The 142632-nt window shown below is 42.8% G+C and overlaps 7 protein-coding genes across 17 annotated transcripts; 5 read left to right on the top strand and 2 right to left on the bottom strand.

Moving 5' to 3' along the window:
• Window positions 1–19124: 19124 nt before the first annotated feature.
• paqr7b (progestin and adipoQ receptor family member VII, b) lies at window positions 19125–25393 on the bottom strand. Its single transcript, XM_076737218.1, has 2 exons — window positions 25248–25393; window positions 19125–22963 (listed from the first exon to the last, which is right to left on the bottom strand). The coding sequence occupies exon 2, from the start codon at window positions 22955–22957 to the stop codon at window positions 21899–21901; it is 1059 nt and encodes a 352-aa protein (XP_076593333.1). The 5' UTR covers window positions 22958–22963; window positions 25248–25393; the 3' UTR covers window positions 19125–21898.
• Window positions 25394–30432: 5039 nt separating this feature from the next.
• stmn1b (stathmin 1b) lies at window positions 30433–33401 on the bottom strand. Its single transcript, XM_076737399.1, has 5 exons — window positions 33316–33401; window positions 32127–32181; window positions 31251–31420; window positions 30930–31121; window positions 30433–30837 (listed from the first exon to the last, which is right to left on the bottom strand). The coding sequence occupies exons 2-5, from the start codon at window positions 32152–32154 to the stop codon at window positions 30778–30780; spliced, it is 450 nt and encodes a 149-aa protein (XP_076593514.1). The 5' UTR covers window positions 32155–32181; window positions 33316–33401; the 3' UTR covers window positions 30433–30777.
• Window positions 33402–38321: 4920 nt separating this feature from the next.
• Window positions 38322–46049, top strand: serinc2l (serine incorporator 2, like). The gene is made up of 10 exons (XM_076737681.1): window positions 38322–38461; window positions 39336–39497; window positions 39924–40111; window positions 40230–40309; window positions 40468–40605; window positions 40791–40960; window positions 41648–41738; window positions 42899–43049; window positions 43149–43358; window positions 43772–46049. The coding sequence occupies exons 1-10, from the start codon at window positions 38423–38425 to the stop codon at window positions 43908–43910; spliced, it is 1368 nt and encodes a 455-aa protein (XP_076593796.1). The 5' UTR covers window positions 38322–38422; the 3' UTR covers window positions 43911–46049.
• Window positions 46050–50340: 4291 nt separating this feature from the next.
• hivep3b (HIVEP zinc finger 3b) lies at window positions 50341–91437 on the top strand. 3 transcript variants are annotated; one of them, XM_076737080.1, is made up of 10 exons: window positions 50341–50585; window positions 71484–71529; window positions 77818–80165; window positions 80397–80701; window positions 80990–83008; window positions 83335–83480; window positions 87207–87382; window positions 87571–87672; window positions 88445–89112; window positions 89271–91437. In XM_076737080.1, the coding sequence occupies exons 3-10, from the start codon at window positions 78161–78163 to the stop codon at window positions 89931–89933; spliced, it is 6084 nt and encodes a 2027-aa protein (XP_076593195.1). In that variant the 5' UTR covers window positions 50341–50585; window positions 71484–71529; window positions 77818–78160; the 3' UTR covers window positions 89934–91437. The 3 variants fall into 3 exon arrangements, with proteins under 3 accessions (XP_076593195.1, XP_076593196.1, XP_076593194.1); XM_076737081.1 differs by lacking the exon at window positions 71484–71529 and adding an exon at window positions 54658–54757; XM_076737079.1 differs by lacking the exon at window positions 71484–71529.
• Window positions 91438–95116: 3679 nt separating this feature from the next.
• On the top strand, window positions 95117–97953 carry LOC143324522 (endothelin-2). Its single transcript, XM_076737092.1, has 5 exons — window positions 95117–95232; window positions 96028–96184; window positions 96411–96524; window positions 97212–97277; window positions 97365–97953. Exons 1-5 carry the CDS (start codon window positions 95175–95177, stop codon window positions 97438–97440), a joined length of 471 nt encoding a protein of 156 aa, XP_076593207.1. The 5' UTR covers window positions 95117–95174; the 3' UTR covers window positions 97441–97953.
• An 8502-nt stretch (window positions 97954–106455) lies between these two features.
• phactr4b (phosphatase and actin regulator 4b) lies at window positions 106456–131403 on the top strand. Of its 9 annotated transcripts, none has more exons than XM_076737086.1 (16): window positions 106456–106500; window positions 112657–112770; window positions 113326–113370; window positions 119692–119856; window positions 120205–120285; window positions 121282–121788; window positions 123650–123991; window positions 125346–125477; window positions 126571–127102; window positions 127217–127533; window positions 127654–127852; window positions 128045–128100; window positions 128464–128525; window positions 128614–128751; window positions 128908–128984; window positions 129573–131403. In XM_076737086.1, the coding sequence occupies exons 3-16, from the start codon at window positions 113358–113360 to the stop codon at window positions 129586–129588; spliced, it is 2637 nt and encodes an 878-aa protein (XP_076593201.1). In that variant the 5' UTR covers window positions 106456–106500; window positions 112657–112770; window positions 113326–113357; the 3' UTR covers window positions 129589–131403. The 9 variants fall into 9 exon arrangements, with proteins under 9 accessions (XP_076593201.1, XP_076593204.1, XP_076593199.1 ...); XM_076737089.1 differs by lacking the exon at window positions 106456–106500 and adding an exon at window positions 106532–106783; XM_076737084.1 differs by lacking the exon at window positions 106456–106500 and adding an exon at window positions 106811–107624.
• Window positions 131404–132432: 1029 nt separating this feature from the next.
• On the top strand, window positions 132433–139942 carry rcc1 (regulator of chromosome condensation 1). Its single transcript, XM_076738257.1, has 10 exons — window positions 132433–132496; window positions 133388–133484; window positions 133960–134147; window positions 134309–134485; window positions 137541–137637; window positions 137736–137858; window positions 138005–138145; window positions 138346–138465; window positions 138735–138887; window positions 139036–139942. Exons 2-10 carry the CDS (start codon window positions 133406–133408, stop codon window positions 139209–139211), a joined length of 1254 nt encoding a protein of 417 aa, XP_076594372.1. The 5' UTR covers window positions 132433–132496; window positions 133388–133405; the 3' UTR covers window positions 139212–139942.
• The last annotated feature ends 2690 nt before the right edge of the window (window positions 139943–142632 follow it).

Genomic DNA, 142632 nt, shown 5'->3' with positions numbered 1-142632 from the left:
TTAGCATTCCTCCAACGGATGCACTGCCATTATGGCTCAAAGAAAGCTTAAGCACTTAAGACGAATCTCACATATGGTTTTATAAAAGTAAACACCTGCTAATGGAGGTGTATTTGCCCTGGACTGTTTGCATTTTTTCCGTGAGTCACTGAGCTGTGAGTGACTTCTGTTAGTCTTAAGTACAGTGTACTGTGGTACATTTTTTTTTTTTTTTTTAAAGCTTCTCTTTGATTTGTCTACCTTCAGTAGAGTCTGTGCACATTTAGTCTCTGCCAGCTGGCTCTACATCTGTGCCCACTGTTTGGAAATGAAACTTTTTCTTGAACACAATGTGAATAGCTTAATTATTTTAACCAAGCATCCTGCCACACAGGAAATTACTGAAAATTGGAAAATAAGTGGCAATTTTGTTTGATACTCTGCAGAGGAAATATTCATTTCCCCACTCTTCCTCCCTCTACAATGACGTTGGCTAAAAAACAGCATCCCTGGAGCTGGTGGGGTTCTGGTGATTCTGATGCTTCAGTAGGATGGAAACCGGTTGTCATGGAGTTGTAAACCAAGCCCTCAGTCTCAAAGTCACACTCTTCTAGTAAAAGATGATGTCTCTAACCACCATAGACAGTGTAAACAGTGGCTGAAGATCTCAGGTCTGAAAAGAGCCGACAGCCAACAGGGGGCGACCACTTCAAAATTCTGGTTAATGATAATGAGTTTTTGGTCTCAATCGCTAGTTCCAAGTCTTATTCAATACATCATGATGTTCATTTGGGAAAATTATGGTCCTATTTAGAGCAAAACAGATGATAAAGCATGATATGCTTTAGGGCGCCGCTACCTTGTGATTGACAAGTTGCTACCACAGCGTGTCCTCAGGTTTTCAGTAAGATTCAGTCAGGTGTGTCCTCCCCCGCTCCACCCTCTTGTCCAGAAAACCAAGATGTCGCAGGGCATAATGCCAAACTCCAGGCTTCAAACCGCTGAGTGACGTCATGCTGGCTCCATCCTGTACTTAGTATACAGTCTACACTCACCACTATGCCACTTTGCTTCTTTTTCTATAAGGCAGGGCTTTTCTGTCAGAAGATCATTTCAAACCATCTCTCAACATTTCTTTGAATCTGTCTCGCTGGTTTCACCCTTCCATTTTCTCCATAGTTCCCTCAACACGTGACCTTCTTCTCCTGTCCCTCATCTTTTTTAAGTCACTCAGTCCTTCTTCTCTCACCACCTGAGCTAAGATTGCTTTCCTCACTGTCTGTAATAAGTAGTGCTTCAGTGATTTGTGACTGACCCGCCACCTGACTCCACTCCTGGTTTATATTAAAAAGAAACGAAACCTTTGCTGCCTGTTATCAGAAGCGCTTGTCAACATTTAATAGCATTTTGAACTGATATACCAGCTGGCTTTCATAACATAGAATCTTTGGAACTCAGAGATACTGATAGAGCTGGAAAGATTTCAAAATGATTTCAGTATTGTTGAAATAACCACATTAGCTCAAGGTAACTACACTCAAATTTTGTGTTCTAAGTGTCCACAGGTGACATAAAGAAACTGGAGCAGCCTTGAGACCAGGCTTAACAGACATGGCTTCATTCCTGTCACTCACAAATATCTCTCTTTTTGTTGCTTGCTTTTGCTTTTGCTTCAGCTTCTTTTCTTTTTCCATTTTTTTCCCTTTTGGCCTGAGACAGACTCAATAAGTCGGTCACAATGTGTCCCATATGTTTCTAAGCCAGCAAGTTTCCAATGTCCTCGTTCCAGAAGTCATGTGGACAGATTTGCATATAATGGGCCACCCTATCTGAACCAAAACTGGTTCACATTCTCCGGTCATGTAATTACTATATCTTGTGTTACAAAATATTGACATCAGCTTAAGAAACCAAAGCACATGATGCAATGTTGTTTGGGAAACATTTCCAGCTCATTTAGTTACTTAATAGTACTATTTAAGTGATAATAAGGCTGACAAACCCTCTGAAGAGACCAAAACATTGTCTACAGATACTGAGCCATGCCTCTGTGCCATTCACACATTTTCTTATTTAGCAGTTTGGTTCATCATATAGACAAAACAATGGTTTTGTTGAAGATGATGTTGTTCAGTTTGACCATTACAAGGCCAAATGACATTTAGCTAGTTAGTGAAAAACAGTAAAAACAACAAAATAAAGTGACAAGGAGGAAAAGAATGTAAAATAATCCCACCCTCCACCTTCATCCACCCAAATTCCCTGCATATCTTCCCCCACTAACAGTCTTTGTATGATACTGTGAAATATTACACAAGTTTAAAATGCAGTTGTTCTTCTAATTTCAAGTTACAAGGTCCTTCATAGGGAGTTGCCAAATTCTATCAAATTGAGAGGGTTTATTTTTCTTAAAAGCATTAATTAAATCATCTAGCTACATTTTAATGCTGGGCCAGCAGTCATCCTCCAATATGTGAGTTTTATATATATATTTTTTTTAGCTGTAATGAGGGAATAGGAAAGAAATCGTTCACCGTTCATTAAAAATGAGCCCAGCGTGATAAACAAAGGATCTGGTCCTGGATTAGAGGTAATGACTTTAAAGGCAATATCAAAAACACCTGACCAAAAGGGCTGAGTTTCAGCAGACATGAAAAACTGTGGCTTCTGAGAACTGGCATCTATGACATATGGCAGAAACAGCCGGACGGATTTTGTGCAGTTTTACTTTAGAATAGTGGCGTCTGTGTAGTGTTTTGAATTGAATTAAACAGTGTGTTTAGAGGTTGTGTGTTTCGGTTGAAACTCTTCCTCCCATATGTCATGAGGAAGAGTTGTACCAAGTTTGTTTGTTTTGTTTTGCTTTGTTTTTTGCCATTTCAGTCTGAAGCTGAAGGAGAATCCTCTTTTGGCAGCGGGTCATACAGTGAGGTTACTCATTTTTTTTACAAGCAGGTGTTATTTAAGACAATCATGTATAACTCTTCAAAAATATTACGTCAGAGGTCATATTTTCTTTGCAGCTGTGCAAAGTGGCAAAGGTACGGTCAGTGTCCAGATCCCCCGCATTGCATTACTCATTGTCTTATAAATCATGGATGGAATGAAACTGAAATCACTGGCTGTAGGAAGGACAAAAGGACTAAAGGACACTGTCACGCGCTGTCATTGTTCTCATGCAAGACTCTCCAGCTAAATCTCATTGACTGATCACCCGTTGCCGACCCTGCCTGTTTCTGACCGTGCCTGTTCTCCTGTTCCCCAGTAACTACCTCAGCCTTTTGTCCCTGAACACGGGTCTTGCTTTTCGTTTCCTGGATGTTTTTTGCCTGAGTGTTTGGTGTTTGCCACACCAAACACAGAGACTCTAAGACTTTGTATTCTACACGTCCAAAGTCTTTGCCTGCTAGTGACTGCTGGATGTTCTATTCCCTGCACAATACCAGAGACTGTACTGGTTGCTGCTAATTTGATTCTGCCAATGTAAGATTAAAAGATTGATAAAAGTTTTACCCATGTTGTGCTGGTTCTGCACTTGGGCCAGAAACCCCCTTTGTGACGCTCGGCATTGCTATGGCAGTGCTGCACAATGCTAACAAGAGACACATAAATGTTTTGCAAGGGAATTATGCTAATGTGTGCAAGTTGTTTTCAGGAGTAATTACAGAGGAACAAAATGAGGGCCTTGAAAGTGAAAGTAGAAAAACAGGGAGGAGCAAAGTTAGTCTCAGTGTAACATCAGTGGCAGATCTCCATTTAACAGGAAAGAAGGGACACCATGCTGTTATGAACTATTTAAAGCCAGGTGAACGTGACTGCCCTCTGCATGAGGTAACTGTGGATAGACTACCACATCTAAACTTCCAGTGTGCACTGTGGAACAAAACGATGCCGTGCAGGTAATGCAGCTGTTGTAATGCCAACGGGCTGATGTTTGAACAGTTAATAATGTTTACCACGTTCACCATCTTAGCTTAGCATGATAGCATGCTGGCATTTGCTAACGTGCATTAAGCAACTTTGACCTGACCTCAGAGGATCGACAACCTTTTTACAATTCATTCTGACAGGGACATGAACGCGTGCAACAAATTTCACTGAAATCCATCCAGTGGTTTTTGGACTTTTCATTTACAGTGAAATCACAAAGCAAAACTCCTGGCCTCTCCCAAAAAAAGGAACCCAATCCTACCCAAAATCTCTCTGGGCCTGTTATCTCTCTCTAGCATTAATAACAGATTCAGATGTTGTCAAGTTACTGTATTCAAAGACCTGTCAGTCACTGAGTGAGTGATAGCAGGTTCCAGTCTTTGTCTGTCGTCCTCTGTTTTGAATGCTGTGCTGAGGCTATACTTTTGTTTACATGTGGATTGTGCCTTTAAGAGATCCAGTATTGAGTTTTCAACCACTGGCACTTCTCTCATAATAAAATCATATGATAACTTTGAGTTGGACAGCATGTTATTGCATTAATCAAATAATAGAGCTCCCACATTGATATTGCCACCTTCCTACATTCCGTGAGCTGTAGGAGGTGTTCAAACAAAAGTATTTGCATGCACATCAAAGCCAGTGCATCCTCAAATATCTCTCCTCTACACTCCCTATATTTCAGCTCCCACCAAAGCAGATTTTTATACAGTTGGACTTAAATTGGAGTGGACCCCAGGTGTAGATCTGCCCTGTTGTGGAGCAGAGGTTAGTGGAGGTTACAGCAAGCTGTTTTCTTTGCCTCATAATGCTTCCATGCAGGCACCAACAACTAAACCATCCTCTTGAATGCACTTTCATTAAATCATTTTCGGTAATTACTAGAGAGAGTGGCAGACCGAGCTGTGAATGGAGGGGGAAAAAAAATACTGCGCTCTCTTTCAGATGAATGAGCTCAGGCATGACCTGTGCTCAGCAGGACATGAAAAGGTAGTTCATAATACGATTGAAATGACAAGAATAAACCAAATTAACAATCCTATAATAAATGGCTTGGTAATTTACAAGCCATTTCAGATTGTTTAATGTTGTGCATCAAAGCTAGTGCTGTATCTTATGGTCCAGTTTAACTACCAAGTCTTTACTGGTATATAAATACAAGAGTGATATTCCTTTTAAGTGGTTATACTTATGCTCTTTGGCAGTGTCCATTTTTTAAAGTAAACAGCACCTTTCTTGCTTCCTTTGTCTTTTCTTCCTCATTTTGTCTTAAAACTAGAACAGCACCTCATATTGTAGGCGAGAAAAAAAGACATATTCAGATTGCTGCCCTCCTTGTTAGTCTCCTTTTGATTCACTACAGAGATACTAGAATCACTGAGGCATCACTCACTAAATCATGCTGATGGCTTACAGCAAGTCAGCGGAGGTGTGGAAAAAACAATTTACAGAGGGAGGAAGATGATGCAGATAGTTGCTCCTATCTGAAAGATAAAGCTCAGGAAGGCTGCAGAGATCATCAGAGAGGCAGAGAAAAAAAGACAAGATTGAATACCCAACGCACCACAAAGATTGGACACCTTCTATCCACCAACCTGGAGTCTAAAAACACAAACTCCCTGAGGAAGTGAGAGCGGATAAGAGGATGGTGGAGCAGAACGGCATGGCTCAGGAATCAGGTGGCGAGGCTTGGACTTGCGGGTGGGTTGTACTTGAGCACAACAGATGGTGTTAAGTGTTGAATGTTGAAAAACAGATGAACCAGTAAACTCATTAAGCCTGGCTTGTGGGTCAAGAGCACCATGCCAAGAACAAGAGAGAACACTCCCCCAGACTAGGAAATCTGTGGGGGGAAAATAATTTTAAATCACTGAACTTCATGCTGTTACAAGACGTTTCAACCCTCGCAGTTAACAAAGTATCATTCCACAGTTAGATGATAAATAACGCCATTCAAGGATTGTTCTATCTATGCAAGCGTGACTGTCAAAGTGGAATGCTTTTACATTTTCTCTCTGCCTCTCCAGCATTTTGGCCTTCACACTAATAACTATGCATTACTATGCCTCCACACATCATGATGCTTTCACAGACTCATTTGTACTTGCAGAAATCTCCCAAGCAACGCCATTTACACCAAGCAGAACACAAAACAAGCATGAACAGGGTTAATTAAGCTGACGAAAAGGGTCTATGTTGCCGGGTGTACCCATCATATTTGCGGCAAGCTGTCTGTAAACCTATGCAACATCAAGCAGCCATGATCTGTGCGCAACTAAAGCAATTATTAATTGCATGCAAATAAGAATGACCTGGGTTCAAGATGTGAAGCAACAAATTCTGCTCATCACAAGGCTCAACATGCGAACTAAATGCATAACAATGTACTTCACTGAGAGCATCTTCATGAAACGACTCATGCTTGCGGAGACTTGTTGAAACCCCTAGAAAGGCTTGTGTGTGCCACGACACTCCAAACTGCCATTAAAGTTATATGATTCATGTTTGGAGTCAATCCTGCAATCCCTCCTCTTATCGCCCATTTTTCATCCTGAGTTCCAGAAACTCTCTTCCTCTCAATCCTTCAGTCCCAAGTCAGGTCTGATCTGTTGCTCTCCTCTGTTCCCTTACCTCCCTCAGCCATCTGTCACAGTAGGGCCCTTGCTGCCAAGCATCTCCTTTGAAAAGATTTTAAAGCTCATACTGTCTCACACTCAACATTTTCCTGGTTAATTAAACTCTTTCTTGTTGTCCTTAATCAGCTCCAATACTTTGCTAGATCCCAACAATAAAGTCCGCACACTTATCCACATTCAGAGTCAGTCTAACAGACAATGAATTTGATAGTACTGTTTATTCCAGCCCAGTATTACGTCAAAGCATGTAATAGACCCACCGAGGATAGGATGTCACATTTTTGCACCGCCGAGGTGGGAAAAGTACACGTGTATGATTGAGCTAATTGTTGAGATAGCTACAGCTAGCCTTACCTAAAGCTAAAAAATAAATTTACGTATGGATTTTTCTCCGTTACCTTGAAATGATAAATATCTATTTTGTAATACCATGAGTTAAGTAAATGAGGCAGTAGCTAAATCCAAACGTGATGGAGGAAAAACTAAACCTTTGTTCAGGTAATTAGCTTGGATCTCAGCAGCTGCCGTCTTAGCATTAGACAGTAGTGGAATTCATGTGACTTGGTGAGGTTAAGCTACCTTTAAATCAGTTTTACACTTCACTCTTACATTAGAGGCAAAACTGCTAATTCCAGGCTTATTCAACTGTGAATCTGAGTGCTTGGGGGCTTGTTATCTGAATGACGTATTGATTCCTGTTGCACCTTCACGCCTCAGCTCTGTGTTTTCTGTCACACCTTGTGCAGCCTGAAAAAAGGTTTATCGTATGTAAAATGAAAACTGTACTGACATGACAGCGAACAATGATTTCCGTGTCGAGCGTTTAATGGATTATAGGCTGCGGTGTTGAAACCGCCGCAGTATAGATCGAAGTTGATCATGATGTTTTTTCAAGCAGTGGTTGTCACTGAGGGTTAAAACAGAAAGTGTTTGTTGTTTTGAAGCAAAGGAACGCGACCATTCAGAGGTTACAGTAAACATAATTTACAGCCCTGTCTGTGATATATCCATATCGGAGTATGCAGCTGCAAGTTTATTTTTTATTTTGCATGTTGTGTGCATTCAGATAGCTTTTTATATTCAGCTGGCAGCCCACACTGCACTGTATTCTGGGACAACAAATACGCCATGTTTTTGTCTATGATTATTACAACCCTGTGAAAACAACCGCTAAATAGCACACAGCTCCAGGGTGAATAAAAGTTTGTAGAAATCCTCCTTGACCTTTGCCAAAATGCTTTAAGGTAGGCCTTTAAAAGCTTTGAAATGTTATTGTCCCAGAGATACCAACTACTGCTTGATTAAATATTCTGTTTAAATTCCCCTGTGTTATCATGAATGGACCCCCACTCCTTATCACCTCATGCCAGTACCCTCTATAAATATTTACCCCAGAAAGTTGTGCCTGCAGAAGAATACCAATTCTATGTCAGCAGACCTTCACGCCGAGGGGAAGAAGTGTGTGGCATGCCGCTGAGTATTGGATTAACAGCGAGTAAATTAATACAGCATCTGTTCTTCCTCTCATTCACTTGGCTTTAATATGTTTATATTCACTCTGTATACGTCTTCCAACTGCACTCCCATCTGTGCCACTATATTTTATCGGGTGAGTTTTTTGGGCAGTGGCCATCGGTGTGAACTGAACTGCAGCACAATATTTTACAATGTCCAAGTTTCATCCACAGATATACTATTGACAAAGACTGTTGTCATCTTAGCTGTAGACTTATGAGTTTTGCACTTTTAATCAAAAGAAACCAAGACAACAGAGTGTCAGACATGGACTCTGAATGTCTCTGACTCTCTGACTATGGGTCAACCTGAATTTATGTTTGGGTCAAGCTCTGCATCATAAACTGACTATTTTGCAAATTGATAGCACATCCGGACACAGAAACACAGGAAGTTCAAACCATAAAACATGAGCTGTGGTTACAAAGTCATCATGCAGCCTCAGTGCAGTTTTTATGTATCTCTATAATGCGGTTTGTTATGCAATATTTAGCACAGAGCTGACCTGCATGCATGACAAGTTGGATTCAGACAGAGAACCTTGATTAGTTAAGTCACTCTGAACTCGTTCGTTGCTTCTCGAGCGCTTCAGGTTTGTAGGAATGATGCACAGCACGCAGCACCGACTGTGAATTTAACATTAGAGCAGAACTGACATCTTTGTTGTTCAATTTCAGGTTTGGCGCGTTCAGGCATCTTATTTCACAGGAGGATTTAAGTTGTGCTTTCTTATTTCTTGACAAAGGAAGGTAATTTGAATATGATTTCACTGAAGATTGGCTCCTAACATACCATATGGACCATCAAAAATGTTTTTGTATAATTTTTCCTCAAGAAAATTTTGCAACAACTTTTAGTTTGTTTTGTACATTTAGGATTTATCACATACTTGATTGCACATCGAAGAATACAGCTAAATCTGTGTGCTGTCCTTATTTAAGGAGGGATAACTAAAGCTTTGTGAAAATAAAATTTGAAGATATTAAAAAAAAATAAGAAAAAAACAGCTATGTTAACTCAAATATGTTGCTGTCAAGTCTGCTTTCACGGCAGTGAGTTTACTTATTTGCTGCTCCGTATAAGTTGTTAAGCCAGCTGTCAACAGTATCAGAGGGAGATGATTCACGAGCGCATGTGGGTGTGTGCTTCGTTAAACCACAAAGGGTTGCTCTTCACACAGCTTGAAATACATTGTGGTCCCTTTCAAGGGCATCGTCTTTTAGAGGGTTCTTGAGTTTCCACCAAAATGCAAACGACTGTTATCTTCATAGCAGGCATTTATTTGAAGTGAGCATATCATCAATCTTTCATAAAATGTAAAACCAGATTTATTTGGACTTGAAAGTGCTGAAATAAATTCTAAATAGCAACATAACTAATCTTCAAACTGACAGCAAGAATGCATGGAATGCAGCCAGAACTTATTATGCTTATGCATCAGCAATTTAATATTTTGTTTTTCACAGCCCCCAAAAGACATATAAATGTGTATTTTTGGCATATTCTAACATGTCTAATTGGTAATTAGCCTCTCAGCAGGACAAGCTCACAAGTAGGTGGTCATGTCTATAGAAAATAATAACTACCGAAAACCATTAATGTTCCTTTATCTCTATGCAAATTCTGGCTCAAACACCAAGCACAGTTACGCAGATGTATGGGAAAAACATTAAATGCACATCATGCCTCTGCCCTCCTCCTGCAGAGCTGTGCTCAGGTTAATTGGGATGAGAAGGAAGTTCTTCTCCTCCCTCCAGCATCTCTAAAAACTCTCTCAAACCAAAAAGTACTGCTCTCTCACAATGGAGAAGCTGAAAAAGAACCTTAATCAGAAACAGTGTGACAGTCTCAGAGTTTTTATCAGCCCTGCCCCTCCTCTTTGTGATTTAGTTACTGTGCTGCTGCTGTCAGCCCGAGCGCCATCTATCAGCCTGTGTCGATTCACAGAGCCGGGAGCTCCAAACCGCAGCGACTGCCTCCACCCATTCCTTGTTTTCCCTCAGACACTTCTATTTAGATTTTGTCAAGATACACTCATCACGTTATAAGTATTGTTTCAGAGTGATGGGCATGAGGGTTCTCTTTTTAAACATCTTCACAGTCCTTTTGTTCATACTCCCAACTCACCTCCTCAGCAGATAGGAAAAAGGATGTGTTACATGTACACAGGGACTTGGAGGTTTCAATTATTGTGGGCCAGTTAACAAAGGCAGGTTTTGTTTTGTTTTGTTTTGTTTTGTTTTAGCCATTACAATGCTTGAATTAAGAGACCGATATGGATTGGTGAGAAACAGACCCTGTGGCTCAAAGATTTCCCCATCAGTGACTGTTTATGTTTATGTCAGGGAGATGACGTTTTACTCTCTGACACTGATTAATACCAAAGCCGTGAGAGGCAAGTGAGAAAGAGAAATCTGATCTACTTAGATTTCTCTCCTGAGTAAAGGTTAAAAAAAAAAGAGGTCAGTATCATTTTTCAGATTCTTTGTTGTTGTAATACTCATTTCAGCCACAAGGGCCCAGAGTGCACCACCACCAGCAGATGGAGGCCTGTACTTAAAAGCAGGACTTGGGGTTAGCGAGGTAACTTCAGGTTTAACCCTGGGATTTCAGGGTTATGACAGTGGTTCACTTCTTACGGGGTACATCAGATCAGTTCTCTCTCACCATTCGAAGGTAGGCGGATCATGAGAGGGTCTATGGCTTTTGTATGCCGCTATACAGCAGAGACTGACTGAAGCATTAATGTCTTGTATGTCTTGTACTTGTTATAAAAAGTAAGCTCAGTTACATCTTTGAGTTATGTCTTTATATTTATTTTTTTATTTGCTCCCATTTCAAATTACCATCCCCGGGGTTACAGCTGAGAGAATAAGGCTAAAACTGTCAAATACGCCGTAAGGACACATCTGAGCAGCACATACATTTATGAAATACACAAATGTAATTACAGTCAGATCTCCTCCTGCTCTATTGATGGGGCGGTGATATTATAAGATTATTAACTTATGCGTTCACACAGTCTGCATTCTTTTTGCCAGCTGTCCTTCCTGCATTTGGAAACTGCAACTGTGCTACTTTAAGCCTGGATCAGGTTTTGAACTTCCTCATATTTGTCTAATATTACAGTTTGCTCTTTGTTTGTGAAATATGCCACTCTGCTGCGACTGGTCATACGCTGTAAACACCAGATCTTTTTTTTTTTTTTTTCCCCTCATCTGCCTCTCAGGGCTTCCATAGATTAAGCTCTTGACACAAGTAATGACTTCATATCACAGTGATTGAAAGTATACAGAAATAAACAAGCAGTTCAGTGATAGGTAATCACAACAAAGTGATTGCAAATTAACTTCTAACCACCCACTGTTCTGCCTGAGGGTTGCTATCTTATGTAGAGTTTTCACTGACTATAAATAACAGCAAGTTATACTGTGGAGCATACAACAGACACCTTAATAAAGATAAGTAAATATAAAGCTGCATTAATTTCTTTGACATATTAACACTTTAGAGCATCGATGATGAGTGTTTTCAAGCAGGAGCTATTTATACATCCATCAGATGTATTGCAACATTAGCATAATGTTTATATTTACTCTCCTTAAGATCTGTTTTGTCTTCCACTATGTTCACCACCTGGTCTAACTTTCACCTGTCTTGGTGCTGGGCAGCATACAAAGGGTTTATCAGAGCTGTGATGTGTATATTTCCACAAAAAAGAAAAAGATGGCACTCTGGGAGTTAAGAATCAGTTCATATCTTGATCATTTTGTTGAATTTTATTTACATTGACAGCACGACACGACAGCAGCAAGCTTTTTTTAAAAAAAGACATGAGCCATGAGACAGAACCCACACAGTAAAGTTTCATGGTACAAACCCAAAACAAGGGGCTAAAGCAATCCATAGATCTCATCAAAATTACACATTTCAACTAATCTATTATTTTCATAAAACTATTGATGAGTGCAGCTTTAGCATTATTTTATCTCCATACTTTTAAAGCAGTCTGGTAGTCCCAACAATAAAATTCCTGCTTCAAACAATTTACGTGGATGACTCCAATAAGAGGGGCGGATGTGCAGTGTGTTAAAGGATTAGAGTACGATCATTTCTTTGAGAAATGTTTGTTTCATATTGCCTCTATCGGTCGTTAGCCAAGGACATTTTTATTCTCACTATTTAAAGTTGAATAAGAACGATGATTAGTTAAATTCACTTTACTTGGTGCAGCCACAATACACGCACTTAACAGTGCTTATTTATATTGCTGTGGCAGACTTGGTGCACAACGTCTCACACAAAATCAGCATCCAAACGGATGCTCAACTGTTGCTGAATAAGCCGGTTTAGACTGTAGAAAAGGGATCAGAGAGGGTTGCCAGTATCAAGAGGCTCTCCGGTCTTCTGCTCTTTGAAGAAGAGCAAGTCTATTCAGCAACACTGAGCCAATATACCATATTGCACCATTTCCCTCTATCATCTCTGCACCTCCCCAAAATTCAATTTAACAATTTCTGTACTAATCCTTAGTGTGGATGTAATCCCTGAAAAAGTCGCAACAATAATTGAGCCCATCCAATTGCCTAATCCAAGAATTACATTCAGAGTTACAACAGAAAATAGATAACTCAGAATATCTACTGCACAAGCATCATTCTGTGTTGCTCAAGACTTTCATCATTCACTCAGAGAAGGAAGTTATTTTAACCGCTCCATCATAAAACAACTCTTTCCTGTATAGAATATTGTAAAGAAACTAGTGATTGTAAGGAAACTCATTTTCTACAGCGACAAGCATGAAAAGCTTGTTCAAACACATCCGTCAGAAAATTGAAGCTAGTGCTGCAGGTGCATAGGTAATTGAATAGTGTGTATCAGTGAACAGAGATGAGCAGAGGAAGCGTACATATACACCTCGACAAAAGGATCTGAGCCATCTGGAGTCTTTTGAGAGAACTTATAATGTGGTGGAGGAGGAGGAGGGGACTCCTCACCAGGTGATGGATTTTCAGAATTGGAACATAAAGATTCTCCTGTGAGGCACAATGAGAATAAAGGAAAAGACATACTAGCTAAGAGGATGAGGGGCTTGACATTTTGACAAGCACACAACCATCAATACTATAATTTCTTCAAAATGTAAATGAGCCATATAGATAACACAAATCCTCTGTTCCAATTCCATGCTACTTACTAGATGCATACAGTGTGTGCAATATAATCTTTATAGTAGCCTTTACTCTGTTGGTTAGGATACAAGAATCATTGTACTTACTAACGAAAAAGACACTATTCAATGAGACATCAACTTCTGCATTTTACTCCCTAAAACCTTTGTAGTAAGAAAAGAAAATGTTTTCACCAAAAGTTAAAAAAGTTAGTTTGTTTTCTGAGGTGTTCTTTGAACTATTTCAACACCGTCTATAATTAGCTATTAAGGAAAAGTTTGACATTTCGCGAAATGTACTTTTACACTGAGGATGCTAAGATTAGCTTAGCACAAAGACTGGGAAGAGGGGGAAACAGCTAGCCAGACAACTATAACAGAAAGGTAACACAACTATAGTTAACTGATAAACACTCAACACCAAAAGTAGAAAATCAACACGTGTCTGACTGTTCGCTCCTTTTTCCAGCCTTTATGCTAAGCTAAGCTAACTTGTTGCATACTCGCCCATACAGGCAGGCGAGTGTTATCAATCTTCTTATTCAACTCAGCAAGAAGGCGACTATTTCCCAGAATCTCACATTCCTGTTGTGAGCGGCTCCTCTACTTCCTTTGTGCATTGCATTGTGGGAACGTAGTTACATCAACACACTCAAAAATGGAGTTAGTACACTCTATTTGGTCACTTTTCCTCGATGAACACACTCTACTCAAAATATGCTGAGATTTAGTGTATGGAATCGGGACACAGCAAAAGTATAGTACTGTTAGCACTATTGCCAAAATCAGATTACAAAGAAATGCAAAGGCTTAGGTCACAGCGAAGAAATTGTTCCGCAGAAACATGGAGTATTGGCTGTCATGTCTCAACTCCAAGTGAGCAAAAGGTTATTCAAACAATACAACCCACAAAACAAGTCTATCTGCCCCCCTAAACTGCAATAGCACAAGCCTGCTGTGAGAAAAACACAATGTCCAGGCTTCTTAAAGTTTCCCACTTTCTGGTTATCTGTGAATAATGTGTTGGGAGTCTGTAACCCTGCTGTATACAGGGAGGTTAAGGGGCAGGAGGAGGGAATTCATTATCCTTGAGCGGCCACGGCTAACGTGAGCTTTGGCAAGAGAGAGAGAGACCTTCAGATAGGGCATACGTGCTTCCTCTTCACCTCCGCCAGCCTCCAGTATCTCCTCAACCAGCTCATGATGAATAGGCCCGATCAGCGGGCGAGCTGATTGGTGAAGCAAGTAGCATTGAGGCACTAGCAAAGATGAAGAGGAGGTAAGAAGTGTCTCTTTTAGAACAGACTGAATCTATTAGGTTTGTAGTAAATTCTGACAGTGTTGTAGAACAAGAGCTACAGTATATATCAATGCCAGCAGGACAATGCAATGTTTGGGAGATTATGAAGACACTCTCTCATGCAACTTTATGAGCAGTATTAACACTGACTATACAATGAGCCAGTGCCTCATTATTGTCTTTTACAAAGCCAGTGGCACCCTGACCTGATCATGTTAATTCTACGACAGCCAGTGATTGGCTGGAGGCCCAAAATTTATATGCCTCAACCATCATCCACCACATTATCTATATTTTATGCTTCTATTTCTTTTGGCTTTCATTCGTCTGCTGCAGTGTCTGCCTCTGCTTAACAATACACAGTATGACTGATGAGAGACACTGTGGGACTTGTCTGAAGTAGGAAGTACAATACCCATTTGAGTTGCTAAATGTGCCTCTGGAAAACAATGGCATTCAGTGCAATGCATGACAAGTATAGAACATAACATGCAACGTGTCATGTGCTAGTTTAACAAAGTGTGCACAACGTGGGCCTAATTTTCTAATTTGAACCCAAGTATTGACATTCAAAAACTCAGCATGATCAAAGTTTTGTTTCATTTCTTAGAAGCGCAAATCTATAAAGAAGCTGTGAGGCCGGAGCCATGAGGGTTTTGAAAACTCTCTTGTTGTTCTTGTGTAGATTACAAGGAATAGTTGGACTTTTTGTGAAATATGCTCATTTGCTTTCTTGCTGAGAGTTAGAAGAGAAGATCAATACCACACTCATACACTCAGAAATTAAACTGGAGCTAGCAGAGGGTTAGCTTAGCTTAGCACAAAGAGTGGACACAGGGAAACAGCAGCCACAACAGCGACTTCCTGCCCCCAGAAAACTGCAGCTTGTTATTTTTACTATTCAGCTTTTGTACTGGCTAAATAAACAATATATAAAGTGTTCATTTGTGAGTTTTAGAGGTGCTTGTTAGTGGAAGGACCAGGTAAGCTGTTTACTCTATTTCCAGTCCTTATGCTAAGCTAAGTTAAGCTAAACTGAGCGTCTCCTGGCTTCAGCTGCATACTTCAAATTATTATCACACCAAAGTGGGTAATACACCTGCTGGTCCACAGCGTCAATGTCAATGAACAGATATGACAGTGGTATCGACGTTCTCATCAAGAAGACCAATAACATATTTTTCAAATCCATGTATGATTTTTAAATAAATTGGGCGTATACTATAGGTCTATAAACCACAATAAACATAATCTGTTTTTTCTCTGTGTACCAATTCAGCATTTTACACCTAAAGGAACAAATGAACATTTGAAGAAAATGAGGTTTTAGTGGGAGAAATATTGGACTGTCCTGCTCTTCTCTTTTAACATGCACTGACTCTGTTCAATTATTAGTTATGAGTACATTACAGGGACAGCAGGACAGGTATTACGTTTTCCATTTTGATTCATTTCTAATTTCCAGTCCGATAATGCTTTGTTCAGTTCCTCATATGGTTGCATCCCTCATAAAACAGTGATTTTCCCACAGCTTTTCACCACATAATAATGAATGCCAGAGACCATATGAAAATACCACAATAACAAAGGATGTGGGAACAAAATACCTGGCAGCACAGAAGAGGTTCATCAAAAAGAGAGATGGAAAAAGAAGTTGGCTGTCTGTCACCTGGCAAAAAGAGAAGGTGGTTTAATAACTCTGAACAAAGCCGTTCCCTCTAGCAAGTCAAACCTTTAATTACAAAACACGATAGGAGACCAAGGCCACCCAACATTACCTCGGCAACCTTGATACAAATCATACAAAGCAAATGAAGCGTTTAAAATGGAATGGAGAGGAGCAATGGCATCGCAGCGCAACACGCGGAGAGAGGAATCAAGACATAGGGAGAGAGGACGAGTGAGGCTGGGAGGAGAGGGACGCTGAGCTGCTGCAGAAACAGACATATGAAAATTGATGGAGTCTGGGGAAGCAATTGATAGTTAGAGAACAGGAAGCAGGCTGTAAGGCAATTATCACTATCTCAGCCATTTGATTTAAGACCGTCTGAGTGTGTAACACTGTGAATTAATCACATCCACGGTAGATACATCAGGAGCCCATTTCTGCCTTAAATTTCAATTATTCCCTTCCATCACAGGAAAATGTACTTTAAAGATGTTCTAATTAGCGCAGCATATTAATTTCCACTCAGGTTATAAATGTTATGTATGTGTTTGTGTGTGTGTATGTAGGAAGGTGAAAGACAGAAGGTGACAGTTACCTTATACGAATGCAGCGTTCGAGCCAGCTTAATCATCATAAGCAAAGCTCCTGACAACTATCAACAAAAGGCACGACGCTATGTAAACCCACACAAACTTCCACCTCATATAGGAAGAAAAAAAAAACCAAGACAGGCATAAACAAAAACAAGTCTTTACACCCGAACCCCCCCATCAACACATACAGAACAAGCATACATGTGCATACATTAACCATATGTGCCACCCACAAGGCTGCAGCGAGAGCAAAATGCTGCTGCAACTACGGCTCCCAAAGGAACAGCTGCATGAATAACATTAGATTTAATCATGTAATATTATCCTTCGTCTATTAAGCAAATGTTTACAGCAATTCTTAACTTTTGTTCATTTTCAATGGCGGTTTAATTCAACAAAGGAAACGGCACACAGTATGCTGTTAAGCAATTGAAACTGCAGATGGTTTATAATGAATATTCTGATAAGTTGCAACAGCGGGGTATCACTATCAATAAAATGCACTTATAAACAAACTGTCTTGATTGACCCCCAAGTTCATTTTAAAGTGCATCAATAATGCAACACATATTGGGGAAGATATGCAGATCGTTTGTGCCCCCTAATGGAAAGATTAATTCTCGTAAACATGGGTTTTGTGGGATGAAGTAACTCTTGCCAGAGTCATTAAGAGAAGAACTCTGAAAGATGAAACTTTCTTTTTCCTGGCTTGATACCATTTAGAGCTCTTTGTCCAAGCAAAAAAAATAAGTGTGTGCTTATCTACATCTTGACTCGTGTATACAGTACAGAGGAGAGAAGCCATCTGTTTTGCATTTTTTCCTTTGTAACCCCACAGTGGGATCAACATAATGGCACATTTATTAACTTGCAGCAGTAAACAGGCCAACAGCGTCACAATGCTTTTCATAATCCCACTTTTGATAAACCTTTGAAGCATTTGAGCCATCAAATTTAGCAGTATTATTTGCTTATCGACTGTTCTTCAGTTAGTGATTTGTACTTATTACCATGAATAAAGCATTGTTGAACAGGATATTGCAAACTGTGTTCAATAATCAGCATTAGGAGGCCATGCTAAGGCCAGAAGTCTCTTTTTAATATCTTTACGTGATTCATTCAACCTTCATTATTTAGGGTTATATTGCGATTAACAACGCTGTCATGAGGAGTTGCTCTTTTACCTCAAAGTACGTCTTCAGGCTCAGTTTTTCCTAAGATGAGTCAATCCTCTCAATATGCTGTGGCTTCACCTTTACTATCAAACTTTACTGCCCAAGCAAACAGCAAGGCTGCCCTCTGGTGGTGCTGGAGCATTGACTGATAACATAACTGAGACATGTCTGAGAAGACGATGGATTTTAGAGTGGGCTTTATCGTTTATTATTTACATTTACCACCTCGTAACCTGTAACCTGTGACCGTTCCTCTGCAAGGAGTCAGGTTTGAGAATAAAATCAATTGCCTGTTGCACATTTCAGCGACCTCATAACATTACTGACGAGGTTATGGTTTAACAAATATCTGCATTCAGAGCAGTTTTATTGTCTGCAAAGTATAAAGACAGGCCAGTCTCCAGTTGGACATAAACCAGTCTTGTATCTGGACATGTTCCCTTCGTGGTCTGGAAATAAAAGTTAAAATATAAGAATTACATTGGCATGCACTGAACACCAACATTACCAATATTTTAAATGCATCTAAGAATGTCAGTTGATGTGCTTATGTTGTCCACAGCTGAATGAATAAATGTGAAACCTAATCAAAATGAGCTCCACTGATTTGAAACATACACATTAATGTTTTCTGTGGAAATAAAGAAGTGACTTTATGCTCTGGAATGTTTTTTTTGTGTATCTCATCTGAATTTATGTGGTCTGAAGTGAAATCACACACGTTTATGGTCCAGCATTTCCAGTCGTTCCTCTGATTTTCTCTCTCTTGGATCATATGACTGACACGAACATAACCACACAGGGCAGGCGTCTGATCGATTCCACTCAGACTCACTTTACTATTTTCAGTAGACTGAATGTTCAAGGGTTTTTTTTTTCTCTCTTTCTTCTCTTGATCCAAAAATTACCACGTATCAAAAGACTGAATTGAAACTAAACTTAAATGACTTTTTGGACATTTCAAAGTGGAGAATTCAAACCACATAAACTCATACAGATGGATTTCACTCCGACACGTTTCAGTACTATGAATTCAACTTAAATATCCAGCACTGGTTTAATTTCACAATCGGGTGTTCAGTTGCTCATTCAAATAATTATGACCCCTCTTTGCCCCCATTGTGGTTGTTGACCTGTGAACAATGAAACAGGAGAAGTTGGAGTTACTGTAACACTTTATTTTCTTAAATACCACAGAATATTAGTACAGTCAGTCACACATATTTTTTAGAGGCAGAACACATTCTGGTCCCTCTCACCCTGCTTTCATAAAGGGATAAAGGGGAACCTTGGGTGGCATCAGAGGCTACGTTTACACACAAATTCACCTCTACAGTACAGAGTGCTGGCTATATTCCAGGTAAGATCTTAGTCAGATTTAGCATCCATGTCTTTAGCATCAATGCAACAAACATTTTCATTTCCCCCCAAAATAGTGGTCTCTTTCCAGCTGCTCCCTCCTAATAATCCCAGTAGCAACAGTTTTGGTCCTTTTGATGGTCAGGACAGTAAACTCATGTCACAGGCCGGGCTGGTGAGAGACTTACACTGTAGGCTTCACTTTCCAAACGGATATCATTAGCCTAGAATGAAGCCTTTTGTTGGTCTACATGTACAAAATTAGCCCTGCGCATAAGAGCCTCAGTCGTGTTGCCAAATAAATTACACTGGTCAGCCACAACATTAACACCACTGACAGGATAAGTGAATAACATTGATCATCTCATTACAATGCAATGTTCTGCTGGGAAGCTTTGGGTCCTGGTATTCATGTGGATGTTACTTTGATACACAACACCCACCAAAACACAGCTACACCACCTCATGGCAACAGCCATCCCTGATGGCATCCCCAGATCTCAATCTGATCAAGCACGGGCTGGGATGAGCCGGAACACGTCTAATGGAGGCCCCAAACCACAATGCAGAGGAGCCAACAAACCCGCCACCAACATCCTGGCGCCAGATACCACAGGACACCCCCAGAGACCCTGCGTCCATGCCTTGATGGGTCAGAGCTGCCGTGTCGGCACGAGGGAGAGCCACAGAACATTTGGCAGGCAGTTTTAATGCTGTGGCTGATCTGTGTGTAATCGTGCACAACAGGGGAGGTGTCTTGCACAGGTTTACCCAAGTTATTCAGAATTATGACATTTCCAAGAGTCAACACAAAACCAGAATAACCACATTAACAGCAGATACCACCATGCATGTAAACATAGCCAGTGTTGTCAGCTACAGTATATACAGAGTTGATTCAGGCAGTGCACGATGATACCAGGTCAGTAATGCCAAAGTCAACAGGTTCATATTTAGGGGTTGAAATCTCACCAGTAACAGGTTTGCAGTCAGGTCAAGACATTTAAAAATCAACTTGTCACTTCTGACACTCAGTCTCTGAACCCATCTTTCAGTAGTACCATCGCTGAAGCAATAACAGATTCATTGGCACATTAAACACCATCATGAACAGAGAGTGCTCTAATGAATATCATTTCTGACACTTAAGATATGTGAGATAAAAATCTAAGCAACATTATCAGTGAGCCATATCTGTGTGATATTTTTTATACCAAAAGTCATCAGACAAAAGAGAAAAAAACAAAGGGACTCTTCAGTTTAACAGTGCAGCAGTGTGAAATGATGTATTCATAGCCATTAAAGTCTGATAGGCAGGAGGACACTGAACACAATACACACTTGGAAAGGATGCAGCAAAATAGGAATGAGCTGTATTCCACCAGAAAAAAGGGTGCATTCAATTCTGAGCACTACTGGGTGGAGAGAAAATGGGATGCAAATGACTCTCTAGAGAAATACAGCTTATTTACAGGGTAAGAAAGGAGTGCAAGGCTAAGCTTTCATAGACATTCACACACTTAATATCCACAGTATATACTGAAAGACATGCGTAGAGGCACATACACATTCATCATACAAAAACAGAAACATACCAAAAGCAGAACACCAGTCAGACACGGCTTTTGTGATTCCAATCTGATCAACCGACAATGAAAACAATGCGCGCAAAAGCACTGACATCATGGGATGTGAGAAGGCAAAAGCTGAAGTTCCAGCCCTTTGAATAAAAAACGACTAACATTGTCACAACAACAAAGAGACATCAGTAATCTTCCATCTATCTGTTAACCAATACTGAGTGCCAGCCTCATTTTAACATAATCCGACAGAATGTTATCACCCAAAGGAAAAAATCTCTAATATTTGGTTTTCAAATTGGGTTCCCAACTTTCGCAGAATATGTTCAAACATTTGTGTGGCACAGTGTCAGCGCCTTGATAAATTGAAAAATAAGTCTCTGCTTTGATCCATAAAGAGGAGGGCAGAATCAAAAGGAAAAAACATGAAGTGTCTGAGCCCATTTCAAACTGGGTTGGAATTTGTGTCTGACTGCAATATACAAAGTGTTATGGGACTGTAAATTGTAAAAATAAATGCTCGCTTGGTTTGAAATGCTACAATTTGATTATACAGTCAGATTATTCGAAACACCGTTGACTAAAAGGCATCTTAAGAAACTTGCCTCTAATCTTCCGCACACCTTGACAGAAAGTGGATTTCTGTACGGTGAAGTAAAACCACATTTCTTTATACTATGACTAAAAACAACCTTGCAGACAAATAAAAGAGGAGAGCGAAGATGCAAGGACTCATTTCAGTGTCTAAATACTACCTGTACTGCTACAGATCAATCATAAGGCTCCCTTTTCAGTCAAAAAAACCCTTCGTCACTTGTTTTTTGTATTTTTTTTTTGCCCACTGTAGTTTGGCAGATCACATTTAGAAGAAATAATCATAAGTCACTGTCACAAACTAATAATGTTCAAAGAGATAAAACACTTTAATATAATTAATGGTCACTACAGAGTAAAATAAATTAGACTTGTCGTTCTTTTTTTTTTTCCATATCTTACTCCTCCTTCTCGTGTAGAGAGGCACGTACACGCTGGCGCACATAAAAAGCGGTGAGAGCGCTGCAGCAGGCAGTGAAGATGAAGAGTGCGACGGCATCGTGTGCGAGGTCGCCATGAAGACGCTCGTAGAAGGGCCGGCGCTCCGTGAAGTCTGTTCGCAACGCCTCCAGCTGCGTCAGAGTGCACACCACCACGAACACGTGAAAGAGCTGGTGGCCCTGCCCGATGAAGTCACACTTCCCAGGGAACAAACTCTCTGGGTGAGGGCAGCAGAAGAAATAGGCGCCGATTAAGAAAAAGAGCACGTGGTAGAAGTGGTACGCCACAACGGGGTCGGAGCAGCCCTCCTGGTAGCAGCTGTAGATGCGGTGAACCACGGGGCTTATGTCTAAACAGTAAGCCAAGGCTGAGGGCACCACCTGGAAGAGCTTGAGAGCTAACTTGGGCAGCTCAGGACTCGCATATTTGCCATAGCAGCAGCCAAAGCAAGTAAGCCAGGCCAAGAACGCCGCAGCGGGGAGAAAGAGCCCTTGCACTCTGGTGTGCCACTCTTTCTCTATGGCATAGTAGTAGTGGGCCAGGGCACTGCCATACTGGTAGACAGCGACCCCCACGTAGTCGAGGAAGTAGAAGGTGTAGTAGGAGAGCTCGGACTTGGCAGAGAGCAGATGAGCGAGAGCGCTGAAGGAGAGGTAGGTGAAGGCTGCCAGGAGGACGATGAAGAGGGGCTGGGCATGAGGGTCTCGCAAAAAATCCACCGTCTCTGAGATCTCCTGCCACTTCACCAAGATGATGAAGGCAGCCAGCAGATGAGTCCACACATTGATGGTCTCATTGTGCCTTTGGAAGAGGGTAAGGAAGTAGTAGCGCCAGCTTTGGTCCGCCTGTCTGTAGCCAGTGAGGATGTGGCGCTCGCGGAACACCCAGGGAACATCAGACACCTTTACGGTGCAAGGCAGCGTGGGGAAGGCCGACTCCAGGAGCTGAGGGATCTGACGCAGCTGCTGCGCGTTGATGAACAGGCGACCGATCTGCTCCATCACCACCGTCGCCATGGCAAACTGGAGGCCAGAAAGGAGGGCAGAAAGAATGAAACCAACAGACAGTTAGTCGATATCTGTCCGCCTTTGAGCTACAGTCGTCTCCAGGTCTGTGTGTGCATCTGTGCATGTAGAGATTGTACTGTGTGTATGTGTTCCTGCAGTACTAGCACGCAGCAGTACTGCAATAACCATTTGGTTAATGAATACAAAAATAATCAACAGTGGGGAAAATCAATCGGTCATTTAAGTCAAATATCAAGCAAAAAGGTTTGTAGAGTGAATACGTTTTGTTTTGTAGAGTTGTTAAAACAAAACAGGTAATCTGATGATGTCACCCAGGGATTATACAAGTGGGATTGTCATTGTTTTCTCACGTTTTCTAAACCAAATGATTGATCCCAAAGTAATCAATAGATCAGCTGATCATAAATATAATCATTGGTTGCATCCCTGGATTGAGGTAAATGAAAACATCTGGTTAAATGACAAATAACAGATGGGACAAATGCTGGATGACATTTTCATTGAGATTTCCTTAAAGCTGCAATATTTTATTTATTTAATTTTTTGGCCACTTGGGGGCAGTGGAACAAGCTGAGGAACAACACTGACTCACTGTAACCCTTTCAAGTTGTTACGGCTGACATGTTATCAAACCCATCCAGCAGACACAGAGCAACACTAACATTCACCACGAGTTGTGTTTTTGGCCACCTTGACGTTACATAACTCTTTATCTGCCGTATGCTCTACAACGTTCAGTTTTGAGGGTGATTCCTGGTGTTCGCTTTGTTTTTGCATGTTCGGCTGGCCATCTAATTGGCGTCTCTGAAGGTGTTGCCAAGCCTTTAATCTGCCTTACAAGATGATGCATCGCTTTGACAGAATGCTGCAACCCACAAGACCTCAGGTGCAGTTTAGCTCTGACCTTAGCTGTCCCTAAAGTCATAAATCCTGCCAATGAGGCACTTGTTCTCAACAGGAAATTACCTCCTGAAAAGTGTCAAGCTCGATGCAGAATCAATATTTCCCAGTGTTTCTGTTTAAGAGGCAGCTTGGTAGGAGGAAATGGTTTTTAAGACAATAGATAGTGGAAGCTGTTTTGACAATGCTACCAAACAAAAAGAAAGAAAAAATATTAAAATAATCTGACAGGTGTCTAACACACGCTGAGATGGTACAGATACAGGTGTCACAATATAAATGGTAGAAGATAAAAGGCCTGACTTTTGCTTCCAAAGCCATTTCCTCTCAAATAGATGCAACACTATCACTGCAGCACAGTGATAGGAAACCTGACCTGTGGATGTAGTAAGTACTGCACATCTCTACCAGGCCTCGATGTGAGCACCAGCCATCAGACTAATGCTCCTTTAAAACTTCTTTTGCACTCTGATCTCTACATGTTTGATAAGAAAATGATACTCTGCTTGACTGACTCTTCCTCATCATTCGGCAAAACTAGTTTTTGTACTCAGGCTTAAGTAAATAGACTTCCTTCAATGCTTTGCAGCAACGTGTGCTCCCTGTGTGTTGCAACACTATCAACTGGACTTGAATTGAAATACAGCCAGCTGAACCAGACCCCGCTGTAGTGATTTTGTCTTTTGGGCTCGGTCTAATATGAGCGCCCTCTACAAATACAGAGCAGGGTTAAGATCAGTTAAACCCATCATTGATTTTATGTTCCCACTCCAGATCTTTCTGGGTTCGTGTGCTGTGCTTCCCAGAGATGTGGGGAAGGCAGAGAGCAGAGACAGCAGCTTCACAGTGACCAGGCTGTGTGGGATGAGCGCAGGCCGAGGTTCAGGAGGAAAGGCGTGGAGTGATGAATGGGAAGGGATTACGTAACATAACCCCATCCGACGTCCACACCCTCAGCTTCCAGCAAGGGTTACAATGCTTTGAAATATTAATAGGTAGAGAAAAGCGCTCTGCTATCACAAAGAAGGCTTTTTCAAAATCTATGTATAAAAACGGGCCCGTGTGGGGCCTGTTGCGGTGAATTCCCACAAGCAAATCTGCACCTGATCGACACGTTTTGTATTTGAGATCCAGTGTCCGAAATCAATTTGCATGCACATTTCCATCGAGCCTCGAGGCTCGCTTCAATTCTCCGAGTCCATCACAAACCTGCGCGCAGTTCGGGGATGAATTATCAAAGCACCGCTGCACATTCAGGAGAAATGACAGCGCTTTCGCGTTCGAGCCGCATTTGAACGCATTTCACGCCACTATAACGTTACACCGAGAAAAAATACAGCACGAATTTTCGAGATGAAATGAATGAAAATGGACATACCTGTAGATGCTAGAATCAATCCGAAGCCTTAAGTTTAGCAGTCGATGAACGATTTAGAGCCGCACAAAATATAGATAACATTGTTTGAAGGGGTGCGCGGAGAAAGGATGGCCGTGACGGGATCAGCGCTCGGCGGCGGCTCTCACAGCGCAGCTGCTGGGAGGATGCGTGATAGCTCGAGAGACGGGTTTTCTAGCCAATCGGCGAACACGACGCCGCTCTTGTACGCGCCGGCGCGTACAAGAGACACCAATGACAGCGGCCGACTGGCCAGTCAGCCCGCCCACTCTCCACGGAAATTCTTCCACTGTCATGACGGTACGGCACTCGTGAGGCGTCTGTGTCTGATCAGGAGTCGTTGGTTCGCCTCATATCTAACAAACTGTTTTACCAGCGTATTTACGTCCAGTCCTGGCCTAATAAAAAAAAATATATAGAGAGGAAAAATATTTAGAAGTCATGTATTATTTATTCATACACAAATAAATTAATGATAACCTTACTTTAAATTCATGAGGGGACACATGATATATTGTGATATTCCACAGTCCATCTAACAGTCACCAGAGTTCACTTTATATATTGCTTTTCCTGTGAGCTGCCTGCTGTATGTATCATGGTGTGTATGGAATGCAATTTAAGTTAGCATGAAATAAAAATTCATATTTACGTAGGCATATTCATTTATTTATTTATAATATTTACTAAAATCACATTCCATATGTAGCCGGAGGCTGTCTCCCTCCTGGCCACTGTTTGGCACTGTGCCAACCGACCAGCCACTGATTGCTGGGCGGCACCATGCGCACCCTTATATACAGGTGTGTGTGGCCACGCCCGGTCTCTTTTCCGCTCCTCGCTGCTCCCGTGGTGGCTGTGGCCTGTTGAATCAGCGTGGCAGCTTGATCCCTCGCTACAACCGTCATCGGTGTGCCCGTCTGGTGTCTGCAACAGCCGTTGAGGCACCCAGATCTCCCTTACCCCGGTAAGCGCTATGCGGTCTTCCCTAGTTGATCAGCTGTGTGTGTAAAGGCACTATTAGTAACGGTCTCCGCTCCTTGCAGCGTGCCTGACTGCTTGGTCCAGGGGGAGCGAGAGTGGCCTGCTGGAGCCCTGCGGTGTCCAGCTTACCTGTCCGCTCTGGTACGTTTGTCCGCGCGTTGTCTGCCTGTCTTGCTTATCCACCGCTCAGCGCTCAGCTGATCTGCCTGTAATGCCTACTTTTCAGGCGGTGCATTAGAGCCGCGCCTGTGAGGCTTGCATCCTGCCCTCCGGGTTGCTGCACAGGCTGAACTGTTTTGGTACGTTTTAATTTACTTTTTCAGTTGGTATCAATCCGTTTAAGTAATTTATTTAACATCAGGTTTTGGGTTTTTTTCTTTCCTGTTTAGCGGCCCTGTAATTGCCGGCCACAGTCATCGTACCTGGAAGCGGTGCTGCTGTTTTGGGTTCCTTTCTGTTGTTTTGAGTTTCGTTTCTTTGTTTTGAGTTTCTTTTCTTCGTTTTGGTTTTGCGTCACCTGTTTTGGTTTCGGTTCCCTTTGTGTTAGTTTTCGTTCTTCTGTTTTGGTTTCCGTTGCTTCGTTTTGGGTTTCTTTATTTCGGTTCTTTTTTCCTTTTGTTTATTTTGCATCGTCCGGCGGAGCAGACTACGTGTCGGGGCCCGACGTTGACCGTCGCCTTGTCCTGCTCCGAGACCCAGGGCCTAATTGATGACCCACGCCATGTGATGGACATATTTTAAATCCTGTATTCTTTTGTTTCTTTTGCTTTCCGTAGTTGGTATTATTTGATTAGTTTAAGTAACCCCTTTTTCTTGTGTTCTTTATTGTTAGATCGATTTAGTTATTTTTGTTTCTGTTCAGATTGTTTAATTATTTCGTAAATTTATTCTTTGTCATTTCTTTTATTTTGTTGCACCTACACCACTGTGGTGAAGCCCCTGGGCAGGTTTTATTAATTGTGTGTTGTTTTGTTTCGTTTCAGGTGCTGGCTGCTGACAGCGGCAGTTTAACCCCTGGTGGTGGTGCGTTCCTCACAGTCCCCTCCCGCTTTGCCGTCGTGTATGTGTGTGTGTGCCGTGTCACGGGTGGTTTATTTTGGATCCCTTCTCCCTTTTTGGTTTCCTGCCGCATGGTAAGCGCCAGCCCTGACCTTATCTCCCCCCCCCTTCTTGCCCAGGTGCCTGTTTTATTGTGTGGTGTGTGCTGTTTTGTTCTTTTCTGTTAATTTGGTTAATAAAGTTTGTTCCTTTTCTAAATGGTAAACCGTCTCGCCCCCGTGGTATCTCTGAGCCTGCGTGACCTTGTCTGGGTAAAAATCGTAGCTTAGCATTTCCTGGGGTGCAATTCCCCAGGTGGCGTTGTCGGACACTCTGGTGGTATACCAACCCACCCCCCTCCTCTCGCCACACATAGGTGTGTCCATTAGACTGCATGCAAAGGTTGAGTGGGAAAGTCCAGTTTTGCACATGCTGGATCATTGTCCCGTCATCCATTTGAGGGATGTAAACCTGTCCGGTGAAATAGACACTGAGCCATGCAAATTTAAAGGTCTTACACTCAAACAAGGTGTAGATTGTGCATCATGCTTTTGTACCCGTGGTAGAATTTGAAGAATGATGATACAGTGTTAAAGTGCACAGCATGCCTTTGTCGGTGTGTGACTTCCAAATTACAGCGATAACCACACTGGATCTCATTTGGTTATCAAAACAAGCAATTTCTCTGCTTGACTAGAGTGATGAAATTCATTTTATGGTCTGTGCCTCTCATTCAGTTACAAAGTCCCAGTGTTGGACTCAGTGTTTCTCAAAGATCTGCATTGTGTCCTGATTCAGACGGATTTTCAGATGGATTCAGGGTGTGTCTACGATAACACTGAATATGTTTCAGCCTCCTGTTTATCCTCCACGGGGTGATCTGTGTCTTAAACTGAATAGGGCTGACTTCGGAGAACATTGTTGAAAAATGTCAACAGAAGCTCAGAGCGTGATTCACGGTATGGATTAGTGCAGGTAAAACTGATGATGATAATACCTTGTTAAGCCAGGAAAAGTCATGATCATGAGCAAGGCTGCAAACATCTAGAACAGGCTAAGGATGGGGTAGTGGAGTCAAGCCAGCCTTTGTGCCCTGTGTTGTCAGTTGAGCAACACAGCACTGTGGGACAAGCAGCTTTCTGGGCTGATGAATCCAGCATTTTCCTCCCAGCACATGACAAAGATGGGATTGTGCAGCACTGTGTGTCTGTGTGTGTGTTTGTGCATAGCAATACAGATTCACCCCAAACACAACCAACTATGTGTATCTACATTTCTATAAGTTACGCTTGACTGTTTCTGCCAACACAAAGTATGAAAATCACCAAGAAACAATCTAAACCCGAGTGAGAGGGATTATGACATGCAGCATGGGTATGTTTCAGGTGCAGCGTCTTAAAAAAGCTGCATTTCTGTTGTTGTGGTTTGTTGGATTTAAGCAAAAACTTTTATTGAAGCTGAGGAAAGCGGGTGGTCCATGAAGACAGCTGTGTGGCTTCTAACCATGTGTATTCTCTAGCATTTTACATCGCACTTCATGAGCCTTACTTCAATTATCAGTATAAATGCAGTATAAAATTCCAATATGTGTGGAGTAAAACCACCTCAAATCATCAAATCAATTGAGACCTGGATGACATTACCAAACAAAATCTAAATAAAACAAATTTTCTGTTACATAAACAGACAATGCCATATCAGTGTCTATTCAAATCTAATAGCAAACTTAAAAAACACAAATACTGATATCCAATTTGTACATATACTTATTTAAATTTTTAATTTGAGAAAAAAAAAACCTTAAGATGTACCATCTCATTTTCCTCAGGCACAAAAACGTGGAAATTAACACACAACATCTAAAGAAAATGTAAATACACAGAAGACCATACAAATAAGGGCTATCCCACAGTCCCACACCTGCATGCTCTCAGGTTGAGTACACACACACACACAACTGCTCTGAACACTGAACAAATGACACTTGGCACTGAGTGACATTTCCAGCATGGCTGACACCTGACGCTGCCTGCAAGCCTCTGCAGGATCCGAGCAAACCTAAACAAACCCAAAAACGCTGATAAGGTTTCTCACTACTAGCACAAAACTTTGCGGATTGTGCGGCACACAGGTGTTGTCTCATGTCTGTCTGAAAAACAGTGGTGGAATGAAACTAACCTCAACTCAAATAATTTTATATCCTCAGCACATGCGAGAGTAGCTAGCCGTAAAAGAACTGTTGAGTTTGTGCCACAGTGAAGTCTGAGCATTTCACTCTCCAAACCACAAGAATATGTGACAAGGTCATTATTCTGACAACTTGTAACAGTCAGTTTAGCTTCTTCTGCATGATGATACCGCTGCTTACAAGTCAGAGATCCACAGCCGTGTCCACTAACACTGTCTTGTGCTCATTAGAGCATTTTTTTTTGTGTCCCTGCAGTCCAAAGACATGGTGGTCAGATGAACGCTGTAATTTGGACCTTAGATGTAAATGTGGGAATATGTTTGTGTTACCACAGTGATAGCATAGCAATTCCTTGCCATTCAACCAATCCTTGTTCAGAAAACACTGGGCACAGCAAGACCTTGAGGGGAATAAGCAGGTGTAAAGAATGTTTTGACGGATACATGCTGAGGAAAGACATTAATCCATGAAGGATGTATTATTCTTATCATTATTATGACATATGATAGTGGTTCCCATCCGTCTGGGGAGTGCAGCAACTTGTGACTGTCATCATTGGTTTCATATGTGTGTGGGTCATGGCGGATTTGAGGGATTTTTATAGACCTGAAGAGGTACAAATATACATCTTTTCACAAGAAAAAAAAAACATTAGAAATAAAAATGTTCTGTAAGACATGTTTTTTCCTCTCTCCTTGATATGGTGACCCCTGAGATCTATCTTGGGCCCCCTTGGGAGCTGTTACTTTTAACAATTACAAAAGGATCAGTAAGATGACCTTACTGCCACCAGGTGTCAGCAGTGTCAAAGTATTAGTATATGGTAACAGAATCCAGGACTACTGTTTGCCGTCTTCAGTTTCAGCTATGGCAATCTTCATCACATGGTGCAGAACTACAATCATTTCATCTTCTACATTCATGAGGCACAAATCCATTCTATACAGACAAAGACTAAATTGTGAATACAGACTTTAATGGTTGATTTCGTACAGTATATTCCATCTTACAACAGCATCACACACTATTATATGATGAACAGATCAACATGAAGTCCAAATACCAATTCACACCATTACAACAGAAAATCTCTTAATGGAAAAATATAGCTCTCACTACAAAAACTACAGCGTAATCAGCTGCCAGCATAAGACTTAATCAGACTGTATCGACACCCGACGTAACAAGCCTTTTATTCAACAGCACAAGAACTAACACAGCAAACAATATCATGGAAGCATCAGCTAAAAAAGTACAGCTTATCTTTGGAGATGTGAAGACTGTTTCCAGACCATAAACAAATTAAATCTCCTTTTCTTTCTTTGCCTCCTTGTTCCTCCTCACGTTTTCGATCTTCTTGTCCTGGAAGTTTTAAAAAAACAGAAGAATCACAAAAGTGTAGTTTTCGTTATGTCATCACATGAAGATGGACTGACATGTCATTAGGATCTTACCTTCTCCCTCTGTTTCTCAATGAGAGCTGCCATCCTTGCAGTGCGGTTCTCTTTGTTCACCTCCATCTTCTGATTAAATTTCTCTTGTGTCATCTTGATAAAGTTGCAGTTCTCCTCTACGGCCCTCTGGATGACCTCCTTCTCGTGCTCCCGCCTCTCAGCAAAGCGTTTCAGCACTTCAGCCCCCTGGCTCTGGCAAAATGTTAGGAAAGAACTTTTGCAGTAAGTTAACAGAATCTGAATCCTAAACTCATGTGCTAGCCTAACTGAAGCAATAAAACTGATCACTTCTGTTGGCAATTTTGTTATTTCTGACAATACCTTGCGTCTCTCTTCTGCAGCTTCCATTTTCTTCTGAAACTCATCCTGTGATGTTTGCTTTTTCAGAGGGGACAACAGCAAGTTGCCCTTGGAGTCTGATTTTGAGGGGCTCAGGATGAGCTCAAATGATTGACCTGAGGCACGCTTGTTCAGCTCCCTCACCTGGATGTCTGCAAAACAGGGCATTTTTCAGAGCTGGCTGGTACATAACATGGTCGCGTTGTGGCAAATGTGTGATGGTGTGAGATCAGAGGTAAAGATCACAACGCTACAATACTTTAACTCAATACTAATATTTAGCCAGTTTTACTTGATAAATGGCAAACAATGAACTGATTATCACAACTGTTAATAAATCCTTCCATTGAGACTCATTGTCCGACTGAGGATAATTAAAGGAGGCTGAGCTGGCCTCCTGCCAACCTTTAGGGGTCACTGCTTTGTCAGGGAGGTCACAAGAGAACAATAATCCCTGCTGTGTGGCAGCATTTGACTGAAGCAATGAAGAGGAAATGAAAAAAAGACGTGACAAAATAAAGACTTCTTTAGGTAGGAGTGCTGCTTTACACATCACTTTTGCAACTTGCTATACCAACCACATCAAAGGACTCCAGTTACTTGTGTAGCATTAAACAACATGTTTGAGTCATACTGTTTCAGAGGTCTTCAGGGCTTTGTTTTGCACTACTTTTCTAGCGAGAGGCGTTCCTGGCTTAGCAGTTATATACGGCCATTTCTTTGTGCGTTTCATTCTACAGCCTTAAATTTCAAATGCATTTAATGTCTCTGACAGATTTTCATTTAACGTTTTCTTGAACAAACTACTGCATACCAAGACTACTCATCCACACTGCTATTTGCGTCGTTTCCACCTACCTTCACAGCTTGCCATTTCAGCAGACATGTTGTTGTTCTGACACAAGAAGAAAACCTGAAAAAACAGATTATAATCAAGCAATAAGTGTCTAATTGTACAGAGTGTATAAGCCTTAACTTCACTTTGGTGAACTGTCCACGTATGAACGAACGCAGAGCTGTTTTTGCAGCATGTCCTCCCTCCTGTCCGACAGTGACAGCTCATGTTTTGATAGATCATCGGTCAAGCACGCAAGAATGCCTTTTCAAAAACAGATTTCTGATTTCCCCTCCTGTTTTGGCCAGTAGATTAAAAACACACACTGTTTTGGGGCACATTAAGACCAGTTGCTAACCTCATTCCTTTACTGACTAAATATGTATGCTTATGTTGTTTTATGTCATAACTGGACACACATGTGGATGCAATAATTCATCTTCTCAGCATGAATAACAACAGTGGGTGCTGAATAGTTTCAAAAAGTGCTGTTAGAAATTACATAATCTTTTCACAACTGGAACATGTCACGACATGTCAGGCATCTCAGTTACAAGTTCAACAATAATAACAACCACACAGTGGAGGGGTGTGTGTAAAATGAGTTCATCACCAGCGCTAAAAGGTGATGTTTCTAAGTGCCCATTGTCCACACAACGGTACATTTCTACAACATACACTTGAAATACTTACGAACGAAACGAATGAACAAACGAACAGGTCATTGTGAAGAAGTCACCAAAAGCAAGAGCAAGAACAATGAAGCGCTCGCCTCGACGTTAGAGTTAGCTCGCTGAACTTACTGTGGTGCCTTTTCATGTTGATGATTAAGTTCGTTAATATCGACTGGAAAAATAAATAAATAAATAAAAAACATAGTCTGCCAAATTTCGTGTAAATGAACGCAATTCGCCGACTTGTAGTACATAGTAAGATGTTAGGATAAGTTGCTCCTCTGACAATGGATTTTTAAAAGCTTTTTGATTTTTGACGTAACGTTATTGTGAGTAACGTTTACTGAACAGCGGCCATTACGTAACAGTAAAGTCTGTTAACTACTAACTACACTTGACTCCAGTGATGCTGAACAGACTCCTTAAACCTGCAAAAATAAAACAAAAAAATGCCCCAATCGACCTTGAACTCTCACAGCAGTAGTTTTGAACGACCTGAAAGCCTGGTTAAACATTAGCATAAACCCATTGTTCTCACCGTCAAGCGCCTCTGTTTGAACTGCAGACCTCCTCTTCTTCTTCTTCTTCTTCTCTCAGGCCGCCAACATCTGCACCTTCGCGCCATCAGCTACTGATGGAGAACGTCACCAGAGCTGTTTGCATTCATTGGTCCAAATCCGCCAATCACAGACAGCATCGAAAGTATAAGCGCCAGCAGGCTCAGTAGCAAACAGAACGCTGGCAGTAGCACAGCCACAGGGATATGAGGCAAATCAAGTCTGGCTGCTTTTACCTAACGTTGTGTAACTGTCAATTAAATCATCCACATATGTGTTTTCAGACACGTGCTCAGTTAAGTGTTGCGTTGAGAGGACCCTGCCGTTGCTTGTAAGTATTAGTTTAAGTGGTACAGCAAAGTGGGCTTGTTTTTATATACCTGGGTGTATTAACAGAACTACATCAGTACGTGATTGCAGTTTTCTTTTTTTTGCAGTTGGCAACACTCAGTACTAGTTTCACAAAATGCATTCAATGACCACATCTCTGAAATTTCATGTACTGTTTTCTCACTCAAGCTCCACCACCACTGAGACTGTGTACTCACTCTATTTTGCACTTTTATACTGTTGTAAAAACTTAAATTTACCTTCAAAACCTAACCAACCACAAAATGAATGCAGCACCACTAGCCAGGTGATTATGCTTTCCACTTTTATGCCATATGTATACTATAAAAGGGCAAATCTTTGGAATGAGTTTTTCTCATTAAACATGGACCCAGTCAAATGCAAGGAGACTCCGTCATAAACCCCACAGAAGAAATCTTTTTCTCATAGCGGTGTAAAGTTTATGACCACCAGCCACATGATCTGATGCCCTCTTAAACACAGTGTATGCTGGATGTCTTTACATTTTTGCCAAAGATTACCAGGGATGGGTCAGACAAGGGAAAAGATTCTTTTTCCAATGTAAAGAGGACATAAGGATTAAAACTTGTGGCCAAATGCAGAAGACAGTGTGGACTAGCACACATTATTTATCCTATACATAAGATATAAGGTAATCCTTCATTAATCCCACAGCAGGGGAATTGGCAGTGTTATGGCAGCAAAGGGGATAATGCAAAAGTAAGAAGCATCAGTTTAAAAGAAGAAGATGCAAAATATGACACATAAGCAAATAACAGAATAAGTAAAACAAGGCACATTATTGTACATGTGCACAACCACGCAAAGTGTGTAAGTGTGTGAGTCATTCACAGACAAAGAATGCACACTATTATATATATTTTACAGAGTGACTTTACTTATGTTTGGGGTCAGTAGACTACAGAGATCTATACCCCTTATAGTCATGAAATACCAAGGTGATAGAACAATATTAATTATATTTTCTGAGCTGTTAAAGAAGGCCAGATGATGTATGAAGTTTCTGTAAAGCACTCCGCGTCACTGTGTATCCTTCCTTATCGCTCTCATTACTCACAAAACCAAAACCTGGTCACTTTCTCTATCTCAGGGATGCAACACCGTGAAATCAGATGTTGTAGTTCATAATGGAATAACAGGTTGTGGTCCATTTAAATGTTTACCTCAACACTGACACCTATTTTTTTGGTTCCTGCAATTGGTAGCTGAAAATAAATGAAGAATTTCATCACTGCCCAAAAGTATATTAAAGTTCATGAGTCATTAAACTGGCGATGGAGTCATTTATGAAAAATACCTATCTGCATCCAGCTTCTCAGACACCCTCTGAGTCTGCCAACAAACTATTGTCTCCCTTTGTCTCCTCCATGTTGTGCCGTATATAAGGTGAATTTAAGATGGACCACAGTAGATTAATCACTTGATTGAAATCACTTATTCCAGGCTACATGAACAACGTTCTCTAGATTTACTGTTGCATGTATTTGCATTTCACTTTTCCACTACCCAACAGAAATGACTTTAAAAAGCTAAACAAGAATATTTCTTTCTTGTAAAATGTTTCTTTCTTTGCAGCTTCTTCTTAAAGGGAAAACTACAAGAATGTCCTTGGAGTTAGTGATGAAAGAGTAGTGATGGCTGAGAGTGAAGTTGTAATCCTGGCCACTGCATCCACATGAACAATAAAACAAAGAAACAAACATCAGCTGCCAGCCAAGGGAGCCCGTCAGAGCCAGAGGGAAGAGGTGATGCCACTCACAGGAGACTCACAGGGGTGAGTGGCTATAAACCCACCGGCTCTTACTTTGTTTAAAAAGTACTCTACCATATACATTTATACATAAAAGAAACTGAGAAGAAAATGATTCCTGAGCTGAAAGTAGGTCCCTGAAGGCAGCTAATATGTTAAACAGGAGAAAGAATTTGCTTCAAAGGTTGATTCATCTCAACATCAATGTACAAAATATTCTTTACTCAGCATATTACAGTTACTTTTAATCAGGAGTATCTTTTAAACAAAAACCAACATACGAGATGTATAAAGAGCAGTACATTTATAAGCTTCCCTTAAACAGTGAAACTGAGGTTTCTGTTCTTTATCAGTGGACATGCAATAAAATAATGCTTATGAGTTTTTTCCATGTTTTTCACGATACTGCTGTCCACAGAGTATTTAAACTCATTTACATTATTACAGAAATAAAAAGTGCTGATAAGGAGTATTTTCTGAGACAGTGCAGCCCTGCAGGTTCAGCATCATATTACTTGTCCCACAGTAAGCTTACATACTAAGTTTTCATTTTGCCCAAGCATTTGCCGACTTGGTGTAATGGGCTGATATACATAAGTAGATTGACAAATTTGTTGCAAATATGTCCATTTTTTTCCTTGCCACTTGGGACTACATTACTAGACCTGATCTCAAATCATTTTTTTCCTGTAACTGTAATCAGATATATACACCATCTTAATATTAAAACTTATATCCTGGAGTTATACCCAATATCAGGCTAACTTTGGTGCGTGGTCTTTCCTTACTACCAGAAGGTCCCTACTGTTACTTGAAATGAAATGAGGTGATAAAATATAGTATGGAGCTTGAATTACAGTTCAATATTTGTATACCAGCCTGAGCCTCCAAACATGTAACCTATCCCTGTTTTTTTAGATCAGTATTAAGAGAATATTTGGATGCGAAGTGTTACATAAAACATGCTTTATTTTTTAGCATTTTCATATAACTTTAGGATATTACATGCAGGGCGCCATGTGAATTAGACATTTAGAGATAGAAGAACCACAGCCATCATCAACTGATGCTCATGTTTTTTCCTGTCATGGTTTATTGGCTATCTCTGGCCCTAGTGCAGATATCATGTCAGCAGCTGGAAGGAGCTGAGTGCACACACCTCCCCAGTACAGGCATAGATCATCGTGTAGATTTCAATAATAAAAGCAATGGATGCATTCACTGACATTCCTCATATATTAATATCAGCCCTACAAACAGCCCACCTGTTGTCATTCACCCTAAACAAATAGTTAAGAATGGCACAGATGGGTTGACTCAATGAAAGAGTTTAGTTTAATTGCCTTATATTCAGCCACCAGATGCTTCAGTCAAATCAATATACGCTCCAGTGAGAATAAGCCATAAACTAAGTTAATCGATGTTCTGATAGAGTAAATTTGACTGCTGCTGCTGCCGCTGCTGGTGTGGTACAAGGTGGCATATTGGGGACAGGACATATTGAATCAGACAGTGTCCCAAAATGTTGTCTGTAACTACATTCTCTCCATCTCCATGTTCGATATTGCTCATTGGATACCCATCATTCTCCTGTACAGGAACATGTAGTGAATGGGTTACAGGGGTAAACGCTCTAAACTTTGCTCTAAATCACCCCGAGGTCTGTCTTTCACTGTAGAATTACTATTGTCTGTTAAGATGTTGAAATATGAAATATAGGTTATAGGCGCTCATTAAATTCAGTGGCAGTAATGTAAAATGGTGGTTAAATGCTGCTACCTAGTGTTGGATAGAGGAATCAACCTGACAAAAATTTAAAATGCACATTTAACTACTGTATAACTATAATACACATAGCATGTAGCAGAATTATCAGATCAAGAAAGCCTTTAGGTTGCTCTCATGGCAGGGCATTATAAAACAGTTTCTGCCTAACCACTGATTTAAAGTTGGACTGTGAGAAGATGAGAAAAGCTTTTTTTATATACTTTTCCTTTCAAGAACTGTTGAGCTGTGGGTGGTGTGGATTCCCTGGACAAATACCATGGTATAGTTATCTTCATTGCAAGAGACTGGATCCATGCAAGGTAATATGATGCCTATGCAGCCTACATTGTGCATTGCATATATTAAGAATTAACAGCAAAATCCACTCATGGTGCAGTGGTTGTATGGCTATGTGCCTTTTGGGTTTATTTTTAACTATAAATGCAATGAAATGTAAGCATTATTTTCCTTTCAGTGTTCTGTTAATTGAGAAATGTCCAAGCGGATTCTTTTTACTTCCACCACTAGTTCTGAATACTCCTGCTTGCTAGAGAATTAATTGAGTATTTGGCACTGAGATATGCTTTGTTCCAGGTTAGATATTAATGGGGCTATTAATAACCTTATCTCTGTTGGCTCCCTGCTGCGCAGGTGCTCTACCAACAGCAGGGGCTTTTGAAGAAGCTCCTGTCTGCACCTGACAGCCTTTCTCCTGCTATCCACGTAGTTTTAAACAACAGACATTCAGCTCCTGGGATGCTGAGTGAGAGGACAGATGGTAGGTTTCAAAGTCCCTGCATCTACTGTCTTGTTATCCAATGTGCTCTGCAGACACAACTCCACTATTTTGAAATGGTGAAATAAACAGGACCACAACACATACAACAACATTTAAGCCCTTAACCACATGAAGATGTATTGTCATTCCTAAAAATGCAGCGTAATTGTATATGCAGTGATTGTTCTGGTGAAAACAGATTCCTTTTATATTCGTCCCACACTAACATTTGTTGGTTCTGGCAGTGTATTACATAATCGGTGTTTTATATTGAAAGCTTGTCATTTGAGCTAATTGTAAAGGCTTTTATTTTGAAAATCAGCAAAGCAACTTCCGACTGTTTTGAGTCTTCCAGTAGTGTTTTGCAGGAAAGCGAGAGGCCACCGTACTCAACCAGTAATTTCAGAATTTTAATGTCAACATGGGGGCTTGTCTGGCCTTGTGCTCGTTAGCCAGCTGTGTAAGTATACAATACCATAGGATACGATACGATACAAACAGAAGGTTTTATTTCAATCTCTTCGTCCTAACGTTAACGTTAGATGAGCTAAACTAAGTTGAGTTAAAGGTTAGCTAAAGAATCAACGTTAGTTCAGGCGCTACGTGACAGTCAACCTAAAATGCTCTTACTGTGACTAACGTTAGTTATTCACTTTACGTCAAATATTAACGCTGGTTAGCTAGTTGTATCGGACATACAGCTAACAATACACATTTCAAGGAAGTTAGCTTGGTAAGCTAGTGAATCAGCAAGGGAAGTAACGATAGTGTTTGAGAAAGTGTCAGAACAGGCGAAGCTAGGTTAAGTTAGGTTAAGCTAATGTTAGCGTGTTGTTGACACACCTGACTTGGCCTTCATGCCATGGCTGGTTATCTTCGACAGCAGTTCCTGCTCGGGCCAACACAGCAGCAACGTTAGCTTGGACCGTTTAACGTCTACGTTAGCCAAGTCAGCTTTTGATTGAATAAAATGTAGGCTGCTTTTTTCTGTGCGGACTAAGTGTGAACACATCTTAAAAGCCAGGTGGGAGCTGTGTCCTAGATTACATGACAAACCAGGATAACCAGGGAAAGGCCCGTGTTGTGTATTTATTTATTTAAATTTAGCTAACAAATGAGTCAGATATGTGGGTGATGCTTATCCGCTTGGATCCAGCATAGGACCTGCACTGTCATGATAAATAATTTACCAATCAATCGAAGCCTATTTGTGATCGGCATTCTGCCAAACCAAATGCCTGCATTCATTTAACTGTTACTTGATTTGTAGAGGCCTGTCCTGCCCAAAGCTTTAACTCTTTTTCCCCTTCTCGCTCCTCTCTCATCACACACAGGCCTCCTGTCTGTGTGGCTCGGCACCATGCCTTCTGTGTGGCTGCTGTCCCTCCTCCAATAACTCCACCGTTACGCGGCTGGTTTTCTCCTTCTTTTTGCTGCTGGGGACAATGGTGTCTGTCATCATGATCCTTCCAGGAATGGAGGCACAGCTCCGTAAAGTAAGATGGCTGTTCCTCTCAATGCTGTTACATTACATTGTTCAGGGTTGTATTGTCTTTTGAACGTTTATTTGGATCTCCTGAACTACTGTATGTGTTTTCTGTGCATCTTTCATATGCTTTCTATAGGGTATATCCATATTGGAAGTAGTTGTGATGACCTACTTTAACTAACTTGAAAAAAATCTAGGTCTGTGGCTCCATGTGAAATTTGCTGAGATAGGACAGTTACACTTACATATTTGCATAATTAAAGGCTACACAGAAGCCAAATGATTATCACATTTTGTCACATTTTATTCTGGTTACAACAATTTAAGTTTAGCAGAGAGAGTCCTTAGTCAATGACATAATCTCTCCTGTAAATACTGTAATAGATATGCTTACTTACAGTTCTGTTTTCTCTGACCCTCTGCTGTTTTGCAGATCCCAGGATTTTGCCAGGGAGGAGCTTCCGTACCTGTTTTTGAAAACCACGTTAACTGTGATGTCATTGTGGGCTACAAGTCTGTGTACCGTATGTGCTTCGCCATGACCTGCTTCTTCTTTCTGTTCTTCGCCATCATGATTGGTGTCCGTAGCAGCAAAGACCCACGTGCAGCTATTCAGAATGGGTGAGTGCTTTATTGGGCTTATGTGGAACACGTGTGTTCAGGGATGGAGGCAGTTTTGCTTCTCGTACTTGCCTCTGTCTGCTGTACTGATGGTGGATTTTAACTGTTTATTTTTCAGGTTCTGGTTCTTTAAGTTTCTGATCCTGATTGGAATCACAGTGGGAGCCTTTTTCATCCCTGATGGAACATTTCACACTGGTATCAACAATCTCTGTTGAATTACAATTAAAAGTAATACACTGCATCCTTTGTTGAGCGGACACTGACTTTGTGTTTTGTCAGTTATTTGGGCAATGCAATACTTACTTACTTTTTGAACCTGTTTCAGCTGTTTCTGTTTTCTTTCCACTTTACAGTGTGGTTTTACTTTGGAGTCGTGGGATCTTTCATCTTCATTCTAATCCAGCTTATTCTTCTCATCGACTTTGCCCACTCCTGGAACAAGGTGTGGGTAGAAAATGCTGAAAATAGTAACAACAAATGCTGGTTTGCAGGTACAGCATTCACTCGAAAAGAGGCCTTTCTCACCGTGTTGAACTACATATTTGCTAAAGAATTAGTTATACACTTGATGTATTATTTGAATAGATTAGATGATCCACTCTGCTGTCCAGATAGAACATTATTAGACCTGTAGTTTAAAGACATTTATGTTAATGTATCTTTGTGCAATTGCCAGGTCTGCTGTCCTTCACCGTCCTCTACTATGCACTGGCTATCACTGCTGTGGTGCTTTTCTACGTTTACTACACACTACCTGATGACTGCACAGAGCACAAGGTCTTCATCAGCCTCAACCTTATCTTCTGCGTCATCATCTCCATTGTCTCCATCCTGCCTAAGATACAGGTACAGTGTGGACCTCATCGCTTCAGCAAACTCTCTGAAGTGCAACCACATCAGCAGATGCAAGACATGAGATTGTTGAAGACTTCATGGCTAATCAGATATTCTATCGGACAAATTGAAAAAGCTCCACCCATTCCTGGTCAAGTGTAGCAGAGTTGCTTAAATGTGACTGCAGCCTCCGTCAGACCCGCTTAGCCGCTGTGTTCGAGCCGCAGAGGATTCGTTTGTTATAAAATTAGATTACATTTTTAAGATTTTTTTTATAGGATCGTTGAAATTTTGTTTGCCCATGACATGATTAGACACTCTTTCTGATGACAAAATGTTCTTAATGGTAAAACACAGAATTCAGAAAAATGAAAACCGAAAACACTAGTGTGAAAAGCAGTTTCACATTTATCTGTCGACATGGCTTTATTTCTGTCTTTTGAGAAAACGGTTTAGTGCTTTCACAGCAGGAGCTGCTATTTCCAATAAGTAAAATGTAATCTGTTGAAATCTATTCCTCCTCTGCCTTATGGATGACATGATTCATTTTTCCACTTTCAGTCGAGTGTTTGACTGAAATACATAGTACATCCAAATACAAATATTTAACCCTTGTTTGAAGGCAGCTTGGCATTTCAATTTTGTGGTTGTTACATTGTGGCAGATTGATTTAGTGCATGTTTGTCCTGTGTGTTACAGGAAGCCCAGCCACACTCTGGTTTGCTCCAGGCTTCCCTCATCTCCCTCTACACCATGTATGTCACTTGGTCTGCAATGACCAACAATCCAAGTGAGTTGTCTTAGTCCACAATTGCAGCTCTCCTCTGTAGCTTTTGGTCGCATGCTTAGCTGTGATTATACTCACTGTTTTCTCTCAATATATGTACTTTCTGATTATCTGCTGCAGCATTTTGATCACGCTGGTGAGTTTTCCATGACATGCTATTGGAGCAGTAATATGGTCAGGTCAGTCTCAGTATTAATGAGTGCACACAGAAGGATTCACAAATGTATTTCAGGATTTGCATATCAGTCACTCTTTCCACATAGATTTTTTTCAATGCGCACAGAAATATTTATCATTGTATTTATAACACATCTGCATCTATGGTAGAGTTACATCCATACACAGTACACAACAATATAAAACAACTTCTCAACTGTGAAATGTGCTTTCATGTTGTATAATACCGTTGCTTAGTTTGGGCATTTCCCTCATTAGCATTAGTTAGCTATTGGATGATCCTAGGTTGTCTATCAGAATTACAGTATATAGCTAACATGTTGGCTAATGCTAGTATCAAATGCTACATCACTAATTTAGCAAGCATTCATAACTTAAACATGGTGAAGCATGCTTGATAGGAGAGTTATCACTTACCTGGAGAGCAGCTACCAGACACCAGGCAGCTGAGATGAGATGTACCAGTTTGTACAGTCTGTACAGAAATATCAACATCCAAACTTTTAAATACATTTGTAGATTTCTACCACATTTATTTAAAACACAAAATATTTGTGAGCCCTTCTGTGTGCATTAGTAGTGAGACTGATCTGACTCCATACAACGAGCTTTCAGCTAATACTGTAGCTGGCATACCTTCCCTGTCGTCGATCTGCCCTTTCCAAGTGAATGGCGCCAATGGGCAAGCTTGTTGTGACTGTAGGGTTAGTTTTATGTATGCACATGCAGAAATTCATTTCCACACAAGAGTGATGTTTAGGAACTGGAAAACATGTTGTTACTGATGTGCGTATATTGCCAAATGCATCTCTTACTATCATCAGTGCCAAAATTTGACTTAATGTGCACAAGAATAAAGAATGTTTTGCCATTTGGGCTACAACCAACAGTTATTTTTATTGTGGAGTAATCTGGTGATGATTTTCATCACCTATTACAGTGTAATTGAGTGTCTAATCACGTGTGTGTGTGCTCCGATGTCTTAGATCGCAAGTGTAACCCAAGCCTGCTGAGTCTGGTGGCAAACGTCAGCACCTCTCAGTCACCTGCTGACAGCACCCCAGGAGTGGTACAGTGGTGGGATGCTCAGGGCATTGTGGGATTGATCATCTTCCTCTTCTGCACTCTGTATGCCAGGTAGGTTTAGCAGTGGCAGAACCATCACATATGATATTTTGTCCTGTTTTGTTTTGCTTGTATTTCTGCAGCACTGGTTCTCTCTGTCCCCCTCCCTAGCATTCGCTCGTCCACTAACACCCAGGTAAACAAGCTGATGCAGACAGAGGAGGGCAGAGGGTCAGCTGGAGAGGGTGTGGTGGGAGAGGATGGCATTCGCAGAGCTGTGGACGATGAGGAGGAGGCAGTCTCATACAACTACTCCTTTTTCCACTTCCACCTCTGTCTGGCCTCCCTGTACATCATGATGACTCTCACCAACTGGTACCAGTAAGTCAACATGATCGGAATTTTTCCTCTGAAAATATTGAATAAACACTGGACAGACAGATAGACGGATAGTATCAGAGACAGCTACAAATAAGCAATTTTATCACCCAAACTGACAGCATTCAAACACACAGTTTTTCAGATATGTCTGTGACAAGTAGACAAAACCTTTTGCACACGATTTGTATGTCTCCAGTATGGCCAGCAGAGGGCACATTACCTCACCTGAAAGTTATCCATTCTTTGATTAACAGCTTAAATGACATTTTCTAAAATCAGCTCAATCCACCACAGTGCTTTTTCTAATCATTCATGGGTCCTATGTGAAAGTGTATCTGTAGAAATACATAGTTCATGAGTTATGTTGAGTTGATTTTACTAAATTACACCTTTCCGTCTGTGTCCTCCCTCAGACCAGACACCACCTCCCAGGCCATGCAGAGCACTATGCCAGCCGTGTGGGTGAAGATGAGCTCCAGCTGGCTGGGCCTCGGGCTCTACCTCTGGACCCTCATCGCCCCTCTCATCTTCCCTGACAGGGATTTCAACTGATCACACCCTGTCCTTTAGCTGCTGGTTTTGTTTTCTTGCCTCTAGTGTATTACAGCTTGATTCCACCAGGCACAGCTGTGTCGCCTTCTGGCTGCGATGCGACCGCCAGAGCTGATCATGGCCATTCTAGGCAATGCTTCTGATTCCACCAGACCCGTCCGAGAAGCTGCTCTCCGCTCTGCTCTGCTGAAAATGCACGCCTCGTCTATTTTTGACGAAAGCTGCATCAAACTGCACCGAGCAGATCGAGCTGCGCAGGAAGTCAGACACCGGAACAGCATAGAGAAGTCAGTTTTCAAAATAAAACACCCTGTGTAGACTCCTGATCATATATCAATAATAAACACAATTATGACAGACAAAAAAAGAAACCTTTACACTATGTGGCCCAGTTACCCGTGGTAGAAGTACAAACATCAAGGAAAACATACCAGATCATCAAAATCTGAGCAAGTCAACAAAATCAGCAGGCAAAATGCTCCTCTGAAACGCTGCCAGTGGGGTATGAAGCCGTGCAGAGGATGGACAAAACTGCTCGCAGCCGGAATGTGACCCAGCCATGCCCGGTGGGATCAAGCTGTTAGGCAGTATGAAGGATGCTATAAAGGAAATAGAAAGGGTGTTATGAAGGAAATACATTTCATTTCTTTTTACTCCTTTTTTTAATTAATTATTTCTGCTCTTATTGTGTTTCTGTTGTTTTTCTCCTCGCAGTATGATTATTTATTGTGATAATAACTACAGATATTTCAGAGTAAGTGGATTTTTTTTGTTAGCCTGATTGATGATGGTGTTGGCTATGAGAAGTTCTTTGCCAATGAATCATCTTAAAAGGCAACTCCCTGCTTCCCCCCTAATGTGGCTGTAATATGACCGTATAAGCTCCACGGTCTTTCTGCTGAGTTTCAGTATCTGGACTATCACAAAGCAACAAGGCACTTTCTCAATACCTCAGACATTTCAGTTACAGATTCCCCTTTAAAGGCCTGTAATGTCAGACTTCTCTGATTGGCCAGGTCTGGAATCCCCCTGATTAGCTGGACTGTTTTGGTACTGGGGGCAACGAGGAGATCCCTCTTCAGGAGCCCCAGAGTGAGTTGAGTGTGAGAGTTAGATAAGACTAATATGACACACCCGACAGATCCTTATAGGACTTCCCTTTTGCTGCTAGGCTGTATGCAAATCCACGTCATTACACCTTGAGCCAGAGACTCCTAATAGACCACCAGTCTAATCTCAGCTCTTCCTCGTCTGTTCTAACCTATGGTAGTTTATCTCTGGTGCTATGCCTCTCCATGTTTGACTGTGTTTGGCCTCGTACAGCCACGGGCAACAATCTGTACCTGTATAGCAGTCTGTTTGCAGAAGGGAGACATGTATTGATCCATAGCAGTCAGCATCACGCGATGTGCAGCAGTAAGCTTCAGGAGGTGGCAGCCGTGAACTCCACGCCACCTGTACTCTCACAAACGAAGTTGTTTCCAGAATGTTTCAGAGTGCATTACTGAGTCAAGAAGAAAGGGATTTTTAATTGTTACAGTGTAAAAAACAATAATGAAGCATGTCAGTACTGATTAATTGCTGTTAAATGGTCTTGACTTTCTTAGTATGTTGATGGTTGTAATGGTGGTACAGTAATTTTATGCATTATATAGTATTTACCTCAATTTCAATATAAATGCCATGAGTTCCAGTAAGACCAGAATATTTTGTACCTGTGAATAATTGTTTTTGGAACAATCCTGTAAATGTTTTGTTTTGTTATTTTCAATCATTTCACTGCCCACACGTATGAATCACATTTGTTCTTTCTCTGGAGAAACACATGAGTATTGTGAATGAAGTTTTTCGAAGTGTTGTGATAAATGGGAACTTTTTTTTTTAATATTAACTTTATCAAACATGTCAAGTGAGTTGTACAAGTTACCATTATCACCCTTCTAAGGAGATTGTTTTACAGAATTGCCATTGTTAACATGTAATATTTCAAAACAGGATTAAGTGCCTTTTTGTAGCCCTGCGTTTTGCCGACGTGCGCTTTTTATGCCTTGCCTTACATTGTGCTCACTGCATGTCATAAGGCATCGGCCTCTGACAGGAATTAACATTGTATTTCATGTATAAACACTTTTTAATAAAGACAGAAGTCTCTCACTAACTCTTTGTGTTAATGGAGCCTCAACAGAAGTTCTACAGTTGTGTCCCATGAAAGATACAAATACATTGATTAATATAATCTTCATCAGTATGAAGATGGGGTGTAAAAACCATTAAGTGTCTGATGAAATAATGACAGCTATTGGTTACATTTGTTTATATTTTACCTTTGATTCTACTGAAATACAGTAATTACTGGTAAGGTAATTAATGACTATTAGGATGATTTAGGTGCCCTGCAGTTAATTGCTTGTGCATAACACCACTTTATCTCTACAAGGTGCAGGTAGTGTGATAGCACTTGGTGTCTGTACATCACCCCATAGACTGAGGTCACAAGGTACCACAGTTGGGGATGAAGGAGGGGCTAATGGACACACCACAGCATGTTCTGTACTCTGGGTATGCCATCATATATAGATAACACTTCAAAATATGCCAACCATATGCATTGCATCAGTTCAAGCTCTTTATATGTGATACTCCTCCATGTCCCCTGCAGTGTTTCCCCTGTTTGCTGCTTAAACTCTAACACTGTTTCTCAGCAGCGCTGTGACTGGGGACACGTTTACATCAGCCACTGTTGCCTTTAACCTTTATTGAGTGTTTGCCAGCTTGCTGTGACAGACGCCCACTAAACTAAAAGCACTTTGTATACAGTAAATAATAATTAGAACTCAAATAACAGATTTCACTTTTGCCTAACTGTAAGTCGACAGTAAATGTGACCCGTCCCCTGTGCTGGTCCACAGACAGCAGTGTGTGCCAGTGCTCGCAGCCTCTGCTGTGTTATTTCCTTCTCGCCTGGCTGGCAGACAGGGCCTGTTGGTTTTGGCTGCTGCAGTCACTCAATCCAGTTGGCTCTGTCTGGAACTGTTCAGGACACACTACCTCCTGTCGACTTCCACCCTCCCACAACACCACCCCTTGCTCAGCCTATCCACAACAATCCTGAGTGGATGGTGTCACAGTTGAGAGAATGAATTCCCATTTCCTCTACATACATTAGAGGAAACAAAGACAGTAGCCTGCACAACAGTAAACATAAAAAAAACAACTGTGAGACAGTGAAGGTAAAATGGCAAAAGTACTTCGATAGTGCACAGTGTTAAAAATGCTGTTTGCACAGGCAGAAACTCAGATTGCACCATAGGTGAATATAAAGTGCAAATACATATTCATGTGCAAATGGAAAGCATGTGAAAGCAATTTCATAGTGAGCATAACAGCGGGCATAAATATAGGATGTTTAAAGGACCTCACAAAAAATTCAGAATATGACTCAAAAGAATGAAACACACCAGCATCAAACTACTGCTGCAGCCATGACAGCAGATCCAGCATGAGGTTACAGGTCTGCAGGAAATGATAATGATATAATTAGTATGTGATAAGTTGTCACTGGAAAAAGAAAAAAAGCACTGATGCAGAATGTACACAAACTACAGCAAAGATAATGAAACATAATGATACACATCACATACATAATGAAAAGGTGTGTTGTGCATTTACAAAGTCAGAAGCCTTGTCACATTTCTATAGAGTGTCCCTGCGCTGGACTTGAAGCTGGAACTCTGCACATTGCGTGAATGTTTGGCAGCATGAAAGCGCAGTGCCGTCTCCGTGCGCAGCGGTGCCCTGCGCACTGGGCCTGACGCATGGCTTCACTTCATGGGTCAGTCGCACGGAGGCCACTACCACAGCGATTCCAGTGATGGAGCAGCCATGCAGCATCTCCTCCAACAGCTCTGGTGTTCTGATCTCAGTGGTTTCGTTTTTATTGCTCTTGTCAAGTTTGAACTCACTCTTCGCTCTTTCAAACTTACCTCTTATTTTTTCCATTTCCCTTTCAGCGACTGAAGCATAGGCTGAACGCTGTGAAGGCACCAGACTGCCTTTCATGAGACTAAAGAACTCTTTGCACTACCCTCGCCCATTAGCCCCATCTGAAGTTTAACAGCCTCTGAGGACAGCCAACTGCATGTGAGAACAAATTAGCTAAGCGTCATAAATCGCGCTTTTATTTCCCCTGTTATCATCAGGTGTATAAATGTGAAGTCAGATTTTCTCCGAGGATAGATGTGAGACGCTCTCCGCCTCTGGCCATTGGCTCCACTGTCATAAATCCCACCTTCATTTCCTCTGTTATCATCAGATGCAATTTGTCGCTGTAATAAGAGATCAGAGGCTGTAATGTGCTGATTATGAACCACTTAGTGCAGCTCTGCAGCCATGCTTGGTTAGGCATCCTGGGATTTTTAATTGCAGATTGAATGAAACAGTGGTTGTCACTTGCAGTGATATCCCTGACCTTAATCTTCACTTCCCTTTTCACACATTAGTATGAAAATGTCTGCGTTTAGCTGCATTTTGCATTCACTTGTCAAGAATAAGGTTGTTCTCTGCGGTGAAACGCGCAGATCATCACACTGTTCCAGCTTTGTTTCAGTCTTATCATTACAATAAATGGAGCATGGCACAACTGCTCCTGGTGCTGCCTTGGATGAGCGTTGTTTGGTGGGAGGATTGTGGGTCCCTGACCACCTCTCTGACAGAATGACTGGAAATGCCTGTCTGAGGTGTAATTGGGTTTTAAGAGTGGGATCCAGGCCCATTAAATTATGTGCTGCATGCAGGGGAGCTAATTGAGTTTAAACCCTGCTGGCACACTGCATGTGCACTGGAAACATTTACCCAACATTAAGCCCCAATTAGGCTTTTCGGGATGGGAAACTTGTTGCTGGATGATGGGAAGTGGAGATGCTGGTGCCTGTCATTGCGTTGTTTCTCTCCAGCGAGAAAAATGGGCCACTAATAGATCTGCTTCTTTCTAATAAATTGCTGAGATTCCACTGGACGTTTCAGTCCCTTCATTCTCCCACTCTGTCCGCAGTGCGATGCAGGCACTCTGTCCTAAGCTGGAAGTCGAAAAGTCTGACAGTCTCTGTGTGTGTGTGTGTGTGTGTGTGTGTGTGTGTGTGTGTGTGTGGTGGGGGGGGGGGGCTCTCCCGTGCGCATGCTCTCCCCCGGCTCAGAGGAGCGGCTAATGCAGTTATATAACAGTCAGTGCAGCCGGCGTCTGCTGTGAGCCAAATGCCAGGCCAGTCTGGTTACATAAGCCTGTCAGAGTCATATTGTAGCAGCACGGAGCGCTCACACCACAGCGTGTCCCTGCACTCCTTCCACCGTCTCCTGCTCTGTCTCTCACTTCCTCCCACTGTCTTTCCCCGGTCTCTTCTTTTGCTACACCTCTCCCCACCTCCCTCCTGCTTTCCCTTCCCTTTCCTCTGCTGCGGAGCTGTTCTCAACACCGGGAACAAAGAGTTGGCGTGCTGGATGCGGATGCATCGACAGCTCTGAAAATACGAGACACAAAAGAGTGGGACTAGCTGTGCGCTCGCACGCAGAGAGGACGAAATGTTTCTTATTCTAAAGCAGTTCCTCCCCCACCACACATCATGAAACATGCACTTCAGTCGTTGGATGTGTTATTGTCCTTATATGATTTTTCAAAGCGGCTCCTCCACTGACTCCCCGCGCACAGTGATGGGTGTCAGGTGGATTTGGGCTGTCACCGCCACCACCTGTGCGCTCTCGTGTCCGCTGGCCTTTTCCAGCACCATTTGATCTCCTGGGTACCAAACCGCGCTGCGGTCACAGCCACTGGGGCCGCTTCCCTCACTGACCTTTTACTGTATCTGACCCTCATTTCTCCTTCCCCACTCTTGCTCCCTCGGGTATGAGGAGGTCAGACAGGCAGGGTCATCAGATCAGCAGGAAATCCACTCAGAGCGTTTGGGTGGGTGCAAAGGATTGCAAAACGCTGCCTGTGACCCTCTGACAGTTCACACAGTCATCCAGGAGAAGTTAATTGATTTGTGGCCTCAGATCCTGACCTCCATTATATCTCTTGTGCGTGATGCCATGTCAGCATCACTTTAGGTAGACTATTCATTCTTGCGGTGTAACAGGAAGGTGTATGCGGTGCTTTAAGTCAGTGGAGATGAAACATTGCTGCTGAATCAGAGCGGGATCTGATGTAGACCAGATCAGCAGGTGCATGATTACACCAATCAGCCTCCAAAACTCTCGCCTGCATGAGGTTGCCTGGCTAATTAGAATGAATAGTATTATCCAGGAACTGCTCCTTCCCACCAATGGCTGCCTGCGCCACCTCATGATTATGCATGAGGCGGGCTCGACGCGCCAGCCCACTGGTGGAGGCTGAGAGGGAGGGGGCGGTGCCCACCAGACCTGCCGTGCGGGGTGGTGCGGAGCCGCGGAGTGTGTTTTTGCGTAGGGCGAGATGTTGTTTTGTTGTGGCGATCAGCTGAATGTGGCATCGCTGTCCGGTCTGACACAACAGTGGGAAGCACCCCGAGCCCCTCCGGCTCTGCCTCCGCAGGAACGCGGCCACCGAGAGCAGCTCTATCCGGCGCATCGCAATCCAGGAAATGCGGACTTCTGGCCCTTTCGCTACGGGATAAATGGCTGCAGCGCTCGTACTGTAGCAAGCTGGTAAATATTAACCGTAATATTGCTGCCTGTTTATGACTTAGTTTGGGTGACGTTGCAGTGGCTGTCACGTTGAGGGAGCGATGTGGCGTGAAGTTGAGCGCAGGATCCCAGCCGCGTTTCCACAGTGAGAGAGTGTCATGAAGTTGAGATCGCCTCGTTGGGTTTTATAGTGATAGGTGAGGGAGTAAAAGGCGAGGACGGGCTGCATGCAGCGGACCCCGGCAGCAGTCAGTTCTCGGGGGGTTTGGAGGCAGTCGCGGTCCAAACTACGGCGCCGTGCAGCAGCGCTGGCCGGAGCAGCGGCGGCGGCGCTGCGCGCATCCAGCTGACAGCATATGCTTCATCACGTACGGCGCTCACCCCGTTAGTCCTCAATAACAGAGAGCAACAGTGCGGACTGACACACGCAGGCTGGGCTCAAGTTTAAGCTTCACGATCAGGCCTGTGAACTCACTTGTATTGGGGCAACACCTCCACTTGCCAGATATTTAACGGATGACATCATGCTTTTGTACTCAGTTGATCCGCTGTTACACGAGAAATGGGTTAAGTTGACCGGTGCGGGTTTATTTTGGCGGCTGTTCAGTCAGCAACATCGACTTTGCCTTCACAGTTCAGTCCCTGTGTTATTTAGGCTGTTTATGATCTTCCCACATAGGGTTCAACTTTATACATCAAGGTAATGACAGTGTTGTAGTGTGAAATTTGCATAGGGACATAGTGAATGACAGTATGACTGTTGTCTGACAGGTTTACTATGCAAAAAAGTGTCTGCACAAACCAAATATTTCCATTCTGGACAGAGTAACAGGATGTCACCTCCATTATTTATCAGTAATTTTTAACCTTTATTTCCATTCGCACTTAAATTGCTTACACCATCCATGACCTCTTAACTCTCAGCACCTCACAACATGTTGGTATTGATCTAAAAATCCACAAAAGATATATTACATCAGGTGAAGAAATCAGAAAAATAAAAAAAAAATTGGCACAAGGTAAACTCATTGCCCTTTTAGTGTCCCCAGAGTAAAGAGAGTGCTTGAAGTGCGTCGCTCCCTGTAGATGAAGACCACAGTGGTTGTGGTTGCCCTAAAGCCACTTTTTCATATCAGTGGAGGTTTAGTGCAACGCCTCATCCAATCCAAAGGAATGTGGATATTAAAAAAAAAAAAAAAGATAAAATAAAACAATAGCAGCAACAGTGCTGCAGTGTCCTTCGCCTCACTCTGGGTCCGTACTGTAACTTACAGCACAGAGATACAGTAAAGTGTCAGACCATAGTGGTGAAGGGGGTATGAGTGGAAAGAGGCCAATATGCAATTATTTCTTATTGAATCAGCACAAAGTGGCAGCCTTACAGTGCGCTGCTCTGGCCTGGATCAAGACCACTTGTGGTGCTGGCTGAAGAAAGGCGCAAGCTCAGCAGGCACCCAAGGAGAGCGCTGCTCCGTTTCCTTGCAAATTTCCAAGATTGTTTGACATCGTGAAGCATTTGATCGGTGAAAGAAAAAAAAACCTGGGCTTCAGGGATTACTGCCATTTATGGTTTCAGCATGGATGGGGATAAAAGCTGCAAGTTACTTTGATGTTTTTACACTATTGTTACTTGGCTGAAATGTTAGAAGGCGGCTTGTTAAGAATAATTACTATGTTTTAAAAGCTGGAAGTGAATGTGCTATTATCCGTATAGCTGTAGAACCTGTTTTCATACTAGTCAACAGTTTAGGAGCGCCAATCCATTACAGAAAGCTTTGGTATTCAGTATCGTAGCTGTAGACTTGCGCAATGAGTTTGTTCAGGTACAATAAAAGCCAAACGTATCTTTCTGTCAGCACTAACGCTGATTACTGAAGACTTCAGTCAGTCACTCAGGCAGGTCTGTGTGTGTCTGTCTCCGTCTGGCATGAGCAACTCTCCAGATGGAAAGAAGGCAGTTTTCTGCTGATTAACACAGATCTACTCAACACCTTATGTAGTATATATGCTTACTTTCACATGCACGCACTCACCTGGCACTCTCTTTCCATACCTCACACACTGAGTCAGCCATGCGGGTGGCACAGTGTTGATTTACATTCATGAAATGCCATCGGCATGCAGAGGGTCGGGTGGAGTTCCTGCTCAGACCTTCAGACACACCTTCTCCAGATAACCGGGTCTGATAAATGTGGACACACTGGAGCAAAGGATCAGAGTAAGAGCGACAGTTTAGTCTGAACCCTGGATGTGTGCCTGCCGTGACACTGGCAGTGTGTTCAGCTTCATGTGACTGTTGGCAGATCAGACAAAGAATCAAATGCTATCTATGAGCATGTTTAAGTGGAAGAAGAACAGCACTGTTGTCACTCTCCTAGAAGTGAAATAAACACACGCACACACGCGACACACACACACCCAGGCTGTGAAATCTTGGTGGCTGGTAGTCACAACCTTTTCATGTCCCTGCGGCTGGTCATTAATCCTGTTCTCTGAAGCACCCGAGAAGAACAGACCCACTGTAGTGCTGGGAGACCAGAGTGAACCAGGACAAGACTTTGGGCACACACACACACACACACATACGCACAAGGCAAAATGGAGGCCAGGAGTGCCAGCCTGGCAACTTCACAAATGCCCCACTAGCCTAATAATTTTATTGCCTGCATTCAGTTGAATTGGAATGTAGAGGATTGAAATGGATCTGTTATTGAGATTCTGTTTTTCAGTCTTGTGGCCTCGTCTGCTTTTGTATCAGTCAGCATGTGTGTGTGTTCATCAGGGGGTGCGGTTGCCTGCCGGTGTCTGGCTTCGACTCAGCCTCTCACCCGGGCCAGCGTGTTGGCTGCCCCTTCAAATGGAGGTAGAATTTCCTTGTGTTTGCCAGGGAGCAAGAGTCTGTCCTGTATGTGTGTTAGTGTGGCTGGCTGGCCCGCTCCCGTGCGTGCCAGCCAGCCCAGGTTATGTAATGATATATATGTGACGATGATGCACAAGCACGGCCTGGGCTGGCAGCGCAGGTTTCGCATGGAGAAGGGGGTCACTCATTCAAACGCTCCTTTCGTAAGAGTTAATCATTAGCTACTTCTGCACAGTGGGTGGCCAAGTGGAATGTTGAGGGGTTTGAGATGGCGGTCCTCCCTCAAAAATAGGCACACAAGTTTAATCACATCGCAACAACACCAACTTGGCCATGATATGTCATTCTGACAGGATTTACGTTTTCTATTCTTCTCCTCTGTGTATGTTAGAATCTGTTTTCTTCCTGTATCAACAGTGAGGGCATTTTTGTGCAGGTGTTCACTGTCCACAGTGACCAGCGTTGTGTAATAGTGATTGTAAGCTGCTGTGCTGCTAACCACAGGCATGTCTGGAGAAGGCTCGGCCAGGATCTCGTCGGTGAGCTTTGTTTAATGCTTGGGAGAGGCCGATGACTGACTGGAAAGAAAGTGATAACACACATAGTAGTTTATCAGTTACTGGATATTCAGGTTTGAATGGAGGAACAAACCTCACCTTCCGGAGGACTGGCTCTCTAGTACTGATTGTGTGTTAGCTACAGATGCAAGCCTTGTGTGTGTATTGATCGGTGATGCAGGCGATGTGGTATTGTATTTCATGGCTTGATAGCTCGACTTCTTCCAGATCCTGCTCTCTCTGGGTCCCAGGATACCCCTCTGAGACCACACCCCGCAGCACACATACTGCATGTGCTTGTATCACAGTCTCCAGGTGTCTGGTCATCACACTTATCTGTGTTGATTAATTGACACCTGCAAAGATAACTTGAGCTTTATCTCAGCTTCACTACGTGTCTATCCTCATCCTCTTCCATGAGGACCTCCATCTTTATTGTCTTATCCCATGACTATGTAAAAATACGCTTTTGTAATGATATTTAAGCATGTCCTTATACTGCTTCCTTCTTCATTTTTCGTCCCGTTGGAACCAATGCCTCCCCTTCTCTCTTCTTCTGCTCTTGTTACTTCACCTCTCATCTCAGTTTCTTTCTTCTCCCTTTGTTTAATCTCCTCTCCTTTTCTGTCCTCTCCTCTGCTCTTGTTTCCTCTCCTTTCTCCTTTTCCACTCTCAGTTCCTCTCCTCTCCTCTCAGGAGTCCTTTGTTTCAGAGTGTAAGACGTCCCTGCAGTAACTGCGAGGGAGGATTGGAGGGGATTTCTGCTCTGCAGGAGGGTAAGAGAGCTTTGGGGGAAAATCCTTCCAACCCTGCCGAGGATCTGCAGAGCAAATCAAGGCAGCAGGCGATGCTCCAGCACAATCCTCCCCAGCCATGTCGCCGTCACTGAAGCAGAGCAGTTGAACTAACCCGTGGACCCCCTTCTTTAGCTGCCCTCTTTAAAAGCCCTGTGAAATCTGTGGAACAGCCTTCAGTCTCTCTCATGGTGCTGTCAGTCTGCGGTGTACCGTGTTCAGCCTTGAGGAACGCTCTCTTACCTGGCATGCCTTCATGCTATGAGTTGTGTTGGCTCGTGGGGAGCTCTGAGGCATGCTCCTGTTTTATCCTTTGGGCCATACTCTGCAGTATGATCCATCATCTAATATACAAAATATCTGAAACGAGATAGAAAAGAAGAGGCTGGTCTGTATGTGTGCTGTGGGTGGCACGCATGCATGTGCATTTGTTATTTACCACAGAGTCCCTGTAGGCAAGCTGTGCCCTGACACTGTCAGGTAAGGTCATATAAAGAACACCTCATTTTAGATGCTGTTAATTATGCAGGAGTGTGGTCGACTGCCATCACTTGGGAAGGTCATTTGCTTCTCACCCCGTTAAAGGGCACAAAACTCTACAGATTTCGGTCTGTGTATGTTGGGTAGGGTGGATCAGGGTAGATCTGTTCATTTTTGTTGTGGTTTTGCAATGCTACTGATGCTTTGCTGACATCCTGCTTGAGGTTAAAACTACCTTTTAAACGGCTTCAGGTTTTGCAGTTGTCTTCCATTTGATGTCAGTTCACACTGCAAACGAAGGTGTATTTATTTACATAAGATGTGTTTGTGTACACTGTGTAGGTATGTCTCTGCATGTTTATATATATATATTCCATGACTGTTTATGTTTATGATGCTTTTGCTGATGCCTGCATATTGCAGCCGTTAAGCGAGGGCGTCTGTTTCACCTAATTGAAGGTCAATATTTGCATGTGCATTCCTACAAACAACTTTCCCAGGTTGGACGAGACAGAACACAGGCTACCAGTGTACTTCAATAAAATCACAGTGCCTGTCACATTCTAGCGTAGCATTGCCAGACCCATCTCTCTACACTAGTGTACATTTGTGCTGTGCCAATGCAGCGGAGAGGTCGTTCATAGGCCGCTGTTATTCTGCAAGAGATGTAAAAAAAAAAAAAAAACCCTTCCTGGTAGTTTGATTTTGTAAAACCAATCACCAAGTGTATCCATAAACTTTGCAAAGCTCACCGGTTCTCTTGGTAAATCCTACTGGGTAACGATTGTGAGAAACATTTTGCACATGGCTAATTAAATTCAGCACACTTGTGGGAATTTCCCCATTTGATAATTTCTCATAGAGACAGGGACTTTGAAAACAGCAGCAGCGACTGGAAGAGAGACAAGAATGCAAGAGTCAGCCAAGTGAGGCTTATTCCAGTGGTCCACATCTTTTGAATCACCCAAGTAGAAGTGTGTGAGCAGCTTGGGTGGAGAGTTGAACTGAACTGACCACACTTTCAATAGTTGTGCAAACTCAGTTTTCTAGTTCATTGAAGCCTTATTGGTAACAGGTGCACTCACATTTAAAACCATACCTCCAAATAAATGTCTGATTATCTGACTCTGGCTTGTTGCTTCATTCTTAGAGTCTAAGATGTTGTGTTGCTGACTCTGGGTTCAAGCCGCATTTAGTCGTTCGTCTGAAAAACCCAAGAAAACTTGATGAGATAGACTGCTCCTGCTGTTGAGTTCATCCACCAACCTTGTAGTCAAACAAAAGGCGTGACAGTAGGTGGATCATCTCAAGATCCACACTGCGGCGCAGCCTTAGTGAAGTAATCTGGTGTCGCATTTGTCACACTGTCACGGTGGATTAACAGTCGATCGTTCAGGTGATCTGCGGGGAAGTTGCAGATGGAAGGTCGAGGAAACAGCTTGTTTTATATGGTAGATGTTGTGTCACACAGACTGACCCAGCGTAATTGAGAAAACAAACAGATGATGAAAAAAAGTTCATCACGAGGCTGCATGTTTATCGTCTGCGGCTGGATGCTAAAGCCAAGGTTTTCATCACCTTTCGGGGGGAGCTAGGATGGATGAGATGGGCTGGGTTGTGGGTGAAGCTGAGGAAAGAGGCAGAATGAAGGCAAATAGTTGAGGCTAACACCTGACAGCCCTGCTCATAAGGTCCATCCATCAATCCCTTTTCTTGCTTATCCTGCGTCACGAAATCTGCACTCTATCCCAGCATTATAGAGGCACGTAACAGTAAAGTCAAATTAACTGCATTATAAATCTTAATGTGAATTAGGGTTTACAGCCATAAATAAGGCAAGAGCTTTGACTTTGAAAGACATGGTGGCATGCTGAACATTTTGGGGAAAAGGACAGAGAATAGCTGTTGGAAGCTCTTCCTCAGTCGGAGGTGTTACAGTGATTTATATTATGTAATCCTCCTGTCCTCAACAACCTCAAATAGTCAGCAGTCCCACTGTTTGCGCTCAGGTAGTCCCCCACCTCCTCCGTTTTTTTTCCTGCTTTGCACTGTCAGCACAGTGCTCGGGAGCAACCCCAGCTTAGTCACTGCAGACTTTGATTTTTCATCAACACTCTGCACCTCTAATATGGCTAATGGCACTGCGCTCGTCCTCTGAGGACCCGCCTCTCGCTCTGATGTCAATTGACAGTTTGCCGGGCCATGGTCGAGGCGAGGGGGAAGGAGAAGGAGGTGTTGGTAGTGTTCCTGGTGCATCTGTGGGTCCAGGGTGAATGCCATATTTCACTCTGACACTCTCACCCATGGGGAGACCAGGAGCTGCCCCAGCTGAGCAGATAGAGGGTTCAGCTCCCTCCTGCCCCGCTTGTTCTCCAAGACCCTCTCTAGTGTGCTGGTAGCTCTCTGAGAGGCTGATTAGGATTCTTTGAGAGTACAGTAGCTGGAGCAGCGGGGCTCGGTTCCCACTCACTGCCCCTGAGTAGGGTGTCCATTACTGTGGGAGTGCCTAAATTACACAGAAGAGGGAGATCAGGAGAAACCCCAGTGAGAGTTTGGAGAGAGAGGTGAGAGGGGATGGAGGGTGGAGAAATCAATTTGTCTCTGAGCGAAAAAGAGGGTTAGACACACATAAACACATTGTTGCAGGGGTAAAAGAAAAAAGACGCCCTGTGTGTGATTACAGAGTTCAAATTGGTCCTTATGACAAGCAGTGTATCAGGCTAGTAAATCTTAACGTCTTGAGCTAAATTCCAGGGGAGATTTTTGTGTCAGTGTGAAAGCATAATGTTTCATTGTCAGCCTGCGCAGTGGATGGTCTCTCTGGTCTTGTGAGAGCGAGCTGTCCCTAAGCCAGCAACAGTCTTTCTTTCATTGGTCATGGTCGTGTGTTTAGCCGTGCATGATTGGTCATGTTGTTATCAACATTACAGAAGCACCAGTCATAGGTTGGATGGCGACTCGATGGCTTTGGAGTGGCTGCGAGGATGGGGAGGGGGCACATCTCTCCTGGACTGTTTGTTCTGACATTTTCCTTGTTTGTTGCTCAAGTGGTGCAGCCGAAAAACTCAGAAACCTGCAGTTTGCTTTGCAGAGCGTATCAGTTTTTCATCCCATCAGTCTACGTAATGCACTGTTTATTGCTTTTCCGTGTAACTACAGTGTTATCAGATTATCCTCCGTGCAGTTTTTCAGAGTGAACATTGTGTTTCATTGTGTTCTGCCTCTCATTGGCGAAGTCTTCAGTGCTCCCATCTGTGTGTCTACAAACAAAGATTTTCAAAAATGTTATCCCTCTAAGGCCAGGCTGGGCCTTTAATCTGAGGGTGATTTTTATTAATGTGTTTACTTCCATTCTTTATCTTACATCAGTCATTTTTTGCGATGCTAGTGAGGTGTGCTTCTTTGGGCCACGCTGAAATATCTCTTTTGGGTGGATCGTCATGAAATTGGTTGGTCCTAATAATGATTTCAGTGAGTTTTCATCTCGAGATAACTTCTCCTCACAGCAGTTTGTCCAGCACTTTGATCTGAAATATGAATGACTTTATATCAACCTCAGCACTGCTTTGTGTTCAGTGCTAATTATGTGAGCATGCTAACAGGATAAACTCAGACGGTGGTTGCGTTATTTCTTCCCCCATCTGTACTCCGCAAAGACCCGCCTCTACTCTGCCTCTAATTGGTTCTCACCCTGACATTTTTTTCCTAATCTTAACCATCTAAGCCTAACCAAGCAACAAACACTAGCCAATCAGAGGCAGAGAAGGGCAAATATTGGTGGAAAATGGATAGAAAAAATAAATCAAGCTGTAAATATGACCTGCTAAACATCAGCATGTTAGCGTCATGAGCAAGTTAGCATGCTGATGTTAGCGTTTAGCTCAAAGAACTGCTTTGCCTGACTACAGCCTCACATAACTGCCAACACAGCTCTTAGTATCAAGGTATTATTTCAGTAACTCATTACATTTCTCTGCCACTAAATATTTCTGTGCTGCATATAAATGGAATAAGCTCTAAAAACTTTGACATTCTCTTATTTCATTTCAAAATACTATACTGAGATTAGACTTTTGGAAAAGTGTACTAAGGACACTTTGTGCTATTTTTGTTGCTTTCAAGTATACTTAAGTGTACTCAACTAGTCCTTGAGTACCACCTAAGTATACTTGAAGTGTAAATAGTTGCTTTTTACAAACTTTAAGTGTACTGAAATACACCAGTGAAAATCATGATTCATGAGCATACAAAACACGCTTGCTGTACAAATGTATTTTATCACCAATGTCCTGGAAATATACTTAAATAGACTTAAAACGAAGGGAAATTAAATTCCACTTTAATTAAGCATGTCAATAGTGTTTTACAAAGGACTTAAAAATGAGTATATTTTTCATAAATACACTTAATTACTATTAAAATATTTGCAATTTAGTAATACTTTAATATTTTAAGTAGAACTTAATGACACGTAGTTAGAACTGCACTTTTTAAAATTACATGTCAAACATGCTTCAAGTTAAGCACAAAAAGTGTGCTTGTAATGACTTTTCTGTACTTAAATTATATGTCTAATACTCTGAAGTATACTTCTCTTTGACCTGGGTGTGCTTAAACTGTACACAGGGACAGAGAGAGATCCTGATCTCAGCGAGGCTGTCTGTTTAAATAAAGGATTACATTAAAAAAAACATACATGCAACATTTCTTAACTATCTCTAGTGTAATGTAGGTATATGTTTGTGTGTGTGTGTGTGTGTGTGTGTGTGTGTGTATTATATTTGTAGGGACCCTTGAATTCAACAGACCCAACATGTAACCCAACAGGTGAATTATGCTCGTTTTCCACCATTTGATCCCTTAGACTGAGAAACAGTTTTAAGTTGACGTCTGTGTGATGGCGAGACCTGTCTGTCATCCTTTGTGCAACCTACGTGAAATGACGTCTCTTCTAACCGCACGACTCTTGAGTCTTGCCAGACCACAATGAGCAGAGTGAAAACTGTGGGCTGACAAGACCGCGTCTGCCAGGACCTGCCAAATGTGATTTTGCCTGTGTTAGTGACAGTTTGTGTTTTGGTAGGTGTCAGTTAGTGCGTGTGTGTGCGTGTGTGTGTGTGTGTGTGTGTGTGTGTGTGTGTGTGTCTGACCATAAAATCCAGAGAGTGCTCTCACTGAATGTGAAACAGTCCTGATCTACGTTTCCTTCTCTCCATAATCACAAACTCAGCTGTGGAGTTTGCTCCTCACTGCGCCTCCTTCACTTTGTTGCGTTTGCTCAGATGCTGGTTAACTTTGATGCTGTGCACACTTTGAGTTTTCTTCAATTTGTAGTCAGACTGCTTCAGCGATGAAAGTTATCCTTGCCGGTCTCCAGATTGGATTTTCTTGGTCTTCAGATTAGATTTCCAGTCTCGGTCTAGTGGCTCACTGGAGGCCACATCTTGCCATTTGTTTGAGTTTTGTGGGTTTGAGTTTATGACTTCCTCGTCTTTTATTTAAATGGTCCGTAAACACATTTCTGTCCTTCCAGAAAGTTGTGTTGTTGGTCTGTCTGTAGCAGTACCTGCGTCTGCTGTAGCTGTTTCATTTCTTCATGTTGTATATTGTTTTGATGGATTCTCGTCGCAACGCCGTCAACGTGTTGGCGTTCCCACTCATGAGTACTCAGTAATCATTACTACATTGTTACTGGGTTGGACCACACCCGTCTGCAAACTCAGCCTTCATTCTGATCTCAACTGCACACTTGTGAAGTTTTGTGACTGCATCTTGTACGGTTGTGAGGCTGTTACACTGAAAATCTGTCTGCAGAGAGACAGGCAGACATATTCATGTTCTTTACAAACTACTGACTAACTCATTGATCTCTTGCCAATAATCACATGCTACATTAACCATGGTTACTGTTGTACATTCCTTCTATCAAATGAGAGAATGTTTCAGCAAAATACATGCAGTAAACTGTATGTGTGAGGACGGTTAGGCATATTGGATACATCTGGCACAGTTCATCTGTCTTGACAAACTCACCTCTCTCATGGCATGTTTCCATTACGTCATACACACCGATTTGGCGTTGCAGCTTGTGTGATCCCTTCGTAAGATGGTCTGTAGTTGTAACCAATGTCTTGGAGTGGACAGGAATGATTGAAACCAGGATACAGTGATGTGTGACTTAAAATGAATTTGCACCAATGGGCGTAAAGTAGAGAAGAAGGATTTAACTTTTTAATGATTAAACATTTACTGAAAAGTAATGAAATAACTTTGATTGACGTTAATTAACTTAATTTTGTATCTCCCGAAGAAAGTGACTCACTGAATCTACAGAAAGTCGTCAGAAGGGCCTTTGGAGGAATTTTAACCCTGAAAAATCAGAACCATGCAGCACTCGTTTTTTCACGACCGTGTTTTTTTTTTATTATTATTCAACGCCTGAAATAAATTGTGCTCAGATCTCAACGTATTGTTATTTGGGCAAAAATCAGTGTGTTTTCAGTTGGCTGGTAAGTCAGCAAAGCAAGAAATGATGCTCTGCATGAGAATGGAGTTAGTCCCATTAAACAGCAAGCTGTACAACTACACGCTGACGGTAAAAAGGAACAATTACTTAGCACATTTTCATATCCATATACAAATACAATTTCATATTAAAGTCAGCTCTGTCAAAATGTGTGAATCTGGAGAATTTGTTTGGTGTTTTGCCCTCGGAGGCACAGTTGAATCGTCTGAAGCAGGCCGAAATTGGAGCCCGCTGACCACAGAGGCAGTGAAATCAAAGCATGGCCTGTCCTTGGATGCATAAAAGAGTGTCCTGACTATCTTCATGGTACAAATACTCTCCAAACAAAATAAAAACATGTCCGTTTGCTGTCATTACATAAAAGCACAAATTGATGTGCTTTCAGGTTTAGTCGTCCTTTCCTTAAAGACGTAGTTTTTGGAAAATAAAAAAAACTTGTTTTTTTTTTGGTGCAGTAATAAAATATGCCCTGCTTTTAAACACAAATAAATTTGATATAACATGTTAATTAGTGAGCTTTAAACTGGGAGCAGACTTGGTACGATATGGCTAAGGCACGCTAGCTGTTTCCCCCTGTTTCTAGTCTTTGTACTAAGCTAAATGACTGCAGGCTGTAGCCTTGTATTAAATGGATTTATATGAGAGTAGTATCATCCTCTCATCTAACTCTCTGAAATTTATGTATTTCCTGAAATATCAATCTGTAACTAAAAGATTCAGCATTGAATTTGTATCTTTTCCATTGTAGAGCCTTTGTTCTTAAACGTGCAGACACACAAACCAAGTGGTGTCCAGCCATTGATCGCTCTCAGCTCACCTCCTCTGTTGCTCTGTCATGTGTGTGCATTCAGCTTGTTTGCTACAGATCCAGCTGTGACTGCTTGTATTGAAACAATCAGATGTGCGAGACTTCCTTTGCATCATGCCTGATGATTTTGCTTTTCTAAAACAGGGTCATTGTGCTGTGGAGAGGAGGCTCACTCAGTTGGAAAACCGTGATATTAACCAGTAACAAGTAGGGCAGTGGAGAATGTCACTTTTACAATTGAAGTTTCTGTTGAGGTTTTTGAATGACGCTTTAATGTCTGCGGTCATATTTTATGATGTCATCTCCCTAAAAAGTAAAAAAAAAAAAATCCTTCAACAAAATTTGAATGAAGTGATTCATCTGATTAAATGCATAAAATATGAATATAATTCAGCAGTTTTGTCAGCATATATACATGCCATTCAGTACATTTTGACTCTGGACTTATTGGAAATTGGATCACATGGGTCAAAAACAATCCTACAAGCAGTTTAATATCAATAATATTAGTGTGGCCCAATCTTTACCAGATTGATACAGAACAATTTTGACTAAGAACTCAAATGTCAGCATTATAAATCACGCTTTAAACTATTTGGTACAGCCCAAATAAAGAGTTGAACAATTTCACAGGAACCTTTTTCATTTCAGTCAATAATCAAGAAGTGACAATTAAAGGCTCACTTCTTTTACATTAATAGGCACCTGATTTCAAGTTTCAATTATATTGCGTATTTTGCAGCAGGTTCAAGCAGGTGTCACCTGATCAGAGCCAATAATTGGAGTTGCCTCCTCCTCCTCCTATAAAAGCCAATTTGCTTCATCGTGCGACTGCTTGATATCCAGTCTGCAGTCCTGAGGTGAGCAAATGGTGCACCTGAGATTACACTGGGATTGCAGTGTTATCTAATAACCTGGCATGACAGAAAGCTCTTACAGCAAACTCTCCCAGCGGGGAAACATTCTCTGAGGTAACATAATGATCCAATGTATATGCATACAGAGGAGCTAGTGAAGTCTGGCTTTGGGCATGTTCAGAGACAGCAGTTCAACCTGTATTGGATGACAAATCAGCCGTACGTAACCGGCCAAGAACTAACAGGAAATCAATGTATCCAGCCACCTATCCTGCATCAATACAATGTCTCACATTCTTGCCATAGGCCTGCTCATCTGGCTGTCTTTCTCCCTCTCTTGTTCCATCTCTCTTTTTTCTGGCTGTGTCTCTGCAGTGTGCTTCTTTGAAAGCCACAGCATCTCTATTTTAAGGACGTCTTTGTTTCACTGCTTTGTATTCAAATGATCAGGCTCACAGGCAGGAGGATGCAGCTCCGAAGACGAGCTGGTTGGCGGGAGAAGCGGGAAGAGAGGTGGCGAGTAGGCTTTCGGAGTCGGGTTTCTCCTAACCGTTATGGTATGAGGTGATGACAGCTGGAGGAATGCACTGCTGATTCCCCTAACGCGGGTCACGTGACCTTCGGGCTGGCTTACCCTCCAGAGCAATTTGAACGGTCTGGGTGGTCAGGGGAGAGAAGAACGTCCATCTATAATGTGCGTATCATATACTGTAGATGCACACGCCATGATTGGATCCCGTTCAGAAACGCCGTGTGTTTGCAGGAGTATGAGTTTGTTACCCTGGAACCAGACGGCGTGGCCTGTGTGTGATTTTCCCTAGAGGCTAGACCAGACTGCACCTCCAGCAACAATGAGTACAGCCAGTGACACATTTCTGTCTTGGAACAAAATGGAGCAAATTATTTCTTCTTGCAATTGCTTGATTTCCTTGTAGTAAGAGTCATGCTAAAGTAATTAGACACCAGTGAATGTTTTCTTGTTACTAAGCTGCATGCAGGTATTGATACCCATCTTGACATTTTAATCCGTCTCGGCTTTGTGTTTGCAGGACAGTAAGGCTTTGTTTCTTTAGCGCTCTGTTGTTGACAACTGTTGCTCTAAAGATAATATTAGCACTGTGAAATCAGCAGGATGGTTTAACATGTTCAATCTCACCAAATCTTCAGTGCATCAGTACAGGTTCAGTGTGGCCCAACCAGACAGAACTTAATTGAAATTGTAGTGAAAATCTAAACCTTTACAAATAGATGATTATGTTGTCTGCAAAACATCCAGCGGTATAACAGTTTAATGGTTCAGCCATGTAAACATTGCTTCCTGGATTTTAATATTTCCCTGAATCTGCATCTTCTCAGTTTCTGTGATTTTCTTTGGTTTAACTGGATCTCTTTTAGATTGTTGTCTGGTCTTCCAAGAATCCCAAAACATTTTAGCATACAATAACTCATAAATAATTCAATACATCATTGTTGACACACATTTCATACACATACATGCACGCATACACACATAACCTACATACATTGGCACATACACTATACTGCAATGAATCGGGGTTGTACTAATAACAGTTTCTTAATGCTAACATGCTTTTTAAACTTTTGAAAATCAGAGCAATAGGATGATGTTTCGCATGCTCTTCTACTGTCGGCCATCCCATTATAATGTCACTCTCTTCAGTTTCAAGCCCAAACCTTAAGAGCATTCTCGCTGCCTTCCTTCGTGTGATCTGCAGTCTCCTCATATCTCTCTGCGCTGCATTGCCCCACACTGCACTACAATAATTAATGTGACTGTAGATTGGACGATGAGATCCGAGAGAGATTGTGTTGTATTGTAACTCTGAATAACCTGACTTCTGTAACCTCTTTAATTTGAACAGCCATATGTTACATGGCTTCACTTTCTTCCTCTTTCTTGCAGCACATATGATCATACATTTGCATTTTTTACCAATGTATTATTTCCACCCATTTGATGACAGATTTAAAATCATTGTAAAGAAAACGCGAACTGTGGAAAGATACTTTTTGCAACTTTGAAGCTGCTTAGAGTCAGTTCACCCAAATATCCAGTTTTTTTAGTATCTATCCATGCAGAAATGTTTGCTTGTATTTGCCCAGATTTTGAGAGAGAAATCCAATTTCTGCCTCCACGTCAACATGATGAAGGTAAATTGAATTTTGTTTGTGGGGCTCAAAACATTGAAAAGTTGCATTTAAAAAAAATCTGCGGCTTTTCTTTTTCAGAAACGATGTGTTCATTATGTGGGATAGTACATAGAGCACACTGTCAGCAGTACTCACAGGGACTGTTTACTGTCTAGAAAGTACCTCTATGGATTATCCAGTGCGTTGTTTGTGGAAATAGATGTTGATGTTTAGTTTTTTAATATTGTTTTCCCTTCTTTAGAAGAGGAGGCAAAAAAATCTCTGACGGATATCTCCAAATCTGGACCAATTTAGCCACAATTATCAGCAGCACCAGACACCACAAGAGATCAGTTAGAAAATCTGTTCTGTTGCAAATGAACCGACCCTTTAAAGGTGCAGTCAGAGGATATATTGGGAACATTACGGTTCAGGGGATTGGGGAATGATATGAAAGTACAGCAACAAAAATCAAGAACCAGATCCCTCTGCAGTATTGCTACCCTGAATTATTTCAGAGAAACACAAAAACCTACAGTACTTGCATACAGGAGGCAACCTTCAGTGCACTTTATTGTTGACATGTATTCTGTAGATTCAGCATTTCACAAGACACACACGCACAGATTTACTATGAGACTATTTTAGCTGCACTTGACTGTCGTGTGTGATTGATTAGCTGTCTTGCTCAGGCCCGGAGCTGCAGTCTCAAGATATAGGCTGCACACTGCGTATGCATTTGATTGCCTTTTATAAGTTGGCAGATAGAGTCACTACTGCAGGTCAGAGCCATGTACCGAGAACACAAAATGACCATATACAAGAGCTCTCCATGTCTCTGTCTGTCTCCTACGCATTTGCACACACTGTTTTTCTCCTCTATCTTGTTATTCTCCGTCTCACACTCTTTCTCTCTCTCTCTCTCTCTCTCTCTCTCTCTCTCTCTCTCTCTCTCTCTTTCTCTCTCTCTCTCTCTCTCTCTCTCTCTCACCCACACCTCCACTTCCAGAGAAACAAACACATAAACAGACGGGTTATGGCGCACAGTGTTTGTATATGTGCACTGGGTTTGAAGGGTAGCTGACGAGGCGTTGATGCGTCAGGAGAGCCTCTGTTGACAGGCCACTAATGCAGTGTGGCACCGGGCAGAATGGGCAGCGGGGGCACGCAGCGTAGGAGAGAGCGTAAACTGTAAACCGACACTTAGGCTGAATGGAGTTGTTTGTCACTGTGGGTAGCAATTACTTGGACTGGCCTGGCTTTGAGTAAACTCCCTGATCAGAAGGGTGCCCCTCTGCCAGGCCAGGAGAGGAAGGCGGGGACGGAGGCTGTGTTGATACATTCCGCGGCCTGGTCCTCGTGTTTGAACACACTCAGGCTGAGCTTCCACCTGTTGACTCTTCCCCGTGTCTGTGTTTGTGCAGGCAGCGCTGAAAGCACCAGTAGCTCCAACTTAACAGCTCAAATTAACATAGTCACAGGTTACTGAGATGTGCAGATAAGGCATGGCGCCGGGTCATGCACAGTGCTACAGCACTGCTTGTTTTACCTGCTGCAGCTTAACACAGGATGCAGCTCAGCAGCTGCAGAAAGAGGAACTGGCACAGGCTTTCCCATCACTGGGGAGGAATCCACATGGGTGACTTCATAGAAAAATAGACAACTTCAGTGAACACAACAATGAAAAAAAAAAAAAAAACTGCACCAAAGTGACTGCTGCTGTCATAAAACAGTTGTCATTGACCAGCATGTCAAGCCAGATTTCTTATGATGTGATGCAGAAAATTCATGTATAATCAAGTTTTCATTGTAGGATAATAAAACTTTCTAACCAACAAAGACTGCAAACTCAGGTCGTAGCATGCAGTTGCTTAATGAAAGGTATAAACACCAGGTGGATTTTTTTTCTCATAGTAATATGTTGTGTCATTGTATAGTTATCAGCGAGCACAGGTTTGCCTCATTCTTTTCAGTTTCACCATGACTGAGAGAGCAAACATAAAGCAGCCGACTGTGAACGGTGGGTACAGTAAGCTGCGTGGGAGAATTTGCACTGTGATCTTGACGTCCACGCATCAGTGAAACTTGTGTGTGCAGGGAGAACAGCTTTTGCGAATGTCAGTTCCTCTTTCTATATTTATCCGCTCCCCTCAACCCCCAACCCCCCCCCTTTTTCACTCATTTATTTCATTTGCACACCACTCATGCTGCGTTTTGATGTTTGGTGTCGAGCGGTCCAGAGACGGCTGGCATCTGTTTCACTTCTGTTACAGTAACTCTGTGCAAGGAGTCTGTTTGTTCACTGCTACTGTCCCGAATGTATTTGTTTCATGTGAGAGGACCATTTTGCCTTTGAGGCAGTGAATCAAAACTAATGCTTAAGAAAAGACTATTGCTATAATAGCTGGGTTTACACTACAGTTGCAAATTGCTAATGATATATCAGCTCTATATATGGCATCACTAACCAATCAGGGACTTTACTCAAGGCCAGGCTATGCTCCATAATCACTACCCACAACAACCCTGGAGACGTGATTTCCTGGTAGCCTTCCTCATAATATACATGAAGTTTACTTTGCCTCGTATAAAGACAGTGGCGCTTATTAATGCCCCAGCACCATGGAAAAGGCAAAGATAATGAGAGTGTGTTGTGAGGCTGAAACTGAGAACTAAATGGGGAGAGAGTGGCTGCAAAGAGGGAATTGTGCACTTCTGTGTGTCTCAGAGAAATAGAGAAAAGAGAAGCAGAGAAACCCCTGAAGATAAAAAAGAGCGAGAGATGCTGAGTGAAACAGAGGGTGGTCAGTCTTTCAGTGTTTTACAGGATCAGATATCACATCTGCTGAGGATACATATCGATTGGCATTAACAAAAGACTAGCATGCTCGACTCCATTAGCAGGCCGGTTGGTTGCATGTCTAAGACCGCTCTCCACTAGCTGTATTATATCTCTCTATGCATTTTTGTGTGGATGTACATATGTGCATTTGAATATCTGGTCTAAGATGATAGGTTTAAGCCAAGGAACCATTAGAGTATGTGAAAGTTGGCACCAATTACTTTAATTTTTTGTCAGGCTTATTCTTTGATCAGATATTTCCTCATTTTAACCATGTTTTTGTTAGCTTTAAATTGTGTATTACACAGGCCAATCTATCTTGAGTCCACCAATTTTAAAAGAGCATCATACTAATTGGTGATGTACTCTTTTAAGCATGTTGGTGCATGCTAACGTGCTCATAATGACAATAGTTGAGATATTTCACAACAAAACCCTACAGATATTAACACACAATGGTGCTAAAATGGCTAAAAGTAAGGTTTTTAGTATCATAGGTGTACTGTCACCTGTATCAAAAACATTTGGACGTGTCTCCAGCTCTGTATATGACAGTGGTTACTGCTCAATAACTCTGGTGTCAGCCAGTCGAGACCACCGACAGTCTTTTGTCAAACTGAAATGATTGTACTTTGGGAAAAAGTGGTGTGCTTAAACGCGATGTCAAATAAGTTGTATTTAACTTTTCGGTAGTCCCATTTTAAAGTGGCTGGTGAGAATGAAGTGATGATGCGGCCATATTTAGCCAAGTTTTTTTTCCAAACGTAAACAGGTAGAGCAATACTGAACCACGGTGGCTTTTATACACTAGGTGGGCTCCCTCTCTAAATGGATTTTCTTTCTGTCATAATACCACAGTTATATGGACAGGCGGGGGTCAGTTTACTGGCAGACCACACGTCTGAAATAATCTGCCCTCAGAACAGAGAGAACCCTCTCTGAATACTCCCAAATTTGCTTGTTTTACTGCCTGTGTCTGCAGTTTATGGGGTGAAAGTCCAAAAATATGTCATCTGTATGGTTGTCTGTAAATGCGCAAACCACTCATTTGGTCTAAATTATAGTCCGTGGCTTCTCCAAAACAACATGAGGTTTCTTATAAAGCATGATGTTTGCATTTTAGGTGTTGTTTGCCTATGCATTATATTGTATAGGTAGGGGCGTGTCATGTATGATGAAATTGCCGATGTGACCATACCACAGGGGAGCCCTTGTTTCCATTTACTGTAAACGATAACAGCTTTGCATAATGTCAGCCTGACTTGCTTGGGGCCGGTAAGGTTACTATTTATTATAGCATCATGAAAGCTCGCTTTGACACCTTCACGATCAGTGCCCTTCCCATTTTGACTCCAGTTATCAAAATTATTATCTTCTCTGTTGTGGCTTGCAGGGCTGTTGAACCTTCTGGCTCTCTCTAGTTCCTAACCAGACTGTGTGTCTGCAGCCCGGTCCTCTGCCTTGCTAATCGTTACGTCTGTGTAGAGCAACTTTCCTGTCAATCATCGCCACAGTGGCAGTTTTGTTCGTGGGCCTCTGCCCCCCCCTCCACCTTCCCGTCAGAACCCCTCAGTCTGAGGAACAGAGGACAAAGGGATGACGGATGGGTGAAGGTCCCTCACAGGGAAGTACAGTATAGAAGGTGTGTGCTGTAAAGGGTGACAATGAGCACATTCAGGCAGACACAATACAGTGCCTGGGCCAGCAAACCCAGCAGCCTGTGAGAGTAGGCCAGCATCAGGCCAGTACAGTCCCCTGCAGCAGTCAGCCAGCAGCCGCACGGAGCCAGGGGTAATCACCAAGTCCTGAACAACACTCCTATTGACTGGGACCAAATAAAATCAGAGAGGAAACACAGAGCAGAGGAGGAAGAATATTTCGAGGACAATCCCGGGATAGGACAAGAGGAGAGGGAAACAGAAAAGAGAGGCCAATGGGCAGGTGTATGGTAGATGAGGTTGAAAAGAAAAAAGAAATGTAATGGAGCGATTAGAGAAGAAGAGAAACCTCTTGTTCCTTTTGACTCATCCTGTCATCTGGCTGTGAGTCCCACCAGGCCACCACGTGTTGCTGGCCTGTGAGGATCCATGTTCCCTCTGCCTGCCTTCTGATCAGCAGCCCAGTCATCCGCTCGTTCTGTGTGCCGGCTCGTCTCTGTGTGAGCGCGTTTATTTTAGAGTGTGTGACTCACACTTCCTGTGCTCTGCCAATGAGGCAAAGCTCTATGGAACAGCAGGACCTCCGTTCATTCTCAATTCTCTCTTTCTCTTTCTGTTTCTCTCCCTCTCTCTCGCGTTGCACTGCTGATAGGCCTAGCCTGAGTTCTGCGTAATGCGGGGGCTTGCTTGAATGGATGCCACTCTGGAATTCATTTACAGATGCAGCACAGTGGCACTCTGGCTGGAACTGGAAGATTTATGTAAACGAGACATGTTCATGTAGGCACAGGGTTTGTCACTTAGGAAGAATGCTGCTGTTTTGCTTTGTTTCTTCCTTCACCCACCGCAACAGTGAGATAAGTTTGCTGATAAGGAGGTGATAATTGCGAGGAATCACCTCCAGGGTTCTGCGTTTGCAGGGGAAAACCCCGTGAAAGACCTGTTTGTAATCCTATCTATCGGCAGTGTGCCACCGCCGCTGAATACGTGCGAGCTGAAGGAACAGCAGCGGACGCTCCTGCCCTGAATCTGTAGGTGCATGTTTTTGGTTACACTGGCCACGTTGGTTGCATTAGCAGTGAGAAACGTGACAAGTGACGCTATTACTGTGGTTTCAGTGAGGGACGGTGCGATTTCTTTGAGATGTTACGCATGCTACAGGAATATGAGCAGCTTTTTGTTTCTACTTGCTACCGCATCTTCCTCCTCCTCCCCTTACATTTGTACAGTGGAAACATTCATTTTGTGTCTTCCTCTCTCCCTCTCTCTCCATCACTCTTTTTTGCCTCACCCCCAGCCTCTCTCTCTCTCTCTCTCTCAGCAACACACCCACTCAAACAAGTCATATCCGCTCTCACTCTCTGGCTCTCCCTGCTTGTCTCACAGTGCCTGTGAAGCGTCTCTGAGGGGGAAGACCAGACTGCTCTGTCAGGTAATCTAAACTCTGTCTGTTTCTCTCTCTCTCTCTCTCTCTCTCTCTCTCTCTCTCTCTCTCTCTCTCTCTCCCTCTCTCTCTCTGCACCCCCCTCCCCTCACTCTGTCTCTCTCTCTCTCTCTCTGTCTGTTTTTCTCTCGTCTTCAAATCATCTCTGTCTTCCTCTCTCTCCTCAGTCTTTCCCTCCTTTTTATTACTTTACTTGTGAGCTATGGAGGATGAGCTATTTAGTTATTGCAGTTAAGCGTGTGGAGTTACACATTTCATAATTTATGGTTGCAAATTTGTCATTTTGGTACTTTATAATGTAGCACCTTAGCACCCAAAGGAGTATTTTGTAAGTTAAAGGATTTAAGTTTGTCTCTTATGTGAATGTCAAAGACTCTTTTTCACTGGACAGCTGTGCTTTTCTAGCAGTCAACGGGTGTCACTGAAACATATGGACGATATGACACAAGGATTAAAATTCACAGATTTAATTAAAGTTGGAAGGAGTCTCCTTTCTCCTCTGTTGGTCTTGCCTGAGTTTTCTCCCATTTTTCCTGAATTTATGGACATTTTGAGGGATTTTCTTCCTTTTCCGCATCAAGGATCTAAGGATAGAGCTCCTCTCCAATCAGAGGTAAAGCCCTCTGAGACAGATTTTGGACCATATTATTAAAATTGACAAACTAAGTGGCTACGAAAAGATGGTTTCCATCCGTGAAGGTCCTGGCCGCAAATAAAAAAGATGGAAAACCCCGCAACCTGCAATTTAGTCCAAGTTGCGGTCAGTTTGTTTTTACAGTTGATTATGTCACCAAAGGAGCAGATTTTCCGCTGCCAGAGGTATTATTAAAGCTCTCAGTGCAATCTTCTCCTGCCGACGAGGTGTGCATTACCCTGTTCTGCCATGCCACTCATGTTTGATTTAAAGGCCGGTATTGACCTGCAGTTCACTGGCTTGTGTTTAATCAAAGTGAACACTGCGACGGTTGTGAACTGCCAGTCTTATCAAAGCCCTGTGAAATCCTCCTCTACACCCTCTCGCCTCAGAGGTACGGCGTTCCTGATGCATCCCGCACAGAGCTGAGAGCGAGTGAGTGAGAGCTCTGGTATGTGGTGTTTTTTCAGACGGCGTCCTCCTTAGCGCGAGGCTTCTTCTGACAGCAGTGATATCCCTGGGTGAGTGTGACTCTTGGCCTCTGAGGTGGCGTCTGTTTCTGTCTTCAGGCTTTCTTTTCCAGTCATTTGCTATCAAAGCAAACTGGTCCGTGCTGTGGTTCTATGATTGGATCGTGTGACTTTCTAGGATTTGGGGCTTGAGTTTGATTGGCAGCTCTGTTTTTGTTGGTGGTGGCAGAGGAGGACTGTGATTTAACTTTCCATTTACCTTATACTTAGGGAATGCTGCAAAGCCTCTTGCACAGCATCAAATGTTCTACTGCACCTTACAGATATGACTGTTGCAGATGAAGCTGTCGCAGACGGCACTGTATGCGTTCGCCTGCTGCGATATCAACCCATCGACACTCTAAGAGGTTTAGATGTCAAGGGTCATGCCAGCTTGTGAATGCATGCAGCGGCCGAGCATTTCCCCTCCTCACTTCCTGCTGCCAGTGTGCGTGTAGTCAGAAAGGATGCTGGGAGATAAATTTAGACCTCCAGCTCCCTCTCCATCTGCCGTTGCTCAGAGTAGGCTGGTTTCCATGGGAACCTGCACCAGGCTACCGCCAGTAAGAGAGAACGGGGAGAGAGAGGGATGTGTGTGTGTGTGTTTGTGTATGTGTGTGTGTTTGAAGGGGGGGGGGGGTATGACAGCAGATTTTTTAAAAAGCACTTAAAAGGGTTTATCTGTTCTCAGGGCACAAGGTAATTTAATGTTTAGCCCATATTTTTATCCGTCATTACCAGCTGCATGAATACATCTGGGTATTGATGAGGAAATGAACACAAACTCTGTCGGCCGTACTCTCCTGTGCATGATAATGAAGTTTTAACTGTAAAACTGCTGCAAAGCTTCTGCACTACTTATTGAGCAGGAAGTGAGCTAAACGCTTGTTTTGTGGGATTTAGAAGTGTATCTGCTGGACTTAACAGACACAGCAGAGATGATGGAAGGAGACAGTGTGTGACGGTGTGACAGCATGTGGGTGTGTGTGTGTGTGTGTGTGTGTGTGTGTGTGTGTGTGTGTGTGTGAAGGATACGGAGTGTGATCTCTTCCGTGTGTCAGGGCTCCCTTGGGTACCTGCATCAGTGCCTGTTTCTGCTGACAAAGCCCCCTTTGCATGTACACTCTCACACACACACACACACATACACACACACACACACACACACACACACATCTTTGCACACATTCCTTACTCATTCTCTTCTCTCTGTGGACCAGTCGTTAATCACATTTTAGGCACAGCCACCAGAATCTAGTTCACACAACAAATCACAGCTTACGCCACGAGGAGACTGTGCTGTGAATTGTCATACCAGGGGTCAAGATGGACTGGAGGTGGAAAAACTGAGGGGAAGAGAAGAAAAAAGCTCTTGTGTTCACAGTTTGTTTTTCTGCACACTGCTCCTAACATTGGCGTTGTGGTTTTGATCTGACACCTCCAATCAAAAGACCATAACACAGCATAACAGCTGCATCAGTGGCTTCCTGCTCGCACCTCAGCCTAAAAATAGAGCACAGTGAAGAACGCCCTTGCCCCACCCTCCTCAGTAAGTAGCAGTAGCTCCGTCAATGAGGTTGAACAAATTTACCTAACCTGTGTGTTTTATCACAGATCTTATCATTCTAATATCTTTTGCACCCATGAGCAAATGATTGCCGCTGGTGTGTTTACTGTATAAGCCCACAGTGCATGAAAGTGTTATATGTAATAGGCAGTGTTGATAATGAGTCATCTCCGTGGAATGATCATGATGAGAAAGGAAACCCCCTCATCAAACAGCAGGAGGAATGGCTAACTGGAACCAGGGTAGGTCACCTCAGGGCACTGCAGCTGAGTCGCTGGTCAGATGTGTCAGAATAGATTTAGGGCTGCTGTGTGTTGGTGGGTATAGCTCTGGGGAGAGAAGTACTGTACACTGTATGTGCAGTGTAGGGTGTGTGTGTGTGTGTGTGTGTGTGTGTGTGTGTGTGTGTGTGTGTGTGTGTGTGTGTTTCGGTTTAATGTAGGCTAGACTCTGGCATTCCTCTCCCTCATCTTCCTGGCAAGGCCCTGACTGTGTGTTTCCCCACTCAGAGCTGGCAGTCTAGACTGCCATGAATAATGTAAGCAATGCTCTCCCAAACCTTAAAACCTTCTAATCGCCCTGTTTAAGGGCTGCATCAACAGCTATGCCAGAGATCATTAAACTTACACTCTGATAACCAACTACATGAACAAAGACATTTATTACAGGGAGGCTGAGGAGGACGATTTGTCTTGCTCTTTGTGCTTTGCCTCCTGTGCAGTTGTTCTATTTTCTATGCACAGTAACATCCTTCTTCTCCTTCACATCCAGACCTACTTGCTTTTTACCCTCCATGGAACTGAGCGGATCTGAATCACAGGATGGATATACAAATAATTTTTACTTTCGTTCACATTACGTAGAAATATGATGGACTCCATATCACAAACCACATTCATTGATACCAGTAATCCTCAGGGCTGACGGACACACGTAGCTGCTTAATTCTCATCGAGAAAGCAGTCGTTATGGAGCAGTACAGTGGCATCATGGGAGAACAAGTACAATTGTAACATCACCTCACTTGTCACAATGCTTTTTTCTCAAATTAAGGTGTGGCTCTGGAAATGTAAACACAGATGTCATGCAACTAATTATACTCTTACTCACATCCAAATGTGAATTATTTGTAATAAAGGATTTAAGCTGAGATTATGAGGCTTCAAGTAGTTTTGGAAATATATCCAGACATATAGTAGTTGCAGATGTGCATATCATAGAAGAGTGGACTGTTGGCCTTGGCAGAGGTCTGTACTCTCCAGGTGCCTCTCCAGCCCACCGCTTTTATTGTCATCTGTTTTTTTCTCTCTAAATTTCAGACGTGTGAGGAACAACACTCCTCAGTCAGGATCAGATGTATAACTCATTTGTAAGCTCAGTTCCCTCAGTTCCCTCCTGATCTCACTTATTTACGCCTAATTCTAATTACGTGTCTCTGTGGCCCGACAGCTCAGGTCAGAAAAAGTTATAGTTGCCGCCTCATGCCCAAGTCTTCCTGTCCAGCTAAAAAGGTGGAAGATTGGCAAATGAAAACAGAGAGGTGAGTTTTAATGGTGTTGATTTGGTTTGTTGTGCTGCCTAATTATTGTGTGTTGATGGTAAAAGTCTGCTGTAATCAAAGCGTTGGTCCGCTTGGAGAAACGCTCACTAAACAGATGATCAGCCCTCAGCAGATGTGGGGGAATGTGGAGATGGAGCCGAGAATCTGTCAAGTTGTTTCCAAGAGGAAGACTGATTCTCTTTCTTTTTTTCCCACTGTAAACCAGCTCTAATGAAGGCTGACTGTGCACAGTGTTGTTTTAGACACACGGAGAGAGCAAAAGTGTGGCTCATTAAAAAAAACTGTCAGTGCTGCCTTGCCACCACTGGCACCTTAAGCTGCAGGCTTCGACTGGGCCTGTTTTTCCAGCCACTGGATCACTAATTCAGTGTTTTCTCTCTTCCCCACCTCTCTGACTTCATATGCACATTTCTAATATTATAGAACATCTCTGCATTTTCTGTCTCTCACCCCCTTTCGGTACATTTGCCCCACCCTCCTCCCTTGTTATCTTCTCTCCTGGCATGTTCTTGGCTGTCAGAGGTGGTGCACGCTGTCTGCACCATCACAGAGATCTGCAGTTGTGAGGTGAACATGGCGTCCTCCTTCAGTGAGCTCTGATCTCCAGAGTCTGACAGAGTCGGGGGGTTGCCAGTGTCTTAGATGATGATTGATACTCTGGATGAGCCTGTGCTGGGACTGTCAGGGGTTGGGCATGACTGCTCAGGGAAAATGTTATGATTGGCCCCATCCATTCCCAGAATGTGTTTTGATTGGCTGCGATACAAGAATCCCGCGTCTCAAGTTGAGACAGAGTGCAGGATTTGCAGTAAGTGGGAAATATTACAGAACATACATCTTGATAAAAGGGGAGATTTCATTGTAGCCTCAAGTCTCCATGATCGCTATACTTGGCTCCTCATAAACACAGCACTGCGGTAGTATGTGTGGGAAATATTACAATACATCCGTCTTGATAAAAGTTTTCACAGTACCCTTTCGCAACAGGCTTCATAACAACCAGCCACTCATGGCCCCTCATAAACACTGCACCCTGGTGGCTGTGAGTGAGTGTGAGGGGCATAGGCTGCAACCTAGTTGCTGTCAAGTCCCTTTATCCAGTAGAAAACAGCAACCGTCCATTTACCCCCTTTAGCTTTAGTGCCAGATCAGATAAGCATAGGCTGTATTTCCAACATTTGTTTTGACTCCTTGCCCTGACACTGTGGTCTCCTCTGTTGGTGCTTGTTCTGTGGATGTTGCCTGAGCTGCTCTGACTCCTGAAGAGTTGGCCAGTCATGGGTCAGACATGCCTGTTTTGAGTTTGAAACAGGAGTTTTTAATTTTATCTAAACTTTACTAAACTTTTATCTTAAAATGCTAGATGCCTGTCTTTTGAAAGTGTTGCAATAACAGAACTTCTTGAACTAACGTGTCTCAATAGATTTATACGACATGTGCCTCTGTCTCTTGAATCACTGCGCACTAGCTGCTTATTAAGAGTTGAAGCCAGGACAGATGAGAGCAATAACATGTTGCTAATGCAATTACCTTGCTAATGTTCTCATTACAGCACTGACCCCACTCAACACTACACCAGGAAATGTAACCCTATTTGTCATAGTATGATATGAGGGGTAATTTTTAATAGAGAGTTTGATAATAGGACACTAATGATTTTGGCCTTCTACTCTACCATCATAACTCTTTTTCAGACTGCATGGCAGGCTTTTTGGAGATGTCAAGAAGCCTAAGTCATCTTCACAAGGCCCTGTGTGTTTTGCTGTTTTCAGCAGAGCAGGACCTTTCTTTATTACCTCTCTTTGTTTTGCTGCTTTTATTTAGAAAAACTTTATTTCTGTTTTTATTGCAAAGTGAAGGGGGGGGGACTAGGGAATATTGTTACTGCACGTTGCTATACTTTAGCTCTTTGGGACAAAACCTTTTTCAGAGAATCTAATAAATGTATTAATATGTAACTCTTTTGTAACTCAATCCTTCCTTGTCTTTTTCTGTGTTTCTTTAGACCCATTGAATGGTCAACACTCTTTACAACCAACAAAGAAGATGCAGAGAAGACCTTGGGAGAGTTCTTAGAATGGCTGAGGCTGGACAGGAGCAGAGCTTCTTTGTTCACAGAGATGATCCATGTTTACCTGCATTCATGCAGCTCCAGGGCAGCTTTTAATGATGCCTCATTCGGTCGTCTTGAATAACTTTTGGCCCACACTGAAAAAGGCCCTCTGTTGTGATTTACAGTTTAGTCTATCAATGTTCCCCTGCCTCTGACCTCTCTGCTGCCATGCGGTTAGCTCCATGAGGCTCCAAGAGCCCTTCCTTGCGTGTCTTTGAGGCCTCCCCCCCACTCTATGGAGGCTGAGCCCAGCCGTCCGGCTGATGGGGAGCGCTCGGGAAGGCAAGAGCAGCAGCATGTAACAGCTGAATCTTCACTAGGATCTTGTCCACCTCAGCAGCCCCAGCAGCCTCCTAATCCTCGTCCTGTACACAGAGCCTTGGGCCGCCTGCAACATCGCCAACCCAAACGCACTGACCTTCTGCTTCGGTTACAACAGCAGCAAGCAGTAGCATGGCAGCATTCAGACACCCCAGGTCCCTCGGGAGGCAGCTTTTTCTCTCCAGCTTCCTCATCAACCTCATCCCTCCCCTCTACTTCCTCCACCCGGGGTGAGCATGGTCATGGGGTCCCATCTCAGTCCAGCCAAGAGGGCCTAGAAGTGGTCAGCTCGCCCAGAAAAGGGGAGAAGAAACCCCAAAAACCAGGGAAATATGTGTGCTCTTACTGTGGCCGTCCTTGTGCCAAACCAAGTGTTCTTCAGAAACACATTCGCTCCCACACAGGAGAAAGACCCTACCCTTGTGCCCCCTGTGGCTTTTCTTTCAAAACCAAGAGCAACCTGTATAAGCACCGCAAGTCCCATGCCCATCGCATTAAAGCAGGCCTGGCGTCCAGTCGTGATGAGCCCAGCTTGAGTGGACCAGAGGGCAGTGGTGTTGGAGAAGACCCTGAGGAACACACAGAGGGAGAAAGCACTGAGTCTGAAGAAGAGACAGGCCAACATAGAAAACCATCTAAGGAGATGTTGGTCCAGCAGAGAAAAGGTGGTAAGGAGCTGCTGGGAAGCTCAGAGGAGAGTCAGAGGCCTGAGGACTCACAGGCTGTCAAGCAAAGGCTGGCACTGAGACTTAGTGAAAGGAAACGTGGCCCAATGGCTTCTCCTGATGACCCTCCTTCCTCCCTCTCCACCTCATCTTCTTCCCTTGGCCCTGGCAGTAAGGGCAGCACAGAGTCTGGCTACTTCTCCGGATCAGGCAGCACTGACCTGTCCCAAGTTAGTCCCCCCAGTGCCAGTGCCAAAACTTACGCAGAAATTATTCTTGGGAAATATGGAAGGCTGGGAGGACAGCAGCGCAGTCCCCATCAGCAACAGCCTCATACTTCACTTTCCTCATCCTCAGGAACAGAGGACAAGAGCATTCCCTTCACTGTACCCAAAACCCAAGTAATAGAACACATTACCAAGCTCATCACTATCAATGAAGCAGTTGTAGACACCAGTGAGATTGACAGTGTGAAGCCCAGACGCTCCTCTCTGTCCAGGAAGAGCAGCATGGAGTCACCCAAATTTACCACCCCTAAAGATCCCTACACATTCGATCCCAAAGGAGAAGCTCCTGGCCCCAGTGGTTTGAGGCACCTCCACAATCCTGAGGGAGATCCACCAGGTACTCAGGAGCTGTCAGCAGTGCCTCTGCTTAGAAGCCACTCAATGCCATCTTCTACCAGCCAAGAAGAGCCCTCCACCTCTGGCACCATGTCTCCCAGAGGTTACCGTCTCTGCCAGTCATTTGATGAGCAGCAAGCAATGGTAGCAGAGATGAGGGTTGGCCATGCCCAGCGTATGCTGCGGCGCCAGCCTGCCATAGAAGTTCCACTGGGAGCTGAGCTGCTGCTGGAGGAGGCCATTCCCATATCCTCCTCCTCGGCCAGTGACACTGAGCTAGCCAGGCAGCCACAGCAACAACAACAGCAAAGGAGTCCAAGCCTGTTTGAATGTGAAACATGTGGGGGCCGTTTCCAACATAGTGAGGGCTACGAGGCCCACAGAGGCATATGCCCAGGGCAGCAAACACTAGAACAAGAGAGAAGAGATGCGAGTAAAACATGCAGGGAGGATCGCCCACAGATGATGATGCACTATAAATTCCGAGCACTGGCCATGGCTGTGAGGAAGAGGAGAAAAGAGGAAAGTCTGGAGGAGGATCCTCCCAGTCCTGGATCTGTAGCCATGTCAGGCAGCTCTGCAGGCCTCATTCCTGTGCCAAGCAGGCCAGAGCACAGCCAGGCCCTCTCAGGTTTGTTTATGTGTCCCTGCAGTGGCAGGTAAAATGATGACATTATTCTGAGAACCCTGAATCACTAACAAAAACATAAACACAAGTAAATATCTGCAGCTTCATTTATGTAAGCAAAGACTACTTAAATTAAACTACACCACAGATAAGGGAATGAAATGCAAAAGCTATTAAATGTCATCATTCAAAAGCTGCGGTAGTTAATGTGATGTTTCTTTGGTTTGTTTCTAGGTGTTTCTTTACAGACTGAGCCAAAACAACAGCAGCAGCAGCAGCAGCAGCAGCAGGACAGGAAGGGTGTGTCTGTCATCCAACACACAAGCTCCTTTGAGAAGCAGGAGAGTATATCCATGGAAAATCAAGAACCAGACCTCAGAGAGACTCAGCAAACACAACAACCCCAGCCAAAACCATCACCCTCTACATCTCGCCTCATCCGCCAGCCAAACATCCAAGTGCCAGAGATCCTTGTTACTGTGGAGCCTGATGCTGACATGCCATCTGTGTCACCGCCAGTGACAATATCCTCATCCAAGGTACATGATTATTCAAAGTAGCATTTGGTTGTATATTTTTGTACATTTTATACAATTTGACTGCCCTGCTTTTGTTTACCTATTTCATCTGCCTGTTCTCAAAAACAAGCGCCTTAAACCATTGCATGTCTCATGTTAAATATATGTGAAACATGCATTGATTTAAGCGTGCTTCCATTTTTTGATCAAAATTCTTCTTTAACATCCTAAGAAATTTTTTGTGCATACGAGCAATGTCCCTTCCTCTAACTCAGAATGTTAAATTAATAAACTATTTATCTGTCCTAGGAGGCAGAGAGAGTGGAGGAGTTCCAGTGGCCTCAGCGTAGCCAGACTTTGGCCCAGCTCCCTGCAGAGAAGCTGCCACCAAAGAAGAAAAGACTCCGTCTTGCAGAAGCAGCCCAGTCCTCTGGGGAGTCTAGCTTTGAGTCTGTGTCTCTGCCTCGCAGCCCCAGTCAAGAGAGCAACATCTCCCACACTTCAAGCCTTTCTGCTTCTTTTGAGGACACGGCAAGATCAGAGCCTGCCATCTGGGCCTCCAGTAGCCAAAGCTCACAGATGTTGATGGTGCCATCTGCTTCCCACCAACACCACCAAAGCCACAAGGAGATGAGGCGCTCAGCCTCAGAGCAGGCCCCGACCAGCCCTCAACAAACAGAGCAGATCCCAGAGACCAGAAGTAAGTCCTTTGACTATGGCTCCCTGTCTCCTCAGCAGTCTGCATCCTCCTGGAAAGAAAGAAGAAAATGTCTCCTTGTGAAACATGCCACATTGGGAGAACCTGAGCAGGATGAGGGGGCCGGCATGAGTCAGTTGTCCAGAGCAGAGAGTCCAAAGCCTGGGCCTTCCCGTTGCATCCATCCTCCCCTCTACTCAACTGAGACAAGCTCCCGGTTCAGCCTGGAAGCCACAGGGAAAGCCTTGCAGCTCTTACAGCCACAAATATTCCCACCCTCTCAGGATATGCTTCCTTTGCAGCCCAGAGGCCAGCAAGCATTTTCCCCAGGATCGCTATCCCAGCTACTCCCTGTCACCACAGCCTTCTCTGAAGTACTGTCCACCCAAATCATTCACAGAGCCTTCTTACATTCACAGACAGGACCTCCACCTATACAGATACACCCAGCACAGATCCACATGGCAGAACGGTTGGGTATACCATTCCATCAGCTTCCTGCTCTAGTTCCTCTCCAGTTCTCTTCCAGGACTAGAGCTAGCCAGGCTCTGTACTTGCCTTTTCCTCCAAGACTTACTGCACATGTTCCTTCCCTTCCCACTGCAGAGAGCCGACCTGCCATCTCCTCTATGTCTTCTACCCATGCCCATCAGTCCCTCGTAACAATTTCCTACCACCACCCACGGCCAGTCATCGCCACATGCCTGGCACAGCTTACACCAGTTGTGTCCCTTGTGGTGCCAGTGCGCCTCCAGACCCATATACCTACCTATGCCAGTGCCATGTATACCACCCTGTCCCAGATTTTGGCCTCCACCCGCTCACAGGAACCCATTTCTTGCACAGCGATGGTCATCACGAGCCAGCTGCAAAGGTCCTATTTGAAGGTTCCCTCCCCAGATATCAAGAGCCTACTTCCCCTGTCTCTGCCCACAGAGTTGGCCTCGGGATCTGAGGAGGGATACGGTCCACTGGGAGCTGGAGGAAGTAAACGCATGCTGTCTCCTGCAGCTAGTCTTGAGCTCAGCACAGAGGCCCAGCGCCACCAGAAAAGGGTAAAAGAGGAAGGCGAAGGGGAGCACAAGACAGGAGAGGAGGAGGGGGATGTAGAACAAAAGATAAGAGAGGAAGAAGAAAGTAAAGCCACTGGGAGAAAACTGGAAGAGGGGGAGAGGAAACAGCCAGAGAGGATAGAGGTGACAACTGTGAAAGTAGAGGAGAAGCAGGAGCAAGCACCAAGGGAACATAATAGTGAGGAAAAGGAGAAGGAGGGTTCAACTGAGAAGACAGGTAAAAAAAAGGCAGAGGTGCCAGTTGTTCAAGAGGGAGTTGAAAGACCAAGCACTCCTTCATACCCTAGCCTCCACACCTCCACCTCAGTCAACTGGTGCTACCTGAACTATGTCAAACCCAACCCATCTGCCCTGAGGGACCCTTGCACCTCAGTCTACTCTACCTGGAGTGTCAGTGCTCACAACCCCAATTTACCGGGCCTCAGCACTAAGGTGGCATTGTCTCTACTGTGCTCCAAACAGAAGCACAGCTCAGAGACGTACACCATGGCCATGGCCCCAACCCCGGCCAAGAGCAAAGTGGGCCCTACAAGTAGCAGGACCCCACGGGTGTCAGAGGTAAACATACCCACAATATATATTTAGTGTTTTTAGTTAATCTTGACCCCAAAGAAAGAAACCACAAACTTCTATAGAATATAATATTGTATTTAATCTTCTTTTAACTAGTCTGTATGTCCCCATTAATGGGCCGAATGGGGTACTCCACAAGTTTATACATCAAAGTCTAATTACAGGTCTTAGGGAGTACTACTGCATATGTGAAAAAAGTTGGATGAAGCCCTTTGTGGAAACTGATGGAGTCCTCTTAACTCTTAACACTAAAACTGTTAACATTTTATTTTAAGTTGTTTTGAATTTTTCTATGTGTATCTTGAGTGTAGGTACATGCCACCCCACCCAGCACCCTTACTAAAGTAAAGGATCAGCAGCAGCTTGAAAAGGAGGAGAATAAAGAGATGCGAGAAGAGGAAGGACCTTCGACCTCCAAACAAAGCGAGGCTTCTCGTGTTCGCATCTTTGAAGGCGGGTAAGAACTGCGAGAGTGACAATTTTAAAATGCACAACTTTTAATTCCAAATTCAGTATTTGCGAATAGTGGCGTGCCTCATTGAACAAGTGATCTGTTCTTCTGTCACAAGCCAACACCCAGTGACAGACAAACAACAACTATGGAGAGCTGTTGAAAGTGTACACAGAATTACAGTAACAGATGGGAGGCAGTGGAACCCGCAGGGACTTCATTTGTACCTGTAGCCAAGCTTTTTCCTGTTACTGCTGCCATGAGTGTCTGTGTTTTAGAAGTGATAATTTGGAGAGATAGCTGTGTGTGTGTGTTTGTGTGTGTGTGTGTGTGTGCGCCCATGTGTTACTTACGTTGTGGGGACAAAAATCTGTTTACACAGTCACATGTGGGGACTCACCTTACTTGTGGGGACAAAATACAGGTCCCCACAATTTAAATCATTACATTTTAGGGTAAAGACTGAGGATAGGGTTACGGGTTGGGTAAGGTTAGGTTAGGTATAGGGTTAGGAATAGGCAAATACTGGTTAGGGTTAGGGTAAGTCTCCAGGAAATGAATGTAAGTCTATGTAATGTCCCCACAAGTGATGAAAACACCACGTGTGTGTGTGTGTGTGTGTGTCACATTGTGGGGGCTTGTTTTCCTTATGGGGGCAAAACACATATCCCCATAATGTAAATCATTAAATTTTATAATGAAAGCTCTGGGAGGACACAGGGTATGAATAAATTGTATGTAACGGTATCAAGCAATCTGCAAGAAATCAGTATCATAGTCATGATTGTCGTGTTTGTGTTCGACGTGTGCATATGTTTGTCTTCAAACTTGTCTGCATTTGTACACTTAACTGCATTCACATATTTACATATTTGTGCTTTCCATAAATGTCGGAGTGATTTCTTCCTGTGCAGCCTCTCTTCTGTCCCCAGTTCTGTTGTGTTTGGAGCTAAAAGAGTCTCCCCAGCAGGTGATTCTGTGCAGATCTGCTCACAGTGAGGAAATGGTAGACATAAGAGTAAATGTGACAGTACTGTAAAAAAAAAAAAAAAAAGAAAGAAAATGGAGGATAGAGGTAAAAGGTTCCCAATTAGTGAGAATTTCAAAACACACTGGTTTTCCTTTTGGTGGGAATAGAAAATACTTTGGAGAGATATTTAAGGAATGTTTTTTGCTTGTGTGTGTGTGTGTGTGTGTGTGTGTGTGTGTGTGTATCAACACTTGCACATTAAGTCCTGTGTTTCGTGTTAATGTGTACACAGATTGAGTGTGAAGGAGTTGTCTGCTTAACAGTAGATAAGGCACTCATTACCAGTCTTTATCATTTGCAGCCACACATTACACACACTCAGGAAGTGCGTTTTCATCCATAAACAGCCTACAGTCTTCTATCTCCATCATACCACCCTCCTCCTCCTGTTCATGTTGCCTGTGCCACTCTGGCAGCTCTTACAGTTTTACTTACCTATGTATTATTTTCTCTTCATTCCCTCCCAACTTCCCCTGTGTCCTCTCTCTGTGTACCTGCACCTCTTGATGTCCTGCTGTATTTTTTTCCTTGCATGCAAATAAGCACAGCTACTCTTGAACACAACAGAATGTTTTGTACCCTGATTCTGTTAGGACTCATTATCCCTATCTCCCTTTTGTCAACACATTGAAATCACGACTGTCTGCCACTTGTTTTATTCTGGAGAACAAGCAACACCTTTTTTTATGAATATGCATCATGCAGCTTTGTTGAAGTTCCACTTACTTGCACGATTTCATCCTGATCCAGTTTCAGAGTTCCCTTTAAGAAAGAGAGGTGCGGGGGTCTCTTGAGTTTATTAGTATCACACAGCTAAAGAAACAGATATTGGATCAAGGCAGCTCTCTCCTGAACAACACGTGTCTTAGCAATTAAGCAAGCATTGCTGTTTCTCCTTGGTGGCAGCAAAAGTCCGTGGAACATCAGCTTTAATCCCTCTTAGTGAGCACGAGCTGAACTGTCTCCTTCTGGATTCTGTTAAAACATGCAGATTGATTTCCATGGTGTAAGTGGTTGCAACACTGCAGATTTGTCATAACACTTTAACCACACTGGTGAAATGGACAGAGCCATGCCTTTGAGCAGAGTTTGCAGCATGTGTCCAAAGCATTAGTTATGTCAAACTCCTTTTTGGCCAAATAGTGGCCTACTGTTATGCAGTTGTTGCCTCCTTGAAATTCAGTGGTTTTATTAAGCACACCTTGGTTAAAAGCGGCTTTCTCTTCACCAATCTGCCATGGCGGCCGGAGCGCTACAATACAAGCAGGGGCAGATTGTCGGTTGAGTTTATCGAGAGACATGCTGCCAATTTAATGCTCAATGTGTGAAGTGCCACTCCTGCCTTGTTTTTCCTGAGATGTGGGTGGATATTTTTAGCAGTGGCAAGAAATGCATGCCAGTAAACAGTAGCCAGCTCCTGAATGAATACAACATAATACCACTGTTGAGACTATTTTACAGTTGTGTAACAATTTGTTATGATTTGCTGTTGCTGGTTCTGTTATACAACTGGGAGCATTCACAGCCTGGGTTCTTTTAGATGTGGTGCATATCCTGTAATTAAACACAGTCAGCACACATTGGATATTTACAATGCAGAATGGATTGTACATCTCTCGACGAGTAGTGAGAGCAGATGGAGTTTTTCATAGAGGACAATTCATTCAGATATAAAATGTCTGTGGTCCACTGTGTCCACAAATAGCCTTTTGGTAAACATCGAGATTGTGTATAAACAATGTTTTTATAGACTAGACCTAAATGTGTTGCTTGATTTTTATATATAGTGTCTATTTTAGGTTGTGGACCATAGCCAGGCTTCCCTTCCCTCTCTTTAGCTGCTGCTGTTGTTGGCAGGGCCACCCGATCGCAGCAGAATAGCTGGTATTCTCTGTGTGCCCAGGGTGTAGAGGGAATGGCCAAGGGACTCAGTGCTGCCGGGGTTTTGGTGGGGCTTCCCCAACCCGCCTCCATAAAGAAAGCCTTGTTGTTTCCCAGTTTCTCTTGTTTGTGCGTGTGTGTGTGTGTGTGTGTGTGTGTGTGTGTGTGTGTGTGTGTGTGTGTGTGTGTTGGATGCAGAAGTGTGCATGCAAACCCCCATTCGCATTCATCATTTTTAATAAAGCTGCACTAATCAATGTTTTTATGAAAACAATTGGTGAAATGGCTGTAATGTCAAAGGGGGTCACTTGTAATGATGGCTTTACAGCTTTACAGCATATTAGAGCATCTTTAAGCACACTGTTTTGGTTTTTCACCCTGCACATTCTCTTTAAACCCACTGTGTGCTAAACAAGCAACTAGCGGTTGAACATAGTGAAACATTTAACAGCTAAAAAGCCAGATGGATTCTAAGGAGTTGGTAGAGACCAAAATAAAGCTAAAAGGAGAGTAAAGATTGGATTTGCAAGATGTCCAGAGACACAACTCGAAATCCACCCTGTATTGCTTCGTAACTGCTGAATGTGTTTTCTAACATGTTCACTATTTCAACTCAAGCGGCCAAAAAAATCTACAAAAGCAGTTTTTAAATGCAGTTCAGATAAAATCAGTTAAATATGAAATTCACCGTGGATGGTCAGTGAAGAAGCTTGGAATTTGTGCATTCAGCTCCTAAACTGTATAAGAGTGACATCAGTGTTGTTTGAAAGTAATCTTCATTATCATTCTGTTTCTTTCTCCTCTCTTTCTCTCTTTCTTAGATATAAGTCCAATGAGGAGTATGTTTATGTGAGAGGTCGCGGCAGGGGCAAGTACATATGTGGCGAGTGTGGCATCCGCTGTAAGAAGCCGAGCATGCTGAAAAAGCACATCCGAACGCACACTGATGTCCGTCCATACATTTGCAAACACTGCAACTTTGCCTTCAAAACCAAAGGTAAGGGGAAAACTTAGGGGACAAGTCACTTCAAACATGATCAGTACTGCTGTTGATTCCATTATATTATAGACATCTACTTTATGTCCAGTGATCACATTTTACCTCTTTATCGTCATCGTTTTGATGATTCTTTACCTTCTATAAGTCGAAGGTTATTTTAATGTGCTATTCTTGTTCCTTCCTAGGGAACCTTACTAAACACATGAAGTCAAAGGCTCATGGGAAAAAATGCCAGGCAATGGGAGTATCTGAGTCATCACTGGACGAGCCGGAGAGCGAGGAAACAGGTACTTAAGAGGGGATGGAGAGGCATCTCACATATTTCGCATCCACTGTACAGAAATATTGGTACACAGCTGGATGAACTTCTGCCTGTGAAGAATTGTAGCTGCTCAGCACTGACAGCTTATGCAACACAATGTTCTGTTCTCCTCCCTTTGGCCTTGCATAAGAAATAGGAAAAAATATAAGATAAATGAATGAAGAATACAGATTTTGCCGTTTCCTGATGTAGCTGCAGCTGTCTGGCAAGTATACCTTGCTCTCAAGGATATGTTGCTGGCGTGTGACAATACACATTCCAACACTTTCGTCTGCCCCCCGTCAAAGCCACAAAACAGCCTCAAAGCCAGTCACCTCACAATCTCCTCCTTAACCTTCCTCTACTACCCCTCCCTTTGCTGTCTCTTTCTTGCTGACAGACTACACTCATCACAGCCAAGGACGCGCCATTTAAGCCGCCTTTCCATTCACAAGGCTGTTGAGATAGTTTGTGAATAGAGGCATGGTGCTATTCAATTAAATTCCGGTCTTTTCATCCTCAGTCTATTTATAACATGAGTTTGATGGGTTGTGGGTGAGGTTTGTCAGAAAGATACAGTACGCTGTCCTAACGCATTGTGCTTGTTCCCGAAAATTGTTCTGTTAAAGTGTTTTCATGTCTCCTAGCATGAGGATGTTTGTCACGACTTCGTACATCCAGTGCAGGAGTTTTAAAGTTCATATTACAGGGCAAAGGGCTGTAATTTAAAGGATGTGTGTGTTGTTCTGTGTCTGCAGAAACAGCAGGAAGTGATGAGCGTGTGTGTGGCTCCGAGGAACAGGAGGAACATCAGTTTTCTGACGTGGAGGAGTCTGAGGATGATGACGACAACGATGACGACGATGAAGAGGAAGAGGAGTCTGCATCCCATGAGGACCCACCATCCTCCTGTTCGTCAGACACCCACCCATCAACAGGAGGGCATTCCAGCTGCAGTAGGCGCTCCCTGCAGGGCACTCCTGAACCCGAACCCCTGGGCCCTGGTCCCAGCCCCGGTCAGGAGCCCTCCCCAAGGGGAGTTTGGCCCAGCAGACGAGCTGCTTCTCCAGGCAGCAGGAGAGCGCTGTTCTCCCGGCGGGGCTGGAAGGCATCGCCAAGAGCTTTCTCCCCCAGCAGTGAGAGCTGTTCCCCCAGCCGCAGCCTCTCCCCACGTCTGGAGCTTTCCTCACCCATCCACAGCCTCTCTCCCAGGACGGAGCTGTCCTCGCCAAGCCGACATGTCTCACCCTCCCCTGAGAGAGGCCCTTCTCCCATCAGACCCCTTTCCCCTCTTCCTCCTGTTTCCCCCAGCTGCTACTGGTCATCCCAAGCTCGGACCCCTCCCTCGCCTCTCGGGTTACAGCACAGGACCCCTGGATACCTGCCATGGGAGAGCCCAGGTACAAGGGGTAGTCATGTCAAACCGGTGAGTCTTTTTTTCAGTCTCTCGATCTGTGACTAGACAGAAACCACAGTGTATTTCCTCTGCATTTTCCTCCTCGGAGCACCTCAGTGTACACTACTCTGTGTGCTGACAGAGCAAGTCCATGAAATGTATTGATGATGTTTTCGCTCCCCCTATAGGAGAAAAGTGGCACAGCAGCAGAAGGGCCAGCATTGACAGAAGCCAGCTTGTTTCCCCCCGCTTTCCGTCTTTCCACCTGTGAGAGTTATCCCAGCCACCAATCAGCAGACAACATCTTCAGCCATCTTCCCATGCACTCCCAACAAGCCAAGATCCCCTGCCTGATGATCCCCATCGGAGGGATCCAAATGGTACAGGCCAGACCAAGGTCCCACCCTACCACCCCCTCATCCCCAACGTCCCCCCCTTTCGAGGGGACGTCACTGGCCAGGTTTGAATCATACTGGGGCGGGACCCCCAGAACTCAAGGGCTTAGGACTCCTGGAGACCAATGGTCAGAGCACCAGGCAGCAGGAACCAGCCAGCCAGGGCGGTGCGTTCTCAGCACAGCACTAACGTGTTCCAAACCGGAGTTGGAGACCACAGACTCAAAGCAATATGGCAGCTCACATAGCTCCACCCACACCCGCAGGTCTGCTACTGAGACCACTGAACGCTGCGCCAGAGACAGCCGTTCAAGAGCACCCCTCAGTCTAGCAGCCCCCGTAGCCTCGCGTGTCATTGGACAGCAACCAGAGGGGGAGGAGCCACCACCGCCCGGTGGCGAGCGGGTGGTGGGAGGAGCTAAAGGAGACTCAGCCAGAACAGACCAGAGCACGTAACTGTGTCTACACCTTGATGCATCATGCATCCCATTTTGCTTTATTGGTTGCTACACTAGTCTTGTTTTTTTTTTTTTTATTGCTTTGTTTTTATACAGTTTTCAATACTATTGTTAACTTAAATGTTTGTTCTTGGGCAATATTCAGGTTTGTTATAAAAATGCACTTTTTTCTTTGTAAAAATAATGTCTATCTATATATATAAAATATATATATATATAAATATATCCCTCCTGTATCTCTATTGATACTGGTAATCTTAATGTCTGTTCAAATATATGTAAAAGGAATATGAATAAATTTGTAAATGACCAAAATCTTTAATCAAAAATAATTCCATTTTTGTTTGTCCGAATTTTGTCCAGTATTACTCAAATTGTAGTTACTTGTGCCTTTTCTGTCCAGGTTTGTGTTTTGAGATGTACAGTACAGATAGACAAAGAGAAGGCTGTGAAATTTTATATCTGCTTTTTTTGTGTCATTCAGGAGGGTTAATATTTGGTGTTTTGATAGTTTCTGTTCCATTGCTTTAATGCCAGGGTAACAGAGAGTCGCATCGTGGAGATATTGAAGGAGCAGCAGAAACGTGTCAAAGGAATTGCACTGAAGTTCTATTTTTTATTACAAAAGATTTTAGATTAGAATATATCTCTGTACAGGGAAGAGCGCTCCTTATTTATTATTTGATGACAATGATCTTTGTTTCAAAGTTGTTGTTTTTTTGTTTTTTGTTTTTTTTACTTTTTTTATTGGAAAAAGGATGTTTTTTGTTACATCTGTGTCTTTTTCATGATGTTCTTGTGACTTGAATTGGTGACAGAGATGAGGGATTGAGTTAGGCTGGTACCGGAAGAATAAGTGCCCTGCAGATTTCACACACAGCAAAATTTCTAGTCATTGAAGAAATAAAAAATGCACCAGACTCCCTTGAGGTTGTGCTTTCTTTCCATTTCGCCATGTTTACAGTTTCATGCTTTTGGTCCAATAGAATTTGTGCCATAATTTCTTTTAATTACGGTGTGGGAGTTTAAGGACAAAACTGTTTGTTTAATGATTTCCTCATGTTATCGAGCACATCGGATCGGTTCAGTGAAGTTGGAATGAGGACAAAGAAAACATCAAAACCACATCATAAATGTCTACAACAAGGGTTCAATTGATTGGATCAGATGTGGTTATCTCCTCTGAGAAGAAGATAAGACGGTCATTTCTTTGAATTACTCGTACTCTGAGGTAGAACTTCCTGTGACTCTTCCCTGTGGTGCAACTCTTGCTTGCATGTGGTTGTTAGTGGTGCTTTGTCATGAGCTTTGTGGCATTTTGTGGTCTTGACCTCTACTTCAGTGGCAGTTTGCCATAAGTTTTATTGTACTTTCCATCCCTATGTGATGATTTTGGTATTTAGTAGCTACAACCCTTTTCCATGTGTGTTCTCCCTTTTGGAAGTTGTTTTCCTTCTTCCCTCTTAATTGTTAAAGGTTAGATTTTTAAAAGGATATTAGATGCGTGAGAAAAGAATATTGAGCCGGAGATGCAACCACTTGGCGTATATTCTCAAACTGAAGTCTGCTGCAGAGACTGAACACAGAAGGTGTGGAGAACTCTGTCTGACACACTGTGCTCAGTTGGGATGAGATTTAGTGATTTCATACTCTCCTATTCAACTATTCTATGACTCCATGTGCCCCGTATGGGAGAATCTGCTTATATAATGCTTCTCCACTCATTTATTTAGGTGTTTCCTTTAATTTGTCACCTGTCAGTATAGAACAACAGTTGTGTATCAAATATATTTAAGCCCACAGTTGTCAGTCCTCGAAGCGTTTCTCTTTTGAGGGCTGCTGTATTCCTTTAGTTGTACCACTAGGTGTCCTTACTAAATCACCAACCTTCAGGTATCCATGAAAATCTTTTTATGTTCCATGCAGCTCATATGTTAAAAAAAAAGGAGCCACTCATGCCTGATATGAATGACTGATGTGATTTGGCTTGGTTTTAGTTCTTTATTGGGGTCAAGAGGGTGAACACACACCTTTTAGAAGAAATTCACCTTATCAACTCTGAAACCACTTGAATTTTAATAACGTCTATAAATTCTGAACTATGGTTGGCTATGTGGGTCAACTGTGGATTCATTCTGCAGGGATGAGTTGGAGACAGTTCTGAAAAGCGCCCATTTTTATCATGTGCACAGACAGACTTTTATCACCTCCAAAGGCTGATTTTGATTCTACAAATGATTAACCCCCCTGCCATTATCAATTGACTTATCTATTTGAGGCACTCCTGGCACATGCAACTCCAGGAGCATAAAACAATATACACATACAAAACAATATATTCATAAATGTCTCAGCAGTGTTTCCATTCACTCTCACTGGTGCTTTGCACAACAATGTTTAACAGCACAGCAAGACTTGGATTACGTAAAGCTGACTCCAGCACAGCCGGCCAGTGTGTTGACAAGAAGCCAAAGATGTTTGCTGCTGTGACTTGACATTCCACAGAAAATGTTATAAAACAGGCAACAGGGAGGCACTTGTATTTTTAGACACCTATATCAAAAAATAGTTTTAAGGCATGAAGGTTCCTCCTCTTTCAAAGCCCTGCACATGCAGATGACACAGAGCCAAAGGGGTCAGGGACACACGATGTGTCAAAGGAGTGAACTGAGGAGGTATGGTAGCTAATTAAAAATAAACACCTGCTTCTAGTACAGAAGCTGGTGAAGACAGTGGGGCGTGGCTGAATAAAACTAGACTCTCTGGCTTTCCCCTGACTTGCATCACTTTTATTCGCTATCTGCATTTCAGGGGCGGGACTGCTGAATGTGACTTCAGAGAGGGGCACATCTGTGCTCCTGAGGGAGCTGAACTTGTAACCTTGGGAGCAGGAATGTGTTGAAAAAATCTACACTATAATGATGGAGTGTGGCAATCTCATCACCATGTCACACATTCCACAAATGTGTGAGGAAAACGCCGTCTCCTCCCCACCTCAGGTCTGTCAGATTATGTATTAGACTTGAGCTTCTGATTGACTGAATAACAGCTGTTCTTCTGAGAGGGTTCTGAAACAGAGTGTGGAGAAATAAAAGTGGAAGCACAACTATATTAATGTGTTTTGAAAGTATTATACACAATTGTATAGTGTGAAAAAGCATTTCCTATACAAACTGTCCTATGTTCTGTCCTCCCACTTGTCCTCTTCAGATTCTAATTTGTCTTCTCTGCTTTCATTGGCACGTGTTGTTGTGCTCTGAACATGCCGACTGCACAGAGGACAAGTACTGTCTGCTCTCTGCTGTGTTCTATGAGTCCGGGTGTCACGTTTCATGAAAAGTGGATTATAAGCCCTATTATATAAACACTATTCACAGAAGGGTTTATGGCAAATGAATATGAAGAAACTGCACTTGTATCTGCCCCTATAGCAATAGCTACCGAACATACAAAAACTGACTATGTTAGGTGCTTATTACCCGTCTGTCTTTGAATCTATGTTCTTCTCAAACACACAGCCTGCTTCACATGCTCGCATGTTTCCATTGGACTAAATTCATCTAAGCTTAAAGTATCAAAAAATTATCTACTCCAAATTTTCATACTCCATTCATACTCCACTTTTCATACGAGTCCGTTTCCTGATCAGAAAAGTGATGTGTCGTCTTCTGGGAGTGAAAATAATATCCACACCTCTAATCCGAGCATGCATTTACTGTATTTACATGAGCGAAAGCTGAAACCATTTGGCTATCTGCATGTTTCTGGCATGGCTGACCTGCATACTGGGCACCATGTGGGTGGGATATGACTAGGAGCATACAGTACAGTGCCTGTGGGCAGGGAAGAGCAGCCTGCTTATCTGTATGTGGGCTTTCACCAACCATCATGGAGGCATCATTTCAGTCAAATGTAACAGTGGAATTTCTTTTCTAACAGTTACACTTGCATTAACTGTGTTTGTTTGTTTGTTTGGTGGCAAGTTATATCATAGTCTTTTAAGCTGATGTCTAACTGCTTTGCAAACAGTTGCTTATTTACACATTCAAGCAAAATCATTATTTATTTGGCATCATGTTTCTGAGCATCTAGTGAATGTGAGTCCAATATTCACTCTCTTTTAGCTCTGTTTTTGGTCTCTACCAGCACCTGAGGGAAGTTTCTGGCTGTTTTGATGCTCAAAACACTCCTATGTTCACCACCAACAGGCAGGTAGTGTACAGTGGGTTTTAGAGGCTTTTCACAGAAAACAGAGGCCTGCTGTGGCCAAAAACAATATCATGAGAGCGGTGAGAGTGAACCAAAAGCAGTGAAGTTTTACAACTAAACAAGTAGCTGAAACTTGTTATAAAGGTCAGTGAAGTCGGCAGAGGTGGGTGATAATTCTGTAGGTTCATCACTGTGAGCAGTAAATGAAGCTCTAACAGAAAGCTTTTATTTATAGCCAAAGACTTTCTGACAAGACTTAACTATTACATATCATCAATCATCACAATGAACAGTTATCTTTTAGATTAGACTAGACTTTTAGATTATCACATTCTTATCACTTGTCATTTAATACATTGTAATTATTGTTACAAAATATTGAGTAACTATAAAGTGTAAATTTTGCAAAGGATTTATGGGTTTGGATATCAGAGATTAACCTTTAATTTACTTTGTTCCAGTAGAAGCCCAATTCAAAATGTCTCCATAGCATATCACTGCATCTCCCCTGTTATCTCTTCCCACATGTGTTCCCAGTGAGCACTGCTGGATCCATTGTCATGGCCATCGTCCATCACTTTTCATATTCATATCATCCATCGGCCTCTACCCCTCTACCCTGGCACATTAGGTAATCCCTCTAAGCCTTCTTCAGACCTCATGTCTTTTTCCATCTCACTCTTCCTCCCCCTCAAACCTCTTGTATAGCCAGAGGAAAAATTCCTCATTCAAAGGCAAACTGCAGACACGAATGTCACTCAACAGGTGGCAGCGGTGTCACGGAGAGGCTACAAAGCACCAGGTATTCCTGGAATGTGTCACAGGTTTGAACACCCTGGGGTCGTACACTGTGGCTCCATGGCAAGCAGCTGTGGGTGGAGCTTTTACCATGACATCATATGAGTGAGAGGAGAGGAGCGGTATAAGAGGGCTCAGACACCTGCAGACAAGCAGCAGCAGAACATACAACACAGCTGTAACTGTACGGATACCAGTCGCTCAGCAGAGCTTCATCCATCTGCTATCAACTATGTCTACTAACACCAGCGTTCTTATTCTCATCACTCTCTGGGCTTCCATGCAGGATGGTGAGTCTATTGATTGATTTTTTTAAGTTAAAGCTCTTTCAGTGGTTTGTGCATGACATTAGATTTAAGTTCATGAGCATTACATCAACTGAAGAACTTTCTCACTTATGCTAGAAGAGAGAATGTTAAAAAACATGCTTGTGTTTTCGTTGGCAGTGTAGACTGTGACTCACATACTGTATGCACACTGGCTTTAATCTCAGTCACTCTGTGCACAAAGCAGCAACAGCCATCACTGTATGTTGGTGCACACACATGTTTTGGCAAGCCCAGAAGCACAGAACACAGAAAAGAAACCATTTATCACACAAAAGCTGCCCATTTTATCTGAAGGAGATTTTTACTGCTGCTAAATGTTGACATGTAGTTTGTGCTGGATTCCTTTAATTACTCAAGTAGGAGCACTGTAGTGTCTTTCTTTAATTCATGCAGATTTTTTATCAAAAACGATTCAAGAAGAAGAATATTGTTTTGAGCCTTTTAGATTGTTTGCCCATTTATTACCTTAGCATGAAAGAAGCCAAGCAATTCATGCATTCACATCCTGTAAATATGTCCATTTGTTCACTGAGTTTTGTAGACAGAAAGTTGGTGAAGAATGGTTGACGAGCTTTTTCATGTTCTTGCACGCAAATTCTGTTCATAATAGACGAGTGATGTAACATATCCATCTGTTCAGTGTTTTGAAAAACAGTAAAAGAGTTAAGACAGAGGCAGGGCCACTGACAGTTGGTTTGGCTGGAGCGGATGCTGCGTTTGGATCTTTGTCACTGAATGGCTCTTTGCCTCGACTAGGTTTGGGTCTTCCAGTGGTGAAACAGCTGGAAGTGGAGTCCAGTGACAGTGTCCCAACACAGAGGGAGAGGACCAAGCGCTGTGCCTGCAGCAGTCCGCTGGACTCTGAGTGCCACTACTTCTGCCACCTGGACATCATCTGGGTCAATACGCCCAGGTGAGCATGACAAGACAGACACAAACAAGTTTGGACACACATGCTGCATATTTACTACAAGTATCTTGATTGGGTGGATTAAAAACACAACATAAAAGTCAGTGCATTATCACTTGGATTGTTACAGTATAATCAAATGGGCAGTGGTGCAAGAAGTATCAAAGAGCAAAGTCTGCAGAATGTTTATATCACATTCGTGGCACTGAGTCTCTCTTTCTCTCTGCAGTAAGACAACAATTTATGGTCTAGGCAGCGCTCTGTCCCGACGCAAAAGGTCCGCTGGCCGCTGCACCTGCGCCAACCCTGATGATCAAACTTGCACCAACTTCTGCCTTCACGGGTGAGTCGAGTGTCCCAAACAGCCCACGTGAGGATTTTAACCCACATTTGTGTTTCCGTCAGGGATTGCTTAGTCGTAAAGGCAGGTATTGGGAGTGGTGCAGTGTCAGGGGACACTCATTTCACTCCAATGCTATCATTAGCCTGAATGTCTTGCTACTGTGTTCCATAAGTCCTGGTTGTCCGAGGGTGTGATCGTCAAATAACACAGCTGAGGCCTGAGGGAGCAGATTAATCTCAGGCTGCTGCACAAAGCTTGTTTTGGCTCTGAGGTTCGAGGAGTGAAGCATGTAGGAGTTAAGAAGCAATTAAAAGCTAACTCGAGAATTCGCGTTTCCTAGAAAAGCCAAACAAATAATGCCACCACCTAGAAACGGCGGAGACAATGAGTGACAGGCCGAGACAGGAAATGTCATGTGAAGTTGGCAAGGCCTCATGTTTCCTGCACAGTGACGGTGCACTTCTGTTTTCTTGTGACAGAAATTGTTTAGTGAGCCTGTAAAGATAACGTTTTATTTTATTTTATTTTTTTTAATTACTAGGTGTGTAAAAAATAAATAGTGTTGAATGATTAAACTACAGCAATATCAATAAACCATTTGAAGTGACAACGTACAATTCAGGGTGAGTGTGTCCTTCAAATCTAATGTTCATTTATCATAACTATAATGTTCCTCCTTGTGTGCAGCCCTCAAGTCACCTCCCCAAACAGATCTGTAAAGAGACGTCAACTCAACTTACTCAGCATCCTGAGGTGAGCTTTGAATGACAAGACGACCTAAACTTCACTCAGAATTTGATCAGATCAGATGAATCATCTAACTGACCTTTTGTCCCTCAGAGCTGTGGCCAGGAGATCCAAGAGAGCTCTGGACGCACCTGTTTCAGACAAGGCTCAGAGGAAGAACACGCGCTAAAAACAACGTAGATGTTGAGGCAGCGAGGGTTGAGAGAAAGAGAGCAGCGAGCACCTGAACAAATGACACTCCTTTGATAGAGAGGGGGGAAAATAAAGGGCTGCTGAAAGAGCCGACGGAGGAAGGCCGAAGCGCCACAAAGATGTCTGTTCGTGCCCGGGAAAACGTGACAGTGTTCTGCAAACACAACATGGAGACAGATGTGGAGGATCAGCATTGAAAGGAGCCACTGTCAGGCTGGAGAATGCTGCGCCTGTGGTCATGTTTGACTCTGTCGGAGCTGGAGCAGTGACCCTCTGTGACTGTACAGACAGGCCAGGCCAGCACTGACACACCACTGATGGATGTAACAGAGGGAAAGGGTCATGCATACTGTACATACATGTACAGGAATTCCTGACAAACATGACATGTGTATTCATTACTTGCATGTACTTTCTTTCTTTTCTGGATCCACAGATTTATCAAATTACAACTTGTAAATTAACTTTTGTTATGACCTATTTAACAGACAAACGTCATGTATGAGACTAAAAATCATGTGTGAAGGATTACTGTGTGCAAAAGTGTAAAGCAAATAAATTAGAAAGAAATCAAGCCTGTATCATTCTTTATTATCTGTCTGTTTAAGTTTCTAAGATAAATTTAGTCTAAACAAACTGAAAAACTGACCCTCATCTTGTTTTATCTCTTATTTATGGCCTTCTCCGCTGGCCTGAGGAAAGTGCACTGTGTAAATAAAGGGATTACTGTAAGGAAATCAAACATGAAGAATAATTTTGAGGGAAAATAAATGCCTTTAGATGGCATCAGATGTGTGCTTCAATTGTGTGTTAAGCAAACACACTTCTGAGTTCAAAGGGGAGGCAGAGATGGATGGATGGTGCAGGAATTCAATAAGTTATTTGCTATTCAAAGGCAGCGCAGCCTGTGTTATCATAAGGATCTGTGGAAAGAATGCAGCATTTTGTAACTTTGCTGAGGGGGTGAGAGGGAGGTACAAAATGCCCTGTCACCCCGTGTTCCTCTCTGACAGCTTGTACTGTACATACTGTCCACGCACACCTGAATATGCAAGAAGGCAGACAAGGGCTCGAGTCTCAGAAAACACAAGAGAAGATTCATCTGTCATCTAACGAATAAAGCGGTGGCTGACTCACCTGCTTTTGTTGTTTGATCAAATAACGCGATCAAACAACTTAATGTAGCTCTGATTTCAGCAGTACGGTTTCATATTTTATTGCATTTCATTTCATTCTTGTCATATTTCTGGCCTGAGCATACCACAGCCTGGCTCAAGACATAGCACACATAGGCTGCCTGCCTCCGCAGTGCAACAGTGGACACCATCAGGCACAGTCATGCAACACTCATGCTTCTCACCTTTGCACATTTGTTCAAACGGATAAATGTATGCAGGGTCAGAGTTGCACGCTCGACCTGATGTTCAAGAATAGCTTTGCATGCTTTAATATTTAAAAAACACATTTTTTTCCCCTCATACTATCCATTGCTGCAGTGCCACTTTTCTCTCTCTGTTTGAAATGCTCCATTTGAGCAGCAACCCTCCATAAAGCCCTTAAAGCCCAGTCTGCTCTGATTGGTCAGTTCACATAGGCCTGAGCAGTGTTTCCAGTCAGCTCCACTGGTGTTCTTATGTTCAAGCTAGCTGTACTTCCAGCATGAATATCCCCACAGTAACTGCATCTAAAGAAAAAACTTTCTATAACCGTCCTTGGCTAAATAAGCTAGCTGCTGGGTGTCAAAGTTGCACAATTCTGCAAAGCCAATCAATTTCTGCAGTTTGGCCATTTCTTTTTCATACATAGCTTTATCGGTACCTTCAGAGGATGTTTTTCCAGTACATTTACATACATCAGCAACACATGCATGCATACAGGTCAGGATCCTGGAGCAGAACTGCCTTCATTCAACAAGAAAGCTAACGCCAGCTGAGCTAGCACTGCAGTATGATCACAAAAACAGCAACATGAAAAACCAGTTACCAGCATCAAACCCCCTACTCTCATTATCTAGTTGGCTTCAAATGAGACTTACTGTTCAGACAGTTTCTCTTAACTGTCCCTCAGTATTACAGAATTAGTCCAACATCACTCCCAGTCTGTGCAAATAGCCACATTAGCTGTGCAACATGCTAGCATAAAAATTAATAGGCTAACCAACAAAAAAGAAAACAATAAAGCAACCTAAAACTTACAGCTTCCAACTTTGAAGTTGCGTCATGGACAGCTGGCATCGATGCATCCTTGAGCTCATGCAGTTATCAGTACTCACTGACAACACAGTCCACAGGAGTAACATTAAAATGCAGATACAGTTTTTTAGTTAACATGCAGACATTTCCATCACATATTAAAATACAGTTAATCCACTGCGTCTATCTTCAGATGGTGGGATTAGTTGATGTTGGCTCTTGCAGCCAACAACAGATAAACTGACTGCTTTGCTCATAGCACCACCCTCCTCAGCTTCGTATAGCCGGCGCAGACAGTGAGGTGGGTGGGGCGGTCACCTAAGCTGAGGATGGTCACAGCTGGAGGCGGTGCTGTGTTACATATTGACATAGACAAGTAACAGAAGAATAGGCTGGACTACTGACGAGGCATTTCAGGCAGTGCTGTCTGTGGGAGAGAATCACTCCCTTTGGCCTGGACTTGGGCTTTGCAACGGATGGTGTTTTATATATACAAAAAAGCAATATCAGACCCACTAAAGGAAGGGGAAAAATCCAAAAAGCATAATATGGCCTCTTTAATGTCATTTGCAAACCTTTTTGTGCCTCATGTAAACATCATTTTTATATAATTATTCCTTTAATGCTTATTTATCTCCATTTGAGACTTGTTTTTTGTCTTTGCTTGTCCTTTGCTTTTATAATCTTTAATCCATCTGTCAACATTGTCAGTATCACTTGTACACTATTGGCGTCATTCTTGTCTCTTCACTGTTCATTTTTTCAACTCTCTGGGTTTAAATGGTTGTCTGTGTTCTAAACACAGAAAAACAGGAAGTATTATAAAACACTCATGTCGGTCCAATAAAGAGAGCAGGAATGGTGGGAAGCAACAGGCCGGTCTCAGGTCAATCACAGGAAATCATAAGAGGCCATTGGGGTTGCAGATATGGTGAGTCATTTTATTTAACTTGAGGCACTGATTGGGCTGTAAAGAGATGATGATTATATGGAAAAAACAGACAGATGCTCATTAATGATTAACTCATGAAATCATGATAAAATAGGACCCTCACTGTGTCAGCTGGGCATTGAAAAACCACCAGACTCAGTCCCAGAGGCAAAACTCTGTCCATGGTGCTGGAACAGGAGAGACTCACGTGAACCACTGTTCCCACCATGCACACAGGAAAATTGCTGGTTTCCATTTAAACTTTGAGTGTAAAGTTATGTCTTCTACAAATTTCAGTCCTGTCTGTTAAACTTCTGAAGTTCGTAGACGACACAACTGTAATCAGCCTCATTCAGTGTGTAGGATTTAGTGGCATCTAGTGGTGAGGTTGCAGATTACAACCAGCTGAATACCCGCTGCCTCGCTGTCCCTGCTCCTCTAAGCTCATAGTGGAACGCTAAAACCATAAAAAATGTGAAAAGCAACTCATGTGTCATGGGAATGATGATCTGTCATCAGTGCTAGTGCTCTAAGCCAAAGTTAGCAGTCTTGGTGGACAACTCATTAACTCACACTTTGTTAGACCTCAGGGGACTGATAAAGTGATCTGCCTCAACTGCAAACAGGTGAATTTGGTGCTCAAGGTATTTTATGTTAAACGCCTTTATGAGACCAATCACAGATCCTCTAACAAGTTTCTTCGGCGGCCCTCAGTCGTATGCTGGCTCCCTAAACTGGCCTTGAGACTTTGAGAGCCCCTGACTTACTAGGACTCTTAAATGAAGCAAAGGCATGTAATTAGTTACACTTGTTCTTTTCCTTCCCACATTAAAGTCCCACATTGAACTGTATGTACAGTCGGCTTCACACGGCAGATCAACCACTGTATCCACTTCAGCCAACAGGAAACAGGAAGTTCCTCTTCCCCAAACAAACAAACTCTCACCTTTTCTCCTGCTCTTTTCTCCTTCATAAGTGCCTCTCTTTGCCATTGTCTGAAGAACTCAGTCACCCCACAACTCTCCTGGGGCTCAGGTCGTTGTGTTGTGTCTGGCATTGTGTTGCTTGGCTCCTTCAGCTGCTTTAAATCTACATTACGTGACTTGAGCTGATCTATGAGGGCTGAAGGTTAAAAGTTATTGTTATAATGTTGTAAAAGGAAAAAAAAAAAAAAAAAAAACTGATGAGAAAAACAAGTTGGAAGAAAAAGGCTACATAAACCACAATACTGCTATCAGCACCTTCCTGTGTTTATTAATTTCATGCTTACATCAAAGGATTACATGATTGCTTATTGAATAGTTCATTAATTCAACTGTATTCAGGGTGATGATTGAAATGCATATTCTGTAATCCTTGATTTGATTCCACCTCTCAACTGCTCACAAATTTGCCTAAAATTGCTTTCAAATTTATTACAAAAAATAAATGGCAAATGATAATAATAAAGATCATTTTTGTTTGTCCAAATGACACAGAACTATCCTGTCATGGACTCTGTGGCTTCGGGCAGTCACATAAACAGATATTTTTTCCTAAAAGGAGCAGATCATTAATCTTTTCTTACTAAATGCTGTTATCTTTACATTCTGGGCTTGAAGAAATATTAAGTCAGTTCAAATTTTGACAGATAGCATATCTGGGATATATAGGTCAAATCTTCCACTGCAGGTACACCATGTTCCAGGAGGAAGTATTTACTCTCTAAAGTTGGAAAGTTCTCTACCACCACTATCAGTTGTGTGGTTCCTAATATTAACACTTAGAGGTCTCACCTGGCAGCACTCCAACTATCAGCTATGTAACTGATATATTTGTGGTTCAGAGTTCATACATGTGAAACTGGCTCAGAAGTTGCAGGTGTCGCATTAGCAACATCTGGGAATATAGATATGTCATGCTTGTGTGTCTGTCTTTCAGGACGTTTTCAAGTCTATGTGGTCTTGTTGGCATCTGTTGCCCAAAATCCCAGTGGCGTGTGGCAGAGTGATGCTCTTATGTTTTGCTATGCGTCATCTCATTTATTCATATTGTGAGCATGATACAGTTGAATAGCACTGAATCCTCTAAATGACTCATATTCTGTCACTGACCTCTGTGGTATATTTTGCATCACGTCACATTAGATACAACCCATACCGATTCAGCACAATCAGTCAACATTCCTTGAATGCTTTCTGTGTTCTCATTTACCCAAAAGGCATTTTCTTTCGTCACAGCCAGCCAGCATTGATCATGATTGGTAACAGCATGTTCCCACTCTTGGAATAGCCCACTGTATCATTCATGCTTTCAGTTGAATGAACTGAGAGAAAGTTCAGCAATAAATCAAGAAAATGATGCGCATAAGTTAAAAGAATTGCTTTAAAATCCTAAATAAAGTGGCTTTAAGATGCACTTTGTCCTCCTCTTGTTCATCATGAGTCATAATTTGTATGCTTTTGCATTCGTGAGTATTTGTTGTAATAAAGGAGTGGAACCTATTAGGCATCCATAAAACTTCATAAGCACCTATTCATCAGCAACTTGTCAAAGCAGAGATTACAAATTTCCGGTGTTGAACTACCCTGATGGAGCCAGTGGTCAAATATTCCACAGCTGTTCCCCAAGAATGTGCAGTGGAGCAACAGCCCAGTGTCTCAGCCACCCACCCACCCACACACACACACACACACACACACATGCTCACACACACACAACCTGTATACACATGCAAACAACTGTCACTGGAGCTTTACAGTGGGGGTGTTTTCCAAAAAGAAAGTGGATCCTTAAAAATATAACAAAACACAAGTGTGTGTTTCACCTTCTATTGTGCATTGCAATGATTCTTTGCGACCAGGGCACAAGATCTTTTTTCTATTCAGGCTGAGGCAGCTGCCTGTCTATGTCAACATCTGAGCCCTTGCAGGAACAATCCATACTGTGCAGCACTGTGTGGTACCTTGCTGTTTTGCAACCTTGGCAGGAAGCAAATGACTTACACAGTATAACAGAGCAAAGAGCAAAGGTTCACGTTGAGGGAGGGATAATTCAAATACTTTCTTTATTCACTTCCCTGGTGAAGGGTCATGGAAGGATCAGCAGTAATTCTAATGACAATTTCAGTGAGATTAAATTAAAAAATGTCAGTCCATGTTACAGGAATACAATAAAATATCTATCAGTGACAATGGTTTAAACATGTAGAACAAACTGCAGATAAAATAATGTGTCATACTAACATATAAAATATATTAAATTGCACAAGTACCACAGCATCAAGACAAGCACCAACATCTTATCTCAAAGGCTGAGGATTGAGGAAAATATGGATTAGTTATCGGATGAACTCTTGAACCAGGAAGATTCCAGATATGGATGTTGCTTCCCTTGTGGAAATGTGTCACATCAAACGCTCTCAAGGATTAAACAAACGGATTTTATTGGTTTCGGTTTTCCCCTGGTGGATCAAAATATTCCCTTGGACTGTTGTGATATCTGCAAAAGCTTGAAATTATCCAGCTTTCAGTCTAATTCTTAACATTTGATCTAGTCTTGAAAATATCCTCTGGAGTTTCTAATTACATGGATATTCATACAGTAGTGTTTGTGATAAAGTACTACTCATACATATACTTTGTATATTTGGGAGTTAAATCTTCCTCTCTGTGAAATCAGTGGAGATGCATGCTGTCCCTGTAGTTGGCCAGTAGATGGCCTCAGGCTACCATAAACTCACACTAAAACAGCTCTGTCAAACTCTCACATATCACATGTGGAGCTAATGCTGCTCCTACAACATCAATAATAAAGCTATGAAACTAAAGCTGTAAGAAGTGTCACCTGTTGACCACCGATTCAACACCTGCTGCTCTGATCTGCTTTGGGAATAATTAATGTTTGTAGATATAACAAATTTGTCATCCATAAATCAATGGAATAGTTTCTTTGGTTTTAAGGATTTTCCCCTTAAATACTGCTACTGCATTACCAGCAACAGAATCAATACTGTCACGTGACATTTTACCCATAATACTTTTGAATACATAGCTTTTGATTGGCCAATTTAAAAGGTGTTGCTTTTCTACTTAAGAAAATTCTATTTTTTCCTCCACAGCTGCACAGTAAGTCAGGACCGACCTAAGTGGGAGAAGCCTCCCAGAAACCTTTTGTCATTCAGTGTGGGAAGTTGAGGAATAGTTCATTTGTCTGTTTCTTCAAATGTGACAAAATATGATGAAAGTAATCACAGATTTCACTCCACAGTATAATGTCAGAGCTACGGCACTCTTCTCAGGCAGGATGGTGGTCTAGTGCAACACATGGGGCCATTTGGGTGGCTTAAAAATTAAATTAGGATTTAACCACTGATGGAAGTAGTAGGTCTACTTCTTCTCTTTAACTTACGTGAAAATAGCAATGCCACAATGTAGAAACACTGCAGTAAAAGTCCGTTTAAACTCTTGCTTAAGTAAAAAGGTGCAAAAGCATTGGCATCAAAATATAATGTAAACACCAACTCAAAAGTACTCATCATGCAAAATCACGCGTTTCAGATTCATATCATATCACTGGATTCTAATCATTGATGCATTAATGTGTAAACTTCACTTTATGTTGCAGCTATTGAAGGTGGGGCTAATTTTAATTACTTAATGTACTGCTGAGTAGGTTGTATATCACCAATGATAAAGTCTTATCTTAACCTATAATAATAAATCAGAATGTGTTTATTGCTCATAATGTGCATTATTAATCTGAATCTGTGAAGTAACAGTAACTAAAGTTATCAAATAAATGTAGCAGAGTAAAGCCAAGGATATTCCCCTCTGAAAAGTGGAGCAGAAGACATAACATAAACATAAATTATGGCACTACATGACATCACAATACAGCTGTGAAGGGGCCCACCTTATGAAAGCTGATGGCTGTTGGGACCTCTGTAGCTATATACAGTACTGTGTTTCACTTTTATCCATTATATTAGAGTTGATTAGATTCAACCTTATTGTGCAGAGTTCAAGTACTGACACAACAAATTGCAGTTTAGCATCTAACTATTTATAGAAACAAACAGCTGGAGGTATGATGAGCGCACACTATGAATCAGATATATACAGTATGGACAGTAGTATATATGCATGGGTCTGTGAAGGCATACATAGTGCAGGTTAGAGTGTGTACAGTAGTGTGGCAGTAGTGAGTCCCGCTGTATGAGCCAGCATCCTCTGAGGCAGAGACTGTCATTGTGGATGAATGTGTGTGTGGGGGTGGGGAGAGCTGTGACATGAAAACATATAATAAAGATGCATAAACTGTAAATGAAAAGAAAAACACTTATCATAAAGTGTGATCTTTATAACTGCACCTGAGGAGTTTTATTCTACATTGGGATTTGCACCGCTGAGGTCAAACAAATGATGAGGTTGTATCAAGTGAGTCATCTGAGACATTTTGATTATAAAATTAAAATAGATTAAAGTTAGCCCACAAACACTTATGTAATTGTTTATAACCATGTATCTGCATTACTCTATAGCTTGTGGTGTGAAGTTGATAATGTGTCATTGTACTCTTTGGGCTCTTTTAAGGCTTAAATGTGGGAACTATTTTTGCTCTGTAAATGAAATGATGGGCACATGAAGGGGGAAGTGAGCATCTCTGGTATGTCGTGTTTCATTATCACGGTGAGGAGCTGGATAATATAAAGGAATGCTCCTCCACCCCCCTTTACCACCCCAGATCAGTGCAATGCAATGCCTGGTGGGTACTGGAGTCTTCACAACACAAAGAGGAGCCGCGTTCGCAACGCCCACAGAGGAGCTGCAGCCTCCACCGAGAACTACCGGTACCGAGATGCCCAGCTCGGGATGGTTTCCGGTAAGTGCGTGAAATGTTTGGACCGGGCACTGGAAGAGGGGCAAAGTGTGAGGTGAGGAAATGACCGGGCTGCTATTTTTAAACTAATTTCAAAGGAGGAGGCGGAGGAGGGTGAGTCAGAAGAGAGGTAATGTGAGTGCTGAGGTCCTGACGGAGCAAATCAGCCACAGTGATTGAGTTTGGAGGGAAGATTTCTCCGCAGACAATAACCTAAGTTGCGCTCCAACTTAGCCGATACAGAACAAGCCGGTATAGCGAGAAGCCTAAATTGCACGTTTGCAGTGCAGCACTGCGTGTAAACATCTTGGTTTTCTGCACGTCCTGCGTGTCAAAGGGTGAATGTTTTTGTGGTTTTCGCTGAAATCCCTGCTGCAGTTTCACCGCCTGGAACTCCATTTTCCACTGATCTCTGCATCTAGGCGTCCATGCACAAAGGATGCGTGTGATCACGGGGATGTAGGCTAAATGGTTTGTGTGTGAGTGTGTCGACGTTTGTAGTCGGGTGACTTTGTCCGTGGGATGCACATTTAAGGTCTGTATGTCGCTTTTTAACATCTCAGCGCGTCATGTTGAAAAAGAGAATATAGGCATGCAGAAACGCTGCTTTTTGTCTGCAGGCTGAAGAAGGGGGATGCTGCTTGAATCGGAAAACCGATTTGAGTTTCCAAATCAAAGCACTCTGAATTCTGGCTTCTTCTTTTTTTTTCTTTTTTTTTTTTTTTGAAGACACCAGATTACACAAGGCTTTGAATATAGAAATCCAAGCCATCTGCTTAACAAATGGATATCTGCTTCAAGGCCTGTCTGCACGTATGTGAAAAGCAAACTTAAATATAAGAAGCAACAACAAATCCACGCATAACAAACCCCGCATAGTTTGTTTAATATATTAATTATATTTGTAATTATATATTTATTGCAAAACGTCGCACAATGCGTTCATCGGCGGTGCCTTTATTTTGAAAGGTATGGCCGGAAGTCATCGTATTTGCGGTGGATGATTTGACCCGCTCGCTCATCAGCATCTTGAGTTCATTCACTGGCGCGAGATCCGCTCGCGGAGAAGGAGGCAGGTCGATGTAGAAAGCCTCCAAACAGGCTCCGTCCGCTCCTGTCGGCAGTCACGGCTGTCTCAATGTGATGCTTTTCACACGATAGACCGCGTCCACCTCTCAGGTAATTTGAACCTTGCCTCAGGAAACAAAGCGTTTAAGTGATTGTCAGTCGACTCTCGGCGATACAATTAGAAATCAGCGCTCCATTTAGATCTAATTAGGACAACGGTTGTTCGGGCAAAGATGGAAGATCGCTCGTGCATCTTCAGCGACGGTAGTTCGGGAGATGTTAGCCTAGCAAAGCCTTTTCTTTTTACGTGTTTTCATTTTTAAATCATTCGTTGTATTGGGGAGAGTGTTTTTTTGTTTTTGTTGTTGGTGTTGTTGTTGTTTTTGGTTTTGTCTTGTTTTTCTTCAAGGATATAAAATATTAAAGAGCATACAGTTATTTATTCAGATTACAAGTGTCAGTTTAAGAGTAAGCTAACAGACTTCTTGTCTGGAAATCTACTGATCAAAGCTCTTACTGTAAAACTGTTCTCAACAGGCTGAGGCATAAAAAGTGTCACCTATGTGTTCATGATTATTCATTGTCTTATATTTATTCTATTTAGTGTTCAATCGTAATTTCGGCATATGTGAAGTCATATTACAGCCTGGCTAACGGTCTGGTCAGGTGCCTCCTGTCCCTCTTGAACCTACATCTTGTCTCCTGTACAGCACCATTTCCTCTGGTTTCATCTGTCTGTGGTGTAGTAGCTCCTGAAGTTAATGTGCTCATCTGAAGAAAGAAAAAAACATGCTGCCTCACTGCTTGTGTTGTAGCTCCTTCCACTTCCTATTGGAAGTCCCCCCCCCCCACTTTAATGGGCCATTAAGAGGCAACTAGGATGGTTAAGATGTCAGCTGGGCCTGATTGATTCGGTTAGACCACAGATGAGACTGATGTGTGCCTGAGATTCCTGTGGAGCTCTTAGATGAATGTCTGTCCTCCACCCCTCCACCCACCCCACTCCCCACAATCCTTCAAGCAACAGCCTCTAGCAGGGATCAGAGTGGATGACAACCTGGCTCAAGGCTGGAGATGCTGCATGTAAAAAAAACATGTTGATGCTTGTTGCGTATTGATCTGTTACCTTCAATGTAGTGATGATGCCCGGTTGTAAGTGATGGCACATACCCCTGCAGTGCAGTCTTCACACAGGTGGAGGGACACTGAGGAAGAAAAGTTTGGAGCATTTTGGGCTCCTTGTAAAAGTGGGCCACCGGTCCCTGCGGTGAGTGACGCTTTTCTGGGGCAGGCTCGGTGATGACGCTCGCCCGGCCCGGATTGGGAACAGACACCCTCGTCCATCCGCTTCGAAGAGGGGTGCAGAAACTGTGCTGCTCGGATATACGCTGCAGGAAGGTCCAAGCAGAGAGACAGCGGGTCTGACTTTTCAAACAACAGCCACTTTTTTCTGATCCATCTATCATTGATATCTGTCTGGAGCAGGCTCGTAAGTATGCTGCTTCTCAGTCCACCTGATCCATCACCCGGTGGCATTAATTCAGTGATTCACCATCTTTTGTCAGAGAGTAAGTTGATAGAAAGTCTGTTTTAGACGTAGGTCTAAAGTGTGGAGTTGCACAGTGTTGGCAGCTTTTTGTGCCCAAAACCCAAGCCCTGGAGTGAGAAGCGTACTGCTATTTAAAGATGGCACAACTGAGCCAGCTGCTGCTGTTTCCGCTCCCATCGTAATTGAATCGGTGCTAGTAGAGTGCGCCAGTGAGGGTGTGTGTCCTCCACTGTAGATGATAGTCACAGCTTCTAGGCGGTCTGTAACGGCCACTTTGACATACCTGATTGGTGGCTTCTTTTCCTGGTGAGTGTGTTTGTGGGACAGAAAATGGACGAATATCCCAGCCGCTATCATCCGCAGTGAAGCTACCATCCATGAAGAGGATGTGGGTTTGTAATGGGGGTTTTCAAACAGGGTTCATCCTGGTTGCACAGACTCGTAGACAAGATTATAGTATGAGTAGTGATTGACGAGGTAGGGAGGTAACTTTCAACTCCTTTTATTTTCTCCTCTGTCAGAATATTCGAGCTCTCGGATGTTCATATCATGAATTGGTTTTGTGCGTCACTTTCTTTTCGATCTGTTTGTCCAACGCTTTGAGGTGACTTGTGGTGGCTGTCCACAGCTTCAGAGAAAGTATCTCCCATGACAGTGAAGTCGGTGAGTGACAGAGGTCCTGTACAGTTTGGACAGTCTACTTTCATCCTGATCTGATGTGTATGACAAAAAGCAGGGAGAGGGTTAACAGCTCAAAAGGGAACTAGGCCATCAACATCCCTTTTTTATGGGCACATTCTGAGACTGGCTGTGAGCGTGACAGAAACGGCAAGAGAAACAGCAACGTTTTGATGGTGGAATGTATCTACTGAAGCCACTTCTTTTCTTTTTTCTTGGCCCATCCATGTTGTACTTGACATGCAGTGATGCATGCAAACATTATGCATACATAACACATGAGACTATGGCTGAAATGGTGGAAAGTTCTCTGTGTTTGTAGCTCTACCCCCTCACTGCCTCAAATCTGCTCTTTCTTTCAGACACCAAAGATATTTTCTCTTTGCCTGGATCGAGCAAAACGCTCACCACTCAGCTCGATTATTTTGAGTCATCCAGCCGAGGCTGTGGCACTGGGCGGGAGTGTAAAAAAATTCATCTCCAACCACGAATACATCTGCCTCCCCTCAGTGGTGTCAGGGTTCTCCTCCAGTCTGTTTGTATGGCTCTACTATGAAAACTACAATCCTTTAAACCCCACTTGATGTGTTTTTTGACAGGATTATTGGCCTATTTGATGTCCAAGGGCCGTTACTCAGGCTTCTTCTTCTGACAGGGAAGTTCACCTCTGAACCTGCCAGTAAATTGGTCTAGAAGAGGAACAGAGAAGAATGCCAAAATACAGACTATAATATCGTAGGTGGGAAACTGTGTCTGATTTGTGTATCACAATGCCGCACAGCATCACGTGCCTCAGACAGACAGAGTTTTACTTCATGGCAGGACAGTGATCATTGATTACATTAATGGTCTTGTCAGAGGTCCTCCAGTGGCCTGGACACCATCACAAAGTCTAAAGGGGTTTTTGCTCTTATCTGATGCTGAGATTTGGTTAGACCAGTAATTCACTGAAATGTAAGATGATATGGAGCTCCAGTAGACCACCAGAAGGATGACTTCGCAATGAAATTCATCACTAATGTTGAGAGAGAAACTGAAGGAATTTCTGTGGCTTTGTACAGGGAAGGAGTTTGGTTCGTATAAACCTTTTCACTGATAGTTATAACCAGCATTTTTTTTTTGCCATGCTATTTTCTTTTTGGTTTCTCATGCAAAGCAAATGTCTGCGCTTGTTTTTCTCTCTCTTTTTAGTGTAAAAGTCTTGGACTGCAACTTATTTATTTTGTAATTAACTTTTTTTTTTTCATTTAGGCCATTTAATAGTTTCTACAAAATCCCTGTAAATATTGTAAAATGCTCATGACAGCTCCCTGGAGTCACAGGTGATGTTTTGAATATTGAATTTACAATGATTTGAGAAGCTGTAACCAGCAAATGTTTTTGATTTTTGCTCTCTAAACAGCTTAAACGATCAATCGATTAACAAAATTGTTGCCAGTTATTCGTCATCTTACTGATTAATCGACTATTGGCGATATTTTCTTTATTTTATTAGTAACTTTTATTTAATCGACTAATGAGCTCATTATTTTCCCTCAGCCAGTGGTGAGTCTTCAAACGTCTTGTCCAACCCAACAAACTACAATATTTAGTTTCCTGTCATGTATGACAAAGAAATCGTCAAATCAAATCAAGCTGGAACCAGCTTGCTCATTTCCTCTGATTCTTTTATGAGAACCGTTTGTGTTCCACGATGTCAGATATAGAAATATAGTTCTTCAGCCTCAGTCTGGTGATGTCTAACTCCATCTCTTCTCGTTTACTCTGTTTTCACCGGCCCTGTTCAGTCTGCTCTGTCTTTTGCCAATATATTTTTTTGTTATTTCTAAAAGTAGTAAACCTTATTTGCTCGGTATTTGCTTTGCAAGATCAGTCAGCTAAAATAATTTTGGTCATAAATTGCCCTCTTCAGGTACTTAAAAGAATTAGTTTGTGCTTGTGAAGTGATGCACTTGGCCAAGAAGAAGTTTAATTACATTACTGAAGTGTTTCAATGAGAGCGTTTTGGCTTTTTACACGTGAATAGTTCGAACAATGCCCAGTTAGAAGCAAAGGTCTCAGTGTTTGCCAGGAAACTGTTCTCCCACAAGATCTAACACCACCATCAGCATGACGTAACAGAAATCGATTCACGCTTCAGTCATCCAGTTTTGTGGACCACTGTAGCACCGTCGTCTTTTTTTAGATGACTGGGGTGGTGTTCTGCTGTAGTCCATCCATTTCAAGTTTTACCACACTCTGTTGTCAGACACACCTAGCTTTTCTGTTTTGTCTCTTTTTAAAGGCCTTTGTTGTTTTCTCTGTTTCACGCTTTGTCCTGCTGCACTCTTGTTCAAATACAAATTTACTGCAGTTTATGTATAGCTTCACAAATTGTCTTTCATGTTCCTCTTCTTTTTTGTCCTCCTTTCATTGCCCTCAAAAAAAAGTGTGGTTATAGCAGATCTACTCAAGTTAGCGACACTAAAAATAAATGGCAAAAGTGTTTGTGTTCGTTCCTGAGGTTTAATATTGTCCCTCTGGCTATGACACCTGTACACTGTGCTGCAGCTTGAGGTACTGCGTGAGCTTGACTTTCACTGGAATAAGAATGTACCTGGCTTTGGCCCTTTAAGCACAATATGTAAAATGGCAGCTTTGCTGCATGATCGACAGGGAATGTGGATGGATGTGCAACACAAAGCTTGATGTCATCCTCACGCTGTGGTCTTTTAGACCCCATTTACTCCTTGAATTTTTCTCTAGCCACACAAGATATCAGAATGTAGCTCACACTGAATGCCGTAAATGGGGTCTTACTTCTCAGGCCGTGGTTGGTTTAAATATGTTGGTGTTCTTTGTGGTGATGATGCAAGCATTTTCTCTTCTCTGTTTATGACAAACTATGATCTAACTGTCTTTGTTTCTCTTTATCAGAGGGGTTAAGATGGGTGGAGCTGCCGTCTTAAGTATGCTGGAGACCTGAAAAATACTGCTGAACTGCTGCTGAGGACCTCAACCACCCCCACCCCACCCATGACTTTCTATAGTGTATGTCTGTACCTTTTTTATATTTACACAAATCCATAATTAATGATGCTAAGGTCATGTACTCAGAATAAAGTATGGCGTATTAAACGTTTTTTTTTTAAAGATTCATTCTTTGCCATTATATTTGGAGAATATGATGAGCACCAAAAACAAAGTGTTACTTGAAACGGCACGTTTTTAATTTCTAGTGATTTCTTCAACAGTCAAACATTTGGATTAGTGAAAAATTTACAAGCATAGCTATACACAATTATTTTATACTGCATGTAATTTGTGATTTCTTCAGCTAAATAGAAATAAATATATATGTGGTTTGGTTTTAAATGTGTCTTGAAAGTGGTCAGATGCTTCAGATACTTTTTATAGTGGAAAGATTCATTAGGGCTTTTAAGGAATTTAATGAAAACATTTAAGACTAAATATCTCATGAATCCAAGACCGCAGTGTTGATGTTTGAGGGAAAACTGAATTACTGTTTCTGCTACACTGGGTTAACTTCTTGTGTCTCTGCTCACATCTTAAACTGGTGTTGATGCTCAGACTGTTGTTTTTCAGGAACCGTTGATTGGTGTGCCTCAAACTCTGTAATGGAAAATCGTGGTGAGTACCAAGTTGCTCGTTGTGGTTTGTTAAGTGCAGTGTTAATGCGGTGGAGTAAGCTGTAGATCCACTCATTTTGCTGTACATCCACTGTGTTTATGGAGTCTGTCTAGCCCCTTCTCTTTTATGAGCCACTCAGGACTCCAAACATACATCTTCTCAGCCTCAGAGCCTGATCGAGATTCAGTTTCCCCTCCCAAAACTTCGTCTTTCAGGGTTTCAGTGTGTGTGTGTGTGTGTGTGTGTGTGTGTGTGTGTGTGTGTGTGTGTGTGTGTGTGTGCGTGTGTGCGTGTGCGTGTGTGTGTGCGTGTGCTGTATTGCTGAAGAGATGGTTCAATGAATATCTGTTGTATCGTTGCTGAAGTTGTTTTTTTTCCTCCAAGTTTGACTTTGAGAATATGAGTTGCTGTTAAGATGAACTGTTTAACTGCTATTAAACGCTTTTATGACAACACCGACCCAAACCTCTTTCCGAAACCCAGCAGCTGTACAGGAAAGGGAAGTTTTAACCTTGATTATGTGCACTGTTGGTATTTGGTTCACTGCCACTTGTAGCTCTCAGGTTAACTAGTTCCCTTTTGTTAAAAGAGAAATCACTACAGCACTGGAAAATATCTACAGATGTGTTGTAAGTGTTGAATTCCCTTTAAAGGAATAGTTCAACGTTTTGTGATAGAAACTTCTTTGCTTTCCTGAAGAGAATTAGATGAGAAGATCAATACCACTTTCATAAAGTTGCAGGCAGGAGCTGCTTATCTTAGCATAGCATAAAGACTGAAGGTGACTAAATCTGTCTCCTGGCAACTCTGAAGCTCGCTAACTAGCAACTAACTGCAAGTAAAAGCATTTGGTAGTTGTTTTACAGCAAGTTGTATACTGGATTATTACTAAGCCTGCTTCCAGTCTTTGTGCAAGGCTAAGCTAACTAGCAGCAGGTAGCTTCATATTTACTTTCTAAAATGTTACTGAGCCACATACTAACATTTAGAAATAGCTGTCTGTCCTCCGCATTGTCCTTATCACTGTGATGCTGGTGTTCAAATGATCTTTTTTAACTTGCTTAGGTAGATAAGTGGTTATACAAATATAGTGTATCAGGCATGTGTAAATACATTTGAAATGATGATGTGATGAGACTTTTGGTAATGACACAGAGCATACAGCACCATCCACAGGGTACTATCCGTACTCTCCCCATGTCGTAGGGGGTCGTGTGTGTGTGTGTGTGTGTGTGTGTGTGTGTGTGTGTGTGTGTGTGTGTGTGTGTGTGTGTGTGTGTGTGTGTGTGTACCTGCCTCAGTCTGCCTGCCTGCCTGCTGAAGTGGCCTGGCCCAGTCTGTTATCCAGGTCAGGCCAACAGGTTCTGGGCTCATGCGGATTGGCTCAGCTCTCTCTGGAAGCCGGCCCGGTGTGGAGGCTGTATGTGGGGCACAGGGAGAGAAAAGGAACGCTGTCGAACACACTAGCTCTCCATCTTTAGAAACAGCTCGAGATGCAGCCAAACGCTCAGAAAACTCTGATCTGTCCAGGCATAATGACACAGCTCAATGCTCTGGATTTCTTTGAGGAGCAGTAGGACATGGTTCTCTGAAGACACACAAACCTCCAAAGGAATCAAAGCTCTAATTCAGGGGGTCCAGTCCGCACTCCCCTTTTTCGTCTAGTTTACAGAAAGCAGTCTCTTTTCCTTTGCTGCTCTGCCTCTCTACATTCAAGCCCCAAAAAGCCAAGCAGGACAGCTCTCCTTGGCAAACATGTTTCAAAGACTGTTCAAATTGTGATAAGAGACTTGGAGATGTGCATAAAATGGTGTCTGGAGGCATTAAGAGAGGTGAGCAGCATGATAAACACCCTCTGCTATTTCTGAACAACAGTAGTAGCAGCTTAATATTAGCGTGCATGCCGGATGTAGAAACGGCAGCATATGTCCAATCAACACATTTTTCTATCTGTCAGATTGACGAGCGATCCTTCATTCCTCCTTTAACGCGTTCAGTCTCATGATAGCTGCTGTATTTCTACCGATTCTTGTCTGTTTTTCATGTTCAGATGTTGAGAGGGAGCAACATCTCAGACACACTTGACCTTTGCACAGCTCCTACAAAAGCTGATCTGATCTTGGTTATCATTTCTCCTGATTGAGGGCATTGATTGACATTGCTCCAGTTTTTTTCCTTTCCATCCTTCAAACCCAAACTAAATTAAGGTTTTTGTTTGTCGGTTAGATGCATTACTAATTTAGGAATGGCCTATGCAGACACTGTCTATATCTTTATCTTCTGTTCTCCTTGTCATCTCAGCACTAGGAAGGCAAGAAAACACTGACATTCGTGTGTCAGGCAGAGAATAGCTTTCAGGGCACAGTGTGGTCTGAGCTCTGAGGTTTTAAGTCTAGCATTTCTGTGTTGGTTAAATCTTTTTATTGTAATGTTTTGTCTGGATCAGAGTGTTCGGATCATGCAAGTTGTCCTCTTGGCACCCATTGCGCCACATAGCAGACATTACACTGTACATACGTTATTGGATGCACACATTGCACCGCATACCGCAGCACACGCATCAAATTGAAAACATAACTCGTCCTTCTCTCAGGAATGGTAGGCATCTTGCAGTGAATGCTGACCTGTGCTATGAGCCAAGGAGGGAGGGTCAGTGAGCGACGGGAGAGGGAGTCCAGCTCCTGGAGGGAGGGAAGGTCTTAAGGAGATTGCGAGAGGGAGGGACGGGGCAGGACCGAACTGAAAGGCGTAGAGGAATGGTAGACGAGAGAAACACAGAAGAAGAAAGGACCTGAGATAGAGGAGACCCGGGGGCTTTGTTGAAGGAGGAAGGCAGGTGTGGCTGCTGATCTGTCCAGGGTAGTGCACACGTTTCTGGGTGCAGGACAGGTAGAGGCCCCTCAGGGGCTGGATCATGGGACAGAGCCTTCGTGTGGAGACCCCATCTCAGGACCCACAACAACACAATGGCGGTGAGTTTCAGGACTCACTTGTGCAATCTGTGTGTTCTTCACACAGTCATGCATTCCTCAACAGCAATATGCACAGCATGAAATCTGTACTGTTCTGTAGTTGTTAGATGAATTTAAATCTAGAGGAGCGATAAGATTGTATGGTCAACTTTGCAAAGTCTCGTCTCTCTCTGCCCCCCCTCACATTCACCACCACGAGGAATGTTAAATCATTGGGATCACATGGATGAATCTCAGCTGTGCTTTTACACACTGGTGTATATGCTGCGCACATGAAAATATCATGTCAGTTATTTACTCAGTAAAATTGGGTATTGAAACAACGTTTATTATTCAGAGATTATTGGAAAAGGAGATTGTCTGACTGTAAGAGGTTTTACATAATGTTTTATCAATTCCTAATTTCAACCCCCCTTGATTATTGCAATTTTTCATATTACACAGTGTAAACATACAGACCATCTTAATCTTGAATTATAGATCTTGGCCTTTTGTTTGACAAAGCCGCTCATACTGAATTCACAGGACAGATTATGGTATTTCTTACCTCAAACAGCATGCAGTAATGGTTTGTAATTGACTTACTGCAACTATGCTATTGGGTTTTAAATGGCTGAACGATTTTAGGGCGCACAAGATTCCACAAGAGGCAATCACAGTGATAATAACCTGTTTGTGCTGTCAGTTAAGTAGATTAAAATTCATAATCTGGCCTGGCAATGGTTAGAGTTATAATGAGGTTGGTCGTATTTCCCAACCATTGCACCCCGCGGAGGGGGGTTTCTTATGTAAGTGATCAGGACGGCTTGGCTAACTGGTTGGCAAAAGGCCAAGTCCTTTAAAACAACAATCTCCTTTAACCTCATGCTCACCTGACCAGGCCTGCCATGACTCATTGAATCATGAGGTTAGAGGAAAATCTGGCCTCTCTGAGAGAGTGGTAGGTGTGGCTTCAGGGTAGGGGTGCGTCAGAGGAACACACACACACACACACACACACACACAGAGTGTCACCCACCCCCATGTTTCCTGACTGGTATGTCTTATCTTGGCAGAGCTCCTGATTACAGAGCATGGCTACAAAAATTCTGGTTCTGGTCTTGTTCTGAATGGAAAAATGTTTCATATCATAGATGTTTTAACAGTCAGGATGTTAATTAGTTTCACTGGTGTCACTGTCTGGTACCTCACAGCACTGTTTCCACAAGCAGTACAGTGAACTGTGCTATTCAGTTTGAGGGGAGGTTGTCTTTGTTCTCGGTCACAGAATCAGGGTGGAGTGCCGTTTCCTCCCTGCGTTTCCAGGCTACCCCCCCTCCACCCCCACCCCCATTACTCCTGCACTTTTGCTCTCTTTGTAGCTTTTTTTTTATCCTTTACTCCCGGACTTACAGTCACACACAGCTGTAGTGCCACCACACACCAGACCTCTTCGCACTACAGTTGAAACAATGACATGTTTTTGTCTGTATCTGTGAAGAATGATTTTCGAGTGGATCCACAGCTCTCTTCAGTGTGATAATTGAGTTGGATGTACTTTACTTTTTTGTCTCTCTTTTTTTTTTGTGGAACATTTGTGTCGGTGGATTGCCACTTTTTCCAATCAGGCATTGTTGGCTAATCTACAAGTCTCCTAAGGATATGGGCCGTCATCTTTTTCAAATAGATGCATGCTGCATGGGCTGAGTCCTCTGCGATCGTCATCTCTGCAGTGCTTTGGAGTGTGCAGGCCTGGCACAGGCAGCTCTTATCCTGCTTCACTGGCTTCAGCTGAGACATTGTGGCAGAGGCTCCTCTGACAGAGCAGTCTGCTGTGTGAGAACCTTAGTTCTGGTTCACAGGGAAGCTGCCTTAAGCAGTGCTTAATCTGGATGTTATGGCAGCTGGTCTGAATCCTCAGATTTCTACTTCGCCAAAATAAGATGGATTTCCATGGTGTGGACATGTCCCTTGAACCCGGACCCTTTCTGCTGTAGTTTCAAACAGCTATCTGCAACTTGGCCTTCTGGCATTTTCTGTTGGGATATACGTATACAGGACAGTTGATTTTGGGGTTCCTTCCCCATGGCATGCTGTTTCAAGTCCCGCCACCATGGAAGCTGGACAGTTAACATCCCTCTTCCAGGTAGACTAGCATCTGTTTTTTTGAAAGGCTTTTCAAAAATTTTACTTCTTTGGACACAGCAACTTGGGCAGTAGTGCATGAATTTTAACAGTTCTGATTTGAACTGTTTTGGGGGTTTTACCGTCTGTCAGGCTTTTAAACATGGTGTAAGCATTCAGTTCAAATTTTACCCCGCCAGCAGCATTGAGGTGGAGCAGCGGTTAAAGATTCTGTCCTTCAGCTGCAAAAATGGGTTTGAATCGTGTGTCAGCAACCATCCACTGTGCTAAAATGTCCCTTAGCAAGATGCTGAAACCCTGCCAGCTTCAGGGGTGCTGGTCCGTAGCTAACTCTGACTTCCCCACTGTGTGTCAAACGAAGACTCAATTTCCACCCAGGAATTCTATCATTATTATTATTATGTCCTTGCATTTTTTATTGGACTGCTAAGTATGCCACATCAGCATTGTAGGTATTATGTGAGAGGATATTGTTGTGGGAGTCAGACTGCAAGGCATTATTGTCGCCAAGACATCCTGTGTGTGCATGAGACTGGATGTTTTAAATCGGACCCTATTCTCTTTCCACTGGTAAATATTATGTCTGCTGAGCACAGCAGCTGCAGCCTTGAAAGAGCTAATGTTGAAACTCTTTTCTGAGCTCAGCACCCTGTCAGTTGGTCTGTCAATCACGTAACCCAGAATATGTAACCATGACTGCAGATTGCCATTTAATGGAGTACTTGAAAGCCTTAATGGCATCTCATAATAACTAGCGTTCCTTAAAACGTTTCGCTTCTTGATTGTTAGCTGTATGTATTATGACTGACTTTTTTTCTCCTACTGTATGACTGCATCCATGTGTGAGCCTCCCGTCTCTATAGAGGCAGTGAGGGCTGAAAGGCTGATAAGGCGCTAGTCTCCATCCAGCCAAGGAATGTGAGCACTTGACAGCGAGAAATCCTGGCCGAACGCCAGCATCAGACCTCTCCTGTTAACTGTGGATATGTGGAGGAGTCCATGAGCTCTCAGCATCACCCTGCCAAAGCACACTCAGTCCCCGAGAACTAACAGCTAAAGATAATAACAGCCGTAATGAGCACGGCCCTCTTTACAAAAGCAGCAGATGAGCTTGGTTAGAAGAGAAAGATCCTCTGTGATTCCCCATGCTCTTGTGTCTTGTTTTAAGTTGCACCAGTCTTTCTTGAAACTGGTTTATTTATATTAAATCGTTGCTTTTATTTAGATGATGAAGCTGAGCAACACCACAGCACAATGGTGGGTGAGGGGGGCAGCACGGGAGACAGCACCCCAAAACGTAAGGGCAAGTTCTCTACCCTTGGCAAGATCTTCAAGCCGTGGAAGTGGCGGAAGAAGAAAAGCAGCGAGAAGTTCAAGGAAACTTCAGAAGGTTTGTCATGTGAACTCATTGTGTTTGGAGTGTGAGTGAACCTCCCTCCTTCCTCACTGCTCATATCAGTTGCTTTCAGCTTTCATCAAAATTCCTCAATGCATGTGTTCCTGCCCAAATGTTACAGGCCCCTCTGGCTCTCCTAATGTTTTCAGTGCACCTACAGTAAGACAATAGGCTGCTAGCAAAATATCCTGTTGACTGCAGAGCTCTAAACTTGAATCTTTGTATTCTGGACCATGAGGTCACACGCAAAATGGGACCATTTTCACTGCATTGTTTTTTCCTTGTGGAGGTCTAGGAAAAGAAAGCTTGGTGCGTAACGTAAATTCTGTTAATTGACTGCAGAACTGGAGAGAAAGATGTCGACGAGGCGTACGCGGCAGGAGCTCATAGAACAGGGAGTGCTGAAGGAGGTCCCGGACAACGGTAAGAGTGCTTCTGTGATTCATCTGAGCTCTTTGCACAATGGTGTCTGTATCTGACAGCAGCAGCCCGGAGACTATCACACCCACACAGACAGTACAGTTAAGTCATCAGTACATTATGGCAGGAACACTGTCCTCCTAACCAGCAGGTGTCTGAGACATATTTGAAAAAGGCAAATTTACTTTCACCTTGCTGTTTTTCAAAGTAATGTAATATCTGTTTAAAATTGCATGCCACTCTCCAGAGCTGAGAAAAAGTGGAACGAATTGTGCCCTGCAGCAAAATAGCTTTGAGAGGGGTGTGTGCAAGTGTAATGCAGGCCCCGCTGTTGCAGAAGCCCATTTATTAAACCTACAGCTGCTCCTTCATCACACCAACAAACACAGACTCTGTCTACAGGGCTTGAGTTAAGGGCACCTTCCTTTTTCACCATGAAACAGGGCGACAACCATTAGTCTGTTCAGTTTGTCTTTTCTCAGTCTATAAAATGTCAGAAAATAGTAAAAATGCCCACCACAATATCTCAGAGCCCAGGTGTTGACTTTAAATGACTAGATCTGTCTGACCGTTCAACAGTTCAAAACCAGCAGGTGTTACATTATAATATACAACAATATAAACCAGAGGAAAGCAACAAATCCTCACATCTGAGAAGCCACAGCCAGCAGATGTTTGGCATTTTTGCTTGTTGAATGGCCTAAAGGATAATGATGAATTAGATGAATTTACTGTCACCTAATCAGCTAATCGTTTGACCGCTTCTGTTGTATTACATTGAGGTTCAGGAGGGAGGGAGCAATAAGCTACCAAAATACCCTACAATATCAAACAAAGACATTGCTAGCATAAAACATTATGAATAATTTAGATTGAATAAATATTTAGTGTTTAGTTTTCTGCTGCTGCGCTTGCTTGATGATTCAGAGTAGTGTTAACATTTTTTAGGTGTTATAGTTGTGTGTTCATCAAGGACTTGGTCATATTTCAACTTTTCAGATGCGAATCCAGATACTCAAAACCTGAAGCAGCACTACGTGAAAAATGGCCACACTCTGCCCGTGAGTGCCGGGGTCGGAGGAGGTGGAGGAGTCAGTGGTAGCAGGAGCCCATGCAACCAGGGCAAACTCCCCCTAGAGTCTGAGTTTAGGATGAACCCTGCCTGGCTCAACCAGCCAGACGAGCGCAGGGTCCGCTCTCCCTCAAATGGAGACCGCCGAGGAGCTCCGGGCTCCAGAGGCCCAGGACTGCATGAAGATGGCTGGAGAGGAGGAGGGATGGGGTCTCATGCACATGTTGAGGGTGAGTGGAAGCCTAACATGGTCTGGCAGGGCCAGATGGAGGAGGGCAGACGTGGAGGCCGACTTCACCCGGAGGATGGCCAGAAGAGGCCCGGGCTGCAGAAGGCGCCATCGGAGGACGGCAGGAGGAGTCGGCCTGCGGAAACAGACTGGAAGCCCACACTCCCTCGACATGCATCTGCTGAAGAGGGAAGGGCCCGCAGAGGTGAGTCATTCCTGGTATTTTTCCCCCCCTGCCATCTGAGATCATCCACCAATTTTGAAAAGCTGTGATCATAAGATCCTTGTTGAGTCTCCTCACTGTGAGGAAGTGAGAGATGAGCTGTACATTTCACAACTTGACCTCCTTCATACATGTTTGAAGATAGCAGGCGATTCTTCAGTCCATGTATTTTATTCACTCCCTCTTGCTGTCACTTTCCTGCTTATGTGCTGTCCTCCCAGATATAGACAGGCTCCTGTCGGCTCCCAGGGGCCCTGCTCCAGCTATGCTTCTTATTCAGGAACATGAGGGAATAGCTCGTCCTCTCTTCTCCTCTCCTAATTAATGTAGCACGATCACTATACCCATTATTGCCCTTTAACGCTAACACTGTCAGCTCCGTGATAATTGGTGAGGAGCCACAGCTAATTGATTTTACTGAAACATTACACTTCTGAGAAATAATGATGTTTTTGGCTGTTTTTGGATCGCAGTTGTCCAGTTATCACTCGTCTGACATGTGGACCACTTTGATTTTTTAGTACCTGTGTACAAAAGTATGTCAGGATGATGAGAGGAAACCTAAATGATCCACATGTGAAACAATGTAATTAAGAAGACTATATATACTTTCTATGGACAGATTTGCAGGTGGACAGGTTTTTTTTCCCATGTGTCCCTGCTTGTCTCCCCTGTCTCACCTTGTATTTTCCATTTTTCTTTTTCTCTCTGATGCTGCGTTTCTCTCCCTCTCCCACTCTTTCTATCTTTATCACATCTCCTGCTTTCTGTCCTCCTTTTCTCTAGCTGTGTTTCATTCAACATATTTTTATGAGCGTTTTGAAGTATTGCATAAGAAAAGGTTGATAGAACCAGCAAACCTCATAAACACGGCCTCAGTTTTGTAAAAAAAAAAAAAAAAAGAAAAGAAAAGAAAGAAAAAAAAGAAACAATTTTTATGCTCGCTTGAGGTGCTTTTTGCCTTTTTCCAAAAAGTGTTAATGCTCTTAATGTGAGACAGAAGCACCTTTTTTGAAGAAGTTCTGATGTAATGAATATTTGCTCTGAGACTGATGTAACCTTCCTCACATTAATACATGAAACAAACTACAACCTCATATTCCCATCCTGTCTTCTACATTTTCTTTGTTTTCACCGCTTGAGTTTTGACTGGCACTGTTTTAATTAATTATTTAATTAATTCAGTCATCCTCTTGCACCCGCATCATCCTGCGGCTCTACCTGAACCAACTCCTAATAATCGTATAATGGTAGTGGATGTAAGCAAGAATTAATTTGCATTTTCTTTTGCCAGTTTTCTCAAAGTTTGGTTAAAATTTGCATTACGTTTGGATGGTAACACAGCTACTCTCTCTCTCTCTCCTCTCTGTTCTTCATGCTCACTTACTCCTTCCATTTGGATTATTTCCTCTTGGTTGTATGATGACACACTGATAAAAGCTTGTGTGTAAATAAATAACCCTGAACTTCAGAGCTGCAGCTTTGAGGAATGGCGTGGGAGCAGTAGCGTGGGGGCTGCTGTGGGATGGGCAGAGGGAGGTGGGTTTTTGCTGGTAATTGCAGCCACCTACTCTGTTTATCTTCACAGCTGATCCCTAGATAATGCAATTCCTAAACAGTGCTATCACAGAGAGCACTTTGAGTGGCGAAGCAGCAGAAAACGGCTCATTGTTCAGTCCCTGTACTGAAACTCTTATAGCCATGTAGAGAGGTATTTCATTAAAACATATCACTAATTCAATAATAAGAAGAGATAAAATTAAACTTTTGAAATGCCTGCCATGTACAATATTGTGTGTGCTTTTATTATGTAAAGTATCCTCATGATACTGTGTTTTCATAGAGTCAGACAGCCATTTCGTCCCTGACCCAGAAGCCCTGAGGGATACTCTGCGCGAACCTCTGCCACCTAAACACTCTGTCATGCCTCCCAAATGGCTAATGAGCTCCACCCCTGAACCTGGCAGCAAGGGTCCACCTCGCACCCCATCCAACCACCCCACAACCCAGTACTCCTCTCCCTCCGCGCCCTCGACTGTGGCGTCCAAACCCGTCCGGTCTGTCTCCTCTGCGGGTGCGACCACTCAGCAGTCATCTGTAGCCCCAACCTCGACCTCTCAGGGCACCAAGCAGCCTCCTCTGCCCCCACCCAAACCCGTGAACAGGAGCAACGCTGCCATGCTGGGTGAGTTCGGCTAATGGCCTCTGTAAACAGGTGATGGAGGGTGTCACCATGATCACATGCAGCCCACAACAACAGTCACAAATGTGCATTATGAACACTCAGATGTGTGCTCAGTTAGCATGTAGTTTTCCCACTGGTGAATACAATATGTACATTCATGAGTCAGTGCACAACTGATGGCAAAGAGAAGCCTTCAACACATCCAGCTACACACACATGCGCACCAACACGCTCTTGCACACGCATACCCTGGTAATGATGTTATCTGAACAGCTTGAGCTGCTTTTCCCCAGCTAATCACTTATTACGCCTGGACTATTTTAGCTGCAACTTTTCCTCAGAATGTTACACTCTGAAGATAACGGGGGCTCTTGTGGCTGCAGGATGCTGCTCGCACAGATGCAGTGTAGTGGTTGTTGTTGTTCTTTACTATGAGTCTGTCTCATCTGGGATCTTGCCTTATTTCCCATAAGGGCAAAGCTGGCTACTTTGATTCATTTTTATCTTCTCAGCAGATCTGATGATTTTTGGTACCTTGTGTGCACTTCTTGTCATGCCTTAAGTTGCGTCTGTGTGATTGAATTACGCAGGTTTTGGGGGGTTTTTTTAGTTATGATATTTTGTGATTTATTTATTTTTTTCTTTTTCTCATATTTCCCAGTCATGTCATGAGATAGTCATGTGACTGGTCAAATTGGGAAAAAATATAACAAGATGGTTTTCACTTCAGGCTATTTTGGTTTTCGTTCGAGGCAGATAGCATACAATGCAGCTCACTTCGACACTAACAGCATTTTGAAATTGGTGAACAAAAATCTCAGGTGTTGACAGTTCACAGAAGCTGTCCATGAAGCGAAAGTTAGCAAACATTAGCATTTTAAAGGAACTGATGGACATTTTGGTAAATACACATGTTCTCTTTCTTGCTGACAGCTGGATGAGAAAATCAATACCACTCTCATATTTCTCAGTTAAATTTGAAGCCTAGAGACAGTTAGCTTAGCTTAGCTAAGCTTAGCGTCAGCTTTTTCAGTGATGAAATAATGTATTGGTAAGAGCAGGTTGATGGATTTTGTTAACTTCGGACACAGCTTTCAGTCTTAGAGCTAAGATAACTGTCTTTTCATCAAACTCTTGTACAAATAAGGATGTTTGTTGTTGTTGTTCAACATGTGGAACTCCTCCTTTAAGAAGGGAAAATTAAGAGTATAGTTGGATTTTTTAAAAAAATTTTTTAAGGGCAACAACAACCCTCATAGCGCACTCTTATCTATACAACAACATAGAACAGTACCACCATGTACCTGCATTCATTAAACACTCCAGCTGAAGGCCTCCATCTCCTCCCTGTTAGTCTCCGCCCTGCAGGGGGGAGAGAACGCTCAGCTTCCGCTCTACTGGTCCTGCTGGAAGCGAGAGTGCGACTACGATGTCTACCTGTCCCTGCCCGTCTACCTGTGCCGGCGGGCCGGAGGCCTGCGCTCAGGTAAAAGGATGCCCTCTGGTATCTGTGTGGCCAGGGTGCCCGTGTCTGGAATGCCCCCCCTTTAGAGTCTGCGTTCTTCATCGTGTCGCGTCCTTTCTAGCTGCCAACGTATTTCCCCTCAATGATGTTAACTTGTTGACTGGCCTTGATTGCTTTTCTTTGGATGTGGTATATAAGAGCAGCATGCACATAATGAGCTGATAATGTGTGTGCTGGGTGCTTTGTGTGTATGAGAGAAAGCTTCCCTGCGAGTGAGCAGTTGAATGTTTTTAATGCTGTACACTCCTGTGTGGCATGTGAATGAGGGAGAGCCTTTGGCAGGTTCCAGCTGTGTCCTGCAATGCATCAAGTGAATTTCATAGCTCTAATCCACTCAGCTTCTGCTCAACTGAGATGAATGGGTGAATGTGAATAAATGGAGGGGAGAATGGAGGGGTAAAAGTGTTCTAACATGAAGGTATGACTTAGCTCCGAGAGGAAGATGTAATCCAGTTCTGTCTAGCCTACTGCATGTTTCAAGTCTGGCAGCACTGATCTCTTATTATGCCTCAGTAGCACGGATATGGCTTTTAACACTGGTGTTGCTTTAAAGCTGTTTACAGAGTTTTAAGATTTATATGGCAAAATATACAAATGTGCATGCATGTAATTGGAGGTTTGCATTTGAGCCTTTTGTTTAGGAGCTTTTTACACATTAAAGATGCTCATAAACAAGGTTTGATGGCAGGTTTCAAATCTGGCTGTGCAGAGCATGTATGCTGTGTGTTTCTTCCTCATGTCTGTGACCTGGGGCACATGCTGCACACTGGTTTGTTAGGGCAATGTGTGCATTCATGCTGACACAGTCATGTGATGTGACACACTGTATGTACACAATAATGCTCAGTCAGACATGTAATCCCAGTATTTATATTCGTTCATGTGTATTCTGTCCTGTTGGCTACATCATACATGTAGAGCTGCTGCATGTGCACTCACGTCACAGCGGCAAACGAGATAGAAAAATTAAGCACTTGCTGCTAACTCTCTCACAGGCCTAAGCTATAGCTTTTTGCTTTGTAATTGGATGTATTAACTGTTTTTCCATTTGCAGGCGACTTCACCCAAGCCACTGGTGGTGCCAGTCTTGTGCCAGCCAAGCCCTCTCCACCGATGCCTCCTAAGAGGACGACCCCCGTCACCAAACGCAACACAGAGGACTCCTCTGCTTCAAGCCATCTCATCAACCCCTCACCACTTTCTCTAGAGGATCACAGCAGCCTCCCGGTGGGCTTTCAGCTGCCTCCGCCTCCTCCCTCCCCTCCCCTGCCAACACACATACCACCTTCGCCTCCTCGTCAACACATACACACCCACCACCTCCACCATCAGCACTCCTACCCCCACCCACTGCCCCAACCAATACCAATGCTGTTTGACCCACCAAGCCCAACCAATGAGTCTCCTCAGCGCCCAGCTCCCGTCCCACTGCATATCATGATCCAGCGAGCCTTGTCCAGTCCTGGCCCGGCTCAGCCACACCCAGATGGGTTACAGCGTGCACACACACTGCTTTTCGAAACCCCTCTGGAGTACCAAGGTGACCGTGGTCGCCCCCTTCCTGTCAGCATCCAACCACTGAAACTGTGAGTTTGTAGTCTTGTTTAAGTGCAAAAACTACTTTAATTAGTTAAATACACTGAAAATGATACATTATATGGATCAGTAATACTTATGTATGTATTTTCCCTTTCCATTAGATCTGAAGATGACTACTCCGAGGAAGAAGAAGAAGAAGAGGAGGAAGATGATGAAGAGGAGGAGGAGTATGATGGGGAGATCCCCCAGCCAGAACTGGAGCCACGGAGTCGGCGATGCTTGGTCGGAGATGCCGGTGTTTGTGGCATCCCAGGGGACAATGGCAGTGAGGATGAGGAGGAAGATGAGGAGGAAGACGAGGAGGAAGAGGATGAGGAAGAAGAGCGTGACATACATGGGGAGGACAGTGACTCAGACGGCCCTGTGCATTATAAAGATGAAGGCTCAGATGAAGATGAGGAGGATGAGCCCCCACCTAGTAAGAATAACCCTGTTTTCTGAAAAGATTTCAACATTATTTAGTGTTTCGTTTCAAGACTTTTGCGTCACGTTTGTTCTCCTTCACACATGACCACTTCTCTGCTTGGCTTGCATCCAGGTGCCCTGGCCAGCAGGGTCAAAAGGAAGGACACCTTGGCTCTGAAGCTGAGCAGCCGTCCCTGTGCCCCAGACAGGGACAGGTTTACCCAGGAGAGGAGCAGTAGAGACGACCAGCCTCCAGGACAGACCGGCCTCACCTGGCAGAGCAGGGAGCAGTGGGAGGCCATCCGCACACAGATAGGCACTGCGCTCACAAGGTAAAGACAGACGACGTCATACACAACGTGCATGTTCTATTCCTTTGCATCCTCTAAACCGACAATGGTGAATGTGCATTTCCTGAAGAAATCAAATCACTTGTCAGATCTATGCCCTACTTATTGCCTGAATGACAAAAAGATGAAACTGTGTAAAAATAGTACTCTTTTTTCTTTTTTTCCCCACTTCAGGCGACTTAGCCAGAGACCCACTGCAGAGGAGCTTGAGCAAAGAAACATCCTTCAGCGTTAGTATCAAGTCTTTCTTTCCTTTTCACCTTTGTTTTTATTACTGAACCTTATGATGCCTTCACTAAAAAAGATGGATTCTGTTTTGAGTCTGCTTAATTTGTGTGGACACATTTTTTTGCGGGCTTTAACAAACATCACAACTCAATACTGACTGATGATACGTTTTCACAATATACAAAATAATAACATTTTATATATGCAGTAATAGCAAGGATTGACTTGAAAAGACAGTTTGAAAATGTGGATTACTGTTCAGATGTCTAATTTTGGAAACTGCATTTACTCTACCTTTGGTGCACATCAAGCCTGGCTGCATCTAAATAAAGCACTGATGTTTTTTTTTCCCTCTCTTTTTTCAGCCAAAAACCAGGCTGACAGACAAGCTGAAGTTCGAGAGATCAAGCGACGGCTGACCAGGAAGGTGAGGCAACACACCCACAACAGACATCCTAGTGTCAATTAATGTGTTTACTGGATACTAACTGATGTAAAAACCCTTTTTATCCTAGCTGAGTCAAAGACCCACAGTCGCAGAACTACAGGCGAGAAAAATCCTGCGGTTCCATGAGTACGTGGAAGTCACAGATGCCCAAGACTATGATCGGAGAGCAGACAAGCCATGGACGAAGCTGACTCCTGCTGACAAGGTACCCACACAGTTTGCAATCTCCAATGAGCACTTAACAAACCCAGTCAGTCTCCCTGAGATTGTGGATAGTGTTTCACATAATATTAGCACCACGTATGATGTTTAGCATTTCAAGTTCACGTTTAACTGAGCAACTTGCTGTTGTGTTGTCCAGGCGGCCATCCGGAAGGAGCTCAATGATTATAAGAGCACTGAAATGGAGGTTCATGAAGAGAGCAGAATCTACACAAGGTATACCTTTTGCCAGTTGGATCTTGACATCAGAATCCCTCAGATTTAGCAAGTGTGGTTTAATACTACAGCAAATACACTGTATGCAGCCACTTTGTCGGAGGATTGCGGTCAGTTCTAACCACAGAGACAAATACATTGTGTTTCCTGTGACTGCTTCACAATAAAAGCCACTCCATGTTTCACTTAAACCCTTTTAATGTGAAGCAGCAGCAGAAATTTGGGTTTCATTAGCAGTAACCTAGTATAGCTCTGATACAGTGTCAGCACAGTGAACAGTAAACAGTGAAGCTGGTATCAGTGAGATCACATTAAAAATAGCCATACTGGAAAACATGCATGCATCATTTTCTGTGAATCCCTCGTGCACGCGGATGCAAATTGAATTCAGCATGGGAACGGCAGACCCTGCAACTAACAATGAAAACTACTATACTGAAGAGACATAATTACAGAATGTAAAGTAAATGCATTACATGACCATAGATAGCATCAAATGTTTGATTTGATGAAAATGTTAAAAAGTATGACTTTAAACAGAATGTGAATGTCTGTTCATGCCTCATGAGATCTCTTCATTTCCTTTAGGTTTCATCGGCCTTAGCCCCCCCCCTCCCCCCTTCACGGATAATGAAGCACTTAAGGTCTCTGTGAAGCTGCTCTCTATGCAGACAGATCACCCTTTTATGTTTCCCGAATGTAATGTACAGATTATCAGGGAAAACCTGGAACTGACTCAGAACAAGAATGCTTCTCGCTTGCCCTCCATCGCCCTCCCACTACATTGCTTTCACTAAACTGAGGTGGTGGTGGCTGAGGACCAGATGCAGTATTTCTCCCAGACGACAGGGGGAACCACGTGCCAATGAAGTGGAGAAGTGACAGAGGACCTACAGGGCTTACTCTCAGTCTGCTGTTATGTGGTACCCCTCAGGGACTTGGATCTAGTTACAACCTTTAATGCGGCCTCATTCTGTGTTGCCTTTTTTCTTCTTTATTGCATACGGAAAAGCTAATTCATCTTGTTAACGTAATAACATACAATAATAATAGTAATAATAATAATGATAACTTCTAATACTCCACACAGTAATAATAGATATGGAAACAAACGGCTGCAGCGAGAGCGAGCTGGAGGATGAAGACTGGGCTATTCTGTTATAGGACTGGACATCTCTGGGATATTGTGTATGTTTTATATAAATTGTGTACAGACTGCTATTGTTATACCTTAGAATGAAACTTGGAGAGATCGAATTACAAAATATTCTGTAATGCACAAGATATTTTATATTGTAATTTGGATCACATGACTAGTGACAGCATTTATTTGAGCCTTTTTTTATTTGGCTTGCCTGTATTTATGGTTGTGATGTGAGGTGGCCATTTAAGCGTCAATCTAGATATAGAAAAAGATGCAGGTCAGGAAGCTGTTGGTGTTTTTATGTGTGCCAACATACCCAATGCCTAAAGGATTATAGGTTGTACTGGTTTTCATATCACTGATTTCTGCAATCAACTGCATGAGCCAACACAGAATCCAATGCTTTTGGATCTGGATAATCTCTCTTCATTTATACTTTTTTATGAGTTTTTGTACTTCCCCTTAAAGATCAAACATGCAATGCATTCTGTAGCCATTTTGAATAAGGTTATGCCAGTAGTGTCAATAACGTAAGTTGCTGAGAGTGTAGATCAGGGAATTATCCAAAAAATCAGAAAATGTATAAACGGTCAACAGGGAGTCATTTGTGCTGGAACCTTTTTGAAACTGCAGAAGTGTTTTATCTTGTATTGTTGTCTGGCCAGTAGCTTACAGGGTTCTCTACGCTGTGTACAGGTTGATATAGGTTTAACTGATGCTTGTGTATATCTTGTCTTCCTTTCATTTGAAAAGAAATTTTAAATATAAAAGTATTATAGGTTGCTATTTTTTTAAGCACAGAATATTAGTTAAATGCTACAAAGAATGGGAATATGAAAGTGTACCTTTTCTGTAAAACTAAGCTCATTTTTAATTGAATGTGGAATTGTACGGACTGACAGTTTTCTTTTTATTTGTAAATAGTCACATCTGGATCTAATTAAAAACCTTACAATTCCATGAACCTTCTGTGCAATTACTCTGGACCTGGCTGTTTAATCAATAGGCCTCATTTTGATTGTGTTGAGGTGGAGATTTGCAGGGAAATTTTGAAAGGGAACCACTAAAGTCAGAATATGGGGCTGCAGCGACACCTGGTGGCATGCTAAATTTTGTGAGGTGCTTAATCTGGACATTGTTTTAGGTGCCTTCTGCATAATGAGAGTGTCTATAAGAACCTTGGATTACTGCTGGTATTATAAATGTGAATGTAAAATGTTTAAAGCGGTATATTCTGTAAACAAAGGCTAAAGCTCATCAGTGACCTCGTGATGAGGTGGTGCAGTAAAGTGAAAAAACAACAAACAAAAAAGGGGGGGGGGGGGTGCAGATTGGAAAAACAACACTAGAATTTAGATGAAATGAATAAGAAGGAAAAAACTGGACATGTATAGTGATCACAAAAAAAGATTCATAAATATGTTTCAGACAAATACACAGAAACATAAATGGTTAAGAGTTACCCAGAATTTAACATAAATACAGGATTGATATGTTTTAAACTAGAATACAATAAACAAAGGGAACAAGACTGAACTAAAACTAGAACCACACTCTGACTCCAACAAGTATTATAAGAGTTCATCAAACTTTATGCTTGCCACAGTTCATAATGTCATGTTCTTGTGTGCAATTATTTACGTTGATGTCAAAAAAACATTTTAAATATATCATAGAAATATAATATATAGAAATATCATATGTTAAAAATGAATAGAAACATCCAAGAGACCTGTTAATCTGGGAATAAAAGCTTTCAGTCCAGTGTTTTAAATTGTGCGTCGACCCTTTTACATCTGGATGTGTTGTCATATAACAAGTGCACTATGTGTGCAGTTTTGAGACACACTACATTGATTTGACAGCTATAGTTACAAGACTAATTACTTTGCAGATTGAAAGTATATATAGAGATGCAAATAATAGAATGCATTACCCTAACAGTATTTAATAGTTAAAATAAACTGCAACATTAACATGCTACTTACATGTTAATACACCAGCAGTTAGCATCAAATAATAGGCTGTAATATGTGATTTAACAAACACAGGAGTAGTTCTGCCACATAATCAGTACTTTTCTGCAATGATTCCTGCAGATAACGTAAGCTACATAGTTTGAAGCTACACTGAAGCAAAATCTTCAATGCATGACCTCTGAGGAAGGACTTTGACTTGTAATGGACTATTTTAAGTAAATGATCCCGGTTCTTCCAACAGTACCGCTTCAGGTTTGAGTGCTGCTGTCCCTTTAAGGAGGCAGGAGTTTCAAAGAGAGTGACGTCACACGTGTGGTGCGTTTCAGAAGACCGGGAACAGGCTGTACACGTTCACCTCAAGGCAAACTGCAACCTTCCACATATCGCAGGTTAGTAAATAATCAGCGCCTAGACTGTCCAGCTAGAAAGGACACACAGTATTAAACACTACTTAAGCAACGTGTATGTAGTTCATTCAATAAATCTTGTTATGATAAGTTACGTTATCGTAATTCCTTCATTTCCGAATGTCATGCTAACGCCGCTAGGTAGTTAGCGCTGGCTAGCAAACAGCTCTGGCCAACTAACATTTGACTATATGGTAAAAGCATGACTCTGCATTATTATATTCTTACTTTAGCTAGTAGCTCACTATAGCACATTTATATGCTATCAGGAATTGGACCAAAGCTCAGCTATGTAATGTTACAGCTCTTTCGCTAACCCAGCTAACTGAACGTTAGCAAGGACACATGGGCACTGCCAGCGTTAGATCACGCTGCCTATTTTAAACTACAGCACGTAGCTAACGTAGTCTTATGTTAACTTTGAAAGCACTGATAGCACTCTCTAGACATGTCCTTACAAAGAGTCAGTGTATGTCATACAGTCGATGGCAAAGAGCTGAGCGTGACCCCAGTTTACATTGTCCTCGTTTTGCTAACGCTAATTTCATAACAGCATGGGAGCAGTGGTGGAAGAAGCACAGCTGTGGGGTGAAAGCACCTCACACAGTGCCAGCCATTGAAATGGCTCTCTGACAGCTGTTGAACCCTAATAGCTTCCGGTTAATGTCTGTCGGTCACTTGTGTTTGTCAGTAGGCTTGTGAGTGCATGGAAATGCCATGAACTCAACAACACCCCATCAGGTCCAGTGGTGTTCAGATCTGCAGTAGAGGGACCGTGATGGACGTTTTGATGTCATCCTTGTGTTCATTAACGACTCATTTATTCAGTGCTCTAAGCTTTGCAGCTGCATTTCTTTTGTTTTTTTCCCAAAGTCCATAAGTGTTGCTGTCATGCCTGCTAAAAAGACCACCACCAAGAGGAAATCTGAGGCTGTTGTGGAGGATGAGAAAGACCTTAAGAAAGTGAAAGGTAAATCACTGAGGCAACCAGAATGGGCTAGACCCATGTCTCTGATCACTGACAGCAAAATAGTGTTGTTTTTGTGTGTATGTGTTTATGTTGTTAACTTGCTAGCCTTGCTGAAAAAAGATCATAGACACATAAATACACACAACAGACAAGGCTCCAGCCCAACCTTTTCACTATTGAAAACATTTTAAGAGCACCACTCAATCAACATGTAGCACAACACTTTCATGTTTTCCCCCATCTTACCTGTATCACTGATAGATGCTTTGGTAATAAATAGACAATTTAAAGAAATAAAAATGTGCTGTTTTATTTTAAAAAGTCATTTTCCATGACCTTTAAAGGGGGAGTGCCACACCTCCAAAAACCAGGAACTATCAACCAAAACAAAACATGAATTGAAAAAAAATGTGTGTGTGTGTGTGTGTGTGTGTGTGTGTGTGTGTGTGTGTGTGTGTGTGTGTGTGTGTGACAGTTTCCCACAGGAGTCATGGCAAGGAGGCAGGCCAGGTTCTTGTCCTAGGCCAGGGTGATGTTGGACAGTTGGGTCAAGGCGAGGACATCATTGAGAGGAAGAAGCCGGCCCTCGTGTCCTTGCCAGAGAAAATTGTGCAAGTTATAGCTGGAGGCATGCATACTGTGTGCCTCAGTGACACTGGCAATGTAAGGGACCATCTGTCTTGTTTTTTTGTCTTTTTGTTTTTTTCTTTGCTTTAATGAAAACTGAATGGCTAATGCTGTGGCTTTCAGTTAACATTTCATGTAAGGATCTAAGTTTCCCAAGTAAGCTGATGTGTTGTTTTATTTTTCTTCTTCTTGTGTAGGTCTACACATTTGGCTGTAACGATGAGGGTGCTCTTGGTCGGGACACAACAGAGGGGTCTGAGATGGTTCCAGGAAAGGTGATACTGGAGGAGAAGGTGGTCCAGGTGTCGGCGGGGGACAGCCACACAGCCGCACTCACAGATGATGGAACGGTGTACATCTGGGGTGCCTTCAGGGTTGGTTACCTGCTGTTTCAGCCACCTAGGCTTGTGCTTGGAAGTGTGCACTTCTGTGTGTGTGAGAGATTGGCCCTACGTCAAATTAACTAACTTGTTACCTTTTTTTAATCTGCTCTACCCATAAAACTTATGAGGACCAGTTGAAAATTTCTGTACTCGTGTACTGGCTGTAAATCATACGGTGATAGGAATGTGTCCACCGGTAGAGATTTGGCAGCATTGCTTCTAGTGCAGTAGCTATCCCTTAAGCAGTATTTACTCACTGTCATTCGCAGTGTCTGCACCACTACCCTGCTACACAGCAAGCGAGTGGGCGTGTTGATGACATTGCTGCTTCGAACTCTCCTCTGCTTGCCTGTATATTGCTTTCCACTCTTTCATTGACATTGTGGAAACATCCAAGTGCAGGTAGTACTGATATCAGCGCAAACAGGTCATCATTACAGATTAGTCCTCTTCCTCCTGCACTGTGTACCCAGGTCTCTCCCCTCTGTTACCAGTAAGGGACAATGCGTCTGACACTGACAAATGTGGTACATGTGTGAAAGGGCAACTCTGGACAATGTCCGGTACTGAATTTGTAGATATTGTGCCAAGTACATATGAGACAATGACTTTGGTGTCTCTGCTGTATATTAAGTGCGGGCAGTGTGATCCAGCTGCCTCGCAAGATCATGTGATTTGGGCAGCTGGTTTGCTTACCATGTTCTCATGCGACGTAAGAGCAACAGTCTGTGGTGATAATGCACCTCTACTGCATCTCTTGTGTTCTCATTTGGAACCTCACTATCATACAGTGTGTGCAGTGTGGGTCCATTCAAGATACATTTGCATCTATTTAAATTATCCCATGTGACAAAAGTCATGCATTATACATGACCCATTATCTTTTGATGGATTCAATTTAATTCAGTTTTATTTATATAATGCCAAATCACGACAGAAGTTGTCTCAGGACACTTTCCAGACAGAGCTGGCACAGACCAAACTCTGTGCAGATGGAAAGGGAGTGAAGAACAGTGGAGCTCAGTGTATCATTGGAAGTCCCCCAACAGTCTAATCCTATAGCAGCATAACTAAGGGCTGGTCCAAGACAAGCCTGAGCCAGCCCTAACTATAAGCTTTGTCAAAAAGGAAAGTTGTAAGCCTACTCTTAAATGTAGAGATGGTGTCTGCCTCCCGGACAAAGACTGGAAAATGGTTCAACAGGAGAGGAGTTTGATAGCTAAAGGCTCTGGCTTCCATTCTGCTTTTGGAGACTTTAGGAACCATAAGTAAACCTGCATGTTGGGAACGCAGTGTTCTAGTGGGGTAATAAGGTGCCTGACCATTTACTGCATTTCAGAATTTTAAAGGGAGCCAGTACAGAGTGGCTAATATCGGAGAAGTATGATCCTTTTCCTTGTTTTTGTCAGAACACGTGCTGCAGTGCTCTGGAGCAACTGGAGAATATTTAGCAACAAATTTGGGCAGCCTGATAGTAAGGAATAATCCAACCTGGAAGTTAGGAGTGCATAGACTAGTTTTTCTGCATCCTTTTGAGACAGGATTTGTCTGATTTTTGCAATGTTACGTAACCACAAACAGTAGCATTTGCATTAACCCGATGAAGTCCTTAAAATCTTATTGTTTAGCAACATTTGTCCCTGTACACACAACTTATACTGTGGACTCATGCCTCCTCTTGAACATACTTTCCTGGATTTGTCCATCTCTACTCAGTGAACAGTCAAACCTTTAGCATCTCAGCAATATGCCGTGTTGGTTGCACTGAGAAGATGCTCTGCTGCTTTAACAATTTAGTATTTTTGCCAGGTTTCACCTGCTGAGCTATCAGCAGCTTGTTTTTTTAAAAAGCAACCGTGTCTGTCTTGGCTACCAGACGTTCTCAGTTTGCATTCTTAAACCCACAAACCTGTTCATCCTCAATGGTTGTCTCTCTGCAGACCACACTAATAACCTCTACATGAGGCTCTTCCCACAGCCTGAGTTTTTGAACTTTTTCTCTGTTCCACCTGTTTGACCTGTGTAATCTCTGCGTCCTCTGGCTATGCAGTTGTGGCATGTTACATGTGGACAACAACTGCTCCACCTTGCACCTCACTGGAGAGAAAAGTAAAGGCGTTCAAACATAGCTTGATGATCCTTTATTAAGCCATTCATAATTGTTTTGGTCTCTCTGCACTCATTAGCTCTCCTGCTAGATAACCCGTTGGTTTTTCATTATTAATTCTCAATGGCTCACTGGCAATTACATCTCTATTACCTCTGCCTACCTTCTGCATTCCCTCTAGATTTTCGACAGTGCTGAAACAAACTATGCTTTCATTCTGTAACCTCTGTTTTATAAAAGTTTGTATTAACTGTTTTTATTGTTTCCCATCTGATTTACACTTATCAGCCACAACATTAAAACCAGATATAGTGAGTACCATCATCTTGTTACAATGCAATGTTCTGTCATGGCATTCATGTAGATGTTACTTTGACACACACCATCCGCCTAAACATCATTGCAGACCAAATACACCCCTTCATGACAACAGTATTCCCAAAACTGCAAAAACTGATTTGAGGAAAATGGCAAAGAGTTCCAAGGTGGTTGATGTGACCTCCAAATTCCCCAGATGTCAAGCTTCTGAAGTATGTGGTGGAACAAGTCTGATCCATGGAGGCCCCACTTGGCAAAGATCAGCTGCTAACGCCCTGGTGCCAGATACCACAGGATCCCTGCAGAGGTCATGTGTCCATACCCTGAAGTGTCAGAGCTGTTTTGGTGGCCCAAAGGGGACTTGCTCAATATTAAGCACGTGGTTTTAATGTTGTGGCTGATTGATGTATATTTTGAATGTTGTCTTTATGTTCATTAAAGCCATTTTTCCTCTGGCTTTAATCGTCTCCACTCTGTTGGGTTGTAGTCATTCTCCACAAGTCGGCTCACACTTTGACAAACAAACAAAGATGGCTGCGACCAAAACAGCCATAACCTGAAACATGAGCATTTTGTGTCTCTGGGTTTAACCACTGATGTGCTGGACCCTTTTCTTTCCAGGATAACAATGGTGTTATAGGTCTTCTGGAGCCCTTGAAAACATCTAACACTCCAGTCAAAGTCCCAATGCCGGAGGCTGTTGTGAAAATTGCATCAGGTAAGAACCGATCGTCTTTTGTGCCATGTTTTTGTTTGTACACTATGTATGAACTTCTGACGATGTTTCTGTTTTAATTTTCATGTATCTTTTAAAAGGTAATGACCACCTGGTGCTGGTTACACTGGAGGGAAACCTTTACTCGTCAGGCACTGGAGAGCAGGGGCAGCTGGGAAGAGTGCCTGAGCTTTTCTCAAACACAGGGGGCAGAAAAGGCCTCGGTCAGTAACTCAAGCCCAAAGCTTCAACTCATTGTGGAATACAGTTGTACAAGATTTAATGTCTGATTTGTGATGATGTTAACAATAGATGCTGTGGTGTCGTGCGTGTAATGGCGTTTCTGGTTGACTGTGTGCTGTGATTTCAGGCCGCTTGCTGGAACCACAGATAGTGAAAGTCAAAGGGAAAGTTCACTTCACAGATGCCTTCTGTGGGGCGTACTTCACCTTCGCTCTGTCAAAAGAGGGACATGTTTATGGATTTGGCCTCACCAACTATCACCAGCTGGGTTAGTATGGCACATCAGAGCTTAGTCCTTTTGTCAATTTCAACTGATCCAGTTTTTGTTATAATTTTAACTTAAGTGGTATCTGACATTACTTCATCATTGGCTGTGCCCACATTGTGCCTGAAGGTAATTGCGTCAGACATTGTGAAGTTATTTTATGTGTCTCTTACAACTTTTTCTTTTTAAATCCATCTGCTCAGGCACTAAAGACACCAGGATGTGCTTTTTCCCAGTGAAACTGACGTGCTTCAAGAACTCCACCACGTCCTGGGTGGACTTCTCTGGAGGACAACATCACACGGTCTGCCTTGATGCTCAAGGTAAGCGCTTTCAGGCCTTGTCTGATCCAGATTTACACAGATCTATAAAACCAAACAGGTTGTAACAGGTAATAAGATAATATTCAGCTGATGGTACAAATCATGTTTCGGCACTCAGGTTTCAGCTGAGTTAAGACTACGTGTTGACAGTTGGTCTGATTTTTTTTTTTTTTTTAAACAATTCAATATAACCCACACCTCAGGTGGTTTTATTAACAGTAACCTGACAAACAAACAGTCAATGACTCCTTTTTCTCCTCATCTTTCAGGACAGGTATACAGCCTGGGCAGAGCAGAGTATGGGCGTCTCGGTCTGGGAGAAGGAGCCGAAGAGAAGAGTGAGCCTACGCCGGTGATGGGCATGGAGCCGGCCAGCAGAGTGACATGTGGGGCGTCTGTCAGCTACGCTGTCACCAGAGAAGGTGAGAAGCAAATCAAATGCAACAGAGGACTGCAGCAGTGATCCACTTCTGAGTCTGTTTCATAAATGTGGCACATTACTTGCTTTTAATGTTGTTGATCAAAACAACACACAGGACTCAGTGTTTCTGTTGCCTGTGCTTCCTCCAGGATCTGTGTATGCGTGGGGCATGGGCACCAACCTGCAGCTCGGCACAGGAGAGGAGGATGATGAGTGGAGCCCTGTCAAAATGACGGGCAAGCAGCTGGAGAACCGTGTAGTAATGATGGCCTCCAGTGGAGGGCAGCACACAGTCCTTTTGGTCAAAGACAAGCAGGAGAGCTGATGTCCATATCCAGCAGAGGATGATGGGGAATCTTCAGATCTGTTTCAAGGTGGGGCGTTGATGATGATGATGCCCAGATCTGGGGATGGGGTTGATCTATTTGTGACTTCCTGTTCTGAGCTGAAATTCAGGTCCTTTTAAGGGAACTTTTCTCAGTGCGAGGAAAAATGTTCTTGGACGTTTGGTAGATGGTGACAAAAGAGAGACTATTTTTTTAAATCTAGTTTTTGGTGTTCTTCTTCCAATTCTTTTCATTAAAAGTCATTCGTATGGCTGTAAGATGATATATGTGATGTTTGTGAATGTGAACACTGGCTGCACGAGAGTCCAAACCTTTTAATTACATCCCCAAACAAAAGTCTTTTTAATCATTTTTTTTTTCCTTCGCTTTAAAGCAATAATTTCATCGACCTTGTTTCAGACATTTGTACTCAGAGAATTCAATATGTGAGACCAGTGTTCATTTTACCTTGGGCACACACCGGTGTTGTGACTATTTGAACATTTGGTAACGCGTCATACTGTATCCTGCATTCTGTTGCTTTTCTTGTCAGAAAATAAAGATTCCATTTTAAGTTTTTAAGCCTTATCTAATGCATCAAATGTTTAGCAGCTACTTTGATAATTAATTAGTGGAGTTATTTTCAATGCAAAAATACAGAACATTTCCTGGTTCAGACTTTGGGCAATTCATTCGGTCATTTTAAACTGTTTTCTGGTATTATCTATAGAAAAAAAAAAAGTATGAATCAGCAAAATAGTTGGCAGTTAGAGCGATGATGAAAATTTGTAATTGCATCGCTGCTGTGCTGTAACCACAAACATGTTGGCAGGGTGTTAAATCTAACAGCTAGCAGAAGGGAAAATCCAGCCTGAAACAAAATCCTTATTATCCCAGTAAGCTTTGATGTTTCAGTCAATATCGAAGGCTTTTGTTGACAAATGACAACAAATATTCATTTTTAATGTATCCATTGGTGTGGATTTGAGCCCCTTTTGTCGCTTACAACTTACGTAAAGAAATGGCTCATCTGCTGTGTTGATAGTGAAGAAAGTCTCCTGCTGATAAAATCCTACGTGAATATATTGTGACTGTAAAAACTTCAAGAAAAAACTTTTTTTTTAATCTAATAGTGAATTAAATACCTGACAAATCAGTAAACTTCATCAAACTGATGCAAAAATCATGACAAAATCCAAAATTGCAATGAAGCTGTCCATTGATTTGCATCACTAACCACAATGAAATGCACTCAGGGATATTAAAGGGATTAATGCTGACAGCTTTTTATTGACTCATGGCTCAACAGTCTGACTTATGTTCCAGGATGTTGTTTTCTGAGTCCATTGTGTTGACGATATAACTAATAATTTAGCTCAGTTAGGATAGACATTAACATCAGCTCTGATGACACCGTGTCATTTTTCACCCTTTTTTTTTTTTTTTTTTTCTTCAGTCAGCAGTGTGGACCGCAGCTGCTTTATGTCTATTATGTATGCAAACAACACATTCCATACTCACCCAGTCATGAATGTTAATCAGAAACACTTAAGGATGCAAATGATGACTGAAGTACGTACATCAAAGCTACATGCTTTTGTGTTCTATCCGGGGTGAAATGCACAGGGTCCTCGCTCGTCTCATCTTTCTTTCATCTGGTCAAAAGGACCAATGATGAAATTATATTTAAAAAAAAAAAAAACACTTGTGGCTTTGAAATGCTAAAGTATCTTTCGTAAGCAGTTAATTGATCAGACTGAACCTCTCCTCTTGTTTGTTTGGCACCGTGTTTTGTGCTGTGACAAAGAAGAAATGTCAGGAATACATCTGAATGCACCGTTCACTGCTCATCACTAATGGTTCTCCTGAAAGCAAAAGTAATGATTATTTTTAACACACGGTGTCAACTTGTCCTTGTTTTTTTTTTTTTTTTTCCAGTAGAAAACATCTGAAACACTGAGATGCACTTGAATGCATGGGGTCTCAAAGCACATTCTTCTGCAAAGAACATGTTCCTGGTCTCTATATGCTGCAGCGACAAAGTGATTTCACTCTGTAGTGTGGCTGCAATTTTGCACACTTTGTCTGAGGGGTCCACCCCTCCGTGTTTTAAAATTCAACATTTTCTCGGCCCCAGTTCAGTAATGAGCTGTTACAATGCCAAACACCAAGCAGAGAGAATTACTCTGTCATATTATTATGACACTGATTAAGTGGCCTTCAGAAGCACACTCATTATTTCACTGTGCCTGAATTTGAGGCAATTAAATATTTGACTTCAGATCTTTGTGAAACCTCCAGACCAGATAACATTTCTTAAGCCTGTTGTTGCATCTCTGTGTTTGGTTCAGACCTCCAAAACAATAGAGCTGAATTCTATTAAAGAAAGGAAAAAGACGTTCACCGCGCAGGTGAAGGTAAATTGGCTTTATTTAAGCTGTTAAAAGCATCAGTCCTTGTGATCTGTTGACAGCTTTTCACATGCTTTAGCTCACAAAGTGTCGTAATGCCCAGAAACCGTCTCCTACATTTCCAATACAAAGAGAAACATTCCTACAGAGATTCAGCAGTGACATCCTGTGATTAATTCCTTTCACTCGTACTAAGTACACCGGATTTTTCATAATGCACTTCAGGCTCTAATCATCCTCTCTCTGAACTAATCACAGAGGGGACCGGGGAATCTCAGACACCTGCATTGCCACACATTTGGTGTGATAATAGAAAGAGCCAAATTAATCACAGCAATTGGCTGCTCCACTCAGAGCTGTACGGAGGGCTGTCATAAGATTTTGTTTTGTTGACTGTCTTCGCAGGTGCTTTAGACGGCACATCTGACAGGCTGCGCGATGCATTCTAAAACATGCTCCTAAAATTCGAACCTTACAACAGAGCACGTTTTCCATCATGTTTGCGCTGCCTTGATTGAGATGTGGCAGCCCTTGAGTCGCCCTGCTGCTTTCTTAATTCATTTCAAGCACTCAGTGCTTCCTCTCAAGTACATCTTAATCAAGAAATCTCAAGGTTTTGTGATGATTACAATGCTTCAGTGGCTCATCACACTAGGAACCTGTTGAATATGGCCCTGCAGGAAGCTGTTGTCCAGATCATTTTCTTCACACTGTGTCTCTCTCTCTCACTCAGACAAATTACACACTGTGGATAAAATATATGTATATTAATATACATGTGTATGTAAGTGGGGAGTTAATATGTAGAAAGAAAACATAGCCTCAAACACAACATGCCTCCCACACTACACCTAACATCCATTTTCCGTTTTCTATCATTACCGCCCTCAAACAGCAATAACAAATGCCCCCCGGCCGCTACTGATGCACGAAGTATATGAAGTATGAAAATCAATAACTGTTGCCATGGCAGAGTAGATGTTGTTTTGCTGTTGGCACTAAAAAAACA

The sequence above is a fragment of the Chaetodon auriga genome, chromosome 8 (genome assembly GCF_051107435.1).
Source record: "Chaetodon auriga isolate fChaAug3 chromosome 8, fChaAug3.hap1, whole genome shotgun sequence".
Taxonomy (NCBI): Eukaryota; Metazoa; Chordata; class Actinopteri; order Chaetodontiformes; family Chaetodontidae; genus Chaetodon; species Chaetodon auriga.
The sequence above is the reverse complement of the archived record's forward strand: the minus strand, read 5'-3'. Positions and strand labels throughout refer to the sequence as shown.

Excerpts from the sequence above, each read along its gene's own strand:
- paqr7b (XM_076737218.1), bottom strand. The coding sequence starts at position 22,957 with ATGGCGACGGTGGTGATGGAGCAGATCGGTCGCCTGTTCATCAACGCG.
- stmn1b (XM_076737399.1), bottom strand. The coding sequence starts at position 32,154 with ATGTCTGCTGAAATGGCAAGCTGTGAAG. Across the intron at positions 31,421-32,126 it reads TGAAATGGCAAGCTGTGAAG|ACATCCAGGTGAGGGAGCTG; the intron begins GTAGGTGGAAAC and ends CCTGTTTTGCAG. Across the intron at positions 31,122-31,250 it reads CTGCAGAAGAGAGACGCAAG|AGCCAGGGGGCTGAAGTGCT; the intron begins GTATTGTCAGAA and ends ACATTTTGCCAG.
- phactr4b (XM_076737082.1), top strand. The coding sequence starts at position 118,407 with ATGGCATGCTGTTTCAAGTCCCGCCACCATGGAAGCTGGACAGTTAAC. Across the intron at positions 123,992-125,345 it reads GAGCAACGCTGCCATGCTGG|TCTCCGCCCTGCAGGGGGGA; the intron begins GTGAGTTCGGCT and ends CCTCCCTGTTAG. Across the intron at positions 128,101-128,463 it reads GCAAAGAAACATCCTTCAGC|CCAAAAACCAGGCTGACAGA; the intron begins GTTAGTATCAAG and ends CTCTTTTTTCAG.
- serinc2l (XM_076737681.1), top strand. The coding sequence starts at position 38,423 with ATGGGGGCTTGTCTGGCCTTGTGCTCGTTAGCCAGCTGT. Across the intron at positions 40,310-40,467 it reads TGATGGAACATTTCACACTG|TGTGGTTTTACTTTGGAGTC; the intron begins GTATCAACAATC and ends TCCACTTTACAG. Across the intron at positions 43,359-43,771 it reads ACTCTCACCAACTGGTACCA|ACCAGACACCACCTCCCAGG; the intron begins GTAAGTCAACAT and ends GTCCTCCCTCAG.
- rcc1 (XM_076738257.1), top strand. The coding sequence starts at position 133,406 with ATGCCTGCTAAAAAGACCACCACCAAGAGGAAATCTGAGGCTGTTGTG. Across the intron at positions 134,486-137,540 it reads ACATCTGGGGTGCCTTCAGG|GATAACAATGGTGTTATAGG; the intron begins GTTGGTTACCTG and ends TTTTCTTTCCAG. Across the intron at positions 138,146-138,345 it reads CACCAACTATCACCAGCTGG|GCACTAAAGACACCAGGATG; the intron begins GTTAGTATGGCA and ends CCATCTGCTCAG.
- LOC143324522 (XM_076737092.1), top strand. The coding sequence starts at position 95,175 with ATGTCTACTAACACCAGCGTTCTTATTCTCATCACTCTCTGGGCTTCC. Across the intron at positions 96,185-96,410 it reads ATCTGGGTCAATACGCCCAG|TAAGACAACAATTTATGGTC; the intron begins GTGAGCATGACA and ends TTCTCTCTGCAG. Across the intron at positions 97,278-97,364 it reads AACTTACTCAGCATCCTGAG|AGCTGTGGCCAGGAGATCCA; the intron begins GTGAGCTTTGAA and ends TTTGTCCCTCAG.
- hivep3b (XM_076737079.1), top strand. The coding sequence starts at position 78,161 with ATGGAGGCTGAGCCCAGCCGTCCGGCTGATGGGGAGCGCTCGGGAAGG. Across the intron at positions 83,481-87,206 it reads GTTCGCATCTTTGAAGGCGG|ATATAAGTCCAATGAGGAGT; the intron begins GTAAGAACTGCG and ends TCTCTTTCTTAG. Across the intron at positions 87,383-87,570 it reads CTTTGCCTTCAAAACCAAAG|GGAACCTTACTAAACACATG; the intron begins GTAAGGGGAAAA and ends GTTCCTTCCTAG.